At 49.4% G+C, this 111,717-nt stretch overlaps 3 protein-coding genes across 4 annotated transcripts; 1 reads left to right on the forward strand and 2 right to left on the reverse strand.

Annotated features, from left to right (window-relative positions):
* Positions 1–44,924: 44,924 nt before the first annotated feature.
* Positions 44,925–45,722, reverse strand: ascl1a (achaete-scute family bHLH transcription factor 1a). The gene is made up of 2 exons (XM_056277927.1): positions 45,111–45,722; positions 44,925–44,999 (listed from the first exon to the last, which is right to left on the reverse strand). Exon 1 carries the CDS (start codon positions 45,720–45,722, stop codon positions 45,126–45,128), a length of 597 nt encoding a protein of 198 aa, XP_056133902.1. The 3' UTR covers positions 44,925–44,999; positions 45,111–45,125.
* Positions 45,723–50,379: 4,657 nt separating this feature from the next.
* itfg2 (integrin alpha FG-GAP repeat containing 2) lies at positions 50,380–76,698 on the forward strand. Of its 2 annotated transcripts, XM_056276281.1 has the most exons (13): positions 50,380–50,612; positions 50,741–50,836; positions 50,927–50,968; positions 51,092–51,269; positions 51,365–51,504; positions 52,080–52,234; positions 52,366–52,460; positions 52,629–52,682; positions 55,138–55,229; positions 56,943–57,060; positions 58,225–58,398; positions 61,503–61,626; positions 76,219–76,698. In XM_056276281.1, the coding sequence occupies exons 1-12, from the start codon at positions 50,517–50,519 to the stop codon at positions 61,586–61,588; spliced, it is 1,326 nt and encodes a 441-aa protein (XP_056132256.1). In that variant the 5' UTR covers positions 50,380–50,516; the 3' UTR covers positions 61,589–61,626; positions 76,219–76,698. The 2 variants fall into 2 exon arrangements, with proteins under 2 accessions (XP_056132256.1, XP_056132255.1); XM_056276280.1 differs by lacking the exon at positions 76,219–76,698 and having other exon boundaries at positions 61,503–61,653.
* A 198-nt stretch (positions 76,699–76,896) lies between these two features.
* Positions 76,897–109,963, reverse strand: nrip2 (nuclear receptor interacting protein 2). The gene is made up of 6 exons (XM_056276282.1): positions 109,808–109,963; positions 91,242–91,559; positions 83,406–83,488; positions 81,714–81,820; positions 81,065–81,117; positions 76,897–77,858 (listed from the first exon to the last, which is right to left on the reverse strand). The coding sequence occupies exons 1-6, from the start codon at positions 109,961–109,963 to the stop codon at positions 77,742–77,744; spliced, it is 834 nt and encodes a 277-aa protein (XP_056132257.1). The 3' UTR covers positions 76,897–77,741.
* Between the last annotated feature and the right edge of the window lie 1,754 nt (positions 109,964–111,717).

Consider the following 111,717-nt stretch of genomic DNA (forward strand, 5'->3'; position numbering starts at 1 on the left):
GGGCTTCGGGTCAGCGTCTCAGACGCCGCCGTAATCCAAGACAAACACAAGCCTCGCGTCCGAGTGTGTGTGCACATTGCCAGGCCGTCTATTACACTGTTTGCTGTGTAAAGGGCAGCCGGGGGGTGAATAATGTACTGGCACTGGGGCCGCGGGCCGCGTAGTGGGCCGTCTCCCCCCCTCCGCAGGTCCAACCTGCGAGCTTTCCTGCCGTTCTCGAGCAGACACGCGTCCCGTCGGGGGGCTGCGTGGAGGTTTTATCGTTAACGGGGGGAGGTTTCCCACCGGGGGTGTGGAGGGAGGGCCTCACTGGAGAGGGAGCACAAGTTGGGTTTTTTTACAGTTCATAAGCTGTGATCTACTTTCTCAACAGAGGGGGGCAGTGTTGTCAATGTGCATTATTTAAACGGTCTCTGTGAAGCCCCCACTCACTGGCGAGTGCACGAGACACAAAATAATTTCATTGGTGATTTTCATTCAGTAGTTCTGTTTTTCAAAGATGTTTTTTAATGCATCTATTTATGCTTCTACTTACCCTGAGCTGATGTTGAACAACACAAATTGGGAGGATTTCCTGTGAGGGCACCTTACCAGCAGTCATCCAGCCATCCATCCATCCATCCATCCATTACCCAACATCCATCCATCCATTACCCAACATCCATCCATCAGTTATCCAAACCGCTTATCCTGCTCTCAGGGTCGCGGGGATACTGCAGCCTATCCCAGCAGTCATTGGGCGGCAGGTGGGGAGACACCCTGGACAGGGTGCCAAGCCATCACAGGGCCGACACACACACACACACACACACACACACACACACACACACACACACACACACACACACACACACACACACACACACACACACACACACACATTCACACCTAGGGGCAATGTAGTACGGCTGATCCACCTGACCTACATGTCTTTGGACTGTGGGAGGAAACCGGAGCCCCCGGAGGAAACCCACGCAGACACGGGGAGAACATGCAAACCCGGGATGACCCACCAAAGTTGGACTACCCCGGGGCTCAAACCCAGAACCTTCTTGCTGTAAGGCGACCGTGCTAACCACTGCGTCACCGTGCCGCCCTCACTCCCAACAATGTTGTCAAAAACAAACAAACGAGAAGAAAAAAAACAAACAAATAAATACCGCAGCCGTAACGCAGCACCAAGCAGTAGGTTTTGTGTGTGAGACTGATCACCGCCTCACACCTTTAAAGTAAGGACAACCTTACCTTTTTACCTTAACCTAACCTAACTTTACCTTAACCTAACCTAACCTTACCTTACCTTACCCTGGCCTAACCTTACCTTACCCTGACCTAACCTTACCTTAACCTGACCTAATCTTACCTTACCCTGACCTAACCTTACCTTAACCTGACCTAACCTTACCTTACCCTGACCTAACCTTACCTTAACCTGACCTAACCTTACCTTACCCTGACCTGACCTTACCTTAACCTAACCTAACCTTACCTTACCCTGACCTAACCTTACCTTACCCTGACCTAACCTTACCTTACCCTGACCTGACTTGACCTTACCTTACCCTGACCTTACCTTACCCTGACCTAACCTAACTTTACCTTACCCTGACCTGACCTTACCTTAACCTGACCTAACCTTACCTTAACCTAACCTAACCTTACCTTAACCTAAACTAACCTAACCTTACCTTACCTTACCCTGACCTAACCTTGGCTTACTCTGACCGAACCTTACCTTACCTTGACCTAACCTTACCTTACCCTGACCTAACCTTACCTTACCCTGACCTAACCTTACCTTACCCTGACTTAACATAACCTTACCTTACCTTACCCTGACCTAACCTTACCTTACCCTGACCTAACCTTACCTTACCCTGACTTAACATAACCTAACCTTACCCTGACCTAACCTTACCGTACCCTGACCTAACCTTACCTTAACCTAACCTTACCTTACCCTGACCTAACCTTACCTTAGCCTAACCTTACCTTACCTTACCTTACCTTACCTTACCCTGACCTTACCTTACCTTACCCTGACCTAACCTTACCTTACCCTGACCTAACCTAACTTTACCTTACCCTGACCTAACCTTACCGTACCCTGACCTAACCTTACCTTAACCTAACCTTACCTTACCTTGACCTAACCTTACCTTAGCCTAACCTTACCTTACCTTACCTTACCCTGACCTTACCTTACCTTACCCTGACCTAACCTTACCTTACCCTGACCTAACCTAACTTTACCTTACCCTGGCCTAACCTAACCTAACCTAACCTAACCTAACCTAACCTAACCTAACCTTACCTTACCCTGACTTGACCTTACCTTACCCTGACCTAACCTTACCTTAACCTGACCTAAACTTACCTTACCCTGACTTGACCTTACCTTAACCTAACCTAACCTTACCTTACCTTGACTTGACCTTACCTTACCCTGACCTAACCTTACCTTAACTTAACCTAACCTTACCTCACCCTGACTTGACCTTACCTGTTTATGTAAGGCAAAGTGAACAGCTCAGCAGAACGTAACAAAGAGCTCCACACAGTTTTTGTTGTTTTCCTGCAGTCTGAGTGAGAAAATGGGTGTGTTATCTCTTGGCCTCAGTTCAAGGCTTTGTGGGCCCACGTACAGGTTCACGTATCGTACCGTACAATTGCTCTTATTCTCTTTCAGACCCAAACCAGTCAAAATCCCCTTCTCTTGGTGTGCCCGCGCTTCCTGTTCCACATGAAAGCCTGTCCCGAACACCTAAGACCACCACCGCCTTGCCGTCTGAGCACCAAGCCCAGACCCCGCTCTCCACCTCAGCTTGAAACCTGCGGGATGCAAACCGTCACCACCCCAAAGACACAAGCACACGGAGGTAAGGCGGTGATACACGACATCGGGGTCTGGTATCAGGACCTTAGGAAGGGGGTGGGACCTCCACCACTTCTCCCCTTATGAAGTGCTTTTCTTTCTCCCAATAGAGCGGTGGCAGCACTAAGCCCTTCGTTAGTTTAGTTCTTAATCTCCCTCTCTCTCTCTCTCTCTCTCTCTCTCTCACTCCCCCTTTCTCTTCCTCTCTCTCTCTCTCTCTCTCTCTCTCTCTCTCTCTCTCTCTCTCTCTCTCTCTCTATCTCCCTCTCTCTCGCTCTCTGTTTCGTTACGTGTTAATCTCGCCTGTCCGCTCTGCTGTGGGGGAAGCGTTCACAGCGCCGCCCTCCTGGTGGACCTCCGGTTGACGTGAAAGGTCCGACCAGGAGACCTGTCGCTCCATTCAGAGCCTGGCCTCTGATGTAGAGGCATTTACCCATGCGCTCGCCTGAGCTACACGGCAGGGTACTGCGTTCCGCGGTGGTGCCGGTGTGTGTGTGTGTGTGTGTGTGTGGTGTGTGTGTCTGTGTAAGAAGGGGGGGGGGTAATTTCTCAGCAGCAGGGCCTCATGCTAATTATTCTACCATATGGTGGTCGGCTTCCTCACAATCATCGCTGACCCTGCTCCCTGTGGACATGCTATGCTGTACACAGAGTGGTGTGTTTAGCTTTGTGCTCTGACACATGTCATTCAGATACACCAGTAGCCCAACACACACACACACACTCTCTCTCTCTCTCTCTCTCTCTCTGGGTGTGCAACAGATGGGAGTGGCAGGGTATTATTGCGAGCGGAGCAGTGTAGAAATGTGGTCTCCAGTGAGTCCTCTTTACACCCTACGCTGACTCCTCTAAATGACGGACCCCTGGGAAACAAGAGCACATTGTCTTATTCTTACACCACCACTTCCAAAGTCCCCCCAAAAAATAAAAATAAAAATAAGAAGGGGAGAGGAAAGGAGTGTGCATAAGAGGAGGGATGGAAAAGAGCAAAATGGAAATGGGCGGCAGTGGGTGCAGTTGATGTTTGTGGAAGAGACCTTCAGAGAGGTGGAAGGGAAGGTGGAGGTGAAGGAGGGGCGAGTGTGTGCGTAGGAGAGTGGTTTTGGTTTCGCAGCAGCAGGAGGAGAGAGGAGGAGATAGAGTGACGCCACAGGTGTTTTACAAATGAGCGTGGTTATCCGCTGCGCCCCTTCCTTTTCATGCTGCCTTTCTGTTTGTGTGCTGGTTATAGTGTGAGTTGTGTATTGCCTTGTCATTGTTTTTTTCCTTCTCATGTCAGTTGTAAAGAGGACATGTTGTTGTAGATGTGCAGCACAGCTGTTGTGTAACCTTGTTGTGAAGCGTGCGATATGGGATCATTGTCATGAGTTTGTAAATTGGAAGTAGGTCTAGTGTTGACTGCATATTTTCAACGGAGTAGCTAACATTACATGTTATTGTATATTCATGATCAGGAATCAGGAATATTTGTGTCGTTTCATTTCATGCACCTGCGCACATGAAATGAAATGAAATATGGTTTCCCCCCTGCCCACAGCAGTGCAGCACAAAAGACAAAACACATATCCAATAACTACAAGAACACACATATCCACACCACAAAAAAAATCACTGTCCAGGAGAACGAATGCCAGGATGACTGTCGCAACTGCCGGTCTGCATGGGCTAGCAGTTAGCTTAGCTTGCCCTGCTTCCACGTCCTGTCAGACTGCCCTCGGTGTTTCCTCCTCGGGCGCAGCTCCAGGCAGGGCTGTGGTCCCTGAGCCCACAGGATGCCACAGACCAAGCTCTCCCAGCCGATCCCAATGCTAGCTCTCCCAGCCAGACACCCCCAACACACCTCCCCCTCACTCCACATGATGACGCCAAAAACACAGTCAACGCTAGGCGAGGCCACCGCCAGATCGCCCTGGGTGTTCTCAGAACTGCTCGTCTGCATGGGCTAGCATTTAGCTTAGCCTGCCCCACTTCCGCGTCCTGTCAGATCACCCTCGGTGTTTCCTCTTCGGGCGCAGCTCCAGGCAGGGCCGTGGTCCCCAGGCCCACAGGACGCTGCACACCAGGCTCCCCTAGCCAATCCAGTGCCAGATCTCCCAGCCATCAAACGAAGACACAAACTTAGACACAGACGTGGACGAAGACACTGCATGGTCCATATTGGGTGAGGCCGCCACAAACATAAGTTCACGCCACCATCTTCCCACACTGGTAGTGGGTGAGGCCACTGCAAACATGAATTTGCGCCTCCATCTCCCCACACCAGAAGCGATGGTCTTATTCATATGTATCTCTGATATATTCTCTGCACATTGCATCTTATCACCTCTTATTTCACCTGTATAAGTCAATCCTTGTGTATATATCTGAAGATTGTTGTGTTGTTGTGTTGTTATTCTATGTTAAGTACACAGAGAGAGCCACGAAACCAGAGCCAAATTCTGTGTGTGCAGACCTACATGACCAATAAACCTGATTCTGATTATTCACATCATATCCTGGATGGCTGCTTAACATTGACATTGTACAATAGAAGCTTTTGCAGCGGTTCAGCAGAGCTAACGTTAGCTTGTCTGAATCATGTGTTTCAGTTAACTCAACCCAGAAAAGCAAGCTGACACATCAGAAACACTTCAGAACCTTTATGAAAAGATTGTTTGAACAGGTTAAAGGTGACAGATCACGTCCTACTTGCATCTCTGTTGATGGAAGAGAGAACAGCGGCTGCCGATTTTCTTACCAGTGAAGATATTAATGCTAATCAGATCTTCATGGGGAACAACAGCATGTATTTTTAGGTGTACTCAGACATTTCTGGAGGGAATCTACACAGATGGCACAGCAAAACATGAGACCGAATGTCAGTTTGTGAATGAGCGAGTTAGAATCCAGGTTTATGAGGGGCATCTAGAAATAATAAACTTTTGTGAAGACATCGGCCATATACATATGGTACTCTACTGTTGAAATACCCTAGTTTGTAAGACAGTCTGTATGCATTTATGCTAGAATACATCCCTGCCTCCAGAGCTGGTTACCGTTGTGAATATTTAGTTGGGAATTGGGCAGCTGCTCCAGTGGGGTGTTTTGTTCTGCTTTTGTCAGAAGGCCAACCCTCTCAGCAGGGAAACAAGTGTTTGCTCCGGGGTTCAGGAAACTGGGAACAAAAATGTCACTGGCAGGTTTTGCCAAGCATCCCAAGATATAAATGATGATGACTACCTTTTAAAGATGACACAGCCTATATTAGCCATTCATAGCTATTCTTTGTCTGCACTGAGCTTAACTAAACAATGGCCTTTGGTTCCTGTCTTTGATACAACCTGTTTTAAACAGATTGGTCACAACCTATATTCAAATGTAGTCATAGATCAGATTTATTCAAATGGAATAAATAATTTTCAAAAAGGTGTCAACATTAACTGAATGCTTTTCCCCCCTCTCAACCCTCATCCAGACTCCATGAACAGCATGCAGAATAGGGGCTTGGCCAGAGGGAGGCGCTCTGCTGTTGTTGTTCCCTGTGTTCCTGTCCCTTCAACCTCCATCAGTGCCTCTGCTGAGATTAGAATTGACCCGACACGAGCCCCCCACAACACCCCCCCCATTGACACCGGAAGACAACATACCAGTCCGACCCTCGTTCCAGTATCCCCTTTATACACCACCCAGGCGAGGAAGGAGGAGGAGGAGGAGGACCAAGTTCGAGGGAGGAGGGAGAGGGGGGCGGTGGCCACATTGGTGACCTCCAGAAGTCCTGTGATGGATGGGGAGCAGAGTCTTGGGCGTGATGAATCGAAATATTCAGTGTCACCAGCCCGCAGGGTGTCACAGGGCTCTCTGTCGGACTTCAGCCACCCTTCATCTCGCCAGCTCGGCCACAGCACGGAGCCGGTCAGTGGCAGGAGCAGTGCCCTTTCTGGTAACATGCTTGCTTTGATTATTATGGTTAATTCTCCCCCCTGTCACCTGTCTAACCTGTTTTATACGTTTTTGTTTTTTGTTTTTTTACATTTTCCAATGTCATGAATTCATTTTTTAGGTGGGAAGCGTCACGTGAACTTGGCCTCTAACTCACTCACTCGCAAACTGACGGTTAGTCTCAGGTGTGTCTGTTCCATGTGTTTAGAGTTGTGGGGTTGCATCCCCTCCAAAAATGTTTGTAAGTGAATGCATCTAAAAATATATGCTGTGATGGCCTGGCAGCCTGTCCAGGGTGTCTCCCCGCCTGCCGCCCAATGACTGCTGGGATAGGCTCCAGCATCCCCGTGACCCTGAGAGCAGGATAAGCGGTTTGGTTGGTTGGAAAGTGGGCAACATATATTTTGTCTTCACCCCCACCACCAGTCTCGCTTAAACCCCTTTCACACTGGCCAAAAAACCCGCCCCCGTGTAACATTGACCACCAAAGGCGGACGTTGGCAGGTGTTTTGGCCAGTGTGGAAGGGGTATTAGTCTCTCCTTCGTATTCTGTTGCTTGGTATCACCCATGTGGTTTCATTCAAGGTAGAAGTTCACAGAAACTCCATCGACAGAGATGTAAATAAGACGTTCTCTATTACCTACAACCGGATTAAATACATAAGTCTTGATAAAAGTTTTGAAGTGTTTCTGACGGGCCAGCTTGTTTTTCTGGGTCGTCTGTTAGCTAAAGATGTGATTCAGACAAGCTAACTTTAGCTCTGTTGAACTGCTGTAAAACTTTCAATTTTACACCACTGTTAGGTGTCCAGCCAGGATATGATGTAAATTATATATAACATTAATTACTTAGACCTACTTCCAATTGTAAATGTAAGACAATGATTCTTTGTTGTTCTGTTCACAAGTTACACATTTGTGTGTCACATTTTTGACTTAGTCTCCTTGTTAAATGATGAGAAATTCTTCAGCTTACTTGATGCTTATACTCTGTAGTCAGGACAGGTGACTTGACCTGACATAGAAATAAAGATGTTGTATTTTCTGTGTTTTGCAACAGGTATGGGTGAGACAGACTCCAGTGGCAGCTCCCCTCTCTCCCAGCTTCGTCCTTCCTCAGTGGCACTGTCAGTTCTATCCTCTTCTTCTCTGCTAGAATCACCTGACCGTGTGACCCCAGAAGCTGTCGCTCAGCCCTGCCAGCCGCCCCCTGACCAGGGCAAAACCTTCCAATTGGTCCCACTTTCAGCCATCCATTCTCTGTCAAACCCATCTCTAAACAGCAGCAGTCATAGAAGCACCTTTACAGATCTCCAATGCCATGCGTCCACAGATCCAGTTCTAGACGACATGTCTAACCCTGATTTTGACCACCCCTTGGACTCCGATTTTGGCCTCGATGGCCTGGCCTCCCCCTCCGCCACCTGGTCGTCCTGCCCGAGTCCACAGAGGACCACTCCCCGCTCAAGGTCAGGAGCGAGGCTGACCCTGTGTCCTTCTGCAGGTTGGCAGGAGTGGACATCTCACCACTGGCCCGTCCTGCCCCCCATCTCCTCTGTCAGAGGTGAGCTATGAGCTCTGCCCGCTGCACATGGACCATTCACAGCCTCCCCGCTGCCCGAGCATGGCCCCGCTGCTTCGCTTTCCCGGCCGCATCCTTAGGGGCCCGATTGTCCACGACATGGCTGGACATCCACCCACGCACAAAGAGGCCGAGACGAGCACGGAAGAAATCAAAGCCCGCTTCAGTAGCGAGGCCCCTTCAGATGTTCCTCGCCCTCGTCATCACGCTGTGAACTCGCCGCTGTCAGCCCGTTTTGTTTGCCCCGCATAATAAATAACACAGAAAGCTTTTCTTTTGCCTCTAAATCAACAATAGAAAGGAGAGCTTTTGATGAAGAGCTGGTACCGATTCCCATTTCAAAGGCGTGCCCCCCCCACACAATAGAAATGGGGTCTCTACCTCGTGTGCCGTGCCTCTCAGCCAGGTCCCCCCCCTTCCCCCCTTCCCCACTTCTTTCTGTCGGCTCTAAAAGGGAGATGTGTAGCCCGTGGTCATAAATCCAGACTGACCACTGCTCGCTGATGGCAGAACAGTCAGAACAGCGGCCACAATAGAATACCTCCGCGGCTCTCTGCAGCCACTAATTCACCGTTTCCAAACCAGGATAAAGGCCCGGGCCACTGACATCTGACTTTTCCAGGGACTTTATGAAAGAAAGCAAACAATGTGGAAATTGTGTAGGGATTTTCTTTTCCCGATCAGACATGTACTGTTCTCTGTGTGGCGCTGTTCTGCCGGGGCCCCATGCCGCAGTGCACCACACTGGTCTCTTCACGGGAGACACGGAGCGAGTGTCACTGGGCCATTTATTTCACTGCAGATGGAAGCAGATTTTTTTTTTATTTAAAGAAAGCGATTCAAAAACTCAGCAGCCATCAGCGACAAACAAGTTTTTAGAAAAATGTATTTTTTAAAAATCTTTTGAGGGAAAGAGGCCGACAAGTTCATCCAAGATTTTTTTTACTTGTAAATCATTTCAGAGTAGTTGTCAATACCTATAACAAAATTAGGAGTATTTTTTTAAACCCTGTGAGTGGTTGTGTGTGTTTGTATATAGGGTATGTGTGTGTTGAGTGGGTGCATTGTGTGTTGGTGTGGGAGCGCCGGCATTGAAACGGTACGTAAGGCCCAACAGGCCTCCCCTCTTCTACTCGTGTGGTCCTTTCAGACCCCTTCTTTGCCCCCCCCCCCCTCCACACACACACACACAATTTAACTCCTACGTCCCCACTCCAGAGCCCCAACAAGCCACGGGGTGACCCCAAGGTGACCCGTTTTGAGCAACATCTCCCCAGAATGTAACTGTCCTTGACAACGGACCGGGGTCACCGGCTATTGTGGTCGACCTGGCCCGGCCCGGCCCTCCACTCGTGGTCGGGTCTTTCAGCCCTGTCATCATATGGGGGACACGGGCACACAGAGAAGGCCTTGTTGCGCCGCTGTGACTCCAGCACTCTGGACTCCGTGACCTCCCCCCCCTCACCCCCCCCCAAAAGAAAAACTCACCCCGATGCCAAAAGCCCGGCTCTGCTGAGAGTGACAGGCTGACTTGACAGCAGCAATATGCTTTAAAGCGTCAAGTCAAGTCCCTCCATTGTCTCCCTTGAGTAGAGCGCCCAAGTGCACGGCGGTGCAGTGATGTGTGCATGGTGTGTGTGGGTGTGGGTGTGCATACTTGATGATGTGAGGGCGCCTTCATTTGTGCGTTTATAGTTGTGCCTGTGAGCAGACAAGAGGAAGTCCTTTTTGTCTTTTCCTTTTCTTTTTTTTTCTGTGCCTAGCTGCTCTGCATTTCTAATGTGAGAAAAGCCCGTCCTCTCTCAGGGCTATGACCCACACAAAAAAAATACACACCCGGTGAAACTGTTTCACTCGCTAATCCCCTGGCTTCTGACAGAGGAAGGGTAAAACAGTTTTGTTGTGACAGTTCAAGTGGAGATCAGCCGTCGTGATTAAGGTGACAGTTTTTTTTCAGTTTCCTTGAGTGAGGTATGTGGTAATTAGGGCTTAAGGGCAGCGTTGCGGCTGTGTGTGTGTGTGCGTGTGTTGAGGGTGAAATGAGACAGCGTCCATGGCTCTGGGGTCCAGCTGTCGTTCTCGGAGCTCAGACTTCAGATTTCGCCCTCCACCTGAGGGGCTTCCTTCGTGGAGCTGGTGTGTGTGTGTGTGTGTGTGTGTGTGTGTGTGTGTGTGTGTGTGTGTGTGTGTGTGTGTGTGTGTGTTTGTGTGTGTGTGTGTGTGTGTGTGTGTTTGTGTTCGGAGTCGTCCTCGTGTCAGAGTGTTTCACACAGAGGGAGTGTCTGCAAGTGCGTATGCAAGTGTGTGTCTGTCTAGCTGCTGGCAATGACAAGGCACGCAGTGTAAGCGTGATGTGTGGCCTGTGTATGTGCGTTTTGTATTTGTGTTGGTGTTTGTGTCTGTATGTGTGTGTGCATGTATGTGCATGCATGGGTGTAACTCGTATGTCTGTCTGCAAGCCATTTAAATGCATTTTCGACGGTTGTGTGCAGAAGTCAGAGGCAGCAGGCTTTGACTGACTTAGCTGCACCAACATCCAGCCAGGGTTTGCAGTCTGATCAAGCTTTAATCACATGGCACGGTGGCGCAGTGGTTAGCGCGGTCCCCTCACAGCAAGAAGGTTCTGGGTTCGAGCCCTGGGATAGTCCAACCTTGGGGGTCGTCCTCAGTGTTCTCCCCGTGTCCCCGTGGGTTTCCTCCAGGTGCTCCAGTTTCCTCCCACAGTCCTAAGACATGTAGGTCAGGTGACTCGGCCGTACTAAATTGTCCCTAGGTGTGAATGTGTGTGTGTGTGTGTGTGTGTGTGTGGGGGGGGGGGCCCTGGGATGGACTGGTAGCCTGTCCAGGGTGTCTCCCCCGCCCGCTGCCCAATGACTGGGATAGGCTCCAGCATCCCCGCGACCCCTGAGTAAGGATAAGCGGTTTGGGCAATGGATGGGTGGATGAATAAAGCTGAAGTCCGCTCAAGGCTTGCTGAACAAACCTACGTCTGAAGTGTGTAGGCTATTTCTCGGCAGTACCGAGAGGTCAAGAAAATGTACAAAATGAAAATCTGTAGTCCGGTCTCCTGTTTCTGAATGTGATATACAGCAGTATCAGTAATATCTACTGTAATGGTAGTCATCGTGATAACGTGGTGTGTCCATCTTGTGGTGCTTCAGGTGGAGGTGTTTCAGGTTGGGGTGTCACACAGGCGTCACACTGTTCTGAGGTCAGCTACAGCCACTCTCCTTTCTCTGATGAACTGGAGGCCATCGCCCTGCGGACATGCTCCTCTCTATCCCAAGACCACCCACTCGGCTCAACAGGAAGCCCCTCACCTGACACAGGTGCGCGCGCGCGCGCACACACACACACACACACACACACACACACACACACACACACACACACACACACGCACAATACTGAAATACATAAACCTGAATTGCCTGCTCCTGACAAGCAAGTAGTGTGCTGGCAATATATAAATTTAGCTTTTGCCTCCGGTTGACCCTGCAGCTACTGTCTTTTTTTTGGGGGGGTCCCCCTTTTTCTCCCCATTTGTACTTGGCGAATTATTTGCCGAGCCGTCCCGGTTGCTGCTCCGCTTTTCACCTGAAAGTGAGGAGTTTCGCCAGGGGGACATAGCACGTGGGAGGATCACGCTATTCCCCCCAGTTCCCCCTCCCCGCCGAACAGGTGCCCCGACCGACCAGAGGAGGCGCTAGTGCAGCGACCAGGACACATAACCCACATCTGGCTTCCCACCCACAGACACGGCCAATTTTGTCTGTAGAGACGCCCGACCAAGCCGGAGGTAACACGGTGATTCGAACCGGCGACTCCCGTGTTGGTAGGCAATGGGATAGACCACTACACTGCCCGGACGCCCTGGGAGGTGGTGTGTTTTTGATCACGTACCTGCTATGCTCTCGGTGTATATTTACAAAGGCGCCAAGGTCTGCGAGTATGCAATTGAAGGTCATGACAGCCAGTTTTTTTTTCTGTTAGTGTGTGTTTGTTGTTGTTGCCCTCTTTGTGCACCTCATGTTGATATCTCAAGCAGACGAGCTTTCCTTCCGCCGCAGACGAGCTTTCCTTCCGCCGCAGCTCTGTCTTGTCATTTGCGGGAATGGGATTTCCTGAGCACTCGTGTCTGTCATGTCTTTGCATCAGCCCGTGTTGCCCAGCTGAGGCCGAGTCAGTGCATTGTGCGTGGATGCGTGTGTATGTATGCGTGCAAGTGTGTGTGGGTGTGTCTGTCTGTTTAAGTAAACTCTTCTGTGTCCATATGGGTTTGTATTCGGTGCACGCACATGCACACGTCAAAGTTTCGTATGAGGACACACGTGCCTGTGTGTGCACCCTGGAGGCAGTCACTGAGCTGTGAAGACAGACATTAGCCAATGACAACTTCCTCTGCCCCCTCTCCCCTTAGCCCCCTAATCCCTGACAAGGTGTTTAACCTGCTAGCTTGACCCGAACCTGTCTGACCCCTGCAACCTCTGCCCTGAGGATGTGGAAGGATCAGCAGCCACGGCCTGATAAAAATCAACTCGGGGCTCAAATCAACAGCCCCGCTAATGCAGACTAATGCCCCGTCCTGATTTCAATTAAAGATTTAGCCGTAGAACAAGTAAAAACAAATAAATATCATGTTACTCTTACCTGCTGCTTGGTAAACATTTAAATGGACACCGCGTTGTGAGTGTCCGTTCCTGGATGACCCTAAGTGGGTGGTAACTGGTTTAGCCGACACCTTAATTTGTTTTCTGTAGCTGTTTCTGGTGAGTGTCCTGGCTACCTTTTAGATAATGGCTAGACTAAGACCTAGTGTGCCCGCCCACATCAGGTTACTCTCACAGCGATCCCAGAGACCTCCTCCTAATCAACCAAGGCGACAAGTTCCCCTTTTTTGGATTTTTTTTCTCCCTTTTTCTCACCAATTGTATCCGGCCAATCACCCCACTCTTCCGAGTCGTCCCGGTCACTGCTCCACTCCCTCTGCCGATCCGGGGGAGGGCTGCAGACTACCACATGCCTCCTCCGATACATGTGGAGTCGCCAGCCGCTTCTTTTCACCTGACAGTGAGGAGTTTCACCAGGGGGACGTAGCGCATGGGAGGATCACGCTATTCTGCTCAGTTCACCCCCACGAACAGGTGCCCCGACTGACCAGAGGAGGCGCTAGTGCAGCGACCAGGACAAGGACACAAACCTACATCCGGCTTCCCACCCGCAGACACAGCCAATTGTGTCTGTAGGGACACCCGACCAAGCCGGAGGTAATGCTGGGATTCTATCCGGTCAATCCCTGTGTTGGTAGGCAATGGAATAGACCGCCACGCCACCCGGACGCCCGGCAAGTTCCCTTCTGAGATGACTTCATTAAACAAGAACACACCCAAAAAACCTCCTCAGAAAGCATTGGCTTGGGGTGCAGGGGTTGGGTGGGGTGGAAGGGTGGGTGTGTGGGAAAAAAAAAAAGAAAAATGGTGACCTGTAATCCCAGTATTGTTTGTTATTCGCTTATATTTCACCAATAAAAAAAAGTATTGGCTTTTTTAATTTTTGACACATTTTCTTCTTCACCGTCTTTTGCTTCACCACAGTGAAGCAAAAATAACACAGTGCAAAACTAATCAGCTTAAAAAAGACCGATGTTACACGATGCGTTTTTTCTTATGTTCTGTTTTTTTTAAGGCATTTCTTTTCCCTGCACAAACTACACAAATGTTACAGTTCTCCATTATATTGCTTGTGCTGAACTGTGCCTGGGATGGTGGGACACAGGGCCGGGGAGAGAGGGGGCTCTGCAGGGAAGCGTGTTGTGTGAAAATCCCCCTCTAAGGACTGGCAGCTCCACACCCCTCCAGCGTGGGCTGGAGATTTGCATGGGCAAGGAGCCCACGCTGTCACTGATCCGCTTTTAATTGGGTGTGACGGTGTGAACTCTGGAGCCCGGGAGACTGTTGAGACTGTTTGAAGTGTTGGTGTGGCGAGGCGGAGAGGTTATCAGGAATGGAAATACCTCAGAAATCCACAGCTATCCTCGATCTGTCAAGGTTCTCCCCTCATTGGTGAACCCGTACAAAAAACCCCCCATCATACTGCAAAGAAATCGTGTTGACTCTTGTTGTTCCATATCGCTGTCAAGTTAGGGGTGTAAGAAAATATTGATCAGGGATCAGGAACACTTCCAGCCCACAGCAGTGCAACACAAAAGGGAAAAACATATCTATTAACTACAAGAACACATATATCCAAACTACAAAAAATAAAAAAACAAAAATAACTGTCCAAGAGAACGAACACCAGCCAGGATGACTGTCGGAACTGCCGGTCTGCATGGGCTAGCAGTTAGCTTAGCCTGCCCCGCTTCCGCATCCTGTCAGACCGCCCTCAGTGTTTCCTCTTTGGGCGCAGCTCCAGGCAGGGCTGTGGTCCTTTGGCCCACTGGACACAGCAGACCAGGCCTCCTCAGCAGATCCAACGCTCACTCTCCCAGCCAGACACCTTCGACATACCTCCACACAACGACACTAAAAACACAGTCAAGACTAGGCGAGGCCGTCGCCAGACCACCCTCAGAGTTATCGGAACTGCCAGTCTGCAAGGGCTAGCAGTTAGCTTAGCCTGCCCCACTTTCTCGTCTTGTCAGACTGCCCTCGGTGTTTCCTCTTCGTGCACAGCTCCGGGCAGGGCCGTGGTCGCTGGGCCCACAGGACGCAGCAGACCAAGCTCTCCCAGCCAATCCAGCGCCAGCTCTCCCAGCCATCAAATGAAGACCAAAACTTACACGCGGATGTGGACAAAGACACTGCATGGATGATACTGAGTGAGACCGCCACAAACATAAGTTCGCGCCGCCATCTTCCCACACAGTTACTGGGTGAGGCCGCGGCAAACATGAGTTCGTGCCACCATACATTTGGTACAGTTGAGTATTGTAAAGCCAGTTTTCACGATATTGTATCGCTTTTTGAAAACACTGCATTGATTCGTAAGGCTACCCACAAAGAGACGTAGCAGCAGCGCTTCTGCATTTTGTTGTTTCCATCGCCGACCACCAGGTGGCAGGTGCAGTATTGTAACAGAGCTGCACAAAGTACAACAGCTAGCTTTACTAACGCCACACTAGCCATGACTCTGATTACTCTGATTTTATGCATATTGAGGTGCTTTCTTCGTGACATTTTTCTTAAATGTTGAAAAAATATTGCAATACATAACAGTGTTTGTAGTATCATAGTACATCACACTACACGGAATCTTGACACTCGTGTCATGGTACAAATCGTGTCATCAAATTGTTGCCAGCACACAGCCCTGCTACCTGTTGTGTTGTACAGTGGAGGGATGTTTTTCTAATGTTTCAGACACAATTGTTTGTGTGCTTCACGGTGTCTCCCCTGCAGAACTGTCTCCCGGTCTAGCGGCGCTGACCGTAGGATGTGACTCGGGGCCTCTGGGTTGCCTCTCTCGTGTCCGCCTTCTCCTGCTGGACCGGTCTGAGCCTGATCCGGGCCCAGATCCATCTGATCACAGGGAGTCCACTTCAGTACTCGACTGGATGGATCATACGATGCAACCAAGTCCCCAAAGGACCCCAGCAGGTACAGCAAACGGAGAGAGTGCATGACTCCAAAACTTCTATAGTAAAGGGCCTGATGTTTACACTTTTAAAAAAAACCTCTAGGGGCATCCGGGTAGCATAGCAGTCTATTCCGTTGCCTACCAACACGGGATTGCCGGTTCGAATCCTCGTGTTACCTCCGGCTTGGTCGGGCGTCCCTACAGACACAATTGGCCGTGTCTGCAGGTGTGAAGCCGGATGTGGGTATGTGTCCTGGTCGCTGTACTAGTGCCTCCTCTGGTCAGTCGGGGTACCTGTTCGGGGGGGGGGGGATAGCAAGATCCTCCCACATGCTACGTCCCCCTGGTGAAACTCGTCACTGTCAGGTGAAAGAGAGGGCTGGTGACTCCACGTGAATCGGAGGAGGCATGTGGTAGTCTGCAGCCCTCCCCGGATCGGGGGTTGGAGCAGCGACCGGGACGGCTCGGAAGAGTAGGGTGATTGGCCAAATACAATTGGGGAGAAAATCCAAAATTAAAACAAACAGAAAAAACTTAATTACTTTTAATTCACTGCAGCAGTTGAAAAGAGTGAAGCATATTTCAGCACTTGACTTTTATCAGCATTTCCCTCATATCCACTGACGCTTTTGCGATCGCTATTGTCAGTCATGCTATTGTCAGTCTTCGTTCGCTCACCAAACTTTGAACAAGCACGTTATACTTTGTTGAAACCTGTAACAAGTCGGGTCAGGTCAAGTGTACAGCCCAAAATCCCAAAGTAGTCCCGAAGGGCTTTACAATCAGTGCGTTATACAACACCCCCTATCCTTAGGCCCTTGACTCGAATGAGGAAAAACTCCACAAAAAAAAAAACACCTCACCGGGGAGGAAATAATAAGAGATAAACGTCAGGAAGAGCAACAGATGAAGAATTCCTCTTCCAGGACAATACACACAGAGCGAGGTGATATCGGATATTTACAGTTAATACACAGAACAGGTAGCACCGTTTAAAATCTCAGCACGCAAAAACACCTATGATTTTATTGTGATGGTGAAACGGTGAATGAATGACACCCCCCCCCCCAATGTTTCATAATGTTCGGCATCTTGCAAACGATTGCTCGACAGTCGTGTCGGACGCAGGTTTTTCTGGCGGTTTGAACGGGATCGTTTGATAAGCTAAAACTGTCACTTTAATAACAGGAAGAAGTCAGACAGGTGCGTTTGTGCGCGTCTCTTGTGTGTGTCTGTTTGCGTGGAGGCAATACACACCACGAGACGGGGGGGGGGGGGAATAACATGGCATTATAGGCGTGTTGCGCAGTCTATGGTTGGCCTTGAGAGTAAGTAATACCTTTATGGCGTCGAGCGGCTTTCTTTTAATGGTCTGTGACACCGCCTCTCAACTGCTCCCAGGCATGCTGCCGGGGGCTCGTAACCGCTCCGCCATAAAGGTGTGGAGGGGCCCCGTGTCTGCGCAGCCGAGCGGTTTACAGAGATATCATGATATGCGATATTAATAAAGATCAAACCGCTGGGGTGGATCATTAACCTTGGAAAGTCCAAGCGAGATAGGTAGAGACACTTAAAACTGAGTAAAAAGTCCGTAACTATGGATGAGAAGGGGGTGAGTGTTGCATAGAAACCCTTTCTGGCCCGGTGCCTGTTTTTACTGTCTAATATAACCTCAGAGTGCTGAACACTCAAGCTCTGCAGGACCAGTCTGCACGATTTGGTTCATCCATAGAGACATGTGATGTTAAAAGGATGAGTTTTTGATGATTTTGAATTTGTGTTTCTTTTAACGACCGGGATTTGACTCCCAGCTAAAACGACCATGGGCGGTCAAAATGACCACCGGTTTTTAAACGCCATATTCATTCATTCATTATTCAAACCACTTATCCTGCTGTCAGACTCGCGGGGGTGCTGGAGCCTACCCCATTATATATTATAACTCTATATTCTGTCAAGATAAATACCCAGTTGAGATATTAATGCATTGCATATGTTAGTATGTCTGTTGTGAAACTGACACCAAAATTAACATTTTAACAACTATAATACTATTTTTAAGCAATTTAAACTTCAGAGAGACGTGGTCGAACTCCCATCCATCCTTTATCCAAACCGCTTATCCTGCTCTCAGGGTCGCGGGGATGCTGGAGCCTATCCCAGCAGTCACTGGGCGGCAGGCAGGGCGACACCCTGAACAGGCCGCCAGGCCAAACTTGAACAGAAAAAATTGAAAAGGGGAAAATATTACCTGAAAAACAAAACGGAAAACACATATTGCTAATCTAACAAACATAACAAGGCCTATAAAACGTGAAATGTAAAAAAAATAGAATAAAAAAAAGAACTGAAAATGAATATTAAAACGGTCCTAAACGACAACCAGAACTCAAAAAGTACTAGAACGACCGTGGGCGGTCATTTAGACCGCCGCGGTTTTAAACTCTATATTCTGTCAAGGTAAATACCCAGTTGAGATATTAATGCATTGCATATATTAGTATGTCTGTTGTGAAACTAACTGACACCAAAATTAACATTTTAACCACTTTTAATACTATTCTTAAAACAATTTAAAATGGCCGCTGTCCACCGTCTGTAAATACTGCAACGCCTCGGTGGTAGTCCTGGTGCGTCTGTAACTGCGTCTATAACCAGACATGTTGGAAATAATAGGAAATCAAGTTTAGACTATTTCTCTGCACTGGAAGATGCTGGTGTGTTTCTAGGACAGAGCAATGAACCTCGCGAAGCAAATGACGCGCCCAACACACGTTATAAATAGTGACATGACACGCACGATGACGCACAAATTACAAGGTGGTCATATTGACCATCCATGGTCGTTTTAGGTAGTTATCGTAACCTTTATTTGTGCGATTGAACTAAAACCCATTTTTATGCAAATATATGCCATTTTAAGAGAATTCAGGGAGCTGCAGGTCTGTACCTTTTTTCTTTCTTTCACAAAGTTATTAAACTTTGAAAATCCAAAACGGCCATAACGACCAGACCGGTCGTTCCCGTGTTGCGTACAGGGATGTCGCGGCTCGGCTTTGCTGCGGCTATGCTTTCCGTCTGTACAACTGCAGAAAATCTCTTCTCTGTGTGGTGAAGAGGCTTTGTTGGGAGCTCGTCTTTCCTCTCGGTGTGTCTCCCCAGAACAATGTTTGCACCTGGCACGCTTCTGGCAGACAGGTGCTCCTCAGGTTTTTTTAGCTTTCCGTCAATATTTGCCTAGAGATTAAGAACAATAATTGTGACTAATACACGGCATTACTCATATCTGCACACACGCTCGCTTTAGACAAGGGGCAAGTGAGCGTGTGCAACAAGAGGGCTTAGTTCGGCTAATGCTTAAACACATACGTGCACATGCCAGAGTGCACACATGTGGAGACATGAGCACATGCACAGCATATAGATATACAGAAATGCAATGTATATCTTGTTTTAAACCAGGCTACTACATGGCCTCTACCTCATGCAATTGTTCTTCCTATCTTTAGGTCAACATTGTAAAATGTGTGTTTCTGTCAGGTGTCTTGAGGCCCTCCACGTTTGGCAGCGATTCAGAGAGGTGTCACTCCAGAGGGAAAGTCCGGGAACACAAACCCGTGAGTGGCTCTGCCTCCTGAAATGCCTTTTCACTCTCTACCCCCCTCCACTGTTCATCCGTCAGACTTCCCACTAAAAAGCAGGAGCGGACCTTGCAGTGGAGGGACACCCTGAACAAACACAGACCTAGAGAGCCTACTCCTATCAGACAATGACTCCAAACTTGGCACACTCACTGCACCTCACAGACAAAGGCCCACATTTACAAACTTGAACTGGTGTGCATTTATAACTGTCATTCCAGTAAAACGAGCTAAATTGTTGTTGATAATTGAGACACAATATAACAGAGGGTGCACGGCGTGCAGCAGGTGTGTGGTTAATCAGTCACAGGCTGCAGGAGGGAGAGGCTGACTGTAACACTCAAAGACCATGGGTGGGTGGGGGCTTTTACACCAGCTCATTGCTCTATCACAAGGGGGGTACCCTGAGTTAAATGCTCAACACGGGGGCATTCTTTCAGGAGGATGTACCACCATTAGGCTCAGACAGGGTGAGAGGTGAGAGGTCAGGGGGTAAACAGGGGCCTGAGCATGCTGGGCTGCTATGGAATGGATGCAGGTGCTCCACATGATCAACTATTAATCTCCCCTTCATGACGAAAGAGAGTGAGAGAGAGAGAGCCCCTGAAAAGCTGAATGAGCCTTATAAGCTCCCTGCAATTATTTCTACCCACAATGAAGCACTCAAGTCCTCAGAGCATGATTCATAGGAACTATTTGCATAATGCACCTCACCACAACCGAGTCATTTGTACCATTAGGGCATTGATGAGGGTACTTAAGAGTTTAATGTGGAATAAGAGATGGACGGGTTATATTGTGGCAGATAAGCAAACCCCTTTTGCAGTTGTACTGTATTAGTGTTTTTATCTGTTTTCTGTTTCTCTGCAGGCACTCTCCGAGGGAGGCACTGGCTCACCTTCATCGTGGATCATAGACCCAAGTCCATCAGACATCATGTTCGGATCCCGTCCTTCGTCCAGCAAGTCCAGTCACAGTACGTGTCCCTTAAATCCGTCCACTCCATATCTGTAAAATTATTCCCGGTCAGTGTTTTGCTGTTCTCTGTCAAGATTTTGCACTTCTGTGCATGCCGTCGAGGCTTGTTAGTACGCTTCAGGTTTAATCATGCCCTTATGTTAAGAACCGAAGCTTGTACCTCTTGAGAGTCTGCACCAACAATACTTAATCAATACAAGAGCCTGTCCTCACCAGCAAAGTCTGAGCCGGTAAAAGCCTACTCAGTCCCTGACAGCCCTGGTTTATTAGGAGCCATTGTCTCCTCAGTGTCAGCGCTGTGTTTGGCGTTCCCTTACCTCCGGTACACTTAAGCCCACTAATCCTCACCAGGGCCGGCTGTCTGGCAGTATCACCTTCACCTATGTGGCCGGGCTTGTGTACATTCATGAGTGATGGTTCAGCGGCGGCGCTTACAATGTGGACCACAAACACTGGAAAGCGCTGGTAGTACAGGAAAAGAGAGGGTCATGAGTGCTTTCATCACATGGAAATAGAGGGCCACCCTATGGCTCATGGTGCGCTTCTATCCCCCACCTTCATTTGACCATAACTGTCAGTCTGTCGTGTTTTCTTTGTTTCTAGCTGGAGACTCATTTGTCTGGTATCAGTCATCATGCTGTAAGGCTAATGGGCCATGTTATGCCGTGCCTCAGTGATAGCACCATTACTAGCGCGCTTGTCATATCGCTGATTGATAAGCCATGTCTGAGGGCCACGTGGCAGCCAGCCATCAACAACAAGGGCACAGTGACACGTCCCCCAGGTCCTCCCTGTCTGATGTCAGTGCTGCTGGGCTCCGACATCTCGTCAAGTTTTTTTACGGTAGTTTTATGTTTGCAGATTTGTCCAAAGGGTTTCATGTATTGTGAGAGGTAGGCTACATGATCGATTGTGAGTTCAAAGCTGAAATCTGTGATTTCCCTGATCTGTCCCTTCCTCTGGCAGTGAGAAGTACAAAAAAAGGAGAAGACAAGGCGTCATTGGCAGTAAACAGTTCCTGCCCTTGTAAATATGGCATCCTTGGGTCAAAGCTAATGTGTTACAGTTAGCTAGGCAGTCTAATGTATTACACATTAATGTAACATGCAATTTGTACATTAAGCTATTATGTATACTGGCTTGTAATATCTGATGTGTGTAAAACACATTTCCTGCAGGAAATGTAAGTCTGTCTAGTTTAACCTAATCTTATATAACTACATATACATATATACATATACTACATATCTAACTACATAAAGGGGTGGGGGGGTGGGATCCTAAAGAAAAATAAAATTGTAGATTAGTTATCCAACAGGAGTATCATCATGTCCTCATCATGTATCAGTTCTTCTTCCTGTCTGAGTTGGAGCATGTTGGCTGCTGTACCAGTGTTCATCCTATCCAGTCAAAAATGTCAGAAGGTGGTATATGGAGAGTGTCTCCAACCATGGTAGAAATGCCGGTTTCTATTACGTAGTCTGATTCCATGGTGCAGGTGGATAAAATAACTATTTATTAGTGGATAGAAATCCCAGAGTTCAACTTTAAGATGGGGTGGAGTCTGAAAAAAAGTGACCACTCTGAGCCCTCCTGTTGTAAATGAACAGTCTCCAGGTGAGGGTATCTCAGGCAGAATGGCTTGATTTATTACCTTGTTAACCTCATACAATGTATGTCTATTTTCAGTGACCGCAGTGGGTACACTGTCCATCAGCTGTAAAACTCGGTGGGGGTTTCTTTGTCCCAGATGACCCTAAACGTTCAAAACCAAGATTAGCCCATTTTATGGTGCTATGGGAACACAGAGTTGACACATAACGAAGATGTCACCTGCGGATTCTTGGTGCTGGCTTGTGTGCTTTGGCACAATGACTTCTTGGAGGCCAAAGGCATGGTCAGCCTCTGGAGGAGGGTCATCTGCAGGGCGGTTAGAGGTCAGGCCCGAGGTCACAAAGCATCTATGAGGTGCCCTGTGTGGCATGGCTTTGTGAGGGATAGGTGAGATTGGGTTGCCATGGACTTAGAAGCCACTCAGCCTCTCAATGGGGCCCCTAAGTAGTTAATGGAATGACCCTGTTCTTCCTCAATATGACTGTTCAGAAGCTAGGGGTGTGACAGCATTGGCACGAGGGATGGCCCATTGACTACTGAAATATTCATTGTTAATTTTAGTTCAAATTTGGATCATTAAGGATGTCAATCATAATTAGATCATGAAGTCGAGTACACTTCCTGGTTTTTGTTTTCACTCAGAAAACCCAATTCAACTGTGCCCATTGTGCTTTAATGGCTTGTCCACCTGTGTTGACAGTGGTCGAACCTCTCTGAGATCATTTTATTCAGCTGTGGATAAGATTTCCCTGATCTTTGTACAGCCTGGTCCCCAGTGTGATCAACGATAAGACCTTCCTTTTACAGTGCCCTCATCAGGGATTCATAGGTAGCATTAACCCCCCTTCCATAATTGTTTCTTGGCCGTGTCACTTCTCCCGGTCGCTCCGCATTCGCCCCTCCGCGTTTAGCATTCAGCTGTTAGCGAAGACGCTAGCAACCAAGTGAATGTAGCGATCGGTGGGGCCACAAAGAGCACTAATCTGAAATGACCCGGGTGGATTGTTCCGGAAGGCTCTGGAAACTGTGGGACAGATTAGGCCGCCGAGTGACAGAGATGGTGGAGCAGAGATTAGTCTTGTTCCAAGCGGAGATCCCCCCCCCACCCCCCCGAGGACCACACACTGACAATATAGCTGTGTCACCATTGTCTCTCGACGGACGCCGCTGTGGGCTCGTTGTGCCATTGTCTCTGAAGCGTTTCTCCACGTTCTCCCCCCGAAACTCCCTCAACACCCCACCGCCACCATTTCCAAACCTGGACTCAGGCCCTTTGATTGGCACTTGTCAGGGCTGATAGAGAGGATGACGCGTTGGGAAAGGCCTCGGTAAAGGAGCCCTGAATGGAAAATCCCTTCCCCATGAATAATAATCTGGGAAGGATTTTCCCTTTTTTTTTCACCTCTCTCCAGCCCTCTCTCTTTATTCTACCATTCTTCCAACAGATAGAGGAGTGGAGGCTCTGGGTGGCATCAGTGAATAGCCGCAGCCCACCGATTGTCTTGCTGACACTCATCCCTTTCTCAAACACACAAAGAAAAAGATACATGTCCAACCTTCTTGCCTTTCTCTGGTGTGCTGGATGTTGGACCATTCTAGAAGGGCAGCGTGTTTGTTTTTGTGTTCGAAAGGAGGGTCAGTGGTGTGTGTGCGTGCGTGCGCGTGTGTGTGCTGATTGTCTTCGGTGGCCTTTTTCAGAGATTGGCGAGGGGATTTGACTTGGCTGCTTGCAGCCAAATCCAGCTATCTGCCGTGTTCAGATGCTGCAGTTGGTATGGTAACCTGCTCTGTGTGTTTTAGACCGGCTCTTGTTTCCAGTTTGAGCTGACCAGTAATCACAGTTGTGCATTCGCGGATTAGGCCATGTTGGTGGTTAGGATAGGAAGGGTTAAAAAAAAAAGAAAAGGGGAGTAATCCATTCCTGACTAATTCCAGAAATGCTTTCGCCAAACCCTCAAAGGTTACGTGTTAGAAATACTCTCTTTGAATTGGTAATCTTTTACGTCAAATATGGTGTTTTTAGACAGTGAAATGTGTTATTCCATCTGATTCATTTCATTTCGGTCTGACAGGATGTGGAAGCGGGACAGGCTAAGCTAACTGCTAGCCCGTGCTGACCGGCAGTTCCGACAGTCATCCTGGCGTTCGCTCTCTTGGACAGTGAAATTTTTTTTTTTTTTGTGGATACGTTGAATATATGTAGTTTGGATGTGTGTTTTTGTCTTTGTGTTGTACTATTTCATTTCATTTCATGTGCGCATGGAATGAAATGGCAAATAAATGTTCCTGGTTTCATTCTGTTTGTGGCCGTATTCGTCCCGATGCCGGTGGAGATGTTCCAGAGACCGTTTGTTACTTGTGGAAAAACCCGTCAGGGAATAATGAATGGGGGCTTCAGAGATGGATAAGTTGCTCCCCGGCTTGTCTCTACGGCGGGGCTGAGTGACATTGAGACGTCAGTAGGACACGGAGGCTGGCGTAGGGACGGGATTGTGTGCACCGCAGTGGAAGACAGATTGTCAAATGAGACATGATGCTGTCATTCTGGACGGCTGACCTCTGCTCTCCTGCAGGATAAATGAATTCAGCCGACTTTTTTTTTTTTTTGATGCTTGGTAAATTCGTACCCCTTTACTCGGTTGGTCAAGCTCCATCTTTTCCTAATGAGTAGAACCATCCCCTAAATGTATCACACTTCTGAGTTTTGCACAAATGACCCTCGTGTTTGTAAAAGCAGCATGGAGAATGGCCTCGGGAGGCCCCAATAGAAACAGTAGCGGAAGACATTCTAAGCCTTCCTAAAAAAAAGCTCAAGTCTTTATTGATGGCGGTCTTTGTCTAGGGATGGCCATGCCAAGAATTGCATTATGTGGACTTTTCATTTGAGATAATAGGACTCTTAATTGGTCAGCCACTGACAAAATTGACTGGTCGTTTATGTTGCTGAGGGAGCGCCCCTTCTTACTGAGACTGTGAAAGGACCGAGGGGCGATGTGGTCGTGGCATTTATGAGGACAATATGGTGCGATTTAGTGTTTATAAAAGAGGCCGTGAGGGTTTTCTGCTTCTTCTTAAACTGCTAGTTGGGATGCAGAGAGCCATTGATGCAAACATGTGCTTACTTGAAGTCCTTTGGGGGACTTTGATTAATAGAGTCTAAATGTGCATCAGATTTAGCCCGTGCCAAGCATTAACGGGAACATACCACAAACACTGACGAGAAAGAAGGCAGAACATGGACTAGGCCGAGACGCGAGTTGTTCGGCATCAGCCAGCTTCTTGTATTTCTTTTCTGTCCCAACCTCCAGCACAGAGAAAGGAGGCCCCACAGGGGAGGAGTCCAATTATCCAGGATGGAGGAAACAAAGCAGGAGCTGCGCTGGAGGTGGGAGGAGGCCTGGAGGGGCGCGAGTGCACGGCTACAGAGGAGGAGAGGATGACAGAGGAGGAGAGGGAAACAAAGGTGCTGGACGTGCTTTCCAAACTGCACGACGGCCGCCCCCGTCAGCCCAACGGCAACCAGGGCCACTCCAACTTCGAGGACTGTGAGTGGGTCATCACACGCTTATTTGTGCCTTAAACTGTCCAGAATAACGTGTACCTAAAGGCTGTTCCGCACAGCAACCTTCAGAGGGTAAAATCAAACCCCCCTCCGCTCACACATTGTTTTGTCTACTCATCGCTCAACGGATCATGCGGGCAAAACAAAAACATGCTATGCATTAACAGGCACTCGTCCCCTCGACTCCAATATTTTCCTTACAATTAGGACACTTGATTTTTTTTTCTTCCAAATGCCTTCTTTTGCAAACACAAGTTTAGCCAGGAGTTCTTCACTTCCCCTCAAGTGTCTAATTTCTGGCGTTCAAACCATTTGGAGAGGACCGGGGCCAACAATAAGCATCCACACCTCAGGTCAAGGCTGAGGGGCCAGCCCTCTGCAGGGGTCAGCAAAGGTCACATTCTCCTGTGAGCGGCGGCACCCGTGAATGGGGCTGATTGGGCAGGTTTGCCGAGCCGGTAATCAGGCGAGCTGAAGAGCCCTGCAGCTGGGCTCACCACACTGGCCATCACTAGTACAAGGCTTTTGTTGCGTCGGGTCAGGTTCTATAGTGTGTGTGTGTGTGTGTGTGTGTGTGTGTGTGTGTGTGTGTGTGTGTGTGTGTGTGTCTAGCTAACAGCACACCACACATGTAGATCTTGCATTTCTACAAATCACAACATGGGAATTTTCCGTGTTTACAAACAATATGTGTTGTGTTACAATCTCTCCTCCTTACTCCTTTTTCCTAATTTACTGGGGTTCTCCGTGTTGTACTTCTGTGTACAAGTACATGTGTACTTACATGGTGTGCATCCATGCATGCAAAGGTGTGCACATAATTGTGTGCGTGTGTGCATGTGTGTATGTTGATGCATGGGTTTGTGCACACGTGCTTTTGTAGAGTTGGGTCAGGTTATATAGTGCATAGTGTGTGTGTGTGTGTGTGTGTGTGTGTGTGTGTGTGCGTGCGTGCGTGCGTGCGTGCGTGCGTGTGCGTGTGTGTGTACGTACTCTCTCTCCTTTTGCTCAGACACTTGTAACTGTGTCTCCTCATTAGGATCTGAAAGGCCCTAATTGGTCATAATTGTCCCCCTCTCGTCCCACACTGACCAACAGCCAAAGGACCCCCAAAATAAAGCCTCCTTTCTGTGCATCCTCTCCTCCCCAGTCCAGCCTCCCCCTCCACTCTGTCTCTCCCTTCACACATTTCTAAAACTTCGTGTACTCTGCCACTGATCCATCCCGTCAGCTACGTTACCCTGTTGGTGACCCTGTCCCCTATCGGGCCGTCTGTCGCGTCCCCTGCCTGCCTCGTGGCTCGTGGTTGGAGTGGATCAGGACTGCGCCACCACAGTGAGCGTAGCACAGAATGAGCACATAGGCACGGCAAGCCGATTTAATAACTTTCTCGATACAGAAATGAGGGTTGTTATGTGTGTCCGGGTAATGTAGCAGTCTATTCCGTTGCCTACCAACCCGGGGATCACTGGTTCGAATCCCCGTGTTACCTCCGGCTTGGTCGGGCATCCCTACAGACACAACTGGCCGTGTCTGCGGGTGGGAAGCCGGATGTGGGTATGTGTCCTGGTCGCCGCACTAGCGTCTCCTCTGGTCGGTCGGGGGTGCTGTCTGGGGGGGGCTGGAGGGAATAGCGTGGTCTTCCCACGCGCTACGTTCCCCTGGTGAAACTCCTCACTGTCAGGTGAAAAGAAGCAGCTGGTGACTCCACATGTATAGGAGGAGGCATGTGGTAGTCTGCAGCCCTCCCGGGATCGGCAGAGGGGGTGGAGCAGCGACCGGGACAGCTCGGAAGAGTGGGGCAGTTGGCCAGGTACAACTGGGGAGAAAAACGGGGAAAAATACAAAAAGAAATGAGGGTTGTTAAACCTCCACGCCACCTAACCACCACTGCTTTTTATGCACGGTACCAAGTGTTGGGTGGGGAAATGGATGGGCTGCCCAGCGGAGGTGGTGCTGACTGAGAAGACGTAAAGAACAGGGAGACGGGTGTCGGGTAAGGTCCCTATTTCGTGGCCGGAGGCCTGTTAACTCGGAGGCTAACGACGGCATCGCTGACTCGCGGGGCCGGGGTGTCCTGTGATGAATGTCGGTGTTGATGCTGAACACCTGGTGGAACCACCTCCACCTCAGCAGCCCCACCCCTGCCCCTACACACCACCCACCCCCTGCCACCTCCCCCATATGTTACTGTCCTACAGCGGGAGGCCTGTGTTTGTTCTGTTGTTTTAAATGGGATGAATAACTTCTGCTAAAGTAAAAGGGAAAAGAAAAAAGCCGGCCCGGTCCTGAATAAACAAGAAGGACCGGTGACTTGAAAGCGATAAAGACATTAAAGCAGGAGTTCAGGAGTGAGAGGTGTGTGTATTTGTGTGTGCCATTTGTTTGTGTGCACATGCATGCATGTGTTTGTGTGGAAGGATGTTCCTAGTGTGCGTTCGGGTACAGTGCCTTTATGTAACTCCTGTTTGCTCAGCCTTTGGTCTGGAATACCTCTGTGTGTTTACCATCAGTCCGAAGTGACTGGGCAAACAAACAGCCGGCCTATTGATGAGCGGCAGCATGGAATATGCCCGCTGTATTCAAGCAGCACAGAGAAGAGAGGGAGGGGTGGAGAGAGAGAGCAAAGTGAATCTGTCAAAGAGTCTATTATATGGTGTCCAAATAGAGAGGGCTCTCCACAATGGCCTTATTAATGGCACAATGTCAAGGAGAGGCAGGGCAATAATAGCAGATGATTTCGCTTTGTAAGATTATCTCGGGAGATCTGGTAAGGCAGATGATTTGAGCCCGCAAAGCTTATCGGTGTGGATCTTTGTTTTGCAAAAGGTGATTGGTGGCGCAGGCGTGTGTATGACTCGGTGCGAGCATGTGTACGTACACATAGTTTGTGGTTTGTGGTGAGGCGGATGGCGTGCAGCCAGAGATAGGAGTGTGGCCGCTGCGTGTGTCTTTGTTTGTTTTCCTACCAGGGAGAGAGGTTTTTTTTTTCTTCCTCTCCCTGGTGCTTTATGGAGAAAGTGAGGGGGAGGAGTCGTGTGTCCATTCAGCATCAGCGCCTGCGGGAGAATGCTGCCAAATTCTGCCACCCTCCAAAGTTAGCAGTCATTCAGAAGAGCTCTGAAAAGTCTTTTTTTTTTTTTTACTGTACTATAATAACCCATGTTACAATACGTGTCCCTGTAGTCATTTGGACATACTTTTTCCTCATTCTTAGTTGATCTGATTTTTTTATTTTTTATTTTGAGATACTCTATTGATCCCCATAGGGAAATTACGCTCTGCATTTAACCCATCCTAGCTGTGCAGCTAGGAGCAGTGGGCAGCCACCGTGCAGCACCCAGGACCAACGCGAGTTGGTCTTGCCATGCCTCGGTCAGGGGCACAGACAGGAGTATTAACCCTAACGTGCATGTCTTTTTGATGGTGGGGGGAACCGGAGCACCCGGAGAATACCACCGCAAACATGGGGGAGAACATGCAAACTCCACACAGAGGATGACCTGGGATGACCCCCCCCAATGCAGGACAACCCCTGGGGTTCGAACACAGGACCTTCTTGCTTTGAGGCGACAGTGCTAACCACTGTGCCACCGTGCCGCCGATATTTGTATTGGTGAAGGGCGTTAGTAACAGTATCACCTACAGTATCAGTGTCTTAAATTCACCTGTCGCTGCCACCATCATGAAGCATTATTCAAAGAGATGTGATAGCTAGAAATGAAATCTTGTAAAATCTCTGACGGGTGCATGCTTTTATTCTGCCAACAGACATTGATAGTGATTGCTTTTCCTATGAATGTGAGCTTGCATTTTGCAGGTACTCGAACGGTTGACCTTTTTCTCACTCTTCAGCTCATCAAACAAACCAGGGCACGTAAACTTAGAAGACCGCCATAAAAAGATAACGTGTCTGTGTGTTCATTTGGGGGCTGTTATTATCACCAGACCAGCGGCGACTGGTGTTTTTAACAATGAACTGACTCACATCCTTCCACTGCACCTCCTACTGGCCTGCTGCAGCCCAGTGTTGTTACTCTGCTGTTCTCAGCTGCTTTGTCCTTCACAAGTGTTACAGGTTGTTTATCAGACAAGATTTAGATCTCCACTTTTGATACAGGCCCCTTCTAAATGCACCACAGTACTCCTGATTCTGTGCTATTGTAAAAAAAAAAAAAGAAAAGAAAAAAATATGCATGGTCTGTCTGGCATAAAGGACTTTGGCATCTAAACCTCTTATCTCGCCGCATACTAAACTTTACTTCATACTTCATGTCTCTGATCAGCCATTGTCTCATTGCATTGAGTCTCCACAGGACTCACATTCAACATATTTTAACAACCTAAAGCCCATTCCCAACCCCCATGCATAAACCTATTTCTCATGGACTGGCTGTGCTATGGCCAAGCGTGGTTACAGTTACAGCTTAGTTGACACCATGTTTATGTCTGTGTGAATGTAATTACTCTAAATACAGGTTCTTAATCACATATTTCAGAGCTGTATATGTGGGGCGCGTAGCGCTCTTAGCATTCTCCGGCAAACTAAAAAAGGGGGTCACCTCCTCTCTGCTGCTGAATGTGACCTTTGTTTAGGGGAATTATGGGACACTTTATATATGTGATGATGAGCAGAAACAAAAAAGTCTGGGATTAAGCGGGAGAAGAGAGAGAGCAACACTCGCCCAAACACATAAAAAAACCACATACACAATAGACTACTGTGATTGTAAACTATATCCCTGATCTGACACTGGTGATGTGCGGCAGAAAGACGCTGTTGTTGCTGTCGCCACACACCGGGAAGCCAAACTGTAAATTGCGCTCAATTTCATTCCTGTCTTTCGTGCGTACTCTTATTATTGTTATTGCGTTTTGACGGTAAGAAAGAAAACAAAAACGACATATAAATCATAAACACACACGCAGCTCACCGGAACAGGAAACACCGAGGGCGGTCTGACCGGAAACGGAAGCTGGGCAAGCTAAGCTAAAAAAATTTCCCACTCCCCCAGTTGTACTGGCCAATTGCGTCTGTAGAGACGCCCGACCAAGCCGGAGGTAACACGGGGATTCGAACCGCCGACCCCAGTGTTGGTAAGCAACGGAATAGACCGCTACGCGGGCGCAAGCTAAGCTAACTGCTAGCCCGTGCAGACCGGAAGTTCCGGCAGTCACCCTGGCTGCCGTTCGTTCTCTTGGGCAGTGATTTTTTTTATTTTTTTTAGTTTGGCTATATGTGTTAGTTTGGATATATGTGTTAGTTTGGATATATGTGTTCTTGTAGTTCTTGTAGTTGTCGGATACGTGTTTGCTGGGGGAAAACGATGTTTCGTTTCATTTCATGTGCTCAAGTGCATGAAATGAAATGACAAATAAAGTGTTTCTGATTCTGATTCTGAATACCAGGGGGTTGACAGGCGAGTCAGCCGGTGTGTTTTTCATCCGTCAGCTGCGGACACTGAAAGTGATGTCCAAGTGTGTGTTAAATGAGTTGTGACCCCGGGGCTGTTTGCGGTCTGCAGACCGGTGCATGAGCAGTGACTCCGGAGAGAATGGGACAAAACAGAGAAAAAAAACAAACGCCAGTGAAAAAGTGAACCTCCCTGCTCATCATCATCATCATGGCCCCATTCTTCCTCTCTCAATTGCAACTGAATCGCCTCGGCCTCATTACAGATTACGGCTGCAGCAGAGTGACTCTCCTCTTTCTCTCGCCTTTTCTCCACACAGTCCCTCTCTTGATTAACATTTTCTGCTAGGCTTCACACCAAAGGCACAACCTGTGCGCTTTAAAGGCAGGGTGAAAAAAAAGCCATCAAGCGCTGGAGTGGAATCAGATAAGGCTATCAGGCAGGAGGCTTTACTGCCACGGCTTTGTCCCGCTCCTCCGCCCGCCTTTGCTTCCTCCCTCAATCTCTCACTCCACTGCACCTTTTGTCCAGCTGATTCCTCGACTGAGTGGTCCCCTCAGCCTCAGGCCCCCCGATCTCCTACAGCAGCGCTGCATTGCCGGCACCGCTGTGTGTGTGTGTGTGTGTGTGTGTGTGTGTGTGTGTGTGTGTGTGTGTGTGTGTTTTATACCAGCAGGACGGGGAGCAAGTGTGCAAAGGTGCATAGAGAGTGAGGCAAGGGTGTAGACACACACAGAGACCCACAGTGAATGAGCGGTGACGCTGGTCAGGAGAGGCCCTGACCAGAGCCGGCACACTTTACCTCATCCTGCCTTCCTCTAAAGACAGACTGGGGGATCCATTTACTCTGTCACACAAGCTGTCAGTTCACTTTAGCAGATTGATCAGTGCACTGATCCAGTGTGTGTGTGTGTGTGTGTGTGTGTGTGTGTGTGTGTGTCTTTAGTAGAGGGGGTCGAGGGCTAAATCCTTGCCCAGGCTCTGCTCTGGGAGCGGCTGTGTTACTCCCGATCCCGGTGCAGCCCCTCTCTCATCCCAGATATTTGCAAACAGATGCACAAAGCCGGCCCCGTAGGTTTTTGATCAATCAAGCTTTAACAAGTCAAGTTGACTGGATGCGAATGTAACATTTTGCATGTGAAAGGCTGAGCCTGTGGAAGGACTGGTTTTCATTAGGCCTAAGCAGATAAATGGCAGATTGAAACAGCCCCCTGCTACTGGGGAGCAGCCCCAGAGGTCCAGGGGTTTAGGTCCAGACTGATATTAACTCTGTTGCTTCTCTTTCTTCTCCCACCCAATGAATGGATCCATTATTCAGTGGACTCATTCTCATCTCCTGAATTGAAGTGGGAAAATGGGGGCTCAGACAGTCCTCGTTTTATGCCCCTTTTCTTTTGGGACCCACCACAACCACCAAATTTCCTTTTTTGAAATATTCATGGACGTACTTAAATATCAGAGTCGAAAGGGCTGTTCTGCTTTTTAACTCATCGACCAAATCCTGTGTTTTGTTTTGTTTTTTTCATTTCTCACTTGGCGCCTTTAAGTATTGCGGTACGTTAATGCTGCGATAGTTTCAGTGATGACTCAGTCCTGTCTAAAACGTTGACCGCCATCGCTGCGGTGTCCGTTCCTCTCTTCCCCTGCGTCTGGATAAAAAGACCCGAGCAGCCAAGTGCCGCTCATGCCCCGCCTAACACCGCTAACTGGAAACTCTGGTGAACTGCTGCCCCGTATTGTCCCCTCGCACTGACCCTGATGCTGCCAGCAGAGAAACCTCCCTCAATTAAAATCCGCCCCAAACACACACACACACACATGCACACACTTGCATGCATGCACGCACACACACATGCACAATGCACACACATGCATGCACATGCACAATACACACACACAACACAGTCCTAAGAATAGTAAACAAGTTTGAAAACACCGTGTACAGTGGAGCCTTTCACTGAATGGCTGGAATAAACAGCTTAAAGTGCTCATCTTACCTGCTGTTCACTGTTTAAAAAATTGTGACTGTTTGTAGTAGGATCATAAACTATGCAGAAAGGTTTCTGTGGTTGAGACGAGTGTATGGATTTGGGTCGCTCTGAACATTGAGGTTTGTCTTCTCGCTCTGCCCTCCTCTCTTCTTTTTGCAGTTGACTTCTTGGCAAAGTACTGCATTTTCAGCCAGGAGAAGCTGGCAGAGTACAAAAGGGCTTTTGAAGCAGTAAGTGAAAGGGGATTTAAACCCTTTCTGTTCCCTTTGCTTTAGATATTTAATTCCTTTCTGTCCATCTGGCTAACACAAGCAGGCGTACCGTTTTTTGTTGTTGTTGTTGTTGTTGTTGCTTTCGCTCCCCATATGACAGTGGTGGTGATGATGGTGGTGGTGGTGGTGTCCCCTGCAGGTGGACAGTGATGGGGATGGCTACATCTCCTGCTTCCAAGTTCTCTTGGCTCTTAAAAACATCGTCCCACTAGACATGTTGTCTGACGAGGAGGAGATCTATGTCTACAGGGTAAATACACACTCTCTTGTTTAGCCACACACGTACACACACACACACACACACACACACTACTCAAATCACCGTGGCTGATTGTCTGATCTTTCTTCAGATCCTGGAGATGGTGGATTTCAGGGTGACAGATGGGCTAACAGACCTGAGGCTCTTTGCCGTGATTGCGAGCCTGGCACAGAAAATAGCCACCATGGAGTAAGTACCCTGGGTCACAAGCCCGAGTCCTCGCCTCTCAATGACACCGGACGAGGTGTCATTCGCATCCCATAAATAACAATAATTGTCTCTGGGCAAGATCGTTCCAGCGAGTGTAGTGTCACGTGTTGCCGCACATTAGCGTGTGTGTCTGCCTGCATGTGTGTGTTTTGGTGTTGGAGAGCGAGAGAGAGGGAAGCAGAGATTTTGTGTTTGCACTTATAAATCACAATATGCATAAAGTTCATATTTGTTATGACAGAGCTATGGTCCTGGACTCCCCCGTGGGCAGTCGGGAGGCCGGGAGGGGGGGGACCATCACAGTGATTAAAGTCTGGCATCAGTGTCCCTGCGTCACTACATTATGTCCCATATGCCGCAGATTCCCACACACTGCGCTTTTCTCCTTGCACGGGTTTTATGGCTCCCTACTGAAGTGTGTGGAGCCAAGCCTACTCTGGAGGTCCCGCGGGTCAGGGCCTGCTCCCAGCGCCTGCACCCCACTATGAGAGCTCCCTCTCAGTGAGGACAGGGCCAGGGTCATGGGTCCCCTGATTTACGGCCGGCCCTTTGTGCATATGGCTGAGGAGGGTCCTCTTGCCCAGTGCCTGTAGACTGTTGGCCTCGCTGGTCGAGAAGGACCGTGGGGGTCTTCCTCTGTATAGAAGTAATCATGGTAATGATAATTCATGTCAGGAGCATTAAACCTCTTTCCACAATACTTGTTGATTTACAAAATTATTCCAAGAGCAAAAATGGAGGGTTAATTATACCTTGGAGCAAAAAAAAAAAAAGTCTCTCGAGTCATCCCAAATCCAATCAACTGACCTACCTGTTCTAGTTAATTCTCTATATCTGTAATCCAAGGAAGAAAAGAGTTGCAACAGCTGCAGATAAAGTGATGCTTCGTGTCCTGCCTTTGAATCTGAGGGGTACGTGCATTCTCAAGAAAAAAAATATGCACCGGGTCCTCACCCGCATATCTTTTTTTCTTTTCCCAATTTAGCTCTTCCCCGTTATTGTCTTGCTAATTGTACCCTTCCCCCATACCCTCCCCCCTGCACGCTCCTCTATTCAACTTTAAATCTCCCTGTTTTTTTCCCTCTCTTTTTCATCTTCCTCTCATCTCCCTCCCTCTCTCTCTCTCTCTCTCTCTCTCTCTCTCTCTCTCTCTCTCTCTCTCTCTCTCGTGTGTGTGTGTGTGTGTGTGTGTGTGTGTGTGTGTGTGTGTGTGTGTGTTCTCTGCCTCCCTCTCGCCCTCTGTGCCACAGTGTGTTGGCCCTTGACTCGGCCCATCTGTCCCCCCCGTAATGCATTGTACTGTCCGTTGCGCTCGGCCCGTCCACCTCACACGGCGTCGCATTCCCTTAGGGCAGCACATTGCCACACAGCAGTCAGCGAGATTCCAGGACACGACTTCAGCGGAGCCGTCTTCGCCACGCTCCCGAGGAAGACTCGCCGCGACTCACCCGTCCCTCATCTCAACCCGCGTGGTTGCCCGTGTGTCAGTGCAGTAGTGTGTCTGCGTTGTTCCAAGTGTGCACATTTAGCTGTGCATGTGCATGAGATTTTGAATTGCTCCACCTAGCTAATTGTTTGGCAGAGCTGCCCCTGCTGCCACACAGGGTAACAGTAAATCCCCAGGTTCCTGGAAATTCACTACCTAAAGTGAGTCAGTGTGCAGTAGGAAACATGAGACAGCAGAACCCAGACCCATTCCCATTTGCCCACAGCGTCACACAATGCACGTCCCTCCTCTTTTGCGCTTAAGAGAGTTTTAAACACACTTCTTACCCAGTCGGTCACGCTGGTGTTTTCCCACCCAAAGATTCTGCGCCATAATGCAACAAGTCTGCAGACAGCCCCTCTGCAGCCCGCTCAAATATCCAAAACACAAGTCTCGGTTTCAGCCGTCACTTAGCCCAAACTGGGTCAGAATACGTTTGTGTCCCAACGCATAGCCCCCTGTTTTCACTGTACCCGGGGCGTCCCAATCAGGAGACCGCCAAAAAATTTGGCATTGCGTAAGCGAGAAGTCTGCTGGGTTGGACGCAGCGGGGTGCCAGAGGAGAACCCACAAAAGAAAATGGGTTAGGCTGCTATTATCCTCCCCACAGCGCATCATCAGTCCCCCGGTCCCTCGTTTACGCTAGCCATTATCACGCCAGTGTATTTGGCGCACCAGCATTTGGGCTCTTTTACTGCAAACCAAGTGCAATTAATGATCATTAGCTGCCCTGTCTCCCTTCATCCCCGTCAAGCCCCCCGCCCGTACCCCAGTCGAGGGGGACGAAGACCAATCATGGCACCAGGAGCACTCAGGCGTACACTGCTCTCGAAGGCGCTTGGCTATTCTTCTGCCCTAACAGGCCATTCAGCGGGCTGTGAGGAGGAGCTCATTAACACTGGGCGCTCATTAGAGAGGAGACGACCGTCGCTGTGCCACACGCTGGACAGGAGAGGTCTGTCCCAACACAATTGGTTGTGTCTCCCTCCAATTATCTGGGCAGACCTAGATTTTGTTGGTCAGTGAGTGGTCACATTGCACCAGAGCGTGCCCCCAGTCCTGTATTGCCCTCCCTTTCTCTTCCTCTTCCTTTCCCTCAGCTAAACCCACTCATCCTCCATGGACAACACCAACCCCCCCCCCCCCACACACACACACACACACACACACACACCATCCCAAACCAGAGCAGTTTTATCCGTTACTGTGGCGGGATGTCCCCGTGTGCCCACGCATTGTTTGGCAGCTAGGCCAGTGTGAGCAACCACAATGGGCTCAGAACACTTTACCATCACGTCGCCCCAAACACAACATCGCACGGGACCCGACCCGCCAAAAATCAACCCACCACGACTGGCCCAACTGTGTCTACTGTTGCCAGCCTGCTTGTTTATACCAACACTCGGCTAAATGTGAGCGGGTTTTGCAGTGGCGCTCAGGAGGAAATGGCGTCTTGTGTGCGGCAAGAAGACTGATGACAAATGGGACATTTGGCTGGTTCGAGTTCGATACTCTGTAAGGCCTGTGTTCACTTTTTTGCAACATATTAAGAAAAAGCAACGTTTTCCAGTTAAAAACACCATTTTGCTCTTTTCTCCCAGTGAGTTCATGCGTTCTCTGGTCAGTAGCATGGACTTCCGCTCCCTAGAGGTGAAGCTGTTCAAAGCCAAGGTAAAAGATTCTAACTGGTGTTCAGAACTGTGTAATTTACTGCAAATCTGTGCTGGAAACCAACAAGTAAAATCACTGTAACATGTTCATACTCAGGAATCAGGAACAATTCATTGTCATTTCTCTCATGTACTTGAATACACAAAAGAAAGGAAATTTCGTTTCACCCAGCCCAGGGCAGTGTAACACAAACGATAAAAACACACACCCAAAACTTCCAAAAAAAAACACCACCAGAAACACAAAAACAGAGAACAAAGAAAAAAACCACAATCAGTTAACAACACGGTCCATTCAGTGCAACACAGTCCAACAATTCCACCGTCCAGAGAACCAACGCCAGCCAGGATGACTGTCAGAACTGCTGGTCTGCATGGGCTAGCAGTTAGCTTAGCCTGCCCCGCTTCCACGTCCTGTCAGACCGCCCTCAGTGCTTCCTGTTTGGGCACAGCACCAGGCAGGGCCATGGTCCTTGGGCCCACTGGGCACAGCAGACCAGGCTCCCCCAGCCAGACACCTTCGACACACCTCCCCGCATTTCACACGACGACACAAACGCAGATGCAGACAAAACCACTGCATAGTCGACGCTAGGCGAGGCCGCCACCAGACCGCCTCGGTGTTTCCTCTCTGGCGCAGCTCTGAGTAGTCCGTGGTCCCTGGACCCACAGGACGTGGCAGACCAAGCTCTCTGAGCCAGTCCAACGCCAGCTCTCCCAGCCATTAAACGAAGAAAAAAAAAATCAGCGCTCAAATATAAACTTCACACGATCACACAAACTTAGACACAGTCATGGACATGGACAGAGACACTGCATCGTCGGTACTGGGTGAAGCCGCTGCAAACGGGAGTTCGCGCTGCCATCTTCCCACACCAGTAACCAGAGTGGCTCGAGTTCTGGTCAACTTTAAGCTGATAAATCACATGAAATATCAAAGTTGCTGCATTCAACATCAGCCACGTGTTCCCAACAACCCAAAGCTTGCTTTATTTACAGCCTTCTGGTGTCATCACAACAAAGTATAGATACTGGTGTAGTCACAACCAAGTATAGATACTGGTGTAGTCACAACCAAGTATAAATACTGGTGTAGTCACAACCAAGTATAAGTACTGGTGTAGTCACAACAAAATATAGATACTGGTGTAGTCACAACAAAGTATAGATACTGGCGTAGTCACAACCAAGTATAGATACTGGTGTAGTCACAACAAAGTATAGATACTGGCGTAGTCACAACCAAGTATAAATACTGGTGTAGTCACAACAAAGTATAGATACTGGCGTAGTCACAACCAAGTATAAATACTGGCGTAGTCACAACCAAGTATAAATACTGGTGTAGTCACAACCAAGTATAGATACTGGTGTAGTCACAACAAAGTATAAATACTGGTGTAGTCACAACAAAGTATAGATACTGGCATAGTCACAACCAAGTATAAATACTGGTGTAGTCACAACCAAGTATAAATACTGGTGTAGTCACAACAAAGTATAGATACTGGCGTAGTCACAACCAAGTATAGATACTGGCGTAGTCACAACAAAGTATAAATACTGGTGTAGTCACAACATTTGTTTTTTTGCAAGTTGTTCCTCATGCATAGTCATGAAGTGGGCAGGCCAGAGCCAAAATGTGAGACAGACAGAGAGTAAATTGAGAGAGGGAGTAGGCGAGAGGGAGAGAGCGAGAGCGAGGTGCTTTTTCTTTTTTCATAGATTAGCGCCGGCTCTAATCTCATTAAAGTGCCCAGCAGCGAACAAGTCGTCTACTCCGCCCGGCCCTGTAATCAGCCAGAGACATACTGCTCATCTCACATGGGCTGGGCCTACAGCCGACCAGCTGGCCGCTCGCACACCGTCTGCCCCGCTTCCACGTGAGCGGCCACGCAGCCGCCAAAAGGCGGCAAGGCGACATGAAAGTGTGTGGCCATGGGCGTGGAAACCGAGCCCCGGCCAGGTAGGGGAGGCTTTGTAATTATATAACCGTTAGGGAAAGCGCTGTTCGGCAGAGAGGTGGGGAGGGGGACCAGTTGCCTGAGGGATTATGCTACCCCATTCCCGACAATTATAACACAGAATGCGTTAACCGTGCAGGTGCGCTCGAACAAGACTAGAAACGGGCCGAAGTAACCTGAGACAGCCCTTGAATGGAAAACGCACACACAAACACACAATATCATGGAAATGTTCAAACTCACACACACTTGCACATAAGCACCGACACGCACACACAGACACACACGCACACAAGCATGCACACCTACATACACATTAGTTTTTCTATACTTGTCAGGACTCTCATTGACTACATTCATCCCCTAACCCCAACCTTCACCATTAGAACTACATGCCTAACCTTAGCCCTTGCCCTAACCCTAATCCTAAACCCAAATCCTGCATCCGGGTGGCATGGCGGTCTGTTCCGTTGCCTACCAATACATGGATCGCTGGTTCGAATCCCCATGATACCTCCGGCTTGGTCGGGCATCTCTACAGACACAATTGGCCGTGTCTGCGGGTGGGAAGCTGGATGTGGGTGTGTCCTGGTCGCTGCACTAGCGCCTCCTCTGGTCGGTCAGGGCACCTATTCGGGGGGGGCTGGGGGGAATGGCGTGATCCTCCCCACGCACTAAGTCCCGCTGGTGAAACTCCTCACTGTCAGGTGAAAAGAAACAGGTGGCATGTGGTAGTCTGCAGCCCTCCCCAGATCGGCATAGAGGGTGGAGCAGCAACCGGGACGGCTCGGAAGAGTGGGGTAATTGGCCGAATACAATTTGGGAGAAAAAGGGGAGGGGGGTGGGAATCCAAAAAACAAACACAAAACCTAACTCCAGACTAGACCCTTGAAGAAGAGAGGACCAGCCAAAATGTCCTACATTTGCAAAAATGTCCTCACTCATATTGTTAAAAACTCAAGTTGGTCCTCACAAATATATCTAAATGAGAAAACACCCTCACACTCACACTCACACACACACACACACACACACACACACACACACACACACACACACACACACTCACACACACACACACACACGCACAACTAGTCTTAGTGCTGCTCAGTAGCTCAGCCCATCTCACATTTTGAATGAAAAGTTCTGATATGATTCACTTTCTCTGTGTGTGTTACTGATGTGATGATTGCTTCCTATAGCAGCTGTTCCTGTTCCTACTGGAGGGGCAGGCAGGGGTAACTGTGGCCCAGCATTCATTCATCGGTGCAGAGCAGCTGCTGGTGGAGCTGAAGGCCGGGGGAATCCGCCGGGAGCACGAGGAGGCCATCGGACAGGAGCTCCAACACATGCGCTCCCTGGACCTGCTGGACTTCTTGGCCCACCTGCCCCTCTTCCTCCTCATCCACAGGTCTATCATCGCCAACCCTTTGGATGACTCCAGCAACCTGTGACAACGCGGCGTCACTCTTACTGGCATTACCACAGCCACGACCAGTACTGTGGTGCAACAGGCTCTCAGGAAGGGGCGATAAGATACGACAAGCTCTTACGATTTGGTGCGTGAGATGCTTAAGATGAGCATTAACTCTTTCTGATTGTCCTACAAATGAAGCCTGAAATATTTACACGGCAGAAGTAAGTAATATATTGAAGGTCTGCATGACTTTTGGGTGGGGGGAACCTTCATGCTAAACCTTTTCTGGTGCGCGTTGTTCTGGAGGGAGGGTTATGGGACATTTACTTCCTGTTCCTCACTGCACGGTGGAATGAAGCATCTGGGCCTGCACTGTGCAGAGTCTTCAGTCCAAGCTTTGTCGTGATTTGCAAATAAAATCCATCCAGATATTCAACTAACATGGTCAGTGGCATTGCTTCTCTTAAGTTTTGGTGCTCTCCTCATCTCGTGTCATCTGGCATCCTGGCGTGCTGGAAAACATACCGGGCCCTGACAGACGACAGCACACGATGGCTGAAACCAGTTTGGTGGTCTGCTGTAAACCCAACATATTCCATTGTTGAGAGTCTCAACTAAAACTTATTGTTTTAGGTTTTGGTTTAAATTTGCTATCTAGTGCTTTGCACACTCCTCCATATTCTCTCCATTTCATGCATAATCTGTTTAAACCCTCTGGACTGCGACCTCTGCACATCTCACCGGGTGGTTATATTTCACAGACTATATGGGTACGAGCATCTACTTTGACCTTTTATCGCTTCAATTATCATTCGCTTATCCTTTTTCTTGAGGGGGGGGATTTCCCCCCCAATTGTATCTGGCCAATTATCCCACTCTTCTGAGCCGTCCCGGTTGCTGCTCTGCTGATCCGGGGAGGGCTGCAGACTACCACATGCCTCCTCCGATACACGTGGAGTCACCAGCCGCTTCTTTTCAACTGACAGTGAGGAGTTTCACCAGGGGGACATAGTGCGTGGGAGGATCATGCTATTCCCCCCAGTCCCCCCCCCCAACAGGCGTCCTGAACAACCAGAGGAGGCGCTAGTGCAGCGACCAGGATACATACCTACATCCGGCTTCCCACCCGCAGACACGGCCAATTGTGTCTGTAGGGACGCCTGACCAAGCCGGAGGTAACATGGAGATTCGAACCGACGATCCCTGTATTGGAAGGCAATGGAATGGACTGCCCCGTTACCCGGACGCCCTCCTGTTATCCTTTCCTCTTATTTAAGAAATGAGCGCTGCAGCTGACACCAATCCCGCATCTTGAACGAATTGGCGCTATTTTATTTTTGTCTTCCTGTGTGGTGAAACTCACCACGTCCATTGAAACTCGGGAGTTTGTCAGCTTTGCAGCTCCCAAAGCAAGCTGCAGACATGCAGCAGGGGAACGACATGCGATTGTTGGACGGAAACAAACAATAAGAGGCCTGTATGTGAAGGCCCTATGCAATCTGCAGGGTCAGCCCTGGACTTGAACTATGTTAAAATATGACTTGGCCCCACTGGCGAGTCAGTTACGACTGTACAGGAGAGAGCTACCTCTCCACCTCACGTGGAGAGGTAGCTCGTCTAGCCGAATTAATCATTAATCGAACCGCGGACCTTTAAACGCGATGTTGTTCCTCTCGTTGTCGAGGAGCCCGCTGTAGCCTCGCAGAACGTCTGGAGTCGATAGATAAACGGCATAATTCTCCCAGGGGTCGACCGCGGTGTGGGAGGAGCAGCTCGGCCAGATGTGGACCATCCAGCCCACTGGTCTCCACCTCAGTCGCTCACACTTACACTGCCGACCTCCGCGTCAGCTGTTGGGATAGTTAATTAATTGATAGTGATATCGTTATTGTTCTATACATATTGACTCTCGTCCATCTTCGGAGTGAAAAAGAGGTTATTGCAAACACTTTTTCATGGCTCCCTCATGCTGCGCCCGGGGACCAGCACCAGTTCTTTTACCACTGCCTTGCTCAGGGGCACACACAGGAGTATTAACCCTAACATGCATGTTTCTTTTGATGGTGGGGGAAACCGGAGCACCCGGAGAAAACCCACCGCAGACACGGGGGGAACATGCAAACTCCACACAGAGGACGACCCTTAAAGTTGGACAACCCCGGGGTTCGAACCCAGGACCTTCTTGCTGTGAGGCGACAGCGGTAACCACTGGGCCGCCGTGCCGCCCAACACGATACAGCCTAAACTTTGACATTATTAGGTCTACCTAACCGCTATTTTGATTTTTTTTATTATTGTTATTTCCCCCCTTTTTCTCCCCAATTATATCCGGTCAGTTACCCCACTCCTCCGAGCCGTCCCGGTCGCTGCTCCACCTCCTCTGCTGATCCGGGGAGGGCTGCAGATTACCACAGGCCTCCTCCGATACATGTGGCGTCGCCAGCTGCTTCTTTTCACCTGACAGTGAGGAGTTTCACCAGGGGGACGTAGCGCGTGGGAGGCTCACGATATTCCCCCTAGTCCCCCCCCCGGAACAGGTGCCCCAACTGACCAGAGGAGGCGCTAGTGCAGCGACCAGGACACATACCCACATCCGGCTTCCCACCCGCAGACACGGCCAGTTTTGTCTGTAGGGACGCCCGACCAAGCCAGAGGTAACACGGGGATTCGAGCCGGCGATCCCTGTGTTGATAGGCAACAGAATAGACCGCTACACTACCCGGACGCCCTAATTTGATTAAATTTTGTTGTTTTTTTTTTCTCCTATCATGTTGACGGGAAGATGTTTGAATGTCTCGAAATGAACTTTTCTGCTGTCATACGTCACCCAACGTTAGGAAGAAGCAGAGCAAAGGGAAACCCACTGACCTCTGACCTCTGAAGCCGTTCGGGTCGCTCTGCACGACGACGTGCCGAAACACAGACTTACATGTAGAAATCGATCCAAAATAACAAACTACACCTTAAACCACATAAACTACACCCTAGATTAGTACACAAAATAACTTTCTGCTCATGTTGATGTTCATGATCATCCTCATGGTCGTTCTCACATTTCCTGTCCTCTCATTCCCTCGGACCACATTATGACAAAATGTGACCAGAAAGTTTACACACACACACACACACACACACACACACACACACACACACACACACACACACACACACACACACACACACACACACAAATAGGACATCGTAAAAGAAATCCTTAGGAAATCGTTTTATTCTTGGACTAGAGTGTAGAAAATATGGTTATAAGACTTTTTTTTTCTCAGCATATGTTTTGTGTGAAGACAATATAGAGCTGGCATGTGAAGAGACAATGCGTCGCCATTGTGCTCTGTTTGGACAATAGCTGCATAACCTTTGATCATCGTGAACTCCATATGACGTGATACAATAGCACATTCCTGCTATTAAATAAGACACATCGGTGCTAGGACAAAACGCTGGGGTATCAAACCCCGTCTTGAGACCCCATGAAGAGAATAACCAGCTTCGGAGAATAATAGACTACACGTCTAAAATAGGCAAGAGGTATAGAAGCAACAATAGTAGCAATATATAGACAAAAATATATACAAAAAGCATGTGTACAAAAAACATCTATAAATCTCTTACATACAAAAATATCTTAATATATTTCCAAAAAAAAGTTTGATATAGAATTTGAATAGAATAAAAATCCGCGACTTGGGAAGCATTTTGAATTGAACGTCTCGGGAGTTTATCAGAGACCCTGTTTACACTTGGTTTTAAAATGCGTTCTGGGCGATCGGATCACAAGTGGACAGCGAGACACGTCTCCGTTTACACCTGTGCCTATCACGCGTCTCCCAAAAGCATCCTGCTTGACCACTTGGGATCAGATTTCGTTACTCCGAAGAAGAAGAAGATTTTCCTGTTACGTCCCTGTCGGGGACGCATCAGGACGCATTAGCGTTTACACTACAGAAGATATGTGGTCAAATGCGTCCCAGACCACCTCGGCAGGTGGTTTGAGTAACCGGTTCACAAAACGTTTTGGCGGTCGTTTACACTCGTATCGAGCGCTGTCCACTTGTGATGCGATCGCAAAAGAACGCATTTTAAAACCAAGTGTAAACGGGGTCAAAAGGTGGACGTCCCTCGACGGGGTTTAGCATAGTAAGTTGAAGGGCGTCGCTTTAAATAACGTTTTTAGTGCGCATGCGCGTGTGGCTGCGCTCGAATTCGCTTTAAGGGGGAATCGTCTTTCATGGGCAGAATGCTCGGGAGCTTTGGATTCCCACGCTGTCAGGAGAGCCCCTTCTTCCTATAGGAGGTACAGAGTCCTTTGGCGCTGTTCTCTGGCCTGATGTCCGAAGTTTTCAGGATGCAAGGCCGTGTCTTTCTGGGAGGACCGGGCTTCCTCTTTCTTTTTTCAAAATTTTTTCAAAATGTTTAAAGACACCGAACAAAACGCATGTACAGGTGCATCTTGTTCTCGAGGACGCCCAGCCTCCAGTGACCATCCCAAGCGTATGAGATTGGCAGAAGTTGAGATGATCTATATATATATATTCATATATAGAGAGAGATCCCTGTTGCGGAGGAGAAAGGAAGAGAAGTTAAACCACCGGTCAAACGTGTGTTGTCTAAATCGTGGATACCAATGATAACCACAGCGAGTTGGATAACAGACGATGCCTTACCATGTGGACAGATTCTCAGAACCAGTTGGTGAAGTCCAGGAGTTCCTGCTCCTCGGGGCTGAGGGGGTCGTAGGAGCCCTCGTCGGAGGAGTAGGACGACACGGGGGAGCCGGCCATGGAGTTCATGTCATTGGAGTAGCTCTGCGGGATGGTGGGGGACAGGACCCCGGACTGAAACGCTGCGCTCACCGCGTCGTGCTCGTCCAAAAGCTGCTGCAGTGCGCGTATGTACTCCACGGCCGAGCGCAGGGTCTCCACTTTGCTCATCTTCTTGTTGGACGCCCCGTTGGGGACGTGCTCCCGGAGGGTGGCGAAGCCGTTGTTGACCAGCTTCACTCGGTTGCGCTCCCTCTCGTTGCGCCTCGCCACGGCGTGCGGCTGCTGCTGCGGGAGGCTGTATCCAAACCCGGCGAAATTCAGCCTCCGTTTGCACCTCAGCAGCTCCGGCGAGGTGGAGCGCTGCCTCTTCGCCTGCTTGGATGCTGACTTGACGTCGCCCTGGCTGCTGCTGGGACTCAGCTGGATGCTCTGCGCGGCCGCTGCGAAGAAACACGCCGAGGGCATGAACTGCGGCTGGCCGACGTTAATTTCCATCTTGGCTGCGATGTCCATTGGGCGGTGTGACTTGAACGAACAAGTGGGGGAACAAAAAGAAGAAGAAGAAGAAAAAAGAAAGGTGTAAGAGAATCGCAGCGTGACGGAGTGGTGTGAGGTAAGGTGGCCGTGCGTCCTGCCCGTGCCGTTCACGTGTGTAGCTCAATGCTCACTTCAGTCTCGTACCATGGGGCAGCGCGGTCGCCTCCTGCCTTGCCCACTCCTCAAAGCTGCACTGAGTCCAAAGGAGGGCCAGTACGGCTTTTTCAATACATTGGCAGCCCCACGCTTTCAGGCTGACCACGCCTCTCCTCGGTCGCATTCACCTTGGCTCCTCTGCTGGCGCAATGCGCACGCCGGACGCGTGCCACTTCAGCCACTAAACAAACAGTCGGTAAAGCAAAACCGGTCGCAATTGGCGGAGGCTGTTCTCGTCTTATCGAGAGAGGGAGAGAGGGAGAGAGAGAGAGAGCGGTCGGTCGTGGGACGTGCGTTCACACATTCGTTAAAAAGCCGTATTGTTCAAGGGAGCAGTGTCTTTAGAAATCCAAGGAATACTTAATAGGAGCTGCCGAGATCCGTTTTGTGCGCTTTTTTTTTAACATTTTTTTGTGAATGGGCTAAGGCGGCTCTCTGGGCAAATTTGCGGAGTTCGTCTCTTCTGAAGAGATGACATAAAAGCGAGCGTAACAGAGTCCAGTTCTGTGGGTAATCTGGTTATAGTGGCCAATACCAGTTTTGAGCAGTGAAAGATTTGATGTTCTGTGATTGGAAAGGTAATGTTCAGCTTACTTTTAATGAAGAACTGCACAGGCTTATCCAAATTTAAAACCTTTTAAAGTCTCCCGAAATTGTCTTGTTTTTATCAAAACGTGGTGCTGGACCCCCCCCGCGCGCGCTCCCCCTCCCCTCTTTCTCTCAATTCAATTCAATTCAAAGGGCTTTACTGGCATGGAAGTTTTACAACAATGTTGCCAAAGCATCAAAAACACAGTTTGGACAGTACACAATAACACGAATAATGATGAACATCAACACAACATTGTAGCGATCAATAAAGAAACAATAAAACAACGGTAACAATAGAGAAAAAAAAGTAGCTCAAAAGGGTGGCGCGTGAGCTGCGAGGAAACTACAGCTGTCATGTGCTGTGCTGCTTGTCTCTGAGGCTGGGACATGACCTGACATACCTCGCTGCGCCTATGAGCTGACACTGTTCTCCCCAAGTACATGTTGCATTTTAGTCTGATATCGAAGTATGTATCCAAGTCTCTCTCTCTCTCTCTCTCTCTCTCTCTCTCTCTCTCTCTCTCTCTCTCTCTCTCTCTCTCTCTCTCTCTCTCTCTCTCTCTCTCTCTCTCTCTCTCTCGGCCATGATATCCATTCATCCCAACTTGGAGCAGTCTCCGCTGCATGTGATGAATCTGAGTCCACATCAAAGACCCTGCGAGTTCTAGAACGCACCGAGGTTGTCCGTTTACCCTCCGGTGACTGAAACGGGCCGCTTATTGTTAACAGCGCAGACACACCCGGGCAGCGCGGCTCTCTGAGAGCGGCGCTTTGTGCGGCGGAGACAAATTTTCCACTTTTATTATGAAAGCTAATCGGCAGCATCGCAGAGGCGGAACGGAAGGGGCGAACTGTGCGGAGGGGCCCCTAAGTAGCATGCGCTCGAGGATGCTTTGTGTATGATTTGATACACCCTATATTGTTACAGTAGCCTCGACTCAGTGTATCTTTTCAATTATTACTTCTTTGTGGAGGGAGCACAATAAAACATGTCTTTCACTCCGCACAAAACCAACCGCAACACCCTGCGCAATGAATAACCCCCCCACCACCACTCTTTCTTTCTTTCTCTCTCTCTCTCTCCCTCTCTTTCCACCCCTCCCTCTCTTTCTCCCTCTCTCTTTTACTAGCTCTCTTGCTATCACTCTCGCTCGCTCGCTTTCCCTCTCGCTCTCTCCCTCTTTCTCCCTCTCTATCACTCTTTTGCTCTCTCTCCCTCTCGCTAGCTCCCTCTCTTTCTTTCTCTCTCTCTCCCTCTCTTTCTTTCTTTCTCTCTCTCTCTCTCCGTCTTTCTTTCTCCCTCTCTTTTTACTAGCTCTCTCTCTCGCTATCACTCTCTCGCTCTCTCCCTCTTTCTCCCTCTCTATGACTCTCTCCCTCTCGCTCTCTCCCTCTCGTTCTCTCTCTCCCTCTCCCTCTTTCTCTCTCTCTCTTGCGATCTCTCTCGCTATCTCGCTCGCTCGCTCTCTCGCCCCCCCTCCCTCCATCTGTGTGTGTGTGTGCGCGCGTGCACTTGTTGAGAAGGGGTTTTAATAAATTGTGCGGGGGTTTTTTTATACCTTGGCAGTGGCATTCAAAACCAAGCTTGCAAGAACCCAGCCCCCACCAAAGTTTCTTTTCTTCCCCCCCCCCCTTTTTTTTTTGGCCCAGCAAGAGAATTTAGAAAAGAAGCGTGGGTTCTATTCAGCCTCCCCCGAGCCCCTTTGCTACCGCGAGGCTTTCTGAAACCTATCCGTGCCCTGTCAGCACGGTTCCAGGTCCAATTAGCGCTTTGTTAAGACGCGCTCTGCGCGCCGCTCCTCCAGAGGCGCGGAGGGCGCTCGCTTTACTGGAGAGCTCCCAGTCACAGCCGCGTGTAATAATTAATATGACATCTGGGCGCCGAGTTTCCATTCAAACGCATCTCCTCTCTCTCTCTCTCTCTCTCTCTCTCTCTCTCTCTCTCTCTCTCTCTCTCTCTCTCTCTCTCTCTCTCTCTCTCTCTCTCTCTCTCTCCCCCCCTGCCTCCCGAGGTCGCAGGGAAACAAAACAAAACTCATAAGCACTCGTTACAATCCCCGTATGATGTGAGGGATTATCTTTCAATTTGTTCGCTATTAAAGATGGATTGTTTTCTTGGAGTGATTTCTGCAGGCGCATTATTTCCCACGAAAGCAGAGACACACACACACACCCCTCCCAAAAACATAGAAACATCCACCACCCTCAGGCTTATAGCTAATAACCGATCTTGCAAGTCGACTGAATTATTTTTTTTAAACTGTTCCGTGCAACAAGTTAGTTAAGTGGAATGTAAAGTACAAAGGGTAAACTGCAAGCTGCAGCCTGATCACGGGTCATGCAGCCAGGCTAATGTGGACACCTATGTGATATATATTTAAAAACAAACATTGCTCAGTTATATTTCTCCTCATTCACAGTAGTCATTTGATTTTTTGCTTTAAATTAGGCTTACGTTACCTGTGTCTTATAGGCTTTTTTTTATAAATCTGGCTTATTGCTATCCATGCACAGGCTTATCGTTGCCATATCTCGGCCTTTATCTCGTCTCGTCTTATCTTATCTTGTCTACCTTCGTCAATTACACGTATCGTCTCAATATTTTTGTCACTATCCACCATTTCACTTATCACTGCAATGGACACACAGATATGACTTTAAGGATGCTGTCCACACCTACAGCACCTGTGTGTGTGTGGGGGGGGGGTCGTTGAAACAGTGAAAAATGAGAGAGGCACCCATATATGATTAAAGTTTTGTTGGTCGGCATCACGGTAGGAGGGTGTGGTAAACAGGATGTTGCCTGTTTAGAGGGCCTGTGTGCGCTTGCCAACTCCTGTGATCCTCCAGTGTCAGCTCAATGAAAAGTTGTAGTGGTCCAGCGCCCTCTAGAGGACGGTAATGGCATGACGTTGGTGGCACCTGTCGGAGCAGGTGTGAGGGATTCATGTCTTTCACTCCGCACAAAACCAACCGCAACACCCTGCGCAATGAATAACCCTACACTCAGTTAATAATAATAATAATACATTTTACTTGTGGGCGCCTTTCAGAGTCCTCAAGGACACCTTACATAACACAATAAAAACAAGTAGCACTGTATCAGACAGCATAAAATCAAAACAAAGCAGGGTAGACAATAAAAAGGTAACACAACAGATAAGTATAAAATCATCATTGCACTAAATGGATGGATCAGACTGAATGTGCCAGTTTGAAAAGGCGCGTTTTGAGATGGGATGTGAAGGTTGAAAGAGAGTCAAAGTTGTGGGTGTTTCTTGGGAGAGAGCTCCATGGGTGGGGGGCAGAACGACTGAAGGCTCTAGACCCCATGGTAGTCCAGCGGGCCGAGGCCCGAGGGTGTAATGAGTTGGAGGGCAGAAGAGGATCTGAAGGGGTTCCGAAAGGTATGAAGGAGCTGGGTTACTAAAGAGCCTTTAAGTTCAGCAGCAGGATTTCAATAAGGTATTTAACAGGCAGCCGATGGAGTTGCTGTAGTACAGGAGAACTACCACCTGGTGGCGCTTCTTCCAAAATGCTCGGCAAATAAACCCACCTCATTTAACTTGAATAATCGAAATAAGCCTATTCCACCCGTTTATACGGGTCTTTTTTGTAAAAGGCTCTCGTTCGAGAAGTCGGGTACGTTTATTCTTAGCGGCGACAGGTTAATATCGACTTTTGGTGCAATGCTCATTAGCGCGCAACTGTCCACATTGAGCTTCCGTAGTTGCCAGGTCACGTGTTGCTGTTTACAACCGGAGCCGTCTATCTCCCGGCAGTGTTTTCGCCTTTAGGAGTTCACGTTGTGCGCCGAAGAGGCGATTAAAATATATATATATATATATATATATATATATATATATATATATATCTGTTTTGCGGCAGTACGGCGTTGAATTGCAGACGTCGGGGGAAATTTAGATACTGTAACTACGGATAACTAACGGTACTACATCATCACCTCCACCGATGTGGGGTAACTGCTGGCCTGACTCACTAAATCTAGTAGTCTAGTTAGTTATGCGGTCCCTAAACTACGTTCAGCGTGTTAGTCTGGATTTCACAGGGACTCTGTTTCCACATGCAATATGTCTCGGAGATGCAGACAATGACTCGGTAATTAGATTTTTTTTAAAGGTTTTTGGATTAACCATCACCGGGCCGTCCCCTGACTAGAATATAAGGAAGCAAGCGGAAGCTTCTCGTGGTGGCTAAACGTGCTGTCTTGTCTCCCCTCATTGAAGTTGAACGAGCTGATCGTGGGCGACACCAGTGGAAAGCTGTACGTGTATAAAAATGACGACTCCAAACCCCGGATCACTAGGACCTGTGTGGGGATGGTCAGTAGTCAAGAGAGATGCAAAAAAGTTTGATGGTTTCTCTATTCAGCTCATTTCCCTAATCGTGTGTCTTTTCTCCTGGTGCTCCAGCTGACATGTGTTGCCGTTGGGGATGTCTGCAACAAAGGAAAGGTGACACTCCAAACCGATGTGATGAGTGTGTGGATGCAAAATATTCAACTTCAAGAAAGGTTTTGTGTATTTCCACCGCCATGAATTTTGTGATCTAATCCATCATTGTCTCCTGTTTGTCAGAACTTTGTGGTAGCTGTGGGTGCAGAGGGATGGTTTCACCTCTTTGACCTGACAGGGGCTGCTATTGGCAAACCAGATTCATCTAGCCAACATGAAGCCCAGTTCCCTGATGACCAGAGGCCCTTCTTCACCCAGCACATTCCTGCCAACACCAAAGTAATCCTCATTAGTGATATTGGTATGTTCCGGCATTATTATATTCAGGCCGATATCTAATGTATGGTTTCCATGAATTGGATCCGAGGGGTATAAAGTATACACGTGTATTTGCAGATGGTGATGGTCGCAGCGAGCTAGTGGTGGGTTACACAGATCGTGTGGTGCGAGCGTTTCGATGGGAGGAGCCGTCCGAGTCTTCAGACGTGGGATCCGGACAGCTGGTGCTGCTCAAGAAGTGGCTTCTGGAGGGACAGGTATGGCTAGCATTAGGTCTAATCCCAGTCACCATAATGGTATGCAAGAGGCCCGGTAAATACTATGATTAAGAAGTATTTTTTTTCTTCTCTTAGGTACAGCATCATTGAAATTTGAGCAGACACATCATTTAATTTCATACACCACAGAAAGCACTTTTGTCACAGCAGTAGGTAGAATCTGCAAATGTTTGCTATTATCACTCAGTTTCTTGTGCAATGGTTATTTAGTAGCTATTAATGCTATAATAGTGAAACTACGTAATAATTTTCTTTTCTAGCATTATTCATGAATTAGGAGAAAGGGAAAGTGAGCTAGCATGATTTATGGTCCGAACATGAGTTAAACTAAATGTTATACATTTTGGTTTTGAACATGCATGCAACTTGCATGTTTAGCCATAATTTTTATGTCACAGCTTTTGTATTTATTGAATGAAGTCCAGTTGCTTTTCGTGGGAAGACTAACACAGTTCAGTTACCGCTTATGGAATAAAGTATAGATGCATACATTGGATCACAGTTTACTACAGTAAGACGGATCCAAGTTTGTGATGATGTCCTTTGTTTCGTAGGTGGACAGTCTGTCAGTGAACCCAAGTCCAGAGGGATTACCAGAGCTTATAGTGTCCCAGCCAGGCTGTGGCTATGCCATCTTGCTGTGTTCCTGGACACAACATGGGGCCACCGGAGCTGCTTCTGGGGAAGAGGCCCCTGCCACACCTGGGGGGTAAAAATTGTTATATTAACCACGTTATAAATCAATTGACCCTTGTGCACGTAGGCAGCTCTCAAAATCTGTGAAAAGATTTGTTACTGTAGCCATGTTTTTTGATTATTTTTTTTCCTCCCCCCCTACAGTGAGGGGCCTTCCAGAGATGTAATTCTCCACCTTACCACTGGGCGGATACATAACAAAAACGTGTCTACTCACCTAATAGGAAGCATAAGCAGAGGTAGTAATATAAGCCTCGTTTCAGTTACTCACGTTGACCACTATGAGAAGAGCCATCACTCTTAAATAGTAACTCCCAAGTTGCATGATAAAGATAAGGAAGTGTAACCTCTATTCAAAATACATTAATTGATGATTTATATATCATATAATTTCTGTTTTTCCACAGGGTCAAAAGAGGAATCTTCCAGATGTGGACTCTTTGCTCTCTGCACTCTGGATGGTGAGTAAAGATGATAAACCACTGTCACACTGCAGTGAATCTGTGTTTTTAAATTGACATCACTTCATATCTGTAGTAACAATATGAAAGGCGGCACGGCACGTAAGTGGTTAGAATCAGATTCTGTTGCAGTGTCCACTCACATTTAGCAGGAACATAACCCGGTGCTCAGGGTGACATGTAGGCACAGTATACAGACAAACTCCTCATAGGAGACATGGCTGTGCAGCGCATGTGTACAGCTATGCAGCCTTTATGAATTCAGGCAAAAAGCACGGATGGACAATTTCATTGAGATAGTACTCAGTGTAAAAAAGTGTCAGTGTTAGAGATGTTTTTTTTAACACAAATAACTACGGAACTATGGTTCTCTACCGGAAAATGGTGGACTGCTCCCTCCGGGTTGGGGATTAGTTGTTGCCTCAAGTGAAGGAGTTCAAGTATCTAGGGGTCTTGTTCACGAGTGAGGGTAGGATGGAGCGAGAGATTGACAGGTGGATTGGTGTAGCATCAGCAGTAATGTGGATGTTGTACTGGACCGTTGTGGTGAAGAGGGAGCTGAGCCGGAAGGCAAAGCTCTCAGTTTACCAGTCAATCTTCGTTCAAACCCTCACCTATGGTCATGAGCTTTAGGTAGTGACCGAAAGGGTGAGATCACGGAAACAAGGGGCTGAAATGAGTTTCCTCCGTAGGGTGTCTGGGCTTAGCCTTAGAGATAGGGTGAGGAGCTCGGACATCCGGAGGGAGCTTGGAGTAGAGCCGCTGCTCCTTCGTGTCGAAAGGAGCCAGTTGAGATGGTCCGGGCATCCGATTAGGATGCCTCCCGGCACCTTCCTTTGGAGGTTTTCCGGGCACAGCCAACTAGGAGGAGACCCTGTGGTAGACCCAGAACTCGCTGGAGGAACTACATGTCCAATCTGGCCTGGGAATGCCTTGGGATCCCCCAGGAGGAGCTAGGGGGCGTTGCTGGGGAGAGGGACATCTGGAGTGCCCTACGTAGCTTGCTGCCGCCGCGACCCAACCCCGGAGAAGCGGCTGATGATGAATGAATGAACAAATAGCTACTAAAAGTTATTATGAATAATTGAACTGGATTGAAGAATTCATGAATTGGAGTTTAAAAACCTTTACATGGTTGGAGAGATTTTTTTTGGTAGTACAAAGATTGAGCCGCGGCCAGTGGTGCACAGACCATTAACAAGTCTCAGGTGTCTGTGGCTTGTTACATTGCTGCGTTGTCTTGCTACATTGGAGGCAGCAATACATAATGAGAACCAGAGATGTTAATGGTAAACCCTACACAACGCTAACTAAGGCCAGTATCTACCAGGCACAGTAAGCACCCCTGCATGGAGCAGATATTGGCAACAGCTGCCGGAGCAGCTGGAGAGACCATCAATATTTAAAGACGAGCTGGAGCTAATAGGATTATTATCTCTCATTGCGAGCAGATGCACGCTCTTAATCTCTTTCCTCCAAGACACTTCGACATACCTGTGTAAACCAGTTAGGTCTGGTATGAAATAAATTGTTATAAAATGGTAAATGAAATGTAAGCAGCTTTATTTCATCCATCCATTATCTGAACCGCTTATCCTGCTCTCAGGGTCATGGGGATGCTGGAGCCTATCACTGGCCACCACACTATTCCCGCAGTCATTGGGCAGCAGGCAGAGGGGACACCCTGGACAGGCCGCCAGGCCATCACAGGGCACACACACATGCACACGCACACATTCATACTGAGGGACAATTTATTACGGCCGATTCACCTGACCTACATGTCTTTGGACTGTGGGAGGAAACCGGAGCCCCCAGAGGAAACCCACGCAGACACGGGGAGAACATGCAAACTCCACACAGAGGACGACCCGAGATGACCCACCAAGGTTGGACTACCCCGGGGCTCGAACCCAGGACCTTCTTGCTGTGAGGCGACCGCACTAACCACTGCGCCACCGTGCCGCCAGCTTTATTTCAACTATATTTTTAAAGAACAATTGATGATCGTTAGGAAAGCTGTCTAGAAATTTTGTAGTTTAGGCAAATGCATAGCATCATCCTGAAGTGTGACGTCTGTGGAGGGCTTTGAGATGCATTTTGGTGAAGAGCCAGGTTTAACCTACTGTGTCATTGCCCTTTGTTTTTAGCCTTATGTGGGCTGTTATGATGGATTACCGTCACCCCCATATTCATGGTTTTCTTTGGATGAAATTTCTGACTCAACTATTAAAAAAAAAAAAAAAAGCAGCCCTTCATACATATTATCTCTGTTGTCATGGGAACCACATCATACTTCTGTGTTACAGTCTGATCTTCAGAATTTTTTTTTTACAACAACATCTATTCAGTCCTCATGTACAGTTGCCTTTTTGGGGGGAATAATAAGTTCTGTCTGTACTCTGCACCATATTGTCAACACTGGCAGTTAATCTCTTGTCTCCGCGTGTTGCAGGAACCCTGAAGCTGATGGACAGTTCGGAGCAGCTGCTGTGGTCGGTGCAGGTTGATCATCAGCTCTTTGCCTTGCAGAAGCTGGACGTGACTGTGAGTTGGTGTGCCTTCACATCTCCATCAACGTGTGAGAAATATGTGTGGGTTGAGGCTGATGGCGTGCATATGCATGCGTGGGGCTGGGTTCTCATTAGGGCTGCACGATATTGGGGAAAAATCTCACATTACGATATTTTTGTTTCTGTGATATATATTGTGATATGAAAAAGATACAGGAATTTTTGCCAGATCACTTGAATAGCTGTATTTGGAAAGTATTGATCATTCTAGAATGATTGGGGCGATTTTGTAGGGGAGTGCATCTGCATAGAAAATAATAATACTAATAATAATAAAAGCTGAATTGTAGAGATTTTGGCTTTTGTTGAGGAGTAAATGTATATACATATGTATATATGTAAATATGTGGCCATCCTACCATGAGAGCTGAAAATTTATGTGTGCGCCCGGTGCACAGCAGGCAGACACAACATGACAACGGCACCGCTTAGCTTTGAAACCTATTATTTCCTGGTGCCTTGCAGCACATCGAGCAAAACACGAGTGCAGTGCAGCAATTGTACAACACAAGTTTATGCTGCTTATATGTAGACAACATGACAAACTTGTCCTGCTAGAAGTTTAGAATAGTTTGCCTGGTTGGCTCCGTCCTCTGCGACTTCCCCGAACACCTAGTCAGATGCGCACTGATGCCAGCGGTGAGCACAGCTCAAATCGTGTGGTGTCTGAAAGGGCCAAGAGATGGCTCAACAGCGGACGGATGCACATGACACAGGTTAGAAGTAAATGCTCCAAAATATGCACGGTCCAAAATTCATGATATATAGTCTCACCAAAATGAAAACAACAATGAACGAAAGAAGAACAAAAAAACCTGGTTTTAAAGATAATTTGAAATGGGCGTCCAGGTAGCATAGCGGTCTATTCCGTTGCCTACCAACACGGGATCACGGGTTCGAATCCCCGTGTTACCTCCAGCTTGGTCAGGCATCCCTACAGACACAATTGGCCGTGTCAGCGGGTGGGAAGCCAGATGTGGGTATGTGTCCTGGTCACTGCACTAGCGCCTCCTCTGGTCGGTCGGGGCACCTGTTCAGCGGGGAGGGGGAACTGGGGGGAATAGTGTGATCCTCCCACGTGCTACGTCTCCCTGGTGAAACTCCTCACTGTCAGGTGAAAAGAAGCAGCTGGCGACTCCACATGTATCGGAGGAGGCATGTGGTAGTGTGCAGCCCTCCCTGGATCAGCAGAGGGGGTGGAGCAGAGACCAGGGCGGCTCGAAAGAGTGGGGTAATTAGCCGGGTACAATTGGGGAGGAAAAGGGGGGGGGTCATTTGAAATTTTAAAAATCCATACTGTTACTTTTGCAACTAAATCTTCCTTTTTGGTGTTTTTCTCCTGTTCCTCGCTCATTTTCAGGTTGTGGTCGCTGAATAGCGGGGCCAGCTTTGGTTATTTGATACCGGTCACTCACTCGCAACATACTCAGTGTATCCAAAAACCTTTAAATCGGAGTAAATCACATTATATCAGACAGACTTCTCTTGTAGATTAGTCATGGAAAATGAGAATGGTGCAAGTTTTCCTTTTGTTTCAAGCAGTAAAAAGTTGCAACATGGTGTGTTTGAGTTACTTCACATCACACGTCCTGCGATGTGACTATTGTGTGTGCGCACATTGCGATGACGATGCTGAAACCGTATGTCCTGCAGCCCTGGTTCTTATGTGCTCTGCATGTGTCTCCAGGGGGACGGCAGGGAGGAGGTCGTGGCGTGCGCCTGGGATGGCCAGACCTACATCATCGACCACAACCGCATGGTGGTCCGCTTCCAGTTCGATGAGAATGTGAATGCCTTCTGTGCAGGTGGGGGGGGGGGGACTTAACACATGGCCCCACGTTGGTTTGTGGTCACGTCCTTCTCCTCACTTTGCTTAACTTGAATTTGCTCGCAGTTTGATTGGCTGTAGAAATGGAGCAGGTAGAGAACACGTACACGGCTTGTGTCACCACAAGATGGCGACGTTTAGCTGCAAACTCACGCAGTCAACGCTCTTCCTCCCATGTTTTTCCACCTCTTTCTCAAATATCTCCTCTGTTTCCCCAGATCCTGGTGTCACTGATGGTGCTAATATTATGCAGCCCTAAGTGGAAGACAAAGGGATTAGAGATGTTATCCCAACTTGATATTTGCACTCTGTTTCCACACCCCCGCTTGGGGTTCTGTTATCTTTTCTCTGCACCCAGAGTGTGTGAAAACATTCATCACTGTGCACTCAGTCACCTGCCCCGCCTCAAACCCCCAACCGACACCGTCACTCTCTGCCCCACTCTGTGTGAGCATGAGGGCGCATGAGCTCTGGTGCCTCCATTGTGTGTGAAGGCTGCCTCTGCCACTGCGCTGCTCATTAGGCCTCAGGCACCACAGGGGGTTTCTGGGATGCGCTCTCCATCACAGTGCTGCACATTCAGTCTAAATTGCCTTTAACATGTTAGATTACTTCATCACGGGAGGATTGTAGTTCCAATATCAAAGAGCCGTGCGTGTTGCTGATGGAAGATATATATATATATATATATATATATATATATATATATATATATATATATATATATATATATATATATATATATATATATATATATGTCTGTATTGACTTTTATGGTCATGATGAGGCTTTTGCAGTCAAAGCTCTCATTTATGGAAAGCTCTCCCTTAGGAAATAAGACTTGCGAGCCCGGTGCCAACTATAAAACCACAGTTAAAAACTCATTTCTGCAAACTAGGTTTTATGTAATTCAACACAAGTATACAGGTAGAATGTGTTTGTGTTTTATTGCTGTTCTATTTGTGTCTTGTTCTACACATTATAATATATGTTACTGTGTGCCTTTTTTTGTCATTTGTGTTTTCATTTTACTCTTGTTTCATATAGTGTATTGTGCTTCACTGGTTTTTGTAATCTTTCTTTGGAAAATTGCAGTATAAATACATCTCTTATTGACATTGTTGTTGCTGTTGTCATGCAGGGCAGTACACCTGTAAGGAGGGCAAGAACAGCCCATGCTTGGTGTATGTCAGCTTTAACCACAAGATCTATGTCTACTGGAGGGTGAAGCTGGAGCGCATGGAGCCTACCAACCTGCTGCGGATCCTGGAGGAGAAACCAGAGTTCAGAGACCGGTTGAAACAGCTGGGAGTGGGTGAGTTCTCCAACCAGCGCTATGCGGGAGCCACTGGGGGGCAGTCTCTACACTAGCTAGTTATTCACTTGCATGTATTCAGTAGACTCTTAGCCGTGTTCTAGCTGCAACGTTTAATTCAAAAACTCTGTGAGGACACTATTATATAACAACATGGAGTTGGTGGTGCGGGGGAATTGTTTGATTGGAGCATCCCATTTTCATATCAGACAATTCATGTGTTAGGTGGCGCAGTGGTTAGCGGGGTTGCCTCACAGCAAAAGGTCCTGGGTTTGAGCCCCGGGGTAGTCCAACCTTGGGGGTCGTCCTCTGTGTGGCGTTTTCATGTTCTCCCCGTGTCTGCGTGGGTTTCCTCCCACAGTCCAAAGACATATAGGTCAGGTGAATCGGCTGTACTAAATTGTCGCTAGGAGTGAATGTGTGTTGGCCCTGTGATGGGCTGGCGGCCTGTCCAGGATGTCTCCCCGCGTGCTGCCCAATGACTGCTGGGATATGCTCCAGCATCCCAGCGACCCTGCGTAGGACAAGCAGTTTGGATAATGGATAGATGGATGTTATGTTTCTTGATATTGTCTGACAATGCAGTGCACTATTTGCATTCATGTTGTTTCCCAACCGTTCAGTCATAATGCGCTATGCAGAAACTGAAAATACTGAGGAAATAAGGTGAGAAGGAGAAATGGCCCTGTTGAACCGTGCACCAGAGATCCTGCTTCTTTGCTGGGCTTTACAAGAAACCCTTAACCCATAACAAGCTGCAAGCATGCACGCACACACGCACACACACACGCACACACACACACACACACACACACACACACACACACACACACACACACACACACACACACACACACACACACACACACACACACACACACACTATTACAGTGATGTGGAAAAGAAGACCATGCTTGTCAGAGGGGAAACTAATTCAGAGAGCCTCTTATAAGCGAATGTAAATCTTGGGCCTGTCGGTCAACTGGGGCTAAAAAGACCCAAGTATTTTTAGAGGGCCTGTAATCCGCCAGCACGGTTCTCTCTGAAACGTAGGATCTCTCCCTCTCTTGCTCCCTCCCTCTCTCTCTCTCTCTCTCTCATACATTATGTCCTCCCGTTCTCTAGAGAGTTGTGTCTCAGCTGGCCAGACAATCTGTCCAAGGGCTTTCCAAATGCAACCCTCCTGACAAAACACTCACTCTTCACAGAGGAGAACCAATTATAATCAGACACGCACATTTCGTATGGCCAATCAGCATCAGTTAGGATGGCGGGTGCAGTGTTTCGCCAGCTCATTATTGATCATTTAATCAGTGTATGCCCACAGTGATAGTGTCTCTGATTTTCTGTGTCACAGTATTTACAGTATTCACGGTATTTACCCAGTAGTTACCCAATGTGTTTTGGAAATTTCTCTTTCAATTTCTGCACTGTGCACATGTTAAATCCAGCGTACAATATACTCTAGTAGTTTCTGATGGACCCTGAATCTGACCATATAAACCAGTCTACACTGGAAACTGGTCATTCTAAAGTGGGGCGGCTGCAAACCAGTTTGGCGAGAGGAAATAATCATCTCCTTAGACACAGATGTGGATTTACTAGACTACCGTGGGTCAACAGCTAACTCCACCAGGTGGCAGCTAAAGTGTGGGCTTCAAATGTTTGTTTTTTAAACCTTAACAGGTGACATGAGAATGGTGTCCTGAGGCTGGTGGAAATAATTCAGCCACCAGTTGCAGTCCTGGTGGGTTTCCCCCATGGCCATGATTACACAGCTCTATTGCCCAACCTACTGGGGAATATTACAGGAAGGGAAGTCAAAAGTTACAGAAAGAAAGAAGAAAGGGGGATGGAAGGTGAGAGGGAAGAACGTTTAGTAGATGTAGAGGAAAAACCCCGTACGTGAGGGGGGTTTACACTGTAGACTGGTTATCACCGTCTCTGTGGTTTTTGCACAAAATCGCATATATGTCAAATCGCAGCCCAATCTTTTTTTTTTTCTCCCCAATTGTACCCGGCCAATTACCCCACTCTTCCGAGCCATCCCGGTCGCTGCTCCACCGCCTCTGCCGGTCCAGGGAGGGCTGCAGACTACCACATGCCTCCTCCGATTATACATGTGGAGTCACCAGCCACTTCTTTTCACCTGACTGGCCAGAGGAGGTGCTAGTGCAGCGACCAGGACACATACCCACATCCGGCTTCCCGCCCGCAGACACGGCCAATTGTGCCTGTAGGGACGCCCGACCAAGCCGGACATAACACAGGAATTCGAACCGGCAGTCCTCAGGTTGGTAGGCAACAGAATAGACCGTTACGCTACCCGGACACCCACAGCCCAGTCTTAGCACAATCAGTCAAGATCTCATCAACACAATGGAAATGTATGCTTAAAGAACGTATGACCGTGGATGCACTTTCATGGCAATCTCAACAGCCAAGTTGCAAAGCCTCGACTAGTAAACTCTTTGAGGAGATGGGGGAAAGGAGAAAGAGCCAGGTCTATGATGTGCTATTGCTTCCCCACTTGGTGCTAATCATTTTTTCCACAACGCTGAATGCAACAAAGGTGTTGCTGTCTTTACTGAACAGCAAGTTCTTTGTGGCAGGTTTCTCTTCTGCTGTGGTTTTTTCCCCCTACCTAGACTCTATAAACGGTGTGCCAAGCCATATAACACATTTGCTTCTACCACAGAATGGAAGGCAGCTAGGTGAATGCCGTTATGCACACGAATAGTGTTGTTTGTTAACTTTTCATTTGCATGTTTTATTTATGGCTTTGAATAAATATCCTTTTCTAGCAGCGCTTTTCTCCACAAGCTTAATTGGGCGTGCTGTTCCCGCGTGTTTCGGGAGATTTGCATCACTTAGCTGGATGTGGCTCATTCTTATTCTGAACAGACGCAAGTAAGGACAAGCACAGTCTCGTCCATGATCTGTCATTATATCTGTTTTCAGCGCCATTCAGGACCGTTAGGAGCACAGCGCCCGCCCCAGCAATCACCACTCTCTAAAGGCTGCCATTGGGCTAGCCAGGTCATGTAGTAGGTGTCCCGTGTCAAAGGTCACTACCATGTTTGTGTTTACCCCCCCCCCTACAGATGCTGAGGACACGGCGGCAGTAAGAGAGCTGGTGACAGATTTGCTCTACAAGGACGCACAGATGAAGCGCCGCGATGCACATTAACGGATGCTGTCTTCAGGTTCCTGCCGACAGTCAGACATGTAAATACTCTGTTAATAAAAACTGTGTCCATGTCTCTCCTGCGGTCGAGCTTGTCATTGGTGCAACCTGTAGGAAGAAGCAACAGGTTCGAGTTTCTCATCTGCTGTCTAGCCACCGCCATGCGATCCCATCCTCTGCACCTGTCAGTGATATCCATCCTATCAGACAGCTCTGATGAGCAAATCTAAAAAGGCCCATTCCGCCAAATATTAAGTGGCTACTTTTGATTGCCTGCAACCTTCTCGGCGTCTCCTCGGATTCGGAGCTTCAAAACGTTACGTAACATGCGGCATTTGTTACATAACAAGACGTGCACAGCGGCAAGATGTGTAAGTCTCTACATGATGCGAGTGTGTCCAGAAGGAGGACGCTGCATCCTTCAGGGGACTTACCCATTGCTCCAATGGGAGGATCCTATAACCACTAGCTCCATGCAGCTAATGTAATATAGATGAGCTGTTTGTCTTTGTGTCTTTGTAGCCGTGTCTGCGTTTGTCTTTGTAGCTCTGTGTGTGCATGTGTGCATGCACGTGTGAATGCATGCGTGTGCGTGTGTGTGTGTGTGTGTGTGTGTGTGTGTGAGAGAGAGAGAGAGAGAGAGAGGAGGAGTGGCTGTTTGTGCCTGAGGCGACGACCAGGCTCAGGTGTCATGGAAGGCCACAGCCTCTCATCTGTCCTGTGCTCCTATTTAGAGGCTGTGCCAGCAGGACATGGTGTCATGCGGGCTCACAGACTGACGGACTGACAGATGAGCTTGTTTTGCTGCCATCCGTTTCCCTACATCCGACCCAGGATGTGAACTCAACATTACACCGTGTTCTGATTCAGCAAGACTGTCCAGTTGCTCATTTTCCAATGGTCAGAAGTGATCGACTAGGGCGTCCGGGTAGCGTAGCGGTCTATTCCGTTGCCTACCAACACGGGGATCGCCGGTTCGAATCCCCGTGTGACCTCCGGCTTGGTCGGGCGTCCCTACAGACACAATTGGCCGTGTCTGCGGGTGGGAAGCCGGATGTGGGTGTGTGTCCTGGTCGCTGTACTAGCGCCTCCTCTGGTCAGTCAGGGAGCGCCTGTTTGGGGGGGGACTGGGGGGATAATGTGATCCTCCCACGCGCTACTTCCCCCTGGCGAAACTCCTCACTGTCAGGTGAAAAGAAGAGGGGCTGGAGCCGTGACCGGGATGGCTCGGAAGAGTGGGTGGGGTAATTGGCCGGATACAATTGGGGAGGAAAAAAAAGGGGGGAAAAAGCTGCAAAAAAAAGGGGGAAGAAATGGTCGACTATATTTATAGGTGAAGCGGTCGTTTCTCTCGGTGTATGTTTTCAGAGTCATGGCTGAGCTGATCAGTGCTGTTAATGTTTCATGGCAGAAAGCAAAACACATTCTTGGGCTGACGCAGTTGTTTGTGCTTGTAAGTGGTCAGCATTCCTGTGGGCTAAGCTCGGACTTGAGTATTTAGGACCATTCATGGACAAGCGGGTGACATGTTTGTTCGTCGTTCCTATGGAGCCCATATGTTCTACCCGGACCTTTAGCCGGCCTCTGTGTGTGTGTTTGGACTTGTAAGTAAGTGCATATTCATCACTCCGTGTCTTGTCCCCTTTTCATATTATTTCCCAGAGAGAACATCAGCCCCTGTTACGTTCTGCCTTGCTGGAAGTGATGGGTCCTGTGTGACCATGACATTTGCCCTGGTATTTCCCCCAAGCGCACAAACTGGCCATATAAGACATCGCGGATAAAGATCCAGCAAATGTCTAACCCTGGGAAATGACCACACGGAGATAATGGCTTTGCCAGTATCCTGCTGCAAGTTGTCTGTGTGTGCATGTGCATGCTCGTGTGTGTTGTGTGTGCATTTTCATGTGTGTTTGTGTGTGCAATTTGATCACGACTTTACCCGTAATAATTAGGCTGTCGATTTGCTTCATGCCCTGAAACGAATTTTTCCTTGGGGAAGTTTGGCCACCGCGGATTCTGCCTTTAGTTCTTACCTCCTGTTGTTGTACTGTGTGGTTCGTTGCAACATTTATTGTTGTGTTTGTGTATGCAGGCATCTTTGTTCTAAGCTAAAGGCTCTCGGCTTGGGGTTGACTCATTTAGTCTCAGTTGGCCGTATTGGAAAAACCAGGAGCAAATTAGAGGTTCGCCACTTAACGCTATTAAATCATTAGAGATGGCATACAAAGCATGTGCAGCACTACAGCAGCCGCTTCCACCCTGCAGCCAGGACCAGTCACATGGGGCGAAATAGTTCTCGTTTGTTATGAAGTAATATTTTTCTTATGCTTCCAGTACTAAGTAGAATAATGTATTCAGAAACAGAAAATGAAAAACAGCCATTTTGAGTTCACCATTTGGTGCATGTAAGGCCTGCACTATAACATAGCTCGGGATGCCTGCAAAGCACACCTATGATAATTCAAGGCACTTTTCTTCTGAGTAGCACACTCATCATAATGGCCTTTATTTTTACCCCCCCCCCTTTTCTCCCAATTGTACTTGGCCAATTACCCCCACTCTTCCGAGCCGTCCTGGTCTCTGCTCCACCCCCTCTGCCTATCCGGAAAGGGCTGCGGACTACCACATGCCTCCTCTGATACATGTGGTGTCGCCAGCCTCTTCTTTTCACTGAGGAGTTTCGCCAGGGGGACGTAGCGCGTGGGAGGATCATGCTATTCCCCCAGTTCCCCCGAAAAGGGGCCCCGACCAACCAGAGGAGGCGCTAGTGCAGCGACCATGACACATACCCACACCCGGCTTCCCACCCGCAGACACGGCCAATTGTGTATGTCTGTAGGGATGCCCGACCAAGCCGGAAGTAACACGGGGATTCGAACCGGCGATCCCTGTGATGGTAGGCAACGCAGTAGACCGCTACGCTACCCGGACGCCCCACAATGGCCTGTATAACCTGGCAGCATGCCATCACACTCCTTGCCCTTCCAGGAGTGAGTACTGCGTGCACGGCACACATGCGCTCCATAATACGCGTGATGCACTATGGGAGTTTCCCTCCTTCAGCCTGCAGATGGAAACCACATTCGCAGCACATCTCTTTACACCTCATTACACAGTCTGACTCACATTTAACTGTTGTGCAGATATTGCAGCAGAAAAAAGGGGGATTTGCTGTGGTTTCGTTGCCGCTGTAAATAAAGCCTCAGCAGCGCACACGGAGGGAGCGACTTGCGACTTGATCCAGCATTAAGAGCTCAGCTCTGCCCGACTTGATTCTTAATCTGCCGGAGGAAATGCTGTTCTCGCCGACTGCAGAAAATCCATGTCATGTTGAAAATTAACAGCCAAAGCACATTATGCAGCCACCCACTAAAACCCTCACTTTATGTTTGGGGAGTTGTTCTCCCGGACCTTCATATGTGCACAGCGGTCGGTAGTCGGACAGTTTTTGTGTGAGAAGGTCAGTTGTCCAGACTGCCATCACATCTTTAAGGTCCCTTATCCACCTAGAACAGGGGTCGGGAACCTTTTTGACTGGGAGAGCCATAAAAGCCAAATATTTCTAAATATATTTCATTGAGAGCCATATAGTATTTCTAACGTATAATAAATTAAATATGTCTTACTTTTAATGCGACTTCTGGTGCTGCATGGTTTTGCTGATGGCCTTGTAGTCTGGTTCATACGTGGTGAGGTTGAGCTTCATGCAGGCGTTGAGGCTTCCATCAGTTAAACGTGAGCGTAGGTTGGTCTTAATGTTCCTCATATGCGAGAAAGACTGTTCACATGCATATGTAGAGCCAAACATGGTCAATACGGCAATACTCACACGCTGCATTGTGTGGTATGTCACAGGAAGCTCGTTCCAAGTTTTAAGAATCAGCTGGTCTTCAGGTTGAAGATTTTTAATTTCTGTCCACTTGTGTTCCCTCGCCAGCTCTGCTCGCTGTCGCGCAAGACTTTCCAACTCTCCATTAAGTGACTTGAACTTACTCATCCACATGTCTGATGCCTTCAGGTCAGCAACTTCCAGCTCAAAGTCTCCGATAGAGACCCCGGGGATGCATGTCAGGTCGATTTTGTCCACTGCACACTCATGTGGATGAGTGATGAACTTGAAAAGACCAGTGCGCGCACGAAATTCTCCAAAACGTGCTTTGAATGACTGCAGGAGATTGAACGTAAAGCCAGCTAGCTGCTGGAGATCCAGATGTTGAGTGGAGTCACTTGCTAAGCATGCATCTCTAAATTGTTGCAGTCTTTCAAAGTGCAGAAGACGACCTGTTTCAATGTCCCTGAGAAAGACTTCCAGCTTGCTTTCAAATGCAAACACTGCTTGTTGAAGGGATGAGATTGTATTTCCAATACCTTGCATTTTCACATTGAGCTGGTTCAGATGGCCAGTTATGTCCACGAGATAGTGAAACTGCAGGAGCCAGTCAGTGTTGTCTAGCTCAGGATGCTTGACGCCTTTCATTTCAAGAAAAGTCCGGATTTCACTCAGGCAAGCTGCAAAACGGCTGAGCACCTTCCCCCTTGACAACCAACGCACGTTGCTGTGTAAAAGCAGACCGGGATAATGATTCCCAACTTCTTCTAACAGAGCTTTAAACTGGCGATCATTTAAAGCTCGGGCAACAATAAAGTTGACCACTCGAATGACCAGAGACATCACCTCGCCAAGCTCCTGGCCACACGTCTGAGCGCAAAGCGCCTCCTGGTGCAGGATGCAATGAACACTTAGGATGGCGCTCTTTTCATGTTCACGGAGAAGCGCTACAAATCCTTTGTTCTTCCCCAACATACAGGGTGCACCATCAGTACAGACAGAAATAAGTTTATCCATCGGTAGTTTTTTTTCTTTAGCAAACTCCATGAAAGACGTGAATAAATCCCCTCCTCTTGTTGTCCCTTTCATTGGCAAAACAGCCAAGCTTTCCTCACGCAGTGTCACCTGCAGCATACCTGGCAATGATACTGCACTGAGATAGATGGCTAACGTCTGTTGACTCATCTAACGCGAGAGAAAAGTATGTCCCGGCGTTTATGTCCTTAATTTGTGTTTCCTCGACCTGATTTGCCATCATGATGCTACGATCGTGCACAGTTCTTGCTGACAGGGGCATGTCTTTTATTCGTTTGATTATCTTGTCTTTATTTGGGAAGTCATCAAACAGTTCATTGGCCACATCAAGCATGAATGTTTTGGCATACTCGCCATCTGTGAATGACTTTCCATTCCTTACTATTGCCAAAGCCCCCGCAAAGCTAGCGGAATTCCCGTCACCTTGCTTGGTCCACACACGTAGTTGCTGCTGACTCGTCTGCACTCTCCGCTGTAGCTCCTCGCATGCCCTTTTCCTGCTGTCCCCCGCTGGATATTTCGATGCAAATGAAGCATGGTGCGTATCGAAGTGCCGCTTTATATTTGACCGTTTCATCAATGCAATTTTATCATTGCATATTAGACATACCACAGATCCTGCTCTCTCCACAAATGCAAATTCCTCTGTCCACGCAGCCTGGAATGCACGGTAATCATCGTCTTTTTTTCTTTTCGCCATCTTTTCCGTTACAAGGGTTGAAGCGGATAAACTAGTTGGCTATCTGATAAAATTGATTTCTTCACCTTTACAATGACCCGGACATGCTCGCGAGCCATTGGTTCCCGACCCGACCCACGGGTGACCCGTGACCCGTGAAATTTATCTTCAAAACTAATTTCTGTTTACTTTAAAATGACACAGTATTATTAAGAAATATCACAAGTATTTCAAAATCAGTTCCAAATTGATTTTTTTGAAAAAAAAAATTTTTTTCAACTCAAAATTGTCTGGGAGCCATATGCCGTCACCGGAAGAGCCATATATGGCTCGCGAGCCATAGGTTCCCGACCGCTGACCTAGAAGCTTATCGTTCAATTTGCTGCCGACATGGCTGACTCCTTCGACCTGTTTGTGGAAGGTGACAGCTGAACAATATGTGTTTGTTTGTCAAGTGAGCACCATCTACTGTATAAGCTAGCAAGCCACATTTGGTGCTTGAAAGGCAGGTCTGAAATGTGTCTCCCATCCTCTGACCTAGCAGTAATTCTGGGTAACATGGTTTTCCTGACCCACCTGAAACTGCAGTATGCTAGTATGCAACCCACAGAGGCCGAGACGGTCATGAAATTTAAACCACACTGCTTTTCACTTGTTTCCATAAGCCACGGGCGGGTTTAGGAAGGACCGGGGCTGTGTTCTGTTGCAGAAAAGCCCGTCTGTCCGCAGACTAATCGCTTGCCGATCCTCCGCGGTACTGCTAGCTGTGTGCCAGCGGAGACGAGCGCCCTGCTGTGTGCCCGGTGCGCATGCTCGGCCTTGGTGGCGCGGCTGTGGATCTAATCCTGACCGACAGACAAGCAGACCCTGAGCCTCTGAAGGAGGGGCTAGACTCCGAGCCTCTGAAGGAGGGGCTTGACGTGACCTCAGACGGCCTTTATTGCAGCCGCCTCCTGGAAGTGACACGGCTGATGAACGGCACCCAGTTCCGCCTTGTCCTCGTGTCTGCTGGGCATACGGGGGCTGTAGAGTCTACATACCCCTGTTGAAATGGCAGGGGGGGGGGGTTTATGTGGGGGGTAAAAGAAACTAAGATAAATCATGTCAGAACTCCTCTTCCACCTATGTGAAATTGCAACCTATTCAAAAATCATAAACAAAATTATAAAAGTGAAAAACAATCGTAAGCCTTTTTTTACCCCCCTTTTCTCCCCAATTCGTACCCGGCCAATTACCCCCACTCTTTCGAGCCGTCCCGGTCGCTGCTCCACCCGCTCTGCCGATCCGGGGAGGGCTGCAGACTACCACATGCCCCCTCCGATACATGTGGAGTCGCCAGCCGCTTCTTTTCACCTGACAGTGAGGAGTTTCACCAGGGGGACGTAGCACGTGAGAAGATCACGCTATTCCCACCAGCCCCCCCCCCTCCCAAACAGGCACCCCGACCGACCAGAGGAGGCGCTAGTGCAGCGACCAGGACACATACCCACATCTGGCTTCCTACCCGCAGACACGGCCAATTATGTCTGTAGGGACACCCGACCAAGCCGGAGGTAACACAGGGATTCGAACCGGCGATCCACATGTTGGCAGGCAATGGAATAGACTGCTACGCTACCCACATGCCCCTCTGTGTTTTCTTTGGTGACAGACTTGTGCTCATAACTTAGCTATGTGTTAGAGAGAGCGAGAGAGAGATTGCGGTGTGTTTGTTTGCTCCTGTAGTTGCAGATTGTGTTTATTAATTTCCTGCTGCGGAGTGTCTCTCCCTCCTATCTGTGCTGCCCTGTTGAGATCAAGGTTGAGAAATCTCTTCACGTAGTGTGTGTGTGTTTGTGTGTGATGCTCCCTCATAGCACTGCTCGGTGATAAAACAGAATTGGATATTAGCTCGAGTTCAACCTCAAGGCCACAGAGACAAAACCAAGATCAGCATTGTCGTGCATGGCCCACATGTGTACGTGAGTTAGTCACCCATTCTGTGAAGTGTGAGTGGGCTCACTGTTAAGAGACCTGGCAAACTGTACTTTCACACCGGCTGCGTTAACACCACAGCCTTGACAGGATGTGGGTGAGTGGAGGCGTCTAAACGAAGGTGGGGTGGACTATGAGTACTTTCTGCAACAAGGTCCGCTGTGATTGTTATGCTCGCGCACCAGAACCTGACCCGTGTGGCGAAACCCAAGACAGACAGACACGAGATGACTTCCAAGTCTACAAAGGGGGGTTTTATTGTGGGAGGTGTGCCTGATGCAGACAGTTCATCATCAGGTGTGCCTGATGGATGATGGCAAACACCTGGTGCAGTGCAGCGCTCGTCTCAGAGCGCGAGCCGAGCGCTCGGATGTTTCCGGCACGTCCGAGCTGGGGGAGTGGCTTGAACGTGCCGGGGAGGCAGCTCGGGGCGGTGTAACCACAACAGGACCCCCCCTCCTACGGGAGACACCGGGCGACCGTCCGATGGCGTTGGGGTGGGCCCGATAGAACTCCTCCAGGAGTGCGGGGTCGGCCAGGTAGGACCGGGGAACCCAGCTGCGGTCCTCGGGCCCATAGCCAACCCAGTCCACCAGGTATTGGTACCCACGCCCCCGGCGGCGTACGGCGAGCAGCTGGTCGACATCCCAGACCATGTCACCACCGTCGAGGACCCTGGGGGGTGGAGGAGCTTGGACAGGGGGCTGGTGGCTACCGGTTTGAGGCGCGAGACATGGAAGACGGGATGGATCTTGAGTGAGGTAGGGAGATGGAGACGCACCGCCGAAGGGTTGACGATGCGGTCGATGGTGTAGGGACCGACGTAGCGGGGAGCCAGGAGCCATACCCTCTGGCCAGGTCGATAAGCTGGGGCCGGCACTCTCCGCCGGTTGGCGCTGCGCCGGGCCCGCTCTGTAGCTCGCAACATAGCGGCCCGGGCGGTCTTCCAAACGCGCCGGCATCGGCGGAGATGGGCCCTCGTGGACGGGACCGCTACCTCCAACTCCCGATGGGGGAACAGAGGGGGTTGATAGCCCAGGGAACACTCGAAGGGGGACAAACCGGTAGCCGAACTCTCCATGGAGTTGAGCGAGTACTCCACCCAGGGCAGGTACTTGCTCCAGGAGGCGGGGTTGCTGGTGGTAACGCAACGCAAAGCCGCCTCCAGGGCTTGATTGGCCCGCTCTGCCTGCCCATTGGTCTGGGGGTGATACCCGGAGGAGAGGCTGACCGTGGCCCCAATCCCCTTACAGAAGGCCTGCCATACCTTCGAAGTGAACTGGGGACCACGGTCAGAGACAATGTCCAGGGGAATCCCATGAGGTCGGACGACGTGGGAGACGAGAAGGTCCGCCGTCTCGGCTGCAGAGGGGAGTTTGGTGAGGGCAACAAAATGGACGGCCTTGGAAAACCGGTCGACAATGGTCAGGATGGTGTCATTGCCTTGGGACACGGGGAGGCCAGTTACAAAGTCCAAGGCAATGTGGGACCAAGGTCGGCCGGGGACAGGAAGGGGGCGCAGGAGACCTGCTGGAGGGCGATGGAGAGCCTTGCTGCGGGCGCGGGTGGTGCAGGCTGCCACGAACTCTCTGGTGTCTGCCTCCATGGTGGGCCACCAGAAACCCCTGCGGATGAAGGCCGCCGTTCGGTAGACACCGGGGTGGCAGGCAAGATGGCTGGAGTGGCAGAGGGAGGCACAAATAGCCGGTTCCGGGGTCCATTGCCTGGGTCGGGATGGGCGCGCTGGGCCCTTCTCACCACTGATTCGATGGCCCAGGTGACGGCGCCCACCACCCGGGCCGGGGGAAGGATGGTGTCTGGGGCGTCAGGGGACCCCTCGGGAAACAGACGGGAGAGGGCGTCTGCCCTGACGTTCTTGGTGCCCGGGCGGTAGGTGAGGGTGAAGTCGAACCGGCTGAAGAAGAGAGCCCAGCGCGCCTGCCTGGGGTTGAGCCTCTTAGCCGTCCGTACGTAGGTCAGGTTTTTGTGATCGGACCATACGATGAACGGCTGCCCTGCTCCCTCCAGCCAGTGTCTCCACTCCTCTAGGGCGGCGTGGACGGCCAGCAACTCCCTGTTGCCGATGTCATAATTCTTCTCCGCAGGACTGAAACGCCGGGAGAAGGCGCACGGGTGGATCTTCTGGTCCTCCTCCGACCGCTGGGAGAGGACGGCTCCGATGCGTCCACCTCCACGATGAACTGTCTGCACGGGTCCGGGTGGGCGAGCACCGGAGCGATTGTGAACAGCCTCTTCAGGGCCAAGAAGGCGGCTTCCGCCTCCGAGGTCCAGGAGAAGGGGCGGAGGTTGGAGGTGAGTGCAGTGAGGGGGGCGGCCACACGGCTGAACCCCCTGATGAAGCGCCGGTAGAAGTTTGCAAACCCCAGGAAGCGCTGGAGTTGCGTCCCGTTGGTGGGCCGTGCCCACTCCTCCACCGCTCGGGTCTTCCTGGGGTCAGTGCGGACGAGCCCCTTCTCCACGATGTGGCCAAGGAACTCCACGGAGGCGGAGTGGAACACACACTTCTCGGCTTTCACGAAGAGCCTGTTCTCCAGCAGCCGTTGGAGGACCAGGCGGACATGCTGGTGGTGTTCCTCCTCAGTCCTGGAGAACACGAGTATGTCATCCAGGTACACCACCGCGAACGTGTTCAGCATGTCCCGGAGCACGTCGTTGACCAATGCCTGGAAGACGGCCGGGGCGTTGGTGAGGCCGAAGGGCATAACGAGGTACTCGAAATGCCCTAGGTGGGTGTTGAAGGCCGTCTTCCATTCATCCCCTTCCCGGATGCGCACCAGGTGGTACGCGCTGCGCAGGTCTAGCTTCGTGAACACCGTGGCGTGAGTGAGTGGCTCGAACGTGGAACTCATAAGGGGGAGTGGGTATTTATTTTTCACCGTGATATTATTTAACATTCGATAATCTATGCAAGGCCTCAGGCTGCCCTCCTTCTTTGCCACAAAAAAAGCCCGCCGCCACCGGGGAAGACGAGGGCCTTATGATTCCTGAGGCCAGGGACTCTGATATAATTGCGCATAGCCTCCTTCTCTGGGACGGAGAGGTTATACAACCGACCGGTGGGAAGGGCGGCCCCGGGAAAGAGATCTATGGCACAATCATAGGGACGGTGAGGGGGGAGGGAAAGTGCACTCTCTTTACTAAATACAGGGGCTAAATCGTGATAAATGGAAGGAACACCAGTGAGATCCGTGGGAGGAGGCACGGGTCTGAGGCCGCTGGACGGGGAGTGGGCGGAGCGAAGGCAGTTGGCATGACACGCAACGCTCCAACCCAAAATCCGCCCAGTAGACCAAGAGATGTAGGGATCGTGCCGTTCCAACCACGGTCTTCCTAACACCAGGGGCGCGCAAAACCAAGAAACGGATAGCTTCCACGTGATTACCCGAAAGAGTGAGGGTGAGGGAAGCAGTGCTGTGTGTGATTTTACCAAGTGAACGTCCATCTAGGGCTTGGGCTGTGAGGGGTGTGTCTAGGGGGACGAGTGGAATGCCGGCCTGCCGGGCCAGCGAGGTGCACATCAAACACTCGTCCGCCCCCGAATCCAGGAGTGCACCAACAGACAGTGAGCGGTTACCCCAGGTGAGAGTGACCGGAAAAAGGTGGTTGTGCTCCTTCTTGGGCTGGGGCTGAGGAAGGGTCGTCAGACTCACTGACACCCCTCACTAGTGAGCCGGGTCTTTTTGGGCGAGTCGGGCAGGCCTTGATATAGTGGCCCGACCTCCCGCAGTAGAGGCAGAGGTGGTCATGCATCCTCTGCTCCCTAACTTCCAGCGGGAGCCGTGACCGACCCAACTGCATGGGCTCCTCCTCCGGCCTGGATCCAGAAGCCACCCAGGGTTGCGAGGGGGAGTGTGAGGGTGGAGAGCCCCCACGGGACGCTGACCCAGGGAAGGCACCGGTAGGACGGACGGGGGTTGGTCTATGGGAGGGGCCAGCGCGCGGGGCGCGTTCCTGGCGCCGCTCCCGCAGCCGTTCGTCCATCTGGAGGGCGACGAGCTCGTTGAAGGAGGCAGGGCGGTCCCGAACGATAAGATCTTTGATGGGCTCGCTCAGCCCCCTCCTGTACGCGCTCTTGAGCGCAGTGTCATCCCACCCACTGTCTGCCGCGAGTATCCTTACCTCCAGGGAATACTCTGCCACCGACCTGGCTCCCTGTTGGATGGAATGGAGGCGGCCGGCAGCGTCCTGCCCGTCAGCTGGGTGGTCGAACACCAGATTGAACTCGCGGCGGAAGGCACCATAGTCCGAGGCGAGCTGCTCGGTATGGCCTACCGCCGCTATGGCCCAGCTGGGGGCTTTGCCGGTGAGGAGGGACATGACAAGGGGTACCTTGGTCTCTCCTGTCCTATACCTAGCTGGTGTTTGAACAGGAGCTCACACTGACCAAGGAAACCCCTGCACAGCTCGAACTCCCCACCGAAGGCCTTGGGGCAGGGGAGGTTGACTCGGAGGGGGAACGTCGGGACCAGGAACGGGGAAACCGGAGGCCGAGCTGGGGGCAGAGACCGAGGCCAGGGCAGGGTGGTCGCTCATCCTGGAGACCGCTGTGGAGAGTGCAGCGATCTGCGCGGTGAGGGCATCTACCGTGCTCGTCGCGGCCTGGGAGCCGGACTGAAGATCGCTGATCTCTCCGGTGACACGGGTGAAGGCAGTAGTAAGCTCCGAGCAGAGAGAGGCAAGTTGGCAACTGTGACTTCTTACTACTGCCTCTAGGGGGACGGGGCTCAGGGGCGTCACAGGGACCGTCCGCTCCTTGGGTTTGCCTGGGTCCATAATGGCTTCGACGTTCCGTTATGCTCGCGCACCAGAACCTGACCCGTGTGGCGAAACCCAAGACAGACAGACACGAGATGACTTCCAAGTCTACAAAGGGGGGTTTTATTGTGGGAGGGAAATGTATGGTGAAAAAAGGCGTTCTGTTAGTGGGATGTGTGAATAAACTATGTGTGGTGTCCCGTGGTTTGCGTGTATAACCATGAGTGAGTGTTTATAGCCAATGTGTGGTGCGGTATGTAAATGACCAGAAGGTGTTGAAGAAATGTGCGTGCACCTGGCGAGAAAGTCCAGTCCGTGATCCAAGAGGGGTTGTCCGAGAAAGTCCAGGTCCGAGATCCGGGAAGTCGAGTCCGAAAGGAGGGGTCCAGGTAGAGGGACAAGGGGGAAGATCGCAGGAGAGGTCCGGGGAGAAACGTGAAGGTCGCTGGGGACGAGGGAGACGCGGGGAGCCGTGGAAATCGCGGAGGGAGAATCTTGGGAGGAAACAGAGACACGAAGATAAGACACTGGGGAATAAACAGAAAGCAAGGAACGCTGGAGGGCTTATCAGAACTTCACCGCAGGGTTCAGTACGTCGAAGCACTGAGAGACGTTCTGGGAGGCTTTTTGTAGAAGGCTGCCTGATTGCCACAGGTGTGCCTGATGGATGATGGCAAACACCTGGTGCAGTGCAGCGCTCGTCTCAGAGCGCGAGCCGAGCGCTCGGATGTTTCCGGCAGGTCCGAGCTGGGGGAGTGGCTTGAACGTGCCGGGGAGGCAGCTCGGGGCGGTGTAACCACAACAGTGATTCACTCTTCCTGTAATATCCTGTCTGTGTGCTTTGGCCTACTGGGGCGAGCAGCTTTCCCACGGCACCAGACCACCTAAAATGCTTCTGCAAGGCACCCCCGATGAGAGTTAGGCAGACCGCAGATCTGAGAAAGCGTCCATCTCTAACGCAAAATGAAACCCCAGTATGACACAGATGTGTCATGGAACAAGAGACGCCGGTATTATTTTAGCTTTGCACCACTAAGGTCTTTGTTCGGTTGTCATTGTCACAACACACAAAGGCTGTGTGTGTCTGTGTATATATATATATATATATATATATATATATATATATAGTCAAATGAGTCAGCCCTCCAAGACCCTCAAGCCCCGGTGTTGTGGGAACATCTGCCTTCTCTTCACTGACATGACAGGGGTCTTTATATAGCAGCAGAAGGCAGATGGACATTGGGCTTGCGAAGGCCAGGGAACTCACTGGCAGGCTGCAGATACTCAAATGTCACCCAAGAGACGATGCCTCTGTCAGACCTGATGCTGATGATTCCCATCATACTTCCTCATTTCTTTGAGGGTCTAAAGATAGGCGGTGCCGCTCATTGCACAGACTGTAATTGTGTTGCAAAGCCCCCTGGGACTACATCGTGACTTAGGGCCACGCAGACGAATCTGACTTGAGTGAATCCACAATCGGTTTGAACGTCAAGTGGCCTCCCCTCATCATTAGCCTCGCTGCATGTCAAAATGAGATAATCGCGTCCGGGTAGCGTGGCGGTCTATTCCATTGCCTACCAACACGGGGATCGCCGGTTCGAATCCCCGTGGTACCTCCGGCTTGGTCGTGCGTCCCTAGACACAATTGGTGGTTTCGGCAGTTGGGAAACCGGATGTGGGAATGTGTCCTGGTCGCTGCACTAGCGCCTCCTCTGGTCGGTCGGGAGCGCCTGTTTGGGGGGGGGGGACTGGGGGGAATAGCGTGATCCTCCCACGCGCTACGTCCCCCTGGCGAAACTCCTCACTGTCAGGTGAAAAGAAGCGGCTGGTGACTCCACATGTATGGGAGGAGGCATGTGGTAGTCTGCAGCCCTCCCCGGATCGGCAGAGGGGGGGCGCAGCAGCGACCGGGACGGCTCAAAAATAATACTAAGATAATCGCCGCCTCGCGCTGTGCAGATGAATATTGAAATTAAAAAACACGCCCAAACAGAGTTAGCGAGAATACATATTTTTTAATAGGCAGAGAAAATCCTGTTGGGAGTAAGAGTAACACCAAAAATAAATTTCTGTCATACATCAGTTTCCCTCTTAACAGCGTATGAGGGTCACAAGAAACGTCAAGGAGGAGCAGAACGTTAGCGGATTATGCACGGTGTTCACCACGTGGGGGCGGTCTGACGGATGTGGCGGCACGGCCCACGGCGGCCGGTTCATCCCGTCTGAGGCCTCCCTCGATCCTCCACGCCACGAGGAGCGAGTCAGCTGGCTCCGTGGTGAAGAGACCATAGCAGCTTCTTATTTCTTCTTCTTCTTCTTCTTCTCTTGTTACAGGCTTGTGCCCACTAATTCCCTGTCAGCACTTCTTCATAAAAGACCAAATCAGCAAAGTCGACGTGTCGGACTGAACTTACATCAGCGAAACGGCGCAGGAGAGAAAATATACAAAGAAAGCCGATCTCCTGAACTAATGGGACGATGCTTCAACAAAAATAGAAGAGCACCTTGGCACGAAACGCAGCCCGAACCTAGTGATTACTGCTCCTGAAGGAGACGAGGGAAGGCAGCCGGGGTCGGCTCTTGGCAGCTTCTTGCGACCGGAGCTCGGGTGGAGGAGCTGTTGAGATTGGTACAGTTGACGAAACCGACTCCTAATTTTCCCATGTGAAACTCCAGCCATATCAAAACATAAGAGCCCCACTCGGCACACACACACGTGCAAGCAAACACACACACACACACACACGTGCACGCACGCGGCCATGCACACAGACTCGCATACACACGGTCTCATCACACGCACACACGCCATCAACAGGACACTACCAGAGAATTAGACAGTCATGCAGACTTGTACAAAAGCAGAACTTTACAAAGTCATGCAGATGGAATGTTCTGGTATTCGATGATGACTTGCATGTCGATCTCGTATGTTGGCTCCATCTTAACGTTAGAAAGAAACTAGACAGGAGCATTTTCAAACCAGGCCAACGTGATAGTCAGTGTTCTCCTTATTTAGATCAACCAAACCCAATTTTTCATCAGAAGGGGGGGGAGAGAGAGAGAGAGAGAGAGAGAGAGAGAGAGAGAGAGAGAGAGAGAGAGAGAGAGAGAGAGAGAGAGAGGGAGAGAGAAAGAGAGAGAGAGAGAGAGAGAGAGAGAGGATGCTTGACCTGGCTGGATGTAGTTTAGAAATAGTAGTTTTCACCTCGCATCTCTTGCAGAATTTCTACACAGGCTTCCACGCCCTCGACTTCTAACGGCGGTGACCTGACTGACACCGAGTTACGCAAGACCTCAAAAACCCCTCGAGGCTTTCTGCCATTTCTGTTAAGCACACTTGAAGGGGCATCCTTAATACAAGCACTTTGGGGAGAGTCGTTTAAAATGTTTAACCACAACACCGAACAGTTTTCTCATCTTTACTTGACACCTCTAAATCGATTTTGTCACAACTAAATCATAAATATATCCTAATCTCAGATGACGATCGTTGTTTTCCTTGGTGACGGTGAGCAGCGGCACACTGGAGTAGATCAACATAACAACTGGTGTCAGTACTGTACATAATCATAAAGAATGAGCAGATCCAGATAAATCAGATTGTCTCTATAATTGGCCTCCATCTGCTCTGTAAACTACACTAATCTGATATAGGAGATAAGTACGGTGAAAATCTTAATTCTACAAATACGACGATGTAAACCCAAGAATGATGAGGTTGGTTTTCATCCATGTTCTGGCAGTGCGATACACTGTGGTCAGACACAGTCCGGACATTGAGCCGCATCGCGTGAAGTTGCCCCAGGCCATCGAGAGTAGGACACGAGGAGGCGGCCGTCGCCCTCCGGGTCACCTCACAGGTTCTCGTTGGTGTCGTGGTGGCAACGGCCGTCAGACGGCGGCTGCAGGAAGGGCAGTTCCTCTCCAGAGCCCTGGAGCTTTAGGACCCTACTGCTGAGGTCCACACAGCACTGTGAGGGGGAGACATACTGTAAAACCAGAGTTACATAACAAAATATCCATCGTTTGACATCAAATCACTGAAGACAGTGTAAAACTGTATGGATTGTACTGTAACTGTACTGTGCAGCATATACCCGAGTAGACATATACTATAATTTCTGATGCATGTGTGATCTTCTTCCTCATGCATAACTTGTCAGGTATTAGCAAAGTTTTAAATGTCTGCAGGTTCTACTGCAGCGCTTCCACATCTTGCATGAATGTTAACACTATTTAAGCCCTACCCGCTTTTATTTTTGACGTCAATCTCAACTCTCAGTTCAATCTTTCTTGATTTACCCATCTCCTGCATAATTATTGTCCTCGGGGGAGTCATTAAATGTCATTATCTAATCATATCCAAATTATTTTAGTGGCCATCTTGCTGCTATTCTGTTAAGCCATTACCATAACACGGTTGTGGGCTTTGCGAGCTGTTGTTGATGCAGCAGCATGTTTGCCTGAGTGCAAAAGCACATTTGGCCACAGTATCTGCATGACTGACCAAAGGCCTCTTATGTCTGTTTGCTACTGGATATGAACATGTCGTCCTACTGGAGCTGAACGCTGTTTCTCCATCAGTGGAATGGCCAAGTGACTGGACTGTTTGGCTGTTGCTAATGAAGCTTTTTACTGACTGCTCAGAGCATGAGGTACTCTGATGAGTCCTCAGACACCAAACAGCAATAGTTTAGTTATAGTACAGGCTTTGTTTTGGACTGCTATTCAAGAGGACGGGAATCCTTTGTGGTAAGAATTAAACTGAATTGGAAGACAGGACACAGAAGCGAGGCAGGCTAAGCTAACTGCTAGCCCATGCAGACGGGCAGTTCCGATAACATCGCGGGCGGTCTGGCGGCGGCCTCGCCTGGTGTTGACTGTGTTTTTGGTGTCGCCGTTTGGAGCGCAGGGAGGGGCGTGTCGAAGGTGTCTAGCTGGGAGAGCTGGCGTTGGATCGGCTTGGGGAGCCTGTTCTGCTGCGTCTGGTGGGCCCAGGAACCACGGCCCTGCCCGAAGCTGCACCCTATGAGGAAGCACCGAGGGCAGTCTGACAAGACGTGGAAGCGGGGCAGGCTAAGCTAACTGCTAGCCCATGCAGACCGCCAGTTCTGACAGTCATCCTGGCTGGTGTTCGTTCTCCTGGACAGTGATTTTTTTTTTAATGTTGGATATACGTGTTTTTGTAGTTTTATGTAGTTTGGATATACACTCACTGGCAACTTTATTAGGTACACCTTGCTAACCGGGTTGGACCCCCTTTTGTCTTCAGAACTGCCTTAATCCTTCGTGGCATAGATTCAATAAGGTACTGGAAACATTCCTCAGAGAGTTTGGTCCATATTGACATGATAGCATCACGCAGTTGCTGCAGATTTGTCGGCTGCACATCCATGATGCGAATCTCCCGGTCCACCACATCCCAAAGGTGCTCTATTGGATTGAGATCTGGTGACTGTGGAGGCCATTTGAGTACAGTGAACTCATTGTCATGTTCAAGAAACCAGTCTAAGATCATTCGAGCTTTATGACATGGCGCGTTATCCTGCTGGAAGTAGCCATCAGAAGATGGGAACACTGTGGTCATAAAGGGATGGACATGGTCAGCAACAATACTAAGGTAGGCTGTGGCGTTGACACGATGCTCAATTGGTACTAAGGGGCCCAAAGTGTGCCAAGAAAATATCCCCCACACCATTACACCACCACCACCAGCCTGAACTGTTGATACAAGGCAGGATGGATCCATGCTTTCATGTTGTTGACGCCAAATTCTGACCCTACCATCCGAATGTCGCAGCAGAAATCGAGACTCATCAGACCAGGCAACGTTTTTCCAATCTTCTATTGTCCAATTTTGGTGAGCCTGTGCGAATTGTAGCCTCAGTTTCCTGTTCTTAGCTGACAGGAGTGGCACCTGGTGTGGTCTTCTGCTGCTGTAGCCCATCTGCCTCAAGGTTCGACGTGTTGTGCGTTCAGAGATGCTCTTCTGCATACCTCGGTTGTAATGAGTGGTTATTTGAGTTACTGTTGCCTTTCTATCAGCTCGAACCAGTCTGGCCATTCTCCTCCGACCTCTGGCATCAACAAGGCATTTTCGCCCACAGAACTGCCGCTCACCGGATATTTTCTCTTTTTCGGACCATTCTCTGTAAACCCTAGAGATGGTTGTGCGTGAAAATCCCAGTAGATCAGCAGTTTCTGAAATACTCAGACCAGCCCATCTGGCACCAACAACCATGCCACGTTCAAAGTCACTTAAATCACCTTTCTTCCCCATTCTGATGCTCGGTTTGAACTGCAGCAGATCGTCTTGACCATGTCTACATGCCTAAATGCATTGAGTTGCTGCCATGTGATTGGCTGATTAGAAATTTGCGTTAACGAGCAGTTGGACAGGTGTGCCTAATAAAGTGGCCGGTGAGTGTATGTGTTCATGTAGTTTGGATATGTGTTTTTGTCTTTGTGTTGCACTGCTGTGGGCTGGGGGAAACCGTATTTCATTTCAAGCACTTGCGTACATGAAATGAAACGACAAATAAACGTTCCCGATTCCCGAACTACAAGACTGGATGCAGATGAATGTTTGCTTCGAAGAAAACCGAGTCTGCCTGACAAGGCTTCCAGCACCACTACACATAATCATACCCACTGCGCCTCTCATATCTTTAAGTGCCATTCAGACAAATTAGATTTTTGGCGGGGACATCAGCCTGTGCAGTATTCCCATCACACTGAAAGTTATTTCTCCTGTTGGTTCCCTCTTCTTTTATAAGCGACATAGTTCAGTTTAACAGCTCATCTGTGGGGCTTGAATTGCGGTGCAGACTGTTAACGCTACACCAGTGTGCTGCTGTACCTGCACTCTTCACCCTTATCTAATGTAGATTTCAGCTGCACGGTAGGCAACACACAGTCACACAGCTGAAATAACACGAGTCAGCCCCCCTCTCCTTATCACTGCAGCATATCGCCAGATGCATCCCATTTTTGGAAGGTTTTCTGAATGTGGTTTAATGGTGATTAGCGCTACCGCTAAGTCCCTTATTTGGTTATTTTAAAAGCCGCTTATCAGTGCTAGGCCAATATTTAAGGGAACTGGGTTTTTGGTAACCACGCATTCAGAGTGAACGGGTAAAGCACACGATGTAATTTGCAACGTTAATAAGAGCCTTACTTTGAGTTCCAGCAGAGTCTGAAGACCCAGGCACAGTTCAAACACCTCATCCTCTGCAAGTGGGAGAGATAAGGGCAAAGGAAAGGAACACATTTTAACCTGCACTGTCAAGGACTTTCACGCTGCAATATTTTGTTAGAGCCATGCTGTTTGTTTTACATTCGTTCGCACCCTTAAATCAGCCCAAATCATCCGCACAGCTGAATTCTTTATCTTCTTTGCTGTTGTGTCAATGTAAGTGTGCGTGCATGTATGTCTGTCTGTGTGTATTACTATAATTTTCTGAAAATCTCTAAAGAGACTTTTTTGGGGGGTACAAAGTAGGTATTTTATCCATAAATGGGCCATCTGAACCTCAGTACCAGCTTGTTTAAGAGTTAAGGATGCACATAAATGATGCCATTGTGATTGCAAACAGCTCGATGCGTCATAATTGAAAAGACAGGTATAGCATCCAATGCTGAGTGTGACAAGTGTGTGACTAACACCTGCCAGAGGCTCAGCCTCTCAAAGACCATGCAGACAAGTGTCCATCCTCACAATGCAAGTGTGCGTTTGCGACCACGCTCTCATCTCCTTGAGATATTTTCAGCCAAGGCTGCAGATGGTTTTCATGGGGACTTGCTCGTTGGAAAATTTATATTTTTACCTTTGACAAAGGCTGAGCATTGGGCCCTCTGTGTCCCCAGATGCAGCTGCAGCCCACTCACTGTGCTGGATCGGCCGAAAGGTGCACAGTCCTCATTCAGCACCAACCTAACAATATAAAAACACACAGACAAGTGTACTTATACGTTCAATAGTAGCGTTGACAGTTCGAGAAAAGACGTTGACAACTTGAAGTTTGGGCAAGATCTCAAGCAGAGTTCGAGTTATAATCTGAGCTTTATGGGGGTCTCTAAAATAACTAACTTTAGGGGCGGAGACAAATAAATAAATAATAGCCGGATGGGTGTACTTTCAGAGAGAGAGAGAGAGGATGCGTTTGAGACTTCATTGCTTATTGTGTGGTCCAACACACACACACACACACACACACACACACACACACACACACAGCAGCCCACTACTTATGACAGTTTTATCAAGTAGGCTGCAACACCCAGAAACTGCCCGACATGTCTGCGTTATGCAACAACCACATTTCACCAGCCTGAAACATGCCAGCCCAGGCCCAGCGCCATGATGAGGTGACTGACCGCACACAAGGAACAGCGCTACCCAATGTTCTGAAACAGCAGCTAGCCGCTATTCATATGCATCCCGCCCAATAACTGTGTTGTTTTTGCTATTTTTTTATGGATGCATAAAGCTTAAACAGAGAAGGCAAAAAAGACATACATACATTAGCCTAGTAAAACGTAAAAGCCATCCGCTTACCGTTAAGCAGACAGTTGTCTAAAGCTGGAAAAACAAAACTAGCAACACCCTGCCGGCGCCGGCAGCGTGTTAGCTAGTCTGTACTACTTTCTATTCAATATTGTAAAGACAATGTTGGCTGATACACGTGGTGGCTTCGTCTGTTCGACCATTTGCGGCTCGCGTGCTCTCAACAGGTATAGTTCGCGCAATATTCTACAGCGCCCCACGTTGGCTCGGTGGTGAAGTGCAGCCATGCCGTCATTCACGAGAGAATACGGTGCGTTTAGTTCTTTCGGAAAACATGTTTCTTTTAGCATATTTATCTCGTTGACATAAACAATGCTCATTACACTAAAAATGCATAATTTGTGATTAAAATAGCTGTTGGTAATGCGTTAGCGACCCCCACAGATGAACGATTTTACTGCTGTCATGGGAGCTCAGGCTCCTTCTTACGGGAGCTCAGCTCCCACTGGCTCCCACATAACTTGAACCTTGGTCTCGAACGTCTCCCTACTCCCAGCAGGCGACGCTTCAGAGCACCTCTGGCCCAAAAGACAACTTACAGAGACTCTTTCATCCCACTGCAATATCCGTTTTAAGCAAGGCCAAACAGACTGTCGCTGCCTTCTAACGCAGCCTTGCACACGTCCTCTTATTTGTTCAGAGTTTTGTGTGTTTTTATGTAATTTTATGTGAGTCTTTCATGGGTGTATGTTTTCATGTTGCGAGCCCTTAACCCAAGACAATTTTCTGTCATTATGTGATAGACGCTAAAGTTTCTTGTTTTGAATTGAGGCCATTGATTCAAGAGACTAATTCTTATTTACTTGTCACATATACTGTACCAAGTGGCGCAGATGGTAGCGGGCACTGTGTGTATGTGTGTGTGCATGTGGGTTTATATGCAGTCGCTGTGCCCTTGCGTACAGTATCCTATTTGCGGTTGCCTGCGTGCTTCACAGTTTGCAGTCCTTACCCCAGCCTCCGGCAGCAAGAAGCAGAGATGTGGTTGTGCTGGCTGCCGGTGTTGATGGACGCCTTGACTTCAGACTCACAGCACTGTGGGGGAGACGGGGGGGGGGGTTAGTGACAGGGTACAATGTGGTGATCCTCACAGCCTGGAAAAGCATTCATCTTCCTGTATGGGTGCTTTTCAACTGCCCGTGTGTGAGGCTGCCAAACTGTGACAGGACATCCAAGTCGATGGCTAATTAGCTTTGCACGCACAAAACAAACTTCCAAATGGTCTATTAGGAGGTATTTCCAAACTAATTACTTTTTTACAGGGTTCGTTTGGGTCAATTTGTGGTGTTTGTTTACAGCGTGATTGCTATTGATTCCCTGTGTGTGTGTCTGTCTGACCGGGGGAGTTTTAAACCACAACTTAACAGTTAAATAATGTATGACACGGGTTGTGAATTGTTTATAGGGCGATTTGGCTGTTGTTGCACTATTTCTGCTGTCGCTGTCTCTTCAGTCTCATACTAATGTGTTGATTTTTAATCATTAGCTTCACTATTCAGTTTTTTACTAGCAGACTTTCCGTGCTCTTTGACCCTTGAGGCCTTGTGTAAACCTCAAGTGTCTTAATGTATCACCAGAACAGGAAATATCACACCAAGCACCAGCGTGCAATGGTTCAACTTATCATTCATGCAAACATCTCCGCACTGAGAGTTGGAGCGTATTTTATGTCCGCATGATTTATAACCAGGCACATGATTCATTTGGTTGAGTCTAAACCCAGTCAACTGTGTTCAGCAATTATTTTTGTGTCATTGTTATAGCCGGATTGCTCAACAAACTTCCAATTAACCCAGGCTATATTTTAACTTGGGTTGCGTGGGTAGTCCTCATCCCAATGCCGTTTCTCTTCACTGCTGTCTGCACACCATTTCACATCACAACTCCGTGAGTCATGTAGACAATACCGTTATGTAGACTGTTGTTTTGTTTTTCTTTCACCTTTTTCTCCCCAATTGTATCCGGCCAATTACCCCACTCTTCTGAGCCATCCCGGTCACTGCTCCACCCCCTCTGCCGATCCGGGGAGGGCTGCAGACTACCACATGCCTCCTCCCATACATGTGGAGTCGCCAGCCACTTCTTCTCACCTGACAGTGAGGAGTTTCACCAGGGGGATGTAGCGCGTGGGAGGATCACGCTATTCCCCCCAGTTCCCTCTCCCCCCTGAACAGGCGCCCCGACCGACCAGAGGAGGCGCTAGTGCAGCGACCAGGACACATACCCACATCCGGCTTACCACCCGCAGACACGGCCAATCGGCTGTCTGCCAAAACTGTAGTCCACTGACTTCCGGTTTCTACTGCAGCGCTCATACCAGTTTCCTGTTTGTTGGCGTGTGTTATTGACAATGGTGTGGAGTTAGAAAACAACGAGACAGGAGACGTGAGAGTAGACGTAGTCGAGGTAGTTTACTAGCTCCAACTTTGCATGTCATACGTTCGACAACGACACTGAACTCTGTACCGGAAGCGGAAGTGCATTATCTGACCTCTTAGGTGAATGTCTCTAGTTATATAGATGTGGGTCACCACACAGGCCCCCCCAGAATTCACCTACACAAAACAATGCAAAACAGCAAAAGCGTAAGTCATGAACATAAAAATAGACTCTACAACAGAACAGTCAATGACATAGTGCAAAGTCACGGGGAAAAGAAGTGACGAGTCGGGGGGCGGACCCTGCGGCCATAACGGCTGCGCTTCACAGGAGGGGAAACAGATGGGGCCGAAACCCGGGCCATAGGCGGGGCCGAAGCAGGAACAGAGGCAGGTGCCGGGGCCGACCTAGGAGGGCGTCCCCGCCGCGGGGGTAGGGCCAATTGCATTGGCTCCCCAATGTCCAAGTGAGCGGGCTTGAGATGGTCTATAGCGACCCGCTCCGGCCTGCCCACCATGTCCACCACAAAGTTCTTATCCCCCGCCTCCAGGACGCGGAAAGGCCCGTCGTATGGGGGCTGCAGCAGGGACCGATGGCTGTCGTGCCTAATGAAGACGTACCTCGCCGATGGCAGATCCTTGGGGACGTAGGACCAGGGGAGGCAGTGTTGAGACATCGGAACGGGAGCGAAGGCACCGGCAGCGCTCCGGGACACACTGAGGTGAGAGGCGGCCGACCAGGGAGCCGTAGCATCCGGAAGAAACTCCCCCGGAACTCGCAGGGGCTGGCCATACACCAGCTCAGCGGAGGAGGTCTGGAGGTCTTCCTTTGGGGCCGAACGCAGGCCGAGCATGACCCATGGGAGCCGGTCCATCCAGTCGCAGCCAGTGAGGCTTGCCCGCAGAGCGGCTTTCATGTCCCGATGGAACCGCTCACAAAGTCCGTTGCTCTGCGGGTTGTACGCCGTAGTGCGGTGGATCTTCATCCCCAGGTGCTCAGCGACCGCCGTCCAGAGCTCCGAGGTAAACTGGGAGCCCCGGTCGCTTGTGATGTCACCCGGCGTGCCGAAACGGGCCACCCAGCAGCCGATGAACGCCCGTGCTACCTCTGCTGCCGTCGTGGAGGACAAGGGAATAGCCTCTGGCCACCTGGTGGCCCTGTCCACAATAGTGAGGAGGAACGTATAACCACGGGAGGGGGGCAGGGGACCCACCAGGTCAACATTGACGTGGTCAAACCGCATCTCTGGAACCACAAACGGCGCCAAAGGGGCCTTGGTATGGCGGTGCACCTTGGCGCGTTGGCACGCCACACACGAGCCGGCCCAGGCTCTAACATCCTTATGGAGCCCAGGCCAAACAAACTTGACGCTCACCAGCTTGGTCGAGGCCTTCACTCCCGGGTGGGAAAGGCCGTGGACGGTGTCAAAAAACTCGGCGCCGCCAGGAAGTAGGCACCAGGGGGCACGGTTGACCAGTGGAGATGTCACAGAGGAGGGTGGTGTTGGCCGCGTCGAACGTCACGTCCTCCAGCCGTAGCGCCGTAGGGGTCGACCGGTAGTCTTGAACGGTCGCGTCCTTGGCTTGGTCCGCTGCCATAGTGGCGTAGTCGAGTCCCAAGTGAACGGCGTTAACAACCGCCCGTGAAAGGCAGTCGGCGACGAAGTTATCCTTGCCCGACACGTGTTGTATGTCCGTGGTAAACTCGGAAACCGCCGCGAGATGGCGCTGCTGACGCCCAGACCACGGTTCTGAGGTTTTGGCCATACAGAACGTCAGCGGTTTGTGGTCCACGAAAGCGGTGAACTGTCGGCCCTCCAATAGGAACCTAAAGTGTCTGGTTGCGAGGAAGAGACCCAGTAGTTCCCTATCGAAGGTGCTGTATTTGCGCTCGCTCTCACGGAGTTGTTTACTGAAGAACGCCAACGGCTGCCAGCCCCCCCCCCCACCCACTGCTCACACACGGCCCCCACGGCGTAGTTGGAGGCATCCGTTGTAAGGGCTATGGGGGCGGCAGGCGACGGGTGAGCTAGCAGCGCAGCGTTGGCCAGCGCGGTCTTGGCGGCCACAAAAGCCTCGTCCATCCCCGAAGACCAGTCCAGCTCGTCCTTAGACTTCTTACCCCGCAGGGCCTCATACAGGGGACGCATGATGTGGGCGGCACGGGACAGGAAACGGTTATAAAAGTTCACCATGCCCAGGAATTCCTGCAGCGACTGTACAGTGCGGGGGCGGGGGAACATGGTGACAGCCTCAACCCTGGCAGGGAGGGGAACGGCCCCCTGTGGAGTGATGTGGTGCCCGAGGAAGGTGATGGACGACTCCCCGAACTGACACTTAGCTCGGTTGATGATGAGGCCGTGTTTGCTGAGCCTGTCAAACAGCTGTCTGAGGTGCGTCATGTTTTCCTCCGCCGACGCGCTGGCCACGAGGATGTCGTCTAAGTACACAAACAAAAATGGCATGTCGCGGAGCACAGAATCCATAAGGCGCTGAAACGTCTGCGCCGCCCCTTTAAGGCCGAAAGGCATACGTAAAAACTCAAAGAGCCCAAAGGGTGTGATGACAGCCGTTTTTGGGACATCCAGTGGGTGGACCGGCACTTGGTGATACCCCCGCACTAAGTCGATTTTGGAATAGATGGCAGCGCCCGCCAGGTGGGTAGAGAAATCTTTTATGTGCGGTATGGGGTACCGGTCAGGGGTCGTGGCATTGTTTAGGCGACGGTAGTCCCCGCACAGGCGCCAACCCCCGTTGGCCTTAGTAACCATGTGAAGAGGGGAAGCCCACGGGCTGTTAGAACGGCGGACAATGCCGAGGCGCTCCATAGTCGAAAACTCCTCCCTGGCTATTGCGAGCTTGGCCGAGTCGAGGCGTCGGGCCTGGGCGTAAACTGGGGGGCCCACTGTGGTGATATGATGTTCCACGCCGTGCTTGGCCACCGCCGAGGAGAAGGTGGGTGTGGTGAGCTCGGGGAAATTTGCGAGCAGGCGTTGGTATGGATCCCCGGTGGAGAGTGTGTTAGCGAAGCACAGCGCTCCAGCGCCCCCAAGCGTGCAGGGGTATGACGCAAAAGAGACGGCATCAATCACGCGACAGTTTTTAACATCCACCAGCAGGTTGAAAGCACAGAGGAAATCCGCACCTAGGAGCGGGGTGGATACAGCAGCCATCACAAAGTCCCAGCCGAAACGTTGGCCGCCAAAACACATGTCCACGTCTGATACCGTACGTCCGAATGGACGTGCCGTTGGCGGCGTCCATCTGGGGGCCGTGACTGTCGGTCATCGTGTCCACAGCTTGTGCTGGTAGTATGCTGCGTTGAGCGCCAGAGTCAACCAGCAGCCTCCGGCCCGGCAAGGAGTCTCTGATGAACAACAGCTTGCAGTCTTGGCCGGCGCCCATAGCCGTTAACGAGCGCCGGCCTTGGCGTTTCCCTGAACCCTGTAACTGCAGGGTTTGCGACACTGTTTTGCTTTTGCCCCAAACCTGGCATGGTAATAACAGAGCCCGTCGTCAGGTTGGCGGCGGGCTGTCACCGCAGCCACGGTGTCCGTATAGTCGTACACAGGTGGTGGTGGGGCGGTCTGGTTGGGTAGCAGGGCGTGCACAAACTGTTGCCGGTTGGCCAGGAAAACCCTGTCTGCTTCAGCAGCCAGAGAACGGTAGTCCTTGGAGGCGGCGAGAGGAGAACTGGCCAGTGCTGTGCGTACAGGTGCGGGGAGCTGCCTCAGAAAAATGTGTGTGAAAAGAAAGGCCGGATCAGCCGATCCCAGCACAGAGAGCATTTTTTCCATTAACCCAGACGGTTTGCCGTCGCCGAGGCCATTCGGGGACAGTAAACGGTCTGCCTTCTCCAGCTCCGACAGTTCAAATAGTTTCAGGAGGAATGTCTTTATAGCATCGTACTTGCCAGCAGCTGGCGGAGCTTCCAACAGTGTCATTGCTCGCGCCGTTGTCGATGCGTCTAACGCCGCCACTACGTGGAAGTACTGCGTTGCATCCTGCGTTATCCCTCTCAGCTGGAACTGGGCTTCCACATGTTGAAACCACGGCCGTGGATTATGCTGCCAAAAGTCGGGTAGCTTCACAGTAGCGGTGTAAATGCTAGCGTTAGCAATAGCCATGTTGTTAGCACCGGCGTCGTCGTTGTCAGACATACTCGTATTAGTAGTTCGATCACGTCGGGGTCACCAATGTGGAGTTAGTAAACAACGAGACAGGAGACGTGAGAGTAGACGTAGTCGAGGTAGTTTACTAGCTCCAACTTTGCATGTCATACGTTCGACAACGACACTGAACTCTGTACCGGAAGCGGAAGTGCATTATCTGACCTCTTAGGTGAATGTCTCTAGTTATATAGATGTGGGTCACCACAACGGCATATTTTTCGCGATGCCTGCAAGATTTACCATGGATAAATGTCAACGACATGCACAGAACTGTCGACAAACTTTCACCTGCACCTACCAGCAAACGGGTGAAAAGTTTCAAGTTGTACATATCAAGTTATGTCCACAATTATGAGGATGAGTATCCTCGGGATGCCCGACCAAGCCGGAGGTAACATGGGTTGCTTTTTAACCACGGTTTTAGTTCTCTGACAACTTGTTTTCACACTCTTGGTAGGTAGGAAGCATGGCATCCGCCAAACATGCCTGTGAGAAAATGTGACCCGTTAAGAGGAGGAAAAATTTATTCTTAGAATACGGCGGCTCTGCAGACTTGTGAAATGAGCAATATGGCGTCGCCCCCGCACTGTCTAGTGCGTGTCACGCCGCGTGCGGAGACTTTCCGGTGGGAAATGTAAACATTTTACCATGCCATAACTTAAGGTGTTGCTCTGGTTCCTTGCCTTCAGGTTCTGAGGCCTCTGTTGTTTTAACACCTTCCGCCGCTGCACCACACCAGAAAACGTGGTGACGAACACATGCGGCCGTCTGCTCCCTGCAGTCTCTCTCGCCAATCACACCCCGTCTGCTCGGCACCGCTAGTGCCTCCTTTCGTTTAACCTGTTTCCATTTGAGTTTGATACCACGCACTTCATACGGGGCTCACTCAGCTCCTCCATCGCCACAGGCTTTGAAGCTTATCAGCAGGCCCACCGACTTGTTCCTTTGACTCCGCGGTGCAAAAATCCCCCCACCCTCCTTCTCACTCTCTCCCTCTCCCTCTCGCTCTCTCTCTGTATGGGAAAAAAAAAATCCTCCTCGTCTCAGAAGCTCAAAAATAGCTCTAGAATAAGTAACCACAAAAACACGTTGCATTTAATGAAACAGTGGGAGAAAGAAAAAAACTGAGCAAAGCAAAATAAGTAATAAGGAGAAACGCTGAATTCAGTGGAAAAACTTAATGGATTACTGATTTTAAATAACACTCAGTCCCCTCACAAAGCATTTCAAAACACGGGGCTGACTATACAAAACGAGGGCTGTGGATGGTGCATCTATTGACCGTTGCATTACGACCGTGTATGGCTGCAGCTAAGCCACATGGAAACCAGACTTGACTATTAAACCCTTAGCCACTATACTATGCCATCTAGGGTGTTTTTGCTGCAAACATTTGTTTAATCTCATCAGACTAAGGTTAGATAGAAAAGGCTGGGGTTGACTGAATGATTTTTTTTCAATTTCCCCCCTTTTTTCTCCCCAATGGTACTTGGCCAATTACCCTATTTTCTGAGCCGTCCCGGTCACTGCTCCACCCCCTCTGCCAATCTGGGGAGGGCTGCACACTACCACATGTCTCCAGCCGCTTCTTTTCACCTGACAGTGAGGAGTTTCGCCAGGGGGGCGAAGCGCGTGGGAGGATAATGCTATTCCCCTCCCCTTAACAGGCCGACCAGAGGAGGCGCTAGTGCAGCAACCGGGATACATACCCACATCCAGCTTCCCACCAGCAGACACGGCCAATTGTGTCTGTAGGGATGCCCGACCAAGCTGGAGGTAACACGGGGATTCGAACCGGTGATCCCCGTTTTGGTAGGTAACGGAATAGACTGCTACACTACCCGGACACCCATTAGACTTGAATATTAAACACTTAGCCACTATACTATGCCATCTGTGGTGTTTTTGGTGCAAACATTTGTTGAAGCTCATCAGACTATGGTTAGATAGAAAAGGCTGGGGTTGACAAAATGATTGTGCCTTTTTTGGGGGGGGGGCAAGCCTTTCTTGAAACCTTTCAGTGCCAGATGGTGGTAGAGACTAGGTGAGATTCTAGCAATGTATAACAGAAGCGAATAAATGAAGGGTAGAAATGATGAGTCATTGAGAGCCAAACTGTCTCCTATTCTTCTCCAGACCTAGTTTTCAGCCTGTGTAAAGCAGTTCAAAGTGAGAAGACAATGGATGTGCCTGGTTCAGAGAGGCATAGACAAGGGGGAAAGGGGGAGCGCCCCGTACCTTGCACTGAATCAGGAGGGCGGTGAGGGGCGCCGAGCTCCCCGTCCCCTCCGTCTTCTCGGTGGTCTGTTTGGCCCCGGCTTCACTGCTGTCGTCCTCCTCGTCTGTGGTCCGTAGGCTTCTCTCACTCTCCTCCGGGGACTCCCTCTCCTCCGTGGAGTCGTCCGCCGTGCTCTCGCTCCTCTCCTCGGTGTCGGTGGGGCCGTCCTTGCTGTCGGCGAGTGGCGAGCGGACCCTGGCGCTGGGGTCGTGGGCCTCCCCCCTCAGCCGTGTGATGTTGCCCTCGAGGAGGCGTCGCTGGACGATGCTGTGAGGTTGCTGGAAGAGGTAGATGAAAGAGAAAGACTTCAGCTACAGATTGCCTTAACCCCGGAGAGAGAGAGAAGAAGATAAAAGATAGAGGATGACTTGATAGACACCGGTCTCAGTCTGCACTGTGCTGTCTGTCTATATGAAAAGGTATTATGAAGTACCTGAATGTACTTTTATGATAACAATTTACAAGTCTTGTTAGATTTTTGCATCCCCTCGTCATATGGGGCTCTCGGTGCGGAACCATCTCTCGCCGAGTTGCTCTCTCACAAACACAGATTTCAATCCCATTTACACACAGACCATATTGCATAGAAGAAGACAAAAAGCCACTTCCTGTGCAGCAATTTAATTCCATCACATATTTACCACGAGAATGACTGCTTGAAAATGAATGATTTCAAAGTAGGCAACGGTTTTCCCCCTTTTCAAAACAACAGGTGCTGAACGACTGTGTTGAGCGGTTCTCCTGCAACGAATCCAATACAGATTATTTTACAGCAGTGCTGCATCACTGAGCACAGGTGTGAGGTTACCACGGCACACATTAGCAGTTGTACTGGGAGACACTGTTGTTATCTGAACATGAACAGAAGGTAACCCCACACCAGCAGAATCAGATCTATCTCTTCAAAACCATTGACATCTGATGCAGCTTTGTGTTACCTCTCTTTATAGTATTCCCGTGTTATGTAGGATGTCAAATTAGGTCTGAAAATCACACCATTTTAACATATTCATAAGGATGGGGTGCATTTCAATAACCTTAAATTCAAGCCCAAGAAATTAGTCCTTATGGCTTTTCAATTAAAAGAAATGGATGCACAGAGAGGGCAGCACGGTGGCACTGGTTCGCGTGGCCACCTCACAGCAAGAAGGTCCTGGGTTTGAGCCCCGGGGTAATCCAACCTTGGGGGTCATCCTAGGTCGTCCTCTGGGTGGAGTTTGCATGTTCTCCCCGTGTCTGCATGGGTTTCCCCCAGGTGCTCCGGTTTCCTCCCATAGTCTAAAGACATGTAGATCAGGTATATCGGCCATACTAAATTGTCGCTAGGTGTGAATGTGTGTGTGTGTGTGGGGGGGGGGGCCTGTGATGGCCTGGCAGCCTATCCAGGGTGTCTCCCGCCTGCCGCCCAATGACTGCGGGGATAGGCTCCAGCATCCCGTGACCTGAATTCAGATAAGCAGCTTGGATAATGGATGGGTGCACAGAGAGTAAAGCTGGTGTTGATGTTGCATTCGTCCACTTGAACAGTTAATATTTGTAAGGCCGGGAGGCAGGCAAAGGCGGGGACTAGGGTGTGCCGACTTCTGGCATCGCAGACTGGTCCTCGGGACGTGGAATGTCACCTCTCTGGCAAGGAGGGAGCCTGAGCTGATGCAGGAGGTGGAGCGGTACCAACTAGATGTAGTTGGGCTCAACTCCACACATAGCATGGGCTCTGGTACCAAACGCCTGGAGAGGGGTTGGACTCATTACTTTTCCAGAGTTGGCCAAGGTGACAGGCGCCGGGCAAGTGTGGGGATACTCACAAGTCCCCAGTTGAGCGCCGCCGTGTTGGAGTTCTCCCCGGGGAATGAGAGGGTCGCCTCTATATGACTGCGAGTTGCTGGGGGGAAGGCTCTGACTCTTGTGAGTGCTTATGCACCGAATAACAGTTTGGAGTATCCGGCCTTCTTAGAGTCTCTGGGTGGTGTCCGGGGTAGGGTTCTGCCTGGGGACTCTATAGTTCTGCTGGGGGACTTCAATGCTCATGTGAGCAACGATGGAGAAACCTGGAGGGGCGTGATTGGGAGGAGCGGCCTACCCGATTGGAACCCGAGCAGTGCCTTATTATTGGACTTCTGTGCGAGTCATGGATTGGCCATAACAAACACCATGTTCGAACATAAGGTAGTTCATATGTGTACTTGGTACCAGAACACCTTAGGCCGAAGATCGATAATAGACTTTGTGGTTGTATCATCAGATCTGCGGCCATATGTTCTGGACACTCGGGTAAAGAGAAGAGAAGAGAAGAGCTGTCAACTGATCACCGCCTGGTGGTGAGTTATATCAGATGACGGGGAAGGCTGCTGGACAGACCTGGCAAACCCAAACATGTAGTGAGGGTGAACTGGAAATGTCTGGCGGAGGCCCCTGTCCATGAGGTCTTCAACTCCCACCTCCAGAAGAAGTTCTCATGTATCCCGAGGGAGGCCAAGGACATGGATTCTGAGTGGGCCATGTTCAAAGCCTCTATTGCAGATGCAGCAGGTAGGAGCTGTGGTTATAAGGTCATTGGTTTCTGTCGAGGTGGCAACCTAAGAACCTGCTGGTGGACATTGGCAGTGAGGGAAGCCGTCAGGCTTTTAGGCTTGGTTGGCCCAGGGGTCTCCTAAAGCAGCAGACATGTACCGGGAGGCCAGAAGGGCTGCGGCCGCAGCGGTTGCGGAAGCAAAAATGGGTGTGGGAGGAATTCAGTGAGGCTATGGAGGACTTGGAGTAGGCTTATGACAGTGTACTCCGGGGCACTCTGTGGGGGGTACTGCAGGAGTATGGGGTACTGGGGCAGTTACTACAAGCCATATGGTCCTTGTGTAACCAAAGCGAGAGCTGTGTCTGTATTCTCGGCGCAAAGTCAAACACATTTTCAGTGGGTGTTGGACTCCGCCAAGGTTGTCCCTTGTCTCTGATTCTGTGTGATATTTATGGACAGGATCCCAAGGCACAGCCAAGGTAAGGAATATGTCCGTTTTGGGAGCCTCAGAATTGCACAGATGATGTGGTTGAGTTGGCTTCATCAGAATGTGACCTACAGCACGCACTGGGGCAGTTTGCAGCTGAGTGTGACTGGCCGGGATGAGAGTCAGCACTTCCATGTCTGAGGCCATGGTTCTCTACTGAAAAACGGTTGATTGCTGCCTCTAAGGTGGGGAGGAGTTGTTGCCTCAAGTGAAGGAGTTAAAGTATCTCGGGGTCTTACCCAAGAGTCAGGGTAGGATGGAGCAGGAGATTGACAGGCGGATTGGCACAGCATCAGCAGTAATGCGGACATTGTACCGGACTGTTGTGTTGAAGAGGGAGCTGAGTTGGAAGGCAAAGCTCTCATTTACCAATCTTCATTGCAACCCTCACCTGTGGTCATGAGCTTTGGGTAGTGACCGAAAGGGTGAGATTGCAGCTACAACCGGCTGAAATGTGTTTCCTTCGTAGGGTGTCTGGGCTCAGCCTTAGAGATAGGTGCGAGGAGCTCGGACATTCGGAGGGAGCTTGGTGTAGAGCCACTTCTCCTTTGCATCGAAAGGAGCCAGTTGAGATGATTCTGGCGTCTTATTAGGATGCCTCCTGGGTGCCTTCCTTTGGAGGTTATCCGGGCACGTCCAACTGGGAGGAGACCCCGGGGTAGACCCAGAACTAGCTGGAGGGACTACATGTCCAATCTGGCCTGGGAACACCTTGGGATCCCCCAGGAGGAGTTGGAGGGCGTTGCTAGGGAGAGGGACGTCTGGAGTGCCCTACTTAGCTTGCTGCCACTGTGACCCGACCCCGGAGAAGCGGCTGATGATGAGATGAGATGAGAGATGAGATGGGATGGGATTATTATTATTATTTTGATTTTCTCACTCTGGATACCTAATGAAAACTGTATAAAGGAACCGTACGAACTATATAGTCAGTGTTATTATTTGGGGTGAGTCTCATTTCAACCTGTCTGCCTGTTTGTTTCTACACACGGTGACCTCCTACTGCTCTCTCATCTCTCTCTTCATTTCAGATCCAATCAACACGCCAATTTGTCAGCACTCCAACAAGCCTCTCTCCGAAAATAACCCCAGGCAAAATCTCTGTTGCCGCTGTTTCTTGTAACACATGGCAATAATTTTCACTGACTGTTAATGGATGGTGCTTTGGGTTCGTTGACGAGTAACCTCTGACCCCCATCAGGTGTCCGCAGGCAACAGATAATCAGATCTGAAAAAGTGCTCTGCTATGATGGCGCATCTGAGAAAAACTTTTACATTTGAGGTCAGGTCGTTGCTGGCTTTCCAAAGGTGTGACTCAGATCCACTGAGGATCAGCTTGGCTTATGACACAGCTGTGTTTATTGCAAACAGAAGGCTGAAGTACGAATCCTTAAACTGTGTCCACAGTGAGAAATAATGAGCACAAGCTAGACAAAATAGGATAAGAAAGGCAGACTCTGCTATTATGCTTTCCTTGTCTTTTCATCTTAGTCCACTTTACTGATCTGGTCTGTTATTGTCCTGGGCTGATTAATGGACATACAGCCATTCTGGAAACGGATGTCAAGCTATTCCTGCTGAGCATGCAAGTGAAGACAGAGAACTTCACAGACGGGCATGAGTAGGAAAATGGGAGAAAAAATTGTGAATGGAAAATAAATGAGTTAAGGCATAAGACCCTGTGAGAATAAGATCCCATCACCTCCGTGATGTTATTTAATGGCTGGCTACGTCTGAGTCCCACTGGACTCTATGTGTGTAACGACTGTCCTGTTAGTCACTTCATCTTTCACTTCCAACTGTGAGCCCTGACATCAGCAAGGAGTCACACTAGATGTCTCCATCGTTTCCCTATTATCTTCTGACCCGTTCACCTTTCTCTCTCATTACATGTCCATTTATGTTGTTGCCATTCATTTGGGCCACAAGGCCGCCTCAGCTCTCCAAACGCGTCATCATTACCTAGACTGCAGCTCTCAAGGTGATTTTGCCCACTCCTTACCAGCTCCAGCCGTGACTGAGCAGTGTTTAGCTAGATGTAAAAAAAAAAAAACCCAACACTGATGATGGTTCCTCTCATCTCTCAGAAAACAGGCTCCTTCACAATGAGTCGCTTGAGGTACTGTATGCACTAATCAAACTCAATCAGCATATCCACTTTAGATCAAACTCAATTGTTGTTAACATCAGGACCACTAAGTAGTCTCTCTGTCTCTCTCTTTCTCTTCCACTCTCTCTTCCTCTCTCTCGCTCTCTCTCTTCTCTCTCTCACTCTCTTGTCTCTCTTGCTCTTTCCCCTCTCTCTTCTCTCTCTCTCTTGCTCTCTCTCTTCGCTTGCTCCCCCCCCCCCCAACAATGCACTGTAGATGAGGTGGCTCAGCTGACCTCAATCTCACCCTGGCAATCATCATCAGCAGCCGCATCTTATCCAAGATTGTATTGAGCTGAGAGTTGTTCGGCCTTAGCTTTGCCCCCCAGCTGCCCACCAGAACCAATCACCCCCTGTACTAAAGACTATCAACAAGCCATTATATCTCCAGCTCCGCACTCACCCCTTTCATACAAGTACCACAATTTATTTCATTTCTCATTATGTAAATTGCACGAACAGATAAGAGCGGTCATCCTCCTCTGCTTCAGATGCATGATAAGCAGCATGTCTGAGGAAATGCTTGCAGTGGAATAATGAGTCAGGTGAGTATGGTCTTACCCCCGCCGGCACGCAGAGCACCAGAGGTTAATCTGCAGAGTTTGGGAGACTAAATTTTGTATGAGGTCCCTCCCGCTAGCCTGCTACCTTGTCCACAGATTTCTCTTTATTCCCTGGGTGCAAGAGGCGAAAACGGATGGCCTCCTTTACTGGGCTGACACGCACAACCTGCTGTTGACCGATTTGGTAGATGAAGGGGGAGATGGAAGGAAACAAAGACAACAACATGAGGACAGGGAGCGAGGATTGATAGAGGATAAGAGGAGAGCCATGACGTAAGATAAGAGTTCTTTGGAGAGCTGTATCCCCCCCCCCATTTCCTCTGTTTTGTTCCCCCATCACAATGAAATGGAAGGAATCCAAGCCTATTGAATCTGACAGCTAGTGGACACAATGTAATTTACACCATGTCTCTGCCTCTGTTTCTGAGTGACCCCTTTCACCCCACCCGCCCCAGCTCTCTTCTCCATGTCAACTATGATGGTAGGCATCTGTTTCTTCTGGCCCCGCTGCTACTCTAGCGCAGTGGTGGGCAATTACTTTTCCTGGGGGGGGGGGGGGGGGCACGTGAGAAACCCAGAATGTTGCCGGGTGCCAAACATATTTTTTTTCATGCCATAACCTCTAATTTTTCACTTGATTTAATTATAGAAAACATACTGTGCACTTGATTCCTTCAGCATTTATTGTATTGAAAATAACTCCCAACCATTCCCATCAACAGCGCCAGTGCCGAGGGAAGTTTCAGCCGTTCAGCGCTACCGGTGCAGTGGCCGTTCAGGTGTGATTCCCCCTCTGACCACATTGTGGGTTGCAATAGCAGAATGGCGCTGTTTGTCCAGTCGCCACGAGAAGAACGTCTCTGTATGTATGTATGTCGGCCCTTTGGTTTTCATGACAACTGCTCATCAGAACAACTTCACACTCGACGCTGCACTTCCTTGGGTCCTCGGCAACACACCCGCCAAGTGTGAAGTCGATCGGATGAACGGTTGTCGAGGAAATCGAAGGACAGACAGACACATAAGGTCAGACCATCCAGCCTCATTTTGCTGTGTTGAGCGGGACATGAACACTGACGAAGACAAAGTGGTTGGCAGGTTTAACACCATGAAGGAGCGGAGGATGAAGTTTTGAAAAGGGACTGTGATATTTACAAAGTTTGTTTACCTGTTCGGATTATTTTGTTCTATGGAGGGCGGTGGAACACACAAATGGACTACACTAAAGTACAGCAGGCTGAGCAGGGACAACTGATGAGTGAAAAATCCATATTTATTCATTATTAACTTAAATTTTGGTTATGAAGAAATCAATCAGAATTTGAGATTAATCTGTTGTTTAACTCCATGCTTACATCTCGGCGCTTGTCTGTGTCACTTACACCATGTGTAAGTGACTGTGATGCTGTAGACTGTCTACTTGTGTATTTGAATAGGCCTTGCAGTGATGTAGACCTTTGTGTCCATTTTATCTTTGAAAAGGCCTTGTAAAGAGTGAAGCTGAAGCTGTGTCTCAATTCAGCGGCCGCATCCTTCGAAGGATGCAAAGGCTACGAAGACTACCAAGGTTTGTCCTTCGTAGACCACGAAGGCCAGAATCGAGTGTTGTTAAATGAGACGGTCTGGTCTGCAGAGGATTTCCTGGCACGTCACTAGCTGTTCCCACCCTTACCCTTGCATAACAAAGCGCCGCTCCTGTTGCCTAGCAACCTTGACAGCTGCAGTTGACATTCAGCTAATTACGCAGCTGGGAATTCTCCGTAGACCACCGTCTCATTTAATGACACTTAGCTTAATGTTAGAAATGGCGCCAGAAAATGATATTTTATGTATTTTGTTTTACCATTAATTCAAATAAATGGAGATGCTTCACTGCTGGCGCTGGCGCGTGATGTATCTAATTATCCTCCACAGTTGGAGACGCCATTTTCTCGTTTTGGAAAAAAAATCCAAAAGGACCAAAATGCATTATGGGATAGGTTTGGCTGGGAAGGATCCATCCGTTGCATCATCCATATTCGTGAAGAGGAGGCCGTGTTATTTCTCAGCCGCATTTGAAGGAGCCTTCGGAATGGGACAGCCTGGGTGCATCGCTGTGACGTAATCGGTCTTAGAATGCAGCCTTCGAAGGATGCCGCTGCTGAATTGGGACACAGCTTATAGGCCTGCTTGGCTCAATAAATGAAAACATGTTTATGAATAGGATAGGATCGGATAGGATATATCAACTATTTTACAGTTGTGAATTTTAAAATGATTTTATCAGAAGGGCCCCTCGAGAATCCTTCGCCCCCTCCGAAACCAATTTGATCAAGTAACGATAACAATCGACAACTGTGATTTCACAAAGTGTGGCAACCAAAACTCTTGATGTTACGTTTGATCCCGGCCTTCCCTTTGACAAGCACGTTAAAGAAATCACCAAGGCTGCCTTTTATCACTTACGTAACACCGCTAAAATTGAGTCTTTCCTGTCCATGGCTGACGCAGAGACTAATACATGAACTGTATCATCCGGACTTCATTACTGTAATGTTCTGTTTCCAGATCTGCCACACTCTAGTACTAAAAGTCTTCAGATGGTTCAAAAAGCTGCCGCTAGAATCCTAACTAAAACTAGAAAATTTGACCACATCACACCAATTCTTGCCTCCCTTCATCTGTAAATTGACTGCATTTTACATAGTGCTTTTCTAGTCTACCGACCACTCAACGTGCTTTACAGTGTGTCTCACATTCACCCATTCACACACACATTCATACACTGATGGCGGAGGCTGCCATGCAAGGTGCCAACCTGCTCATTAGGAGCAGTTACGGGTTCAGTGTCTTGCTCAAGGACACCTCGACATGCTCTCCACAGGAGCCGGGGATCGAACCAGCGACCCTCCGATTACTAAATGACCAGCTGAGCCAAAGCCTATTAGCCTTCATATCAAAGAAAAAAAGATTGCAGCTATGAAATTGTGTTTTTACACGTATCTTACCATAATATGCTAGCAGTAGAGATATCTGTTCATAATTGTGTAGGGGAGATTGTCTGGCAATACCAGAACCATGATGGTGGGATACTCTATGACTGACCTGAGGCGACCTGCGTTTGCGCATCTGCACATTTGCGCATGAGCCTACTTGCACACAGGTGACCCGCGCTCGTCATTTGACCACAACTTTAGAATCATTGCGATGAAAAGCAAATACATTATTTTGTGTTTCTTTTTCATGCAAAGTTGGATGCATTGGAGACAATGTAGAAATTTGCTGCAATTTTAAAAACTGGATCCCTCAACAATGCTTTGTCGCACAATGAAACAACTAGCATCATCGGAAAGGGTAAATTCCGCTGATTATTTTTGATATGTGGTACATTGTGAAACGACAGGGACTTCGCTACTTATTCAACCGAGAAACAGGAGTGTGAAAATGGGTGAAGAAATCAGTAAAGATATGACTTTGCATAAGTTTGACATGTCTTCATAACGTGATGACTTTGGTATGTACAAATATGTAACTCGCTTCATTACAAAGCTCCAGTTCCCCTCTTTCTTGTAAGACGAGTTCGTGAATAATTCAAACGAGTAATGGGTGTGGAGATGGATGCAGAACTCTATACAGATTGTTACTATGATTGAATGTGATGTAAATTCAGAATTATTTTTCTCGCCAACACTTTGTTGCATAAACAAGCAACTAGAATTGATGGAAAGCCAAAGTCGTGCTGTTTCATTTAATGTGTGCCACAACTCGCTGCAATTAATACTTTGTGAGCAATTTAACTGAGAAGAGGGGATGTGAATTTGGATGCAAATTGCATCTGTTAAGCGTTAAAATTACAGTGGTTTGGGTTGGGAGTGGGGGGGGGGCACTGTGAGCGCTCACTTAGGGCCCCAAAATATTCAGAAACGGCCCTGCAGGTGACTCCACATTACACTTCCACCGACTGATCCCTATACACTCACACAACCTGACATGCCTCAGCAGCTGCTGCTATGACTTCCAGCCAATTTCAAACATCGCTCACATCACCGTCCACTGTGACAGGAAGAAGGCGTGCACAGTCATGACACACAAGCGTTTCAAAATAAAAGCCAATTTAGGTCATTTCATTCGTTTTTTATTTTAGCTTCATAGTAAGTAAAATGGTTTTGGTTTATCTTAACCCTCTTGGGCCAGGCAGAACCATCAATGCCCAGGTCTGCTCCAAGGTCAGCTTACGAAGGAAGCATGTTAACATGCAGAGCCACAACTAAGCACAAGCCGCCAGCATGACGCCACGCCAAATATCCCTTGTGACCCACCAGACTTCTTACAGTTCAAGAATGATTTGCCAGTATGCCACTATACAGGGCGCACCCAGTCTCTGATGTCTGCCGTTTAATGGGAAGAGGGTAAACCGTGTTAAGGGGTGATTTTACAGAACTTGTCATGGCGTCCAACACTGTTACTGAACTGTCGTCAACATGTCAACCTGTTGCCGGCATGTTATATGGCACAATATATTGTAACGATCACGAATGAGTAGACTCGCTAGCCCGTTGGCTAACAGGTCGGACCCTTTAGTCGACTGGCCTGTGGTGCGGGAGACCCGGGTTCGTGTCCCAGCTGCGGCGGTTCCCGGCTGCCCCCCGAATCCCATACCATATCATAAGCAAACAGCTGTTCTACCAATTCCTATTAGATGAGCTGAGCGTATATTATGCACCTTGACGTTGCATAATATATGGCTTGACATTGCATTACTGACTGATGAAGCGGTTGAGCTGTAATTGGCTGCCGTGAGACGTCTCTGGTCTTACCGGAGTCCTCGTCTGTCACAGAATGCAGACTGAGTTTGGCTTTCATCTCAGTGCTCAGCACACCTGTTTATAAGACGCAACAAAGATGCTGTCATGGGGTCTTGACTCGTAGTCATTATGCTCCACAGAGAACACATGGCACCGATTTATAGTGCCTCTCCGTACACCATCAATCTCTCCCTCTCTCCTCGACCCATCGCTAGCACATTATTTAGTCTGCGTTTGCATTCAAAAGACAGCATTTACGATTTACTTCTGCAACAGAATACACTCACCGGCCACTTTATTAGGCACACCTGTCCAACCGCTCGTTAACGCAAATTTCTAATCAGCCAATCACATGGCAGCAACTCAATGCATTTAGGCATGTAGACATGGTCAAGACGATCTGCTGCAGTTCAAACCGAGCATCAGAATGGGGAAGAAAGGTGATTTAAGTGACTTTGAACGTGGCATGGTTGTTGGTGCCAGACGGGCTGGTCTGAGTATTTCAGAAACTGCTGATCTACTGGGATTTTCATGCACAACCATCTCTAGGGTTTACAGAGAATGGTCCGAAAAAGAGAAAATATCCAGTGAGCGGCAGTTCTGTGGGCGAAAATGCCTTGTTGATGCCAGAGGTCAGAGGAGAATGGCCAGACTGGTTCGAGCTGATAGAAAGGCAACAGTAACTCAAATAACCACTCATTACAACCAAGGTATGCAGAAGAGCATCTCTGAACGCACAACACGTCGAACCTTGAGGCAGATGGGCTACAGCAGCAGAAGACCACACCGGGTGCCACTCCTGTCAGCTAGGAACAGGAAACTGAGGCTACAATTCGCACAGGCTCACCAAAATTGGACAATAGAAGATTGGAAAAACGTTGCCTGGTCTGATGAGTCTCGATTTCTGCTGCGACATTCGGATGGTAGGGTCAGAATTTGGCGTCAACAACATGAAAGCATGGATCCATCCTGCCTTGTATCAACGGTTCAGGCTGGTGGTGGTGGTGTAATGGTGTGGGGGATATTTTCTTGGCACAATTTGGGCCCTTAGTACCAATTGAGCATCGTGTCAACGCCACAGCCTACCTGAGTATTGTTGCTGACCATGTCCATCCCTTTATGACCACAGTGTTCCCATCTTCTGATGGCTACTTCCAGCAGGATAACGCGCCATGTCATAAAGCTCGAATCATCTCAGACTGGTTTCTTGAACATGACAATGAGTTCACTGTACTCAAATGGCCTCCACAGTCACCAGATCTCAATCCAATAGAGCACCTTTGGGATGTGGTGGACCGGGAGATTCGCATCATGGATGTGCAGCCGACAAATCTGCAGCAACTGCGTGATGCTATCATGTCAATATGGACCAAACTCTCTGAGGAATGTTTCCAGTACCTTGTTGAATCTATGCCACAAAGGATTAAGGCAGTTCTGAAGGCAAAAGGGGGTCCAACCCGGTACTAGCAAGGTGTACCCAATAAAGTGGCCAGTGAGTGTAAGTCTGCACTTGGTGCAAAGTTCACGTTTCCATTTGCAGAGTGTTGAACAGACAGATCATGCTGCTTGTATGTTCCTTTGTGACAGCTCATTAAATAAAATCCTCTATTTTAATGGGCTCGTATGGTTTAGCAAACTGTGCTTAATGGAGGATAAAAATAGTACAACACACACACACACACACACACACACACACACACACACACACACACTCTTCCTTTGTGCTTTTTTGTTGGTTTTTTTTCCCCATCGGCTGCCACTAGTTCTTGTGATGAGGATCCTGCGGTGGTCTGTGCACAGTAACAGTGACTCCAGTACAAACCAGTCTCTCACCAGTGGGACAGAAAGACAAGTGGTACAGAGTGATGCTCACACACCCATTGTCACGGCATGCCCTCCTTTTCCCTCTCTCTCTCTCTCTCTCTCTCTCTCTCTCTCTCTCTCTCTCTCTCTCTCTCTCTCCCCCTCTCTCTCTCTCTCTCTCTTTCTCACTCGGTGGGTGATATTGGAGGCTAATTGCCATGTGGACTAATTATCTGACTGCAGCAGGCTCCCGTCTCTCACCCACCCAGGTCACGTGGGTGCTCTAATGCCGTTTCTCATTCTGACGGGGCTCCCCAGCGGCTGAGCTTCCTGTCACACGGTCACGCCGAGCAGGAGGCGGCAGCGGCTGCTCCCCACGTCCCCATCCCCCTCTCGCAGTTCCCGCCTCGCGTTTCACTCTCCACGACTTTCTGCCCTCTGTCCTCGCTCCAGTCCCCCCCCCCAGTTCCCTTTGCCCCCTCACCCTCTGAATTCTGCGCTGTGTCCCTCTCCCAGCCTCATCTTCTGTGGTTTAGCTGTTGTTGTCATCGCAGCGGTCACTGTAGCTGATGGAAAATTTTGCTTGACGGCCCCAAATTGACAGGAGGGGGGGGGGGGCGGGAGGCTCACACGAGAGCCTACCACCCAAATCCACCGTATCTACCCCGTGCTAAGAATAGGCCTGCCTCTGAATCGGTTTAACACGGCTTGTTTGTGGAGGGGATGGGGCGCAGAGAGGCAATTCAAGCGAAAAACCCTACGCGGCCAAACTAGGGTGTTGAGTGGCAGCTTCTCATTTGCTCACCGCGCCGGCCTTGTGCCACACCGAAAGCTACTGACCGGTCTGTTCTGAAACCCCCCCCCCCAAAAAACAGCACTATTAAAACACGTAAAACGTGATACAGATCGCCTGGTTGGCACCGACACCTTATAAATCACGCAGTAAGTCAAAGGATAACGGACGACTCAAATCCTCACGCACCCACGGTGGAGTGAAATACCCAGAAAATCAACAACAACAAAAGCAGTTCTGTATAAAAGCAAAGGAGAAGACACTTGTCTCATATCGCTTTTAAACGTGTTTACTGGAGCACGCCACTGGTATGTGTCAGCCCGTGGCGGTCTCCAGGCTGGGGAAGACTGAGGCGATGCAACCCCATAGAGACGGTTAATAATGGATCCCCTCCTTTGGTTTTCACCGGACTTGGTGGATCGAAGGCCTGTGGCTGTGTGCTCAGCCTGATTAGAAGAAGAAAAACCCGTATTGGATATAAACGTTCATGTGAGGCAGCAGACAGAGACACTGCTGTGACCGTCCCCCCCTGTCCCCCCCCCGTCTCTCCTCATTAAGCCTCATATTAGATTCACCTCTGACCAAACCCTGCAAACCCCACAGCCTCGCCGCTAGACAGGCCTCGCTCGTTTACACACACACACACGCGCACACACACGTTTCCAGACACTCTGTAAGAGAAGAAAAAAGGGGAAGCAGATGGGTGAATCTCAGAAAAGAAGAGCGCGAGACAGACAGACAGATAGAGAGAGCGAGAGAAGAGAGACAGATAGACAGACAGAGAGACAGACAGAGAGCGAGAGAGGAAACAGACAGATAGAGACAGACACAGACAGACAGAGCGAGAGAGGAGGGACAGACAGACAGATAGAGAGACAGACAGAGAGCGAGAGAGGAAACAGACAGATAGAGAGAGGAGAGACCGACAGACAGAGAGCGAGAGAGGAGGGAGAGACAGACAGAGAGTGAGAGCGAGAGGAAAGACAGACAGACAGACAGAGATAGAGACAGACAGAGAGGAGAGACAGATAGACAGAGATAGAGGCAGACAGATAGAGAGAGAGACAGAGAGAAACAGAGGGAGAGAGACAGAGAGAAACAGAGGGAGAGAGACAGAGAGAAACAGAGGGAGAGAAACAGAGGGAGAGAGACAGAGAGAAACAGAGGGAGAGAGACAGAGAGAAACAGAGGGAGAGAGACAGAGAGAGCGAGACTAAAGGACTGAAAGGCCGGTGAGCAGAGAGCTGAGTTTGGGGGAGAGCATACTGGCGGAGGGTTTTTATCATTGTACATCATAATATAATAACATAATAGGCAACACAGATCGTTTTTATAAGCCCTTATTTATAGAATCGGTTTCATATCTCCTGAGAAGATGCATGAAACGATTTCTTCGCCAGTATTACACAAATGTTTCAAAGGTCAGTCTTTCTGTGCCACAAACTGGATTGACAGTGTCCTTCCATTTCAGCCGAGGGGGGGGGGGGGTCTTGAAGCACTCTCAGTAACCTTGCCCAAGTTATTTCCAGCTCCTAACAGGATCCTCATGAGTTATTTTTCTTGGACCACAAATTGGCCAAGAAATCTCCCCCCCGATAAGGAAAGGAACGATCAATCTCCATTCCGGTCAGGACTGTTGTCGAGACTTCCTACCGCCGGGACTGAATTTATAGCAGCCCGAGCAGCTGATGTAACGCACACAGCTGATGTAAATGTGCTCAGATGTTGGACCCCACCCCCACCCCCCACCCACTGCCCCCCCCAAACACACACAGTGTATATATATATATATAGCACACATGACTAACCACCCAGAGTCCTAACACCCATTGCATAAAATGGCTGTGCAACGGTATATATACCCCCCCCCCCGGACCCACACTGTTGCAGGTGAACAGTGGCTGGCGTGGGCCTTCGTTTCCTGCTCCTTGCTCCTTGGCTCTTCGGCAGCCGCGGTGCAACATGGCCGGGGCGATGCCGCCGAGAGCCGTGGGCTGAAGAGCAGCAAAACAAATTCGCTCTTACGTAAGCGGCTCCGCTGCTGAATTACTCACCGGGCTGGGCAGCCGGGGAAGAAAAAAAACACAAGAGGAAAAACCAGGTTACAGCTCGAAGATGCATTTATCGGTCGGCCCGGTCCCACACCAAGGGCACTGAACACTGAGGTGACACCGGGTGTTTACCAGGAGATGGCTGCTTTGCAGGTGACTGTGTGGACGGATGGAAAGACAACCGGAAACACCTGTGCAGTTGGAGAGACAAAAATCATAGCCACCGTTTTTATAATAAGCCACCCTATTCGAAAAGAACCCCCCTCTTGTCTGCCCAGCTGTCGGACGGCATCATGTCTCTGCCGTGCACCTCGGGGGAAACACATCCTGCTTCCTCCAGGGTCCCTATTCAAATCCTGAATGATGATAACGACAGTTGTCTGCAAAGAAGGGATGCAGGTATGCAGGAAATTGGCTTCTTTACGTTCCCAAGGCTACTGTTAACATCGAGCATCATCTGCGACAGACGCCCGGGCAGATACGATCACCACCACCCCACCCCCGCAACCGTTGGGGCATCACAGATTGGATTTCTGATAGCAACTGAGATGAATATCAGCCAGCCTTCCATGAAAGGATGAGCTGCATTATCATTTTGAGAGGTGCGACCTTGTAGGAAATGTGCAACTACAGGCTACTGGGGGATTATTTCAACAATGAGCCGAATATGACGCAATAACTCGTGCGCTGAGCCTAAACCGAGGCTCCAAATGTAGACACGATACTGGACCAACACGTGTCCCGATATACAGTGTCCTACAGTATCAGCGGTGAGCATAGAGGACCAATGTCGGGCAATGTTGGCGTGAATCCGCAGGTCCACTTCCCAGACAGCATCACGTACTGTAGCTGGGTTAACTGTGTGATGGCTGGCGTGTCACCCCCCCCCCCTTTAGCTAATGTTTTTTGCTGAGTAAGGACCACGACACCTTGGAAAGGCTCAACACACGGGGGCGTCCGGGTGGCGTGGCGGTCTATTCTGTTGTCTAACAACACGGGGACTGCCGGTTCGAAGCCCCGTGTTACCTCCGGCTTGGTCGGGCGTCCCTACAGACACAATTGGCCGTGTCTGTGGGTGGGAAGCCGGATGTGGGTATGTGTCCCTGGTCGCTGCACTAGCGCCTCCTCTGGGCGTTTGGGGTGCCAGTTCAGGGGGGAGGGGGAATAGCGTGATCCTTCCACACGCTACGTCCCCTTGGCGAAACTCCTCACTGTCAGGTGAAAAGAAGCGGCTGGCGACTCCACATGTATCGGAGGAGGTATGTGGTAGTCTGCAGCCCCCCCCCCACCACCGGATCGGCAGAGGGGGTGGAGCAGCGACCGGGACGGCTCGGAAGAGTGGGGTAATTAGCCGGATACAATTGTTGAGAAGGGAGAACCCCCCCCCCAAAAAAAGACTGAACACACTTAATACAGCTATGCCAATGTTCACTAAGGCCTGCACGACATGTACCTTCACAACTGAGCACACAAGCACACAAGCTGACGTCCAGTAAATTCATCTCCCCTTGCTGCTCTACACGGCGCAAGGCTCAAAACAGCCGACTCAACAGAACGGAAACCAGATTGTATCAAACCAAATCCTGTAATGTTTCTTCATTTAGTCACAACCCAATAAATCAAGCTTACGCTATACATCACCTCGCATGACACCTCGATAACGCTCAGGAGTTCATTTGCCGCCACTCTGAAAGCCAAGTCAATACTGAACAAAACCGCTTAGCCTGCCTTCATCTGCAGGACTTTTTTTTACTATAGAAGTCTGGCGGCACGGTACCCAGTGGTTATCACCGTCGCCTCACAGCAAGAAGGTCCTGGGTTCGAACCCCGGGGTTGTCCAACCTTGGGGGGGGTCGTCGTCCCGTGTGGAGTTTGCATGTTCTCCCCGTGTCTGCGGTGGGTTTTCTCCGGGTGCTCCGGTTTCCCCCGCCATCAAAAACACATGCGTGTTAGGGTTGATACTCCTGTCTTGTCCCTGACCGAAGCGATGGGAAGAAGAACTGGAGTTGGTCCCCGGGGGCTGCACGGCGGCTGCCCACTGCTCCTAGCTACACTGCTAGGATGGGTTAAATGCAGAGAAAGAATTGCCCCACGGGGATCAATAATAAAGTAGTAATAAAAAAAAGTAGTAATTTTGTAATGGTGATTCATTCTGTTCACTGGTACCTCCACTGTTCATTCACTGTTCAAGACCTCCGCTGTTCATTCTGACTCTTCAGCTGTTATTACTGGCGTGAAAAGTGCTCGCACTTCAGCAAAACGCCATTTTCAAGATCACATCAGACAAGAATGGGAGAATATTTACCTCTGGATCTTCACAGTATACCTGCTGCCCTTTTTGTCTTGTGTGAAAATACTACTCCGTACCCAAAATGATGGCGAGCAGAGACGTTCCCGTGGCCTTCACCGTAGATAGCAACCCGACATGTCCTCACACTTAACGCTGTGACTCCGGTATCATCTGAAAGTCATGGCTGGGATACAACAAGAGCATGAAGAAGATTTTTCAAACCTTGCAAATACATATAAATTCAGTGTGTTAAAATCACAGGCCACACGTCCTGGTGCCCCCCGCTGTCTGCTGCCAGACACACCGTGGAGGTTCTTGGAGAGCTCAGGGTAATCTGGGATGCAGCCATCGAAAGAAAACTGTGTCAGGAGTTGACGGTGGAGTGAAAAGGCCATTATTATGGGGGGTTTAAGAGTCCTTTGTTGTTTCAATGCTTTGTTTGGGGGGCTTCTGTTGGGCTGTGAGGCGGACTGAGATGTACGGCACGGGAAGCAAATATGAGGCTGTTAGAAAAGTGAAGTGTACATGTAAAGCCTCAGGCGTGTGTGTGCGATCATGCTAGCCTTCATGTATGTATGGAAGCTGTGACATCATCCTCTCTCTCTCTCTCTCCCTCTCTGCAGGTCCCTGCACAGTGTAATAGGGTTTGACAAGATGTTCCTCCTCTGAATGCCTAACATAGGGGACACTGAATCTTTCATGCTCCCTCCTGCTGTCCCTCCACCTCAAGGCATCTTCTCAGCTCAAGGTACACTGTTTTGGTCAAAAAAGAAAATACTACTCATGCTCTGACTTTACCACTGACACATACAGCTTCTTGTGTACCAACACTGATCAATCACACTGTTGACTCCCAGGATGCAACCCATATTTGTTGACAAAAACCGGGGAGAACATCTCTCATCATCATCAGCCGCTTCTCCGGGAGAACAACCGGGGAGATAATTGGCTCATAGATACAACACGGCTCAGAGGTTATCAAAGAAAGTTGTCCTCCTTACCCACAGACATGTACCTTTGTTATCACCTGGCTAGCACAGACTGCAAAGGTGTATATCGATATATTGAAGTGTATTTAATTTGACTTCACTCACCAAGTCCTTGGACGTGCCCAGCCTCTTAAGCCCGTCCAGGGGCAGAAGGTCAGCCGAGTCCTTGTGTGTAAACTGGGTGGCCTGCTTCAGACGCCGCTGCTGGTGCAGGATGGCTTTGTCTTGGATGGCTAGCTCACCTTTCTTAGCCTCGCTCATGGTCTCGGACTCGGGTTGTAGCAGTTTGGAAGTGCTGTGTACACTTGTCTAGTCTAGTGGGGGAACCGCACGCTGGCACTCGTAGCTCCCGGCAAATTAACAGCATAAGCCGGAGCACAGCAGACGACTGAGTGGATCTCTGCGTGCTCACTCACGTCCGTGAGGAAAAGGCAGCAGTGCAGCTCGGATGCCCAAAAGGGCAGGTGAAGAGGGTTGAAGGTGGAAAACGACAGAGTCTCCAGCCTAGTCTAGTGTAGTCTGCTGTATTGGTCCTGTTTTATGTCCTTGAAAAACAGCACAGATCTACAGCCCCTGTGCAATCACAAATTCCTCTTCTGTCACCTTGTTGTAATGGGGGTGTCCTTCAGCTGGAGGTTGTTGTGCTGTTGTAGTCCTTGGCATGTATTGGTGGTGGTAGCTAATGTGCTGGCATCACTTCCAGTAGGATGCTGATGTTCCTCTTATGTAGACATGCATCCCCTCAGAATGTCAGGCTCAGCCAGGCAGGGCTGTTTGAGACAGCCAGGGTGTATGTGTGACTGTATGTGTGTGTGCATATATGAGTGTTTCTCCCCTCCCCTTAGTGCATTCTGTCCTTGTAGCTCTCTCTCTCTCTCTCTCGCGCCCCCTCTCTCTCGCTCCCTCTCTCGCTCTCTCTATCTTACTTACGTCTCTGCTTTCAGGAGGAGCATATACCCTCCCCTCAAGCCCTCTTTTTTTCCCCCGTTTGACTAAACAGACACACTCACCTCTTTTCACAGCGCATGTGTCACCCACATTTCCTCTCTAGGCGCTCCACAGAGAGGGGAAACGATCAGAGAACTGTTCCCCTTCATACCGAGGCAGGTTTAGTGAGCAATGTCCAAATACCCTAGATATTATGTTGCCGAACACTTACGTTGTTTATCACTTAGCTCCGTGTTAATGATGAGATAGAGGAAATGTTATGTATCCTATATATGCTCCTCCTCCTCCTACAGCCTGCACACATGCAGCCTGCACACATGCAACACATTTTAAGCGTTCCCCTGCAGAGTTGATGTTGAATGGGATATTGCTGTACCCAGGCTTGTCACTTTACAGTATGCCTTGTTAGTGCCTCCTAATGCAGTTTACCCTTTGGGTCCCTTGCAACTACGGTGGCCCTGCAGGGACCATGCGCCGATTTGGCATGTGAGGATTGCTCTGATCATCACTTACACATACTGTCTATGGAACCCATCTTGTCTTCTTTCCATTGGTTTACATGCCAATAACCCACTGGAAGTATTTGAAATCTGTTTGTTTGAGTTTTTTTTGTGTGTGTCAATGACTTGTTAATTTGCACTTAAACCAATTACATAAGTTCACACATGTGGGGGTCAAATTTGTCAGGGATTTCTAAATTGATTTTTTTTGGGGGGGGTTTATGTACTTACATTGCATTTTACATTTTGTCAGTTAGCACACACGTTTATATAAAACCGCTTACACAGTGAGCGGTTGGCGGATATATTCATGTGTCCACCCTCAGGCAACTTATAGCACTGAACAGTAATACTATAATTGCTAAGAGTGCATGTTACGTAAGTGTACAACAGGAAGATAGATCCCCCAATCATGACACCATGTCACTGCTTACTGAACAAAAAACTTGTACCACGTTAACCTTATAAAGGATTTATAAATGGTTTATAACTAGGTTATTAATTAGGTTGTAAACATTTTATAATCATTGATAAACAATTGCAAAAAAGTTGTAAGTTTTCATACAT

Source organism: Lampris incognitus, chromosome 3 (genome assembly GCF_029633865.1).
Source record: "Lampris incognitus isolate fLamInc1 chromosome 3, fLamInc1.hap2, whole genome shotgun sequence".
NCBI lineage: Eukaryota > Metazoa > Chordata > Actinopteri > Lampriformes > Lampridae > Lampris > Lampris incognitus.

Coding starts and splice junctions, on each gene's coding strand:
- ascl1a (XM_056277927.1), bottom strand. CDS start 45,722: ATGGACATCGCAGCCAAGATGGAAATTAACGTCGGCCAGCCGCAGTTC.
- itfg2 (XM_056276281.1), top strand. CDS start 50,517: ATGCGGTCCCTAAACTACGTTCAGCGTGTTAGTCTGGATTTCACAGGG. Junction 50,613..50,740: donor GAGATGCAGACAATGACTCG/GTAATTAGATTT, acceptor CCCTCATTGAAG/TTGAACGAGCTGATCGTGGG. Junction 58,399..61,502: donor GTTGAAACAGCTGGGAGTGG/GTGAGTTCTCCA, acceptor CCCCCCCTACAG/ATGCTGAGGACACGGCGGCA.
- nrip2 (XM_056276282.1), bottom strand. CDS start 109,963: ATGAGCGAGGCTAAGAAAGGTGAGCTAGCCATCCAAGACAAAGCCATC. Junction 91,560..109,807: donor TGGGCACGTCCAAGGACTTG/GTGAGTGAAGTC, acceptor TACCTCTTCCAG/CAACCTCACAGCATCGTCCA. Junction 83,489..91,241: donor CCCTCCTGATTCAGTGCAAG/GTACGGGGCGCT, acceptor TCTCCCCCACAG/TGCTGTGAGTCTGAAGTCAA.